The sequence below is a fragment of the Lissotriton vulgaris genome, chromosome 3_1 (assembly GCF_964263255.1).
Source record: "Lissotriton vulgaris chromosome 3_1, aLisVul1.2, whole genome shotgun sequence".
Taxonomy (NCBI): Eukaryota; Metazoa; Chordata; class Amphibia; order Caudata; family Salamandridae; genus Lissotriton; species Lissotriton vulgaris.
The window spans coordinates 1217709261-1217853439 of NC_141689.1; positions in this window are offsets into that span (position 1 = coordinate 1217709261).

A 144179-nucleotide genomic window follows, 5' to 3' on the forward strand; every position below is an offset into this window, starting at 1 on the left:
AGCGAGCAGCAGTGGTGAGTGTTCCCATGCACACGTGCGGTGGGGGGGAATACAATCGGCAAAAGCGGGTGAACTTTGTTTTAGACCGGCTAAGGTCCTCCGCTTTTTGAAAACATATATCCGAAGGAAATCACAAGTTTACCATAATGTCAGAGGAAATTCTAAGGGGAAGAGAGGCAGCGGCAGATGCACTATATTCTAATCTCCCCAAAGTGACTTTGAATCCCACAACAAGTGGCAAGAATGTGTCGAATGAACAAGACAACACTGAGGAAAATCAAATTAAAATGGCCTTGAAACGTTTAGAAAAATGCATGCGCCAAGAAATGACAAAATGGTGGGAACACAAATCTCTCACTAAATATCTGGAGGAAGGCCGTGTCCCACGTGGTTTGCGCATTCTTCCAGCCCCAAGCTATGAGAACCCTAATCCCGAAATGTTGAGGGAATGGGGCATGACCAATCTAGAATCATCAGCCAAGCTGGTTCAAATCCTCATAAAATATGTCTCCATTGACAGAGACATTTCAATGAAGGAAATCAATGAAATCAATGAATTGCTGGCAAAGTTTGAACCAAAACGTATCATTACTAAAACGCGCAAAGAAACTCAAGAGAGACTTTCCTAACAGGAGGAAAAAATAAAAGCGCGCAAAATTTACAAATTCGCCCGGGACAAGGAAGATTATGCGCAGGGCAGGATTTATACTTTTGCGCGCAAGTTTGAAAAGCTAAAAGTAATAAACTTGCACAACAGCAAACAAAATGAATTCAACAAACCAGCCAAGCTGAAGCCACGACATCAGTGGCCACTGATTCCATCAATATAATCAGTGACGAAGAACTACTTACTAGTGGTCCGTCATCTGAAGATGGTGACTATACTGTAAGAAATCCAAATGCCATGATTCTGGACTTGGGAGAAGAAGTTGATTTTTTAGTCTCGTACCGCCTACAAACACTCAGGCCTCTAACGAGGCAGCAGAAAAAAAGTCAAGACGTAACAAAAGGAGGAGGGAGCGCAGAAAAAAGCGCAGTCGCCCAAAAAACCAAAAAAGCAATACTGGCGCAAAAAGCGGTAGAAGACAATGCAATAATTAATCTATCCAGCTTGTCCCTCAACAAGGCTGAAAGACAACTACTCAGCCTTGGCCTTACCTATTGCCCGGCATCAGATTTTAATTATGCAAAACCCGGGTTGACGTCTACTGCTATATTAGAAAACTTAAATTGCAAAGGTTTTTTAATATCAAGGACGGTTCTGCAGGCAATGCACAAAGCAGCAATACCAGTGGGGCTACTACAAATTTAAATGTGCCTGCTCGAGACGCCAAGGCATTTCTTACATTACACCAACTGGCCAGAAATGATACATCCAACACCGTTCCCACCTCTACTCAAGAAGAACTTAGAGAGGCCTCCGTGGCTCTGATGGGTGCAAACAGTAGTCCATTTAAACCTAAATCGAAGTTCATGCCTATAATGCCAAGAGACTCTATTGACGTTTTTCATGACGTGGTTGTGGAAGATCTAAAACAACTGCATTACAAGATCAAACATAAAAAACGCTATAAAAGTCAGCAGGAGGAACAATATCTATCTCTGGTTTCTAAATTGAGTAAAGACCACAAAAACATCGTCACCACTGCAGACAAGGGAGGTAATGTGGTCATTTGGCCCCAGGATGCCTACATTGAGGAGGCCATGAAACAACTAAATGACTCCTCGTGTTATACCAAATCTACAGGCAAGGACTATATTCTGGCCAAGGAATCACTGTTGAAATTGCTCCACAAGTGAAAGAGGGAGAGCATGATCTCAAAACAAGAATTTGACTTCCTCTATGTGGAATTCCCTATATTACCCAAACTCTACCTCCTCAAAAGTACACAAACAGGTATGCCAGTACCGGGTCGACCCATCATCTCGGCCATTGGTGGAATGGTGGAACATGTTACTGAATACATTGATTACTTCCTACAGGACTTAGTCAAGGAATTACCAACATATATAAGAGACACAGGAGACTTCATTGCTAAAATCAAGGATATTCCATGGAGTGATGATCTACTATTGATCACTTTAGACATTGAATCGCTCTACACCAGTATCGTGCACACTACTGGTTTAGCAGCACTGGAATATTTCCTTGGGAAGAGACCTGTGGAATGCTATATGCATAACAAGATGATCTTAGAACTTACTGGTTGGTGTTTGAACAACAATTTCTTTCTATTTGGTAACAATATCTACATTCAGAAATGAGGTGTAGCGATGGGGGCCTGTTTCTCCCCCAGCTATGCCTGTCTTCACGTAGGCTGGTGGGAGGAACAGGTCCTCTTGCGCACCCATGGCGTGATGTACAAAAAGCATGTCATACAGTGGATGTGTTTTATAGACAATGTTTTTATTTTGTGGAGAGGAAATTTGGAAAGTGTCAATGATTTTCTTTTATGCATCAATGAGAATCAGGAACATTTGAGATTTACTTCCAATGTAAGTGCAAATGAGGCTGAATTCTTAGATGTAAAAATATATGTAAAAGATGGTCTTGCAACTAAACTTCATAGAAAGAACACTTCTGGCAATAACATCTTGCATGCCAGCAGTGCTCATCCTCAACACACTATAGACAATATCCCATTTGGGGAGTTGCTCAGATTAAAAAGAATCTGCAGTACTGATCATGATTTGGAGGTCTGTACAAATGAAGCCCTTGACAGATTCAGATGCAGGGGTTACAAAGAGTCAGTTCTTAAAACTGCTATTCAGAAAACCAATGCTAGAACTCGTGAGTCTTTATTTTCCATCACTAATAATGAATCAACAACAACAATTGATTCAAGGGATGAACAAACTCCCAGGTTAATTACCGAGTATAGCAAACAGGCCAGACAAATTAAGTCCATCATAAAACAACGCTGGCCTGTTTTTAAAACAGATTTGGTTCTGGCCCCCAGGCTTCCAGACAATCCTGTGGTTACTTATTGGAGGGGACCCTCCTTTAAAACCCAGATCAGTCATGAATTCCCTGAGCTGGCTAAACAAGAGGATTGATTGAAATCCGGCCGGGATTCAAACGCTGCTCTACTTGTAGAGCATGTAAATTTGGAAAAAACATCTCCCAATATTCAACTCCATTTAGTCCAGTTGCCAAAGATATTATGGGTACATTCAACTGCAAAACTGACTTTGCTGTCTATGTCCTGACATGCACCTGTGGCCTTAGATATGTGGGCAGCACAAAGCTACAGGTGCATGCCAGGATACTCCAGCACCTACGTGCCATTGGTAAGAACGATGGCACGTACCCAGTTGCCAGGCATTTCAAAGCAAAACATAACAACAACTTACAATGCCTGGAATACTATGTCATTGCCTCTGTTACAAAATCTAGGCGGGGTGGTGACAGGGAGAAAATGCTGAGGAGACTTGAATCTCAATTTATTATTGAACTAGACAGCAGATGTCCTAATGGATTGAATACAACGGAGGATTTACATGTTTTATTATAACCGATCCTTATTCAATGATTTATTTATATGTTATTATCTACTTTGATCTGCCTCATCCTTTTAAATTTTGCTATGAATTTCACCACACATACCGTATACCACCCCTTTTTCAGTACTTTATGCACAACTAGTTTTTTTCATTATTCACTGGTTTAATGGATTCACATTACTTTCCCTATTTATTTTGGGACACAGACACTAGGATACATTTTTTGGTTTGTTTTCGCTAGAAACATTTAAGTAGAGCACACTTCGGAAGGTGGTTGAGGAAGTTACATCATCAAAATATGCACAACCGAAATACATGTTGTGAATTAATGCTGTTAAAATTGCAGTTACATTGTCAATGCATTTATGCAGTAATTTAACCAATTGCGAAAGGAAAATAGACAGTATATTTTTGTATGGGCATATGCTTATTAATAAGATCTATTAATTGACGATCTTGAGCGATTTTAACATGATATTATTTATAAATATTTATATATATATTTATTTATATGCCATGTTGCACAGAACACCTTGCGTTTTTGCACACTGCATTTGCACTTTATCTGCGCACATTGCACTTTAAAATGACAGATGACCATCTGATATACTGTGCCTTTATACAATGCAATTTATGGAATCATAGCATCTATGCGGATATAATATGTCACTTTAATTGGACAATCACAGCACTTGTTCTCAATGAATTCTACATTTTGTTAAACATTGTAACTCTCTAAAAAACAATTGCAAAATATCTGTTAAATGATATGTCAGTATTGAGAAGAGAAAAAAAAACACTACCTTTGCTCCATTTATATATGTAACAACTATGGTTTGGAAAACAGACTTTCTAGGTCGGTCAAATGTAGTGTGTCCTCAATTTTTACTTGTTAATCACATGGTGTTGGAAATGAAGAAAAAAACACGAATTGAATTTGTGCAGTGTACCATTTAAAAGGGATGTCTTTTCATTAACCTGACGATCTGTGACTAAGGGCGGACGTCCGAAACGCGTCAGATTTGGTAATCATTCCTTGTGAATAAATCTGCCGAATGAAGATTGGGACTCGCGTGGTTTTTCCTATTCTCTGCCTGCCTGGTAGTTATTTGGTGAGAGACTACTGTTCCTGAATATATATATATATATATATATATATATATATAACTAAAAATACAATATATGACACATTATTTGTCACTAAAAAACAATATTATAAACAACAAATTAACTACATCAAACACATCGATATGAAATACACCTAAAATGATATTTTTGACACCGATATTAAAGGCAATGGTATTAGACCCGAACTTCTTCGCTGCTCTCCTCGGATTCTGGTACGAGGCAGAATAATTCATAGTGCACTTTCTCCTTTGGCCCCACTGGCGAACTAATCGCTACCCCTGGGAAACTGTTTACTCCAATGAGCAATCTAAATTCATGCAAATGACATCAATGCTATAGAACTCACACCTCCTTACAACATATTTTCATCCCCCGCTCTAGCAGCAGAACAGCTGCCTGTTGAGGCACCACAGCAAGCCCTGGTTATTATGTCAGCTCCCTAATGTACTACCTATTTTAGCCCTATATATAAAATTAAGGGGCACATGATGAAGGTACTAAGTTGGAACATTGCAGGTTAACAATCTAAAATGTTTCTCTCAGAATGGCAATCTTTAATACGAGATATGATAAAATATTTCAGAAGACTTGGGCTTGTGGTCTTATCATGCTTGATTGGTACCCATGTTTTAACGTACAGGCCACCCATACCTGTTCAGGTTGTGTTTCCAGGAGATTAACAACTTGGATAAATCTCTCCTCAGGAGGCCTTATTGAAGTAATTGCTACCAAGGGAAGTCATTTCTAGACTGTACTTTACAAGGTAAATCCAACAATTGATATTGTCAATGTCTACAATAATGATTTTATTAACAGTCCCAATTAGAAATTTCCTGAATTTTTCTGTTTTATCGAGCCCCTCAAGGAGTAGTAAACAGGTGAAAGGCACCTGATCTATTTGTGCCTAGAAGGAGACTTTAATGCCAAACTGAAGTGCCCTATGCTAGACAATTATATGATGCTGTATGGGACCTCAGTCAGAGGTGTAAAGAACTGGAGTCTTTTTTTGCATCTTTAGACGTATGTAATGCATTTGAGGTGGCAGGAGTGGGTTAAGTTGGTCTGCCAACTTTAAGGGGCAGGAATTTTTTCTCGATTATATTTTTGTTACTAATAATTTATCCAGTCGGGTGGTGTCCGGGGCTATTGCACAGGCAGATTTTGGAGATAAACCCTATTGTAATTGATTTGCTCATGCCATCTAGAGCAGTACCTAAATACCAACCTGAACTCTGCAATTTACAGTCATCCAATGACAACTTAAGGATTTGTTGGAAACTTTCTGACCCCTCATGAACATTGACAGATATTATTCAGAGAAACCTTGTAATAATTTTGGGCTGCCTCTCTGACATTGTATCTAGCGAGAACGACACATAATAAGCTAATTTGTTGCTCTCTGCCCGAATATTAAAATCCTCTTTTCAAAGTTGGTAAAAAATCTGATGCTTATTCCACCCCAAGATGGTTTGACCAACAGTCCTCAGCTGCCAATGGAGCCCTAACCACTTTTCCTAGGAATCCTGCAGTACTGATTAGTCTGCGCAAAAGATACAAAATAGCAACAAAAAAGGAAGGTGGAGGTGATTGCACAACAGTGGGCCAGCTTAACACATTCAGCCACAACTAAGAACAGCGAGTCCTTCTGGGCATCTGTTCCAGCTCAAAGGTAATCTAATAGGCAAGGGGCACCGTTTAGTTGCCACATTAGTAGCGAGGAGTGGGAGGCATGCTTCGTCCACAATCTACTCAACAGGAACCCAAGCCATGTGTGTAGCTACACTGGCTGTGGATCACCACATTGTGGCAGTATCCTTACCTGAAGTTTTAACCGCAATAAGATAAAGCGTGGACTGTAAGGCACCAGGCCCAGAAGGTATTCCCATTGATTTGATAAATTGCAATGAGACCTTATGGGCACCTCTGCTAACCAATGTCTATAGTAATCTAGACTGTGCATCCTTACCTGATTCATGGGCATCCTTTATAATTGTACCCATCTTTAAAAAGAGTGAGCAAACCTCACCGAGTTGCTACCAACTAATCTTACTCATAGACACTTCAGCTAAAATCTTTGGGAGGGACCTTTTGTAGTAGGTGTGTATTTAACTTTTATATTATATGTGTCTTTAAGGCTAGTGATGTAGATACATTCTTAGATTCTGGAATGTATTCCAGAATCTAAGAGTGTGGATGTCATTTGTAAAGGGGATTTACCAGTTGGATGTCGTGGGTTCATTTCTTACATTGGAATAAAGACAATCTATATCTTTGATCCTGCCTGGAAAACATCATTTATTCAGAAAAGCTTACTACATATTTTGGCGACGATTTTTGAGCTCTTTTAAAGATTGTATTCAAGTATTTTGAAAGAAGGAATTTATTGAGCCCACCGACCAACGGATAACGATCTTTTATTCTAAAAAGAATTTGCTTTCATGGATTACTTATTCAACATAATCATCCAACGATCATCCGACGATCGTGGCCGAATTTGAAAAGTGTGAGTATTTTGATATCTTTGATATCTCTGCGCTACTTGGATTGCCAACGGCTCACCGTTATTTCTTGTTTTCTTTTGACTGTGCCGTCATCCTCAGCGTGTGTCAGCGCGTGTATTCGGTGTTAGTCTTCTTCACGAGCATCTGACTCAGACGCTGAGTGCAAGCGTTAAACGCCTGAAACGTATGTTCTCATTGCGAGCATGCTGATTGGTTAGCATGCTGAGTCATCACGCTTGGCGGCAATTTTGTTGCATTGGGAGGACTTGTATTAGTATTCAAAGAATGCATGTTCTTTTGGCAATATTGGTAGCGTTAAAAATTACGAAGTGTTCAAACCTTCATTTTTCTACGGATCGGTTGGAGGATTAACAAGTGATGGTAATATATATATTTTATTTCTTTGAACAATTTGTGAATTTTGGGAATTCATTGGATTTTACAGACTATACGGAGAATTCTATAAAAGACAAACGGCTAATTCGAATAACTCCATTGTGGCACCGCCATGTTTTTTAAAAGTACCTGGTAAACCTACAACACCTTGGCACAAGTGGCTCAGAGTTTTTACGAATTATCTGGAAGCAATTGATGCTTTAGAATATTCAGCTTCAAGAAAAAGAGCTATTTTATTGAACCCTCTTGGAGATGCAGGGCAACAACTTTTTGTCAGTTTACCTATTGGGCAACTTCCATCCTCAGATGAGTCTTGGAATGTGTATTCGGAAGCATTAGCTCGATTGGGAAAACAGTATAAGGATGAACCTGCCATTATGGTTGAGATTCATGTGTTTTTCAAAAGGAAACAATCTTCTGAGGAGTCTATTGAGGATTACCTAGCAACTTTGCGTGTTCTTGCAGCTAAATGCGAATTTGGAAATTATTTAGACACTGCTCTTAGAGATCAATTGGTGTTTAACTGTTTCAATAAAAAAATTCAGGAACGCATTTTGACATGCAAGAACCCTAATTTAGATGAAGTAATGGTTATAGCCAATAGCATCGAGTGTTCAGTCACTTCTTCAAAATTTTTGGCCGATTCATCTAACAATTGTGCTATTTCAAAGGTTCCAAGTACTACTGTCATGTGTTTGTCTAACGATAATACGAGCGAAGTTGATGTGAATGTTGTTAGTGCTCGTCCTAAAGATAAAAAAGTTTTTGAAAACAAATCTAATTATTTTTGTTACAGGTGTGGGTCAAAATTGCATATTGGTAACAACCCTAAGTGTCCTGCTCTAAGTAAACATTGCAACAATTGTAAAAAAAATAGGTCATTTCTTTACCATGTGCAGGGTACCCAAAAACAAAGGGAAGGGTAATCTTGTATATACTGAGGAAGAAATCTGTGATGCTTTAAATGTTTCCTCATCATTAGTACCTATTAATTCTCTTGAGAGTAACAAAGTTAAAGGTCCTAATTGTAAAGTGTCTATTGGTACTAAGTCTCTAGAGGTGATGGCAGACTCTGGTTCGCCAATCACTATTCTTGATGTCAAAAAATTTAACAACCTGTGGATTAACATAGAATTGTTATCTTCCGATGTCAATCCCAAAGCGTTTGGGGAGTATGACATTATTATGAAGGGTTATTTTCCTGATTCTATAAATTTTAAGGGCAGACTTATAAACACAAAAATGTACGTTGCACTGAACGGCAGAGACATTTTGGGTTGGCGTGACCAAGCTCCTTTAGGAATAATGTTAAAACCAGGTCATCCTGAACCAGTTGTTCTTGGTGATTTTCCTGTGTTAGCTATTAGTGATGTTAAAACTCATGATCCTGTGTTGTCAAAAATGTCTGAAAAATATTCAAATGTCTTCAGTGATAAAATTGGCTTAGTTAAGAATTTTGAACATGTTATAAAATTGAAGGAGAAGGTTTCTCCTGTTGTACAAAAAGTACGTTCAGTACCTTTGTCTGTCAAAGAAGATATCAAAAAACATCTTGAATTATTATGTGCCCAGGATATCATCTGTCCAGTCGAATCATCGGAATGGGTTTCGGCTGCAGTCCTAGCACGGAAAAGTTCTGGCGAAATTCGTCTCTGTGCGGATTTGAGAGTGTTGAATAGAAATATTGTAATTGATGTTCATCCATTGCCAAAGATTCACATAAATCTTGCTAAGATAGGTTCAAGTGATTTTTTTCCACTTTTGACTTACAAGCAGCCTACGTTCATATTCCTCTTTCTGTAGATTCGCAACGTTTGACCACATTTGTTACACCATTTGGTGGGTATATGTATAAACGGCTGCTGAGCGGGATTTAAGTTTGCAGACAAAACATTCTTCTATTCCATCTCATGTTGGATCAGGGGATTCATGTGAATTTAATTCTCGTGCTACTTTGCGCTCCTCCGTTCCTCAAAGAGGGGAAGGTGAGTGTAGTAGTAGAATGAATGGAGTTTCTAGAATTAGAAATGCACCTGTTCGTTTTTGAGATTATGTTATGTATTAAATATTTTTATCAATTTATTTAGTCTCATTGTTATTACATGTATTTAGTTTTCCTAGTATTGTATATTCCTAGAATTTTAGTTTGTAGAATGCTTTTATTAGTTCTTTTTGTTTTTATGCTATTTTCTGTGATAAGCGGAGGATGTGTAGTAGGTGTGTATTTAACTTTTATATTATATGTGTCTTTAAGGCTAGTGATTTAGATACATTCTTAGATTCTGGAATGTATTCCAGAATCTAAGAGTGTGAATGTCATTTGTAAAGGGGATTTGCCAGATGGATGTTGTGGGTTCATTTCTTACATTGGAATAAGACAATCTATATCTTTGCTCCTGCCTGGAAAACATCATTTATTCAGAAGAGCTTACTACACCTTTACAATAAGATCATTGAGTGGGCAGAGGACAACAAGATTCTGAACCCATGCCAGTATGGCTTTCGTAAACACATTGGAACTCAGTGCCTAAATCTCAGTCTAGTACTGGGAAATAAATACCATAGCAAAGCGTTCCCTGATGTATTCAGCATTTATGGATCTATCTATGGCCTTCGATTGTGTGGATCGACCAAGACTCTGGCTAACATTATTAGAAATGGGTATGGAGGAATCACTTGTACATCTTCTGGCTTCTATGCATATGAACACCAAGGCTAGAGTGAAGTTTGGCAAAGGAGGAGAACTCACAAAAGAGATTTATATTAGGCGTGAGATTTGTCAGGTGGGCGTGCTCACTTCCCTACTGTTCATATTGTATATGAACAAACTCAGCTCTCTCTTAGTTTCATGCACGACAGATGTTCCTACAGTCTTTGGTACTCCATGCCCCATTTTGCTACATCAGATGATGCAGTTTTAGCGGTACATACCCCTAGAGACCTTAGAATTTTAGTCAAATTATGTGTGGTGTTTATGGGATCTCCTAATTTGACAAATGTTTCGAAATCTTTAGTCATTGCTTGTGGCTAAAAAAGCATAACGCTCTCAAGTATTGTGGTAGGACCAAATCACCTAGTCAGTACCAAAACATTTTAATATTTGGGGTTGGTTTTCAGCTCAAAGAGCTCATGGACACCAATTATTATTGAGCAGAAAAACAAGCTCTCCAGGGCAGTATGTTCACTTCGTAGCTTACCATCTAAACCCAGTATACGTGCATTTGGCCCTATGTTACATATATATTCTATGCAAAGCGTACCGGTTGTCAGGTTGTCACATATGGGGCGGGGGTCTTTGGCATAAGGAAACCATCAGCCATTCAGTCAGAAGAAAACCGCTTCTGTTGTAAGCTTCTTTCAGTGTCTTTTAATACGTCACATTGTATTTGTCATAATGAATTGGAACTTAGCTATAAATGTGACCTTGTTCAAATCTGCCCCCCCCTACGTTATGGCTCTCAATCTGTAAAAATGATAATACTCCCCATACTAGAGACATCATAAAAGATTGTTTAGCTTTTGATAAAAGGCCTATAAATTCCATGGCAAGCATTTGTTGAAAAACCTTTTACTGCCATTGGTCTTCAACCAGCATTTACGGATGTCGAAACTTGTGTGTCACAGGGCAGGAAGTAAGTTTGGCCCTTATTGTTAAGTCATATTCGGGAAGGGAGGCTAGATACAGAAATATCAAAGACCTTTATCTCGGTATACCTCCCCTTTAATCATGATAATACTCTTAGCAATTATTTGCGCAATGGGAGAGGTAAATGGGAATGTTCCGTTATTTTGATTCAGGCCGATACAAAAAAATATATGCCTTGATTTCCTTCAGGCTTTCAACCCAAACTAGAATCAGAGGTGTGTCCATGTAACAGTATTTTTAAGCAGTCTATGTTACATTTTACCTTTTTTTGTGGTTTTTATCAGAAATATACCAAATTGTTCCTAATGCCTCTTATTAAATCCAGAAACCTGATGCAATGTATTCAACAATTTCTCTTTCTGAAACAATTGCAAGATGCTGAAATATGTTTCCATGTAAGCCTATATCTGAGGATTGCCGTATACTCCAGAGTGCCAATGCACTTCGATTAATTTGCCTGTTCCCCTTTTCTTTGTTTATGCTGTTATTCTTGTGAGGATGTAAGCTTAGGCCAAGGTATTGTATCTAGGTTTCTAACTATATTTCACTTTATTACGAATGAGAATGTATTGAGCTATTTTATGATTGGTTTCTATTTTTATGCATGCTTTAATGTTTTATGTTGTACTTTTATCGCTGTATCCCAGCCAAATAAAGATGATCTGAATTTGATTTGATTTACATTAAAATATTGCAGTTTATTCAGCCTAAATAGAATGTTTTCAAATTTACTGTAATTTCCTAATTTTCAATATTTTTTTCAATTTTTACAACATTCAAAAACAATTTTATTACAACTTAGAAAAATATTAATTGTCTAATCCAACCATTGACAACGGGTATGGTATCCTACCGTCACAGAGTACTGTAGAGGCCCAACCATACCTAAATATTAAGCAAATAATATCTTAAATAAAATATCCTGGAATCTAGTGGGGATACATTCTAAATTGCAAGATTCAGAATAGCACCTGTTTGTTGGCTCTAATGACATTTGTATTTTTCAAGAAACCTGGGCAGTGGATAAGTCACATATAAATGCCTACACGACCTACAGTGTGGAAGTAAAACCACCCAAAAAAACGGGCAAAGAGAGTGGGGGGCTGATCATTTTTGTGAAGAACACTATAGCTTGTAAATATAAACAGTTGATAATAGAATCTCAAGATATACTGGGGATCCAGCTTACTTTTCAGACAGGCCTTAACCTTACTATTTTTAATATCTACGCTAGGTCTGCACCTTATAACAATGAATCTGCTGTATTATCACAGCTGGTTGAGCTGGTGGGGGTATACCAATACAACTCTAGGATCTAGTTGCAAGGGATTTTACTGACACCTTTGAACCCTCCAGCTTACTGAGTATTTTATTGGAGGAGGAGAATGAGATCTGGGGTATACCAAGTTTGGTACCAGTTAAAAAATGCTATTGTCCCTGCTGTGTCCCTGCAGATTGCATCATTGGTCGCTGGTAGGAGTCTGAGGGCATGTAACAGGAGGACTGCCTCTGACAGAAGCAGGAAAACCACCTTCAAACGTGGCATCAGCACAAGTTTCATTGATTACATCCTTGCTGATGTTAGAATTTGGTCACTAGTCGAGGATATGCTAATTGCCCCGAAATCTGATAGCGACCATAATCCCTTGCTGTTAAAAATGAGAGGTTCCACACTGGACAGACAGCCATCTGGTTGTCTGTCCAGGGCAGATGAACCTCTGTAACCAATAATCACCGAAGAGTCACTTGGCCTAATGTACTCACAGACCTGCATTTATATGCTAGGATCTACAAATTGTTTGTACATTTTATGTCAGGTTTCTCCAGTAGCCTGGTTTGCGACCATCTAGGTAGACCAACCTCGATCCTCCCCGTACACAATGATTTTTTTGGAGCATTGCAAGCTGTGTTTACAAAAGAAAGCTCGGGTGGTAGGCTAGCTAGCAAAAGAATTAATAGTTGGTTCAATCTTGAATGTAAATCCGCTGAAAGGGCACTTCAGCTAGCTAGTAAGGACCACAACCAGCCAGGGGTTATACAGGCTTGTAACAAATATAAAACTGTAATTTCAAAAGCAAAACGAGAATTTGCAGATAAAAACTGACAGGACTTGGTGCTAGCAGTCAATTCTAAAGACACCCGCCTGTTGTGGCACATCCTTGCAAAGGGTAATACGGATAGCTCAAATACTCTTAGTTATCACATTCAGCCGGAGGTTTAGATTGAGCACTTTACTTTAGTATATTCTAAGAACCCAGAAGCTGATGAACAAACTATTTCTAATATTCTCCCTGCTATGCCCATGACTAACACAGCACTAGTGTTTAGTTTGGATGAGACTGTGTTAGCAATAAATAGACTATAGGCAGGAAAGGCCCCTGGCCCCAACCTAATTCGCGGGGACCGTTATAAATTGGAACCTATGGTATGGGCTCCCTACATAAACATCCTAACAAACTGCCTTTCGGCTGGTGGGGCTATTCCTCCATCTTGGAGGGGAGCCGAGATAATCACTGTACATAAGAAGGGTGACACTTCTGTCCCATCTAACTACAGACCAATTAGTTTAATAGATAATTTGCAAAAAACCTTCTCCCGCCAAGTGCTGGATAAACTCCAGAGCTGGATGGACAAGAAGATGGTGCAGTCCCCCTACAAAGCGCTTCAAAATTAGCATGTGTGAAAAGGCTTTCCGATTTACACGGCTGACCTGTAAGTATGTGCTATTGAAAAGACAAAAGCTCTTCCTGGCATTTGTCGACTTCAGAGCTGCGTTCGACTTAGTGCCACGCAAACTGTTGTGGAAAGTAATGCTTGACCTAGGGACCCCAACTGAACTGGTGTCTTTGATAGCTAGACTCCAGGAGGATAATTATGCCCAGGTCAGATGGGGAACATGAAGCAAATTAACTGATAAAATACCAATACAGCGTGGGGTGTGACAGGGATGCGTGCTTGCTCCTACACTATTCTCCTTGTTTATTAATGATGTGGCTAGCAGCTTATTGGACTGCAGGAACAACTCCCCTGTCGTGAATGGCACAAAGGTCCCAATTCTGCTCTTCACAGACAATTCCTTACTTATTTCCACAACCCCAAGGGGCTCGCAAATCCTAGTGGATACGTTTTTGGATTTCAGCAGGACTTTGGAACTACACAATGCCAAAACTAAATGTATGGTGTTCAGGAAAACCAAGGGTAAATCAAGAGAGGTTAGGATCGCACTGGAACCTTTAGAGCGGATGAAACGTTTTGACTATTTGGGGACACGCCTGAGATACACTAGGCTGGGAGCAACAATTGGAAAAGAACCATTAAAACTCATGTTCATAGGTCAAAATCAATACTGAGACATTACAGGCAGTCATATACTTGATCACTGACCCCAGCACTTGCAGTGTATTGAGCAAAAGCTCAGAGTGGTGCCTTTTATAGAGCAGAGACATGGGGTATATCAATACAAATACATTGACGACATCTGAAAATATCTTTGCTGATCACTCATCTCAGGACCTATTACCACTCCCTTATTTCTGCAGTTTTTTTTTACTTTGGGATGAAAAGAATTGGTGATATGGCCTCATTGAAACCTTTACTGTACTGGCTACGCTTGTGGACAACACTGCAGCTTTCTGATTATTGCAACTCTCTAAAGGAGGTTTTAAAGATTATTGGTGCTAAAAGCCTACCTTGGTTTAAGCATGTTGCAAGTTGGTTCACAACACTCGGTATGACAGAATTATGGGAACACCCAGAGAAGGCAAATAGAGAAAGATTGTCCAAAGTTGAAGATCATGTATTTGGCGGCTGTGGAAGAACATTACGCCACTAAGTCAGTAAATGGGCAATTAACTTTACAATGTTTATGTACTAAGCCATGCCTTTTCTTTGAACCCTTCCTGGATCAAATCACACCACCACTTGCAAAAAGTTTATATGTTAGATTTAGGTATGGCAACCTCCTATTACGGTTTCCCAGTAACCGGGCCGCAGGACTATCTTTATAACTTTGCCCGCATGTGCCAAAACAATGGAGACAGAACAGCACATCCTCTTTTTCTGTACAAAATATCAAAAGATCTAGGAGGTGGATATGACCCACCTGCTTAAACATTGGAGCCAGGCAACACCAGGTTGCCTGCAGAATCCTGAAAACTGATACTACAGGACCAATAGTCTAAGTAGTCAGTCGTTTTGTTATGTACGAATCTAGGACTCTAGTGTAATATTCCCGATTCATGCCCATATATAGATATAAATCACACGATCCTTATATAGGCATAGAAATCATACCCATATACGGCATGGCCACTTCCACTAAGTTCCGAGAATACACAACGATTTCTTAGAGAAACCTGCCTTCAGCAGCTAGGTACTTTCCCTTGCCTGAATACTAATTCATCTAGGAAATCATGGAGTTTTCAAAGAATTGAGTCTTTGATGACGTTATTAAGTCCAATCATACGCCAAACTCGGCACCTTCAAGGTATAAATATGCCTACATTTGCCCAGACAAACACACAGTGGTTTGGAGCAGATCGACTACCTACTTGCCCGACGCCCTGCAGCAGCAAGTGCCGAAGGAAGCCTACCCTCCAGCAGACGGACTGAGAGACTCTGTCTTTTCTCCTGCCAAGAAATCCAGCCCCAGTGTTTCCAGGCTACCCCTGCGGGTTGCTGTGAAATCGAGTCCTGAGAGAGAGATACAAGACCTCCTTCATTCTAAAACCAAGGTACGGAGCTGATTAGACCCTTAGAGAATTCATGGATAGACTCTTGGCAGGCAAGCTGTTAGAGTGACGTCAGACGCCAGGAGCGAGGAGCGAATGCTGTGCTGTGCTGTTGCTGTCATGAAATCACACGCAGCTGTGGGGTAGAGAAGTTTCATGCTTTTCTTTTAAAGTCAACAGTAAAGATTAGCCTTGTTTGTGTCAATGCTTGTTTGTTTCCTTAGCCTGTACCGATCTCCCTTCATGGGTTAGCTCTTCACGTTGAACTAATTTAAATAACGTTCTTCTGCAAACAGTGAAAAGCAACCAACGCCTTGATTCTGGAAAGCTATATAAACCCTGCTAGCAAACTCGGAGACTCTTCGCTTCTTGACTTTCAGCGTCTTCACGAGTGTTCCTGGCAGCAGCTCCTGAACCCGTCGGACCTCGCCTTCTGGCTTTCCCGCCCTCCTTCTGCAGCCCATTCCTTGTTACCCCTCCTGAAAAGCTAAACTCCTTACCTGCTCTCGTCTTCTCCGGTCATTCCCTCCTTGTGCCCGCATCTCCGGTCAGGTTTTCAGCGTCCTTCCTGTCATCGTGCCTTTGTCCTGACTTCCGGTTTGCTCCTCAGTCGGACATCAGCTTCCTGGAATGACAGTAAGGTCGCGCCACCAACTCTGAAGCCATCAAACCTTGGTAAAGACAATGTGTACCTTTTGAGAGACTTGTGCTTTTAAACAAACATTGGCAATTCGTAAGAGACAGTGTTTAATTATGAAACAAGCATTGGCAAACAGTGAAAGACTATGTGAAAACAAGTATTGGTAAATTGTGAAAGTTTTCTTAAAGGTCTATTCATTTGTGCAAGTAGTAACAGAAAACAGCTTCAAAGCATTTAGTGCAGTATGATGAGACAATATTGCGCTATTGTTTGTAAATAACTGTATGAGGGTTTGTGAATGCGGTTGTTGATAGCAGGCAATAATTTGATACCTTTGTAAACTCACAGCATCTCGAGAGATTCTGAGAATTAGGAAATTTCTGTGTTCTTTTCTTTATTTCTCTTGTTTTAAATACAGAAACCCCTTTGGAAATGTCATCGTACAATTGCAAGGTAGGGCTAATTATTATTATTGAATTTATTGAGCGCACAGCTACCCGGAGGTTTCCCGGCGCTTGCCTTGGGAACCCGTCCTGGCTTTTCCCTGTGAGATAGCCCCTACAGGGCATCCCCAAGGTGAAAGCCAGGCATCCCGCCGCAGGGGGGCCGTTGTGGAGATTAAGCAAGCTTAATGCCCAGAGTTGCAGAGTGAGAACCCATGATTAGAGCAGGCACCGAAGCGAGAATTATCGAGTCCGTGGACATTTGAGCTCAAGACCCTGCCGCGTCGGGAATTGAACCCTGGTCCCGGGTCTGACCTCAGCTTCCGGGTCTGCCTGCTCTACAACGTGAGCCACACTTCTCCACTAATGTGTGGTGTGATATTTCTTTAACCCATTACTAACCACTAATAGACGATTAGAGTTCTAAGATACTTTGTGCACTTATGCTGAGTGTCCTTTTCACTGGTGTTGTTTTTTTGCATTTATCTTAAAGATTGCAAACAACCAAGCACCTGGCATTGTAGAAGTGTTAACAAGGGCTTCTACTTTATTTGGTATGTACAAGAGGACTAATGCTTTTAATTAGATTTTGAGGTGTTATATATTCCATGGATATAGACAGAAAAACCTTTTCTTGATATTCTTATAATTGTATGTTTATTCAGCAAACGGACAACTGAAGTCTCTTTGAATAAAGAAGCCCAGCACACTTCAAGAGAGAAAACCTCGCTGAAATCTCAAGAAGAGATCCAGTGTTTTTTCTTGTTTTCTCTGTCCAATTCCCCTTTCCCTTGGGGGTCAGTCAGCTTGGTCAAGTTTAAAACATTCTTGCTAACTGGTTGACTCACTAGGGACTTGGGAGATTGCATCGCCAACAAGAAACAACAGGAGCCTCGTGAGCATCGCCTGATAGTTGCTGGTGTAAAGGCTGCCGAGAAGGCTGCCGCAAGGGAGACACTCGAGGTTGCTCGAGGCTGCTAGATAATCAGGCTCTGGGGAAAAAAGCCCCCCCCCCCTCCGCAGTCGCTGCCGCTACAGCTGCCACTACCTGCTCAACCTGCTTAACCGCTGTTAACCCCCGGCGGGAAGAGGCTGATTCGAGGGCCGATTAGGAGGGGTGTGGCAGCCAGAGTGTGGGTCTGCCGGTCTGACCGACGGGCGGTGAAGAGGCGGAGGAGCGGCAGGAGCTGCTGGAGCATACCAGTACTACCAGCACAACCAGCGGCAGCTTCAGCCACAGTGAGGCCATAGTGAGGCCACAGAGAGGAGGTGCAGGAGGGGAGCAGCCGGTGCACTTGGCACGGGGCTCAGCCTGTAAACCACGCAGCAGAGGATAGCAGAGGAAAGCATAGTGGAGGAGGAGCAGCCAGAGCTCACCAGCTACCGCAGCCACATCAGCCAGCCGCAGTACTGTGATAGGGGAGCAGCAAGTGCAGTAAGAGAACACCATCCCCACCAGCAGCAGCTGTGCCACGTGTGCCACCAGCCAGGTGAGAGGTGAGAGGTGAGAGATTGCCCAGAAGCTCCCTGTTTAACCTGATATCTTTGACGTGGGTTGGGCTGGGTTCCCGGCCAGCGATTTTGCTCCATTAGCAGCCACCTAAAAGTCCATGGGGCAAGTCAGTCCACGGCAGTACTCTCCGAAGCACTGCCACTTAAGAGAGTCTCAAGAGATCGTCAAGCGACAATTTTAACTTGCTAACCAGTGCTAGTAGCAGAGGTGCTGGCACAAACTAGAGGAACCAGGGAATTCAGGGTCTGCACCCCCTCCAGACTCCACTCACCCTCAGCGCCAACAAAAGATTCCGGGAATCTACCCCGTAGCTGGGTAGGGTGCTGGGTAGGGTGCCGCGAGAGGAAAAAAAAAATACCCCTCCTCGGGAGGTCAGTAGAACCAGTCATAATACCCAATGCAATAATAACTTGCGCGAGCAATCAGTAGCACCCGCAAGAATTAGGCGGCAGTTAACATTCAGCAAGAGCTAGCAACTCGTACTCTTTGCGAATAAAAGATAACAAGTGCCAGGAAACAAAACCTCCCAGTAAAAGCCAAGGAAGCGCATGCCGTCCTCCAGCACCAGGGTGTGCGTTAAAAAAATAACATAGTGTCAGGGTTCTGCACAGATGCGATCAGGAACCATTCACCAGGGGGTCATAGCAAGACCGTGAAGGAAACAAGGAAACAAAAATAAAAAACCAAAACCTGAATCACAAGAGGAGGAGGTTTCACAAGCCAATATCGGCGAAAACGGAGTGGGACTCAGGGATAGGTTGGTCTCAGTCCCCACCCCACCAACAAAGTTGAACTCCAAACCGACTCATCAAACAGTGATTCAAAAGATTTTCTTCTTAAAAGACCCCCTGACGGCTATGTACGCCCCCCAAAAGGAATCTGCTTTACTACCAGCCCCAATACAGCCGGCCAAAACACAACCTTTTCTTAGACGTACTCCAGGAACGCCAGACAGGGTACCATCACAAAAACTATTTCCAGAGAATCAGTTGGTTTATACAGATGGCAGGAAATTGGTATCAGTAATAGCCCAGGTGAACCAGGTAATTATTGAAAAGACAGAACTAATTCCCAAAATGAAATCGGGAGAATTAACCAAACCTCATAAAGAAACCACAGCAAAAGCAAATATAATTAATACGGGAGACACTGCAGAATCCTTGGATCCAGAGGTCCCTGCGGGGAAAGGAAGAGAGCGTGAAAAATCTCACTCCTGTCCAGAAGGACCAATACAGGAACAAAAAGATCCTTCACTCATAGTAAATCCTAACGTCGGTGAACCCCCGCAAGGAAACAAGGAACAGTGCTGTGCTAATACAAGATGGTCAAAGGAGGAAAAAATAGATCTAATAAAATCAGCAGCAAGTGCAGCCTCAAAGGAACTGCGGACCGGTAAATCGTTCTCCGACACAAGCGAGCCGAACCTAATTGAAATCTTGGAGTCTTTAGAAGGGAATGGCCAGGAAATTGAGCAATGTACCTCGAGTCCAAAGAAAACAAAGCCTACAAAGAAGAGCTTTTTTGGTCTCGTCAACTCCTCTGAAACCTCAAAGAAATCAGGATGTCAACATGACAGAACCACAGGAGGATGGCCATAGTCCCATAATAAACAAACAACTAATCCTGTCATCACCAATAACCATTTCTTCCGGAAACGGGTCAAGCCCTGGTTCGTTAGCACTGGCTCAACACAATGATGAGCATCACAACACAAAATGGGCTGAAACTCTGATTTACACCTTGGAACAATCTATAAAAGTACTAAATTTCCAATCTGACGAAATGGATGTCCAAATAGACCTAATCAATCTGATGGCCAGCCACATCGCTGGAGTAAATAAAAAACTGGACGTAATAACTGCGCTATTAACAAAAAAAGAAACTCCAGACAGGCAAACTGACTTGAATAACCAACTAGCCATATGCCACTGTAGCCCGATCACAGAGAAACTGGCAACTCTACCGGAACTTTTAAAAGATGTTCTAGGGGCAGCAAAACAGTCTTTAAAAACTACCTATCAAGGAACATCTCAAAAACCGATCGCTCAAGAGCAAAACTCCCACCTATTCAAAGCCAACAATGAGGAAGCCAAAAATAAAAACGACCCTCAAATTATTTCAGATCTTGAGATAAACCAAAGTCAACGCATAGATCAGATAGTGGCACCACAGCCAATAACAAAGGCGGGAGTTAAAATCACAAACGGGAAAGAAAGCGCGCTAGGAAGGCCAGGCTAAAATATAACAAACAACTAAGCCCTGCCCCGGTAAAACTATTTCCACTTTTCACAGTAAAATCAACCACGAAAACAAAACCAACGTATTGCTCCCTATCCGAGGGTGGAAGAGCCGAAAGAAATCAAACGCACTTCTCACAGTCATCCCTTGCAAACAGTCAAGGTCCTAGACACACGGCAAAACCTTTTTTTGTGCCTCAAAATAAGCAAGGAGTTAGAAGCCCAGTGAGTGAGGACAAAGCAATCGTTAAAATAACCCAGGCGATGCAGCAATTGAAGAAGACAAAATCACATGAAAATGAACAGGACGAAGCAGTACACACGGAAAATCAGCAACTGCCAGGACACAGCAGCCCGAGGGGTGGCAAAGTAAAAGTAGGTCAACACTGTGCATGGCAACAAGCAGAGACACATGAGGGGCCCAACTTAGCAGAACTTCAGCAGCCCCCAGAAACTAGGTCGGATGGCTCAGTGCCAACCAGCCCTCAAATTCCTCTGAAAACAATTGCTGTAATACTAAGGGGAAAGGATCCCCACTGTAAGCTCTCAGGCCAGGAGCAAGCGGACCCACAAATAAAGACGTCGTCCCAAAAAATCTCGGGCTCTACAAATGCCAGGCAAGAGGAAAGAATTAAAAAACGTGCAGAGTACGAACAAGGAAGTAGTGAAGAACCCCCGCTAATCCTTAAAGGACCATGGAGAACAAATGAAAGCACACCACAGTCATCCGAAAAGCAAGTTGAAATTGACTCGTGTGAATTGAAGCTGTCTTTTATCCCAGAATACTCATCAAAAGGCATCCAGGACACGCTCAACAGGGGAAACCTCTTTAGACTTTCCCATGAAATCCCCGAACTAAAAGGAATCTGTTCACAAGATCTAATCTCGGGGGAATTCAGGGAAACACCCCAAAGGGGGGTAGATGAGTCCCTGACAACGTGGGCGTCCAAGGACATGGTGGACAACATTGTAGCAATGAGCTGAAGATTTGAGACATGGGGAATCAGGCTCCAGGCCGTGCAATGCCCAAGGTACCTGTATCCCTTTCTAAACAATTCAAATGAAGAGCAAAACCCCCAAACACACCAGCACACATGCTTACGCGGAGCACGTTCCAACTCACCAACAAAGACCCTGAAAACCAATAGGCACCCCAAAAGCGAAAGCTTGGTTAACACAGGGGGAAGCCCGCAGGAACTCAAGGATTGGGCCTGGATTGCAAAAATGCTGAATGATAAGCATTCCTAACCAAGGAACACAATCACCGGGACCGGTAAGGAGGAACAATGAATTAATTAATATCTCGCTCTGTTCATGGAATGTGCATGGTTTTAGGGACATGGGCCAAGATCAAAAGACAGTAACCTTTCTAATGCAACAACAAATTATCCTGCTTCAGGAAACATGGAATATGGGGGCAACCTCAATACCTGGTTTCATCGAACATCATTGCCTGGCAGAAAGATACTCAAATTATGGCCATCCAAGAGGGGGCTTATAAACCTTCATAACCCAAAATTTGAGCTGGGTAACGGAAGAAGTAGACACAGGGGCAAACTGGATCCAAGTGACCAAGGTAACCAGCAAGGAACAAACCAGAAAACTCCTCTTAATAAATGTTTACATCCATCATGAGAGAAAGAATCAAAATGGTAAATACATAACTCTTATAAAACTACTAAAAGCATTGCAGAAAAGCCACACAAATGCTCATATGCTGATCGCCGGCGACTTTAACACCAAACTCTTAGCAACTAAACGGGGAATAAACTGTAAAGTCCCGAATGGTACGTCCGATTTCGTCTGCAAATTAGCAGCACTTGACCTAATAATCATGAATGGTAAATCCCCGTGGGACTCGCCCCCAGCGGCAACATATCTGAGTGGAAAAGTCAACTCGACAATAGATTTTATCATTACTAGCACAAAACTGTTTTAAAAAATAAACAGTTTTAGAATAATCCCACGAGGAGAACGTGACCACCTCCCGCTAACACTGAATCTGAAGAATAGAATAAAAACTGCTCAACAGAGTAACGCCATTATCCAGCACACAGAAACTTTCAATTTGCGCAAAGTAAAGTGACGAGGAGTAGCCTCAGAAGTTATGGAGGACAAAGTAAAGGCCTTTATTGAAACCCAAGGCCCAGTTCAAGAACGGGCGCACATAAACCATTGGGAGCAAATAGTTGAGTTCTTGCTCCATACCTTCCCGGTTTCCAAGGAACAGAGGTCTTCAAAAACTGCCAGAAGGGAGCCTTGGTTCACTCAAGATCTCAAAATGTGCAAAAGAGAGATCGCAAGAGAAGTGCGACGCCTATCCCGAGGAGAAAAGGGCTTAACACAAAAAAAAAAAATTTGCAGGCACTAAGGAGCGCTTATAGAAAGAAGTTGGGGATAGCAAAATCAGTATATAAAGATTCAATCTGGCAGCAACTATTAACAGCTAGCAAAAAATCCAACAGCAGCGATTTCTGGGGGATCATTAATACTTTAACAGCTGGTCCAACACTGCAGCAACAGGCAGGAATCAATGCGGAAATCTGGACAGACCACGTAAACATCTTGTTCAACCAACCCACGAGGGACCTAGAACAACAAGCCCAGGTGCAACACCATGATCAAAAGGAGGCTCAAGTCGTATTGAGTCATGTAACATCAACAGACAACTCTGCCCATTCAAACTTTACGTTTAAAGAGCAAACTCCTCTGACAAATGCGAAAGAATTGAAAAGCCTCCTAAAGAAACTAAAGTCTGAGGGAGCGGCTGGGCCAAATGGCATACCAAATGCAATTTTGAGGCGCAACCCAGAGTTGTGGTCTGAAATCCTAACCCCAGTCTTCAATGAGATTTATGTATATTCTAACATCCCAGTTTCCTGGAGGGGGACTGTCATCCACCCCATACACAAAAAGGGAGACCACTGCAAGCCAGGGAACTATAGACTAATCTCGTTGATTGACGTGGAAGCAAAATTATATGCCTCATGTCTATTGAACCATCTGCAAGGCTGGATGGAGGAAAAAAACATTATCCCCAAATTTCGAACAGGATTCAGGCAAGGCATGGGTACTCAATCGAATCTTGCAACCCTAGCCCTCCTGACAGAACAGGCACAAAAAAGGTAAGTTTGCCTCTTTGCCTGTTTAGTGGATATCAAATCAGCATTTGACAGAGTCAGACGAAATCATTTATGGAGCAAACTCAAAAGATGGGGCCTACCAAATATACTCCTCACTACCATCAAAAACATGTACACTGACACCTGGACAAGAGTCAAGTTGGGAAATGGGTTGAGCACCACCGGAAGTATTCTTACACAAAGTGGTCTTAAGCAAAGCTGTGTCTTGGTCCCAAGCCTTTTTAATCTGTATTTATCGGATATTGGCCGACACTTTGAAAACCCAGACTGCCACCCCCCCGAAACTGGCAAACGAGCCCGTCCCAATCCTCCAATATGCAGACGATATAGTCTTGCTAAGCCAAACCCCAGTGGGGCTACAAAGATCAATAAATAACCTGGCATCCTACTTGGACTCGGAACAGCTAGAGATAAACAAAGATAAAACAAAAGTTTTCCGCTTGGTTGACAGTAGGAAATTAAAGTTTAAATGGAGGGCTCACGTGGAAGAAAAAAACCTCATACAAATATCTGGGTGTAATATTCGGGCATAAGTCACAAAGAGCACAAACTGGCCCTTAGAGCAAAGACTCAGTCCTTGATCTATGCTTACAGATCCTTGCACAGAAAAATGAACTGACCAAACTATTTGCATCTGTTAAAAGTTATGGCTGCCCAAATCCAACCAAGTGTGTCCTACGGCCTCGTCCCTTGGTGTGGAAAAGATTCACATTTTCAGAACGAACTGCAGTCAAAAATCTACAAATCGGTTTTTGATTTGCCAAAATGTGCCTCGCCTGCCCAGGTAAGACTGGAATTTGGGCTCCAGGATCTTAAATACAGGGCAATGAGTAACTTCATTAAATTCTGCCACACTATCCGGCAATCCGAAGTAGACACTCTAAACAGACTTTGTTGGAACGAAGTTAGGTCACAGAACGAGCAAGAAATTCCAAACTCTTGGGGGAGTTTCCTGAGTATATCTCTGGCCATTTTGGAACTTCAACCAGCATGGGAGAAAAAGATGGATCGGGTTTCTTTTAATAAAACTGTGAATGTCGCGAGCAAAAAGAAATCTTTATTGGAAGATAAATCGGTGCTCACAAAGAGGCGGCTTGGATGGACAGTTATGAAATCATATAGGACTACAAAGCCACAAGCCTACTTATCCGCCCACTTTAGTTTCCACTTAAATATGTGCTTCTTAAAGTACAGGATGGGGGTGCACGTCTCTAAGGATTTATCTTCCTCTTGGGTGATACGTTTTGAGTCAGAAGGTTGTCGCTTATGCGGATACCAAAAGGAAACCCTGACCCATTTGTTGTGTGCCTGCCCAGCCATGTTAAGCCAAAGGAGACAGTACCTAAAGGCGATTTTAATCAACCTGAACATTCGCTCTAGCAGACAAGCAGTGATAAACTGGCTGGAGGGTTCGTCATGCATTCTGGCTTGCCGAGGAGTCAAGTATATGAAATTGGTAAACAGCTGCCTATCGCAAGCGGACGATGTATAAACTTAAATGTATGTAACACCTCCCCACACTCTCACTTGAAGGCTCATGACATTTTATTTCTTTGCTGTAACTTGATCTTAATACAGTTTTACTATGATTTTATAATAATAGCATTTTATACATTCGAATTGTATGGCAGACAGAGCACGGACACATTACGATCACTCGCATAATTACAATCCTAGCTGCCCGTGTAGATGCAATTCATTTATTTAATGTAGTGGGGGGGTTGTGATGATTTTAATTAATCAAGCAATAAACATTAAACTTGAAACTTGAAACTTGACTCTTGGCAGAGAAATACTAAACTTAAGCTACTCCTCACTTAGGGCCAGATGTAGGTAGGTCGGTAACGGCCGAAAATCGGTATTTTCGGCCGTTACCGACCCGTATTGAGCGATCGGTATGTAGGTGATAGAAATTGGGCGAAATCAGTAAATTTACCGAATCAGAAAATTTACTGAATCGGAATATTTACCGAATCGGAAAATATACCGAATTGGTAATATACCGAATCGGAATATTTACTGAATCGGAAAATTTACAGATTCGGTAAACTTACAGAATCGGTAAAATACCGATTCGGTAAAGAAAAATAGGAAAAATTGAATAATGAGATGTAGGTAAGCTCTGAAATACCAAATTTGCTCCGAATTCGGTATTTAAGAGTCGGTATTTACCATGGATTCAAATCAGGTGGTAACCAGGTGCAGCCTATAAAAATGGACCCAAAATGCAATGCTGTTTGCACAATGGCGGCATTTCATGTCATCGCAAGACGGCTACGGCTACAGGAGGAAGGAGAGAGGGAATGGCTGAGACAGGAGCAGGTCTACAGGCAGAGGGTGACCCTGTTCATGCTCACAGAGGCAGAGATACTGCAGAGGTACAGGTTGGATCCAGACACCATATTGGAACTAATCAGGGACCTCCAACCACTGTTGCAGCACACTACCCCAAGGGCACATGCAATTCCACCCCATGTACAGGTGCTGTGCAGCCTCCACCTGCTCGCGTCTGGAAGCTACCAGAGCGTGGTTGCTGTGATGGGTGGGGGGACCCAGAGCAGCCTCTCAAGGTTTTTTCACAAAATCCTTGACGCCATGTTGCAAAGGATGGAGCATTACATTTCTTTTCCTGCCACCCATGCTGAACTGGTTCAAACCAAATCTGAATTCTACCAGATGGCTAGATTTCCCCATATCATCGGCTGCATTGATGGCACGCACATCCCCATTTGTCCCCCTGCTGCCACAGAATACATCTACAGGAATAGGAAGTCCACACACACCATCAATGTGCAGGTGATCTGCAATGCAAAGTTTGTCATCACTGACCTTGTTGCGAAATTCCCTGGGAGTAGCCACGACTCCTATATTTTCCAGAACAGTGCCATCTATGCACAGCTGTCTGCAGGGGAATTTGGCGAAGGATTCCTCCTAGGTAAGACACAGTGTGCGACCCCATCAACACCTATTGCAGTAAGAATTACAAGTATGCATGTGAGTAATGTATTCCCATTTCCCTTTTAGGAGACAGTGCATATGCCCTACGTTCATTTATCCTCACTCCCTACCTCAACCCCTTCACACCCAGCCAAAGAAGGTATAACCGGGCCCACAAAAGTACACGGAATGTGGTAGAACGGACCTTTGGCATCTGGAAGAGCAGATTTAGATGTCTTCACAAGAGTGGAGGTGCAAGGCAGTATACCCCATCACCTGCTGCAAGATAATTGCTGCCTGTGCCATGTTGCACAACTTGGCTGTGAGGAAGGGTACTGAGATGGAGTTGTCTGACTACGAGGATCATGACGACGACTATGCTGTGCCTGAAAGACAACCTGCTGGAGTGACAACACCAAGTGATGGCAGATACAGATGTGAGGAAATAACAAGCAAATATTTCTGAGTAAGTAAAGAGACACAGACAGGTAGTGCATTGGACCAAAGTATGTTTATGTTGCCACAACGTTAATCCACATAAGTGCAACAAATCAAAGTAAAGAAAGGTGGGGACTACATGTCCTTGGTTACATCACCCACACCGGCAAAGTCATTTGTGCCCGCGCTTCCCAGAGCCACTGGGGTGTTGCTCACTGCTTCCCTCATGGCCTGCAGGCTCAGCTGGGCGCCTGCTGCTCCTACGTGGGTGAACTACAGCGCTTGACATGCTGCTGCGGCTACTGCTATCGTCTCCCTCAGCCACATCTAGGGCTGGATCCAGTGCAGTGTTTGATATGATCATTGCCTCGAGGGCAGTGATGATCCTGGCCATGCCCCTGGTGACCTCAGCCGTGTTCTGAGTTAGGCTTTCCTACATGTTAATGCCTCTACGGCATAGCTGTGATGTGGCAGTGGCTAGGCGATTCATGGCCCTATTGTTTACACGGGCGTCCCTGCGCCTTGTGTGCTCCAGGCTGTCCAGTTTTGAGCACAGCTGGTTGATTGAAGTGCCCATTTGCTGCATTCCTGCAGCCAGGTCAGCATTGGTTTTTGATATTTCCCTGTTGCTTTCCACCATGTCTCTGATGCCCATCCCCATTTCTCCAATTTTTTAGTTTAGGACACGAAATTGGCGGTGGCAGGCCTGTATTGCTTTCCCCTGCATGCGTTGGATTCGCACCATACTCCCCTCCAGACCACGGAACACAGTGCCTTCTCCAGGAACGCCTGCACTGCTGGGCCTGCCTTGCCGTCTGCGCAAGGTGAAAGACTCTGTGGTGGGCTGCAGTGCAGCAGGACTCTCAGGTGCAGTGGCTTGGGCCTCTCCCTCAGCTGCCTCCATCACTGGCAGTGTGGCAACGACTCGCCTCCTGGCTGGTGAGGTTGCAGGTGCAGGCTGTGACAGTGTTGGGGAGGTCTCAGGAGAGAAAAGCAATGAAGGCAATTGTGAGAGGTGTGGGGAGTGGGGAAACTCATGTGTGTGGACTGTGTCCTCTTCGTGGGAGGTGACAGTTGTGTGTTCTTCCTCCAGCGAGACATGGACTTGGCTTGGCCCTGGCACGTCACTCTGCTCACTCGCTGGTGCAGTCCCTGCTGTAGCTGTGGCTTGACTGGCTGATGTTGCCCCTAGGTATAAATAAGCGTATGTCAACTGAGTGCTACTGTGTCACAGTCACTAAACTAAATGCATTACACATTTTACTTAAATTCAACAAGAGGAGGGAGGGAGAGGAAGAAGTGGATTCAATCTCCCCTGACAGTTCGTTTAAACAAAATAGAATCCACTCAGAAGGTGGTAGTGATCCCTAAAGTGATGGGGAGCACACAGTGTTGTTTGAATATCCCTCACACACCAACAGGCCCCTTGGTGTCATGCTTCATCATCGGGGCCTTCGCATCCCTCTACGGGATGCGGCGTGCGGCTCCGCGTTGAGGGGATGGCAGCCTACTAGGTCGTGCAGTAACCGTTGCTATATTGAGCAGTGAGGAAGGAACCCCCAATACCACGGAAAGGCTCATGAGGTCAGATAACCTTGGTCCATAAGTTCTATATCTTCAACGCCAATTGGGCGCAACAGAGCTTATCCAAACTATAACATCTATAGGTACATTTCACCTAGTGTTTTTTGTAGAATACACTTTTACATTCAAAATCCCATGTGAGTAAGGTGAGGATAGTTGTGCATATCCTCAACCTGAAGAAGGAGTCCGTGTACTCCGAAACATGTCGACGCACTTTCGAGGTTGATATACCCTAATACGTATAACTGACAACCTCATCTTTCCCCCTTTTTAATAATACCAGCCGAGGACGTAATAAATATTTTTTCCTACGAGCCAGGTATTTTTTAACCTTCACTTTTTCACCTCACCACTCACTCTCCCTCTCACACACACAAACACATAGTTCACTATCAGTGCTCCTACGTATCTGTGAGTCGCAGCACGCCGCATCCCGTAGAGGGATGCGAAGGCCCCGATGATGAAGCATGACACCAAGGGGCCTGTTGGTGTGTGAGGGGTATTCAAACAACACTGTGTGCTCCCCATCACTTTAGGGATCACTACCACCTTCTGAGTGAATTCTATTTTGTTACACATTTTACTGTCATTATTCTGCATTACTTTCACTGCCTTGCTGATGTCTGTGCAGTTACACATGGTCTTATGTTAGCTGACTACATTTCCCATAATGTATTGCTCCTGTATGGTGCTAGCAGTACTGGACTGGGGTTGGCCTGTGCACAAAGGGTTAAGGGAGGCAAGTTGGTATGGGATGTCATGCTGCGCATGCGTCTTAACTTTTTTTTTCCAGCTCTGGCTGTGCAGTCCACATCTCCCAGTCCCACAACACTGTCTGGCTCAATGGTTGACGCCACCAACTCCTCCAGGTCAGTCAGGGGGGGTGCTGGGTTCCTGCCTCCACCGGTGACACCAGCCTGCTTATGTAGCTCTGCCATATTTCTCTTGGTGAGACTCCTGATGTTGTAGAAGCGTTTCTTGAGGTCATCTATGCTCCTGCTTGTCACTCCCACACCATTCACCCTTTCACCAATATCAAGCCACAGCTTGCGTTTTGCTGACTCAGCTACAGTGAGGGAGTGCCTGCCAAATAGTTGTTTGTGGTTTCTCACCACCTCCACCACTAGTACTTGCAGCTCCATGCTGCTGAACTTTGATTTCCTTTTCCTTTCTGCCTTATGGCTCTCACTGCTGCTGGCCATTTTCACTGAGGTAAAGTACAAGTAATCACTCCCTGCAGCACTGTGTCTGTGCTGTGCTCTGACTGCCTCTCCAGAACCTTCTAATTAGTTGCAGCTGCCTGGGTAACCACTTCCTGGTTGGGAGGGGGAGGGTGGTGGCACCTGATTGGCTGTTTTCATTAGTTTCACTTTTGCTTGCTTCCCGTTTCGGAATTTACCGAATCGGTATTTACCGATTCGGTATTTCCCGATTCGGTATTTCCAATGCATTCCTATGGGCCTTTCGGCCCATAGGGATGAATGGGAAATACCGATTCGGGAAATACCGATTCGGTAATTACCGATTCAGTAAATTCCGAAAGTCAGATACCGACTTTTACCGAATCGGTAAAAAATACAGTTTTTTTACCTACATCTCATTTACCGATTTTTGATTACGAATCGGTAAAATTCGGCATTTAAAAATCGGTAAATGACTTTTACCTATATCTGGTTCCTACTTCTTCCCTTGTACTAGACTTAGGTTAGGTACACCGGGGTAGGCGTATTTTAGAAGCACCAGTGGAGTACTTTTAGTCATTATTTTATCACTGTATGTATTATATGTATTTTAGGCATTCTATGGCTTAGAAACCATATCATGCTATTACAATATTATTTTGTAATACTCTTTTTACTGTACACACTTTACTTCATGCTAAGTATTGTGATGGTAGCAGTTCATTACTTATGCTTGAGAAAGAAGACTGTTCAATAAAAACCCTTTTATTAAAAAACGCCTGTCTCTCTATTTTCTCAGCACCTCTGGTGAAACGAAGCATGCACGATTGACTGAGTAAAATAGCTATCTATTGTTTCCGCAACTCTGGAAATGGATTTTTATTCCCAAAATAAAGTCCCTTCTCTTTCTTCCCCTCTCCTCTGGATAACACAATCAATATAGCGCGGGGATGCCTTTGGGTCACCAGGCGCTCTACAAATCGTTAAATAAATAAATAAATACATTTCTTATTCTTGGGAAACAAAGTTGTCATATTTATGAGGTTGTCAGAAACGAATCCTTCTTGTGAATTCGAGAAAGTTTCTAGTGACCTTTGAGCTAGCTGGCACTCACAATTAAGTCTAATATATTCAATAGAGACCTAGTCGACCTCAGTGCTACGTCTAAACTATGGTATATGTTATTCTAATGCTCAGAGCCTATTGGGGATATAGGAACTACACTACAATGTTTGGTAAGGCGAAAATTTAACGCTAGATACTAGAGTAACTCAGTTGTGGTTTTCATACAGACCCCTTTTTCCCGTAAAATACTCCAATAATCGTCTGGAGTGGGTAAAAGGATAATATCCGCCAAAATAAGTAGGACAAAAAATCCTATGTATTAGTTTTTGGTTTGTTCAACGTTGAAGGATACAGTGTTCCAACATATTGTGCACCTAATCTTTGTTTCCTTGAAACTTGTTCTGCAAACTCTCAGTCAACAAAATAATGATTAGTGACGATGAGTTGGATAGAGCTGCAGCAGCAGCTCAAGCAGTTTTAGAAGACACAAATCTCCAACAAAATGACCCAGATGCTGTAATCATCCCGGAAAATGTAAGAAAAACAATAACTTACTAACTAATAAATAATGAAGTATCATCGAGAGGTGGTAAGGTAATTTTTGTTATAGAGGCACATGAATATCGGCAGACAGAGGTATTCTATTCATGGAAGCAAATGCAGTAACACATGAGTTCCACTACTACAGAGTAGAGCAACCTCCAGAGGAATACGCTCCTTACGAGAACGTTGAAATTCCACTAACTTATCAGGAGCATCAGCTCTGGTTTAAAGACGCCCTACAACATCAAAACCACATTAACAGGCTCGGTCAACTAGGTAGACCAGGAGCTACATGGCCGGTACTGGCCAGCTATACACCACAGCCTGACATTGAACGCATGTCAGGTCCAGAACTTTTAGCCCAGCTAAAACAGCTAATTAAAATACACAGACAATTGGTTCAATATGTCATGTAGACCTTAAAAGTCCAACCTACTGTGAGGGTTCCACAGCACACCCCTCACCAGGGGAACACAAACAAGTCATTGGTAAATTGCCGGCCAAAAGGGAACAAATTCCATTTTGGTTAGCCCAAAAAAATACTCAGATAGAGGCAGTATTCCCTGACAGTACACCTCATGAAAAACACAGAATTCTGACAATCTGCTTACCAATGGGGATTCAATCTACACAAAAACACATGGTGTTCCGTCTATGGCGGTAAAACCAGATCTTTTGAGACAGATTCAAAATGAATACGGACCAGAACCTGCTTTAAATCTTGGTATTAAATTACTAAAAGATTTTAAACAGTTCCCAGCTACTATTAGCCAACATTAAAGGTGAAGTAACATCAGTGGCAATCCGCCAAAAACTAAAAGAAACAGATATAACAGAACAACCATATGAACTGGCAAGAATTATTGAAAAATCATATGAAGAACTAGGTAGAGATAGTTTGGGTGGGAAACCATTAAAACCCCAACTAACAGAAAATTCTAAAAAAAGTTTTCATTAAAAATAATCTCACTACTACTAAAAAGAAGTGGGAAATCACTAAACAGACACTTCCTAAAGAGAAGCGTTCTCAGTCAAGAGGAAGATCTCCTCAACGTAGAGGTAGGTCTCCCCAATGGGAGCCCTCTGAAAAAAGATATAACCTTAGAAATAGGGATAGTTTGAGAAAACCTGATAGATATCAAGATACTGATACGCGTTCCTCTCGTACCTTTCAGACTTCCTCACAGAAATCCTAAAGAAGAGGACGATCAGAACAGAAGGAAGAACGAGTAACGTCCAAAGACGAACAGCACGTTCCAAAAAATAAGAAAACTCAATTCACCAAAAAGAAGGTAGCAAGCATAAAGATCAGACATGCCGAGGATCCTGAGGACACAACTCAAGAACGGGGAGTGGGCCCAGACAATGCTAGACTGTGCAGCAGAAGTCACCATAGTTCGCAAGATCTTGAAGGATCATCTGGAGACAGTGGACTTGAATGAATGCATCCAAGTTGAAACTGCCGACACCAGGGTTAGTTTACCCCACAAGTTATATGAGGTAACACTCCGGATAGAGGGGGGCATAACTAGAAAAATAAGAGCACTCTTTTGGGAGAAGCTCTCTAAAGGCTATGACCTTCTAGCTGAACAAGATTGGCCACCTGAATTTGGCAGGGAGTGCCCACATGGTGAAGAGATAATTATGCCAGCCTTCTCAAATTACATTCCAATTCATAAAAAATACACATATGTGAGAAAATGGGCTGTAGCCCAGGCTCCAGCATTATATGAAAATCACGTAGGATGGGATGAGGATTCTCCTCACCATAAAATCCAGTTGAAATATCAGCCTACTGCGCAAAGGAAGTAGCCAGTTAACCCCTTCCATGCTCATGACGAGCTCAGCTCTTCATGAGGCACACTGCTCGTGTGCTGATGACGAGCTGAGCTCGTCATGACCACACACGTTTCTATTGACCTTCAGCACAGCAGGCAAATATCCAAAGCAGTCAAGGTGTTAAGCAAGAAGCTAAAAAACTGGTCAGGGAGATCTTAGGTCAACTTGAATACCAAGGGGTGATTGAAACATGCACATCGTCTATGAACAATCCTTTGTTTCCTGTCTCCAAGCCAGACAACACATATCGTCTAGTTTTGGACTACAGACATCTAAACTCTTGTTGCTAAACTTTTGCAGTACAAAATGCACACAGTGCAGCACTGATGAGTAACATCGTGCGCAAAAAGTATAAAACCACATTAGATATTTCAAAGGGATTTTTCTGTCAAAACATAGCACCTGAAAGCAGGCATTTGACCGCTTTCTCAATCATGGGGACACAGCAACAATTTTGCCGTATCCCCCAGGGATTCAAGAATAGTCCAGGGTTATTTTCAGCCAGAGTAACAGAGTTACTACAAATGTACGATGATGGGGGGCGGAGCTTGCCGGCGTCCATGAAAGACGTGTGAGCGCTGAGCTCCTCGCCTGAGCCCCATTAAACTCCGTCAAAGTTATCCTTTTGGCGCCTAACTAGCTCTGAAAGTTAAGCGAACTCTCTAGCTACGCTCCGGCCTAGCGGGGGGCCTTTCCCCGGTCGAAATGCGGAGTGGTGTCGCTTTGCCGCTTGGAGGACGGTGCTGTGGCGGACCAGGCCGTAATCCACGGTCTATCCTGAGTGGCTGCCCGGGCTGCGTCACGCTACGTGCGGCCTGCGGTACTAGAGTGGTGCCGGTCTACCTCTCCTGCGACTGAACAACTGATCCTGCTTGGCGATATCACGCCCTGTTTCCGAGCGGAGTTGTGGTGAACTGGCCTTTGATGGTGCATTCGGAGGAAGCAGAGGTGCTAGTGTTTTGAGGCACTACTGGACACTGGAGGACGTTTCTGGCCAGCCACCAACCTTCTTGGGGATCGATCTATCGGCCTGTGCCTGGACCCTGAGCGTCCCACGGACGGCTGTGGGACTGTGGATGTGAGGTTTTCTGGAGTGGTGGTGACCCAACTGCCCGGCATTGGTGTGGACTGGTTACAGGGGAGTGCTCGGTGGTGTGCCTCTCTGGTGACTGGGCCTACTAGTACCGCCGTGTGATTAGCCGCCATCTTGGACGCATTTCTTGCTGCGCAACACCTTGTCCTCTGGAGCCTGCTGCCCAAGTGTCTCCTTTCTACTCCCCTAACTTTTGCTGGTGGTTTACTGCTGGCGGTTGAGCACCTCGAAACCCGGAACGCTATGGGGAAGGGCGACAAAACCCAGCCCAAACTGTCGTTTGATCAGCGGAAAACGAAAGGTGCAGAGGGGCCGGCCCCGGATGCCTCACCGCGGCCTACGGCGGCCTCCGACAGCTCATTGTGTGCGGACATTCGCGAAATGCTGGTAACTATGGAAAAAGGCTTGCAGGACAGCATGGCGGCGATTGGCACTAAAATTGATGCATTGTCATACAGGATGGACCGCATGTCCGAGAGAGTCGATAAGCATGCCGAACGGCTGGATATGGCAGAAAGGCGGCTGACGGAGGTGGAGGAGGCCCAAACGGAATGGGACAAAGACCGCAAGCAGTTCGGAAGGCTACTTCAAGTCATTCAAGACAAGACGGAGGACTTGGAGGCACGCTCACGGCGCTCCAACGTTCGCATTACTGGGGTGGCGGAATCTACCAACACTGGTAAAATGGAACTGTTTGTGGAGAAGCTACTTCGGACCCTGTTAGGGGAGGAGGTCTTCTCCCCTATGTTCATTGTCGAGAGGGCACATCGTACTCTGGGGCCGAAACCGCAACCAGGTCTCCCACCGCGGCCGATTATTGCGAAGCTCTTGAACTATAGAGACAGGGATCTGGCGCTTCGGCTGGCAAGGGAGAAAGGAAATTTGCAATTCGAGGGCATGAATATCTCCCTCTATCCGGACTTCACGGCGAGAGTGCAGGAGGAAAGGAAGCGCTTTGGCCCATATAAGAAACAAATGAGAGACCTTGGGCTGGACTATGCCATGTTGTACCCTGCGAGGCTCCGAATCAACAGGCAAGGGCACTCACACTTCTTCACCGACCCTGCGGAATTGAAAAAATTCCTGAAGGAGTGGGCTAAGGAACAACAGTCCGAGGAGTCAACGAGAGGACGCTGATGCCGCTGCTGACATGGACGGCCAGGGGTAATCGAGTGTGTGAACCCCTTTCTGGGTCGAATGTGCCCTACCAAATTTTTTGACTCTTGTACAGACGTTATGAGCCTACTGTGTCGCACTTCTGGGGTGAGATCTTGCTAGTTACTCATTGAACTAATAGGAATGTACTGGGGGTCTGGTGGCAGCATGCTTTGCTTTCTGCCGGTTGCTTTGGGGAGGGCCTTCCCGTGCGCGGGAGCTTAGTTCTTTGATGATGTGGTATTGAGCTGGTGAGGGTGCCGAATGCTAGTGGGGGGCGGGGTGGTGGAGTAACCGAGGTTTAAGGTCCTAGACCCAATTGTACTGTTGTCTGGCTGGGAACCTCTGCCCCTGTGCTTTTGGCTTTTGGCTCTCTTGAGGGGCCCTTGGGTCTGTAGAGTCAACTGGTGGTTTGGGGGGGGGGGGGGATGATGGGTGGTGGTGGGACCTGTCTGACCGGGTTGGGGTTGGTCGGCTGTGGGTGGGTGGGTGGTTGTTCTTTTCTTCTTTTGTTGTCCATGTTACATACGCCAATTGGGGACTGTTGGGGGGAGGGTTTTGTTCGGCCTACTACAGGACTGTGTCCGCTGTGCCACCTGTGCGAAGTTGATTCGCTCACTAGTCTGCAATGGTGGACGTTGAGATTTTAGGGCCGGAGAGTGGCCCCAACTCTATCAGAATGCTAACTTGGAATGTGAGGGGACTGAATGATTTCCGTAAACTCCGGAAGGTACTAGCATACTTACAGCGTCACCGGGTTGACCTCGCACTGCTCCAGGAAACCCACCTGTCTCTAACTAGTCCTATGCTGTTGACCAGGGGTCTTGGGAGTGCTTGTGTTGCTGCAGGGTTTAATACACATGCAAGGGGTGTGCTTACTTGGGCTAATCCCAAATCACAATTGAAACTACAGAAGGTTGTTGTGGACCCGGAGGGTCGATAGACTGTTGCCCGTTGTGTGGGGAAAGGCCACGACTTGTTGGTTGTGAATGTGTATGGCCCCAATTACGACACCCCTACCTTTTACACCTCGCTAGGGGACCTATGCAGACAGTACGAGGGCTCCAGGTTGCTGTGGGGGGGGCGATTTCAATTTCGTATTGGATCCGGAGCTGGACAGGTCGGCTGGTGCTTCCAAAAGCCCGGCGGCCTCAGCATTACTCATGCAGGCGGAATTGGTGAAGCTTGATTTGTTGGATGTGTGGCGTCATAGGCACCCGGGGAAGGGTGGTTTCACTCATTACTCAGCCTACCATAATATACACACGAGAATTGATTATTGGTTTGCCTCCCACTCCCTCCTTATTTATTTATTTATTTTATTTATTTATTGGTACTTGTAAAGCGCAGCTTATACCCTGAGGTGTCTTGGCGCTAAATAACTTACCGACTGAGTGAGGCTACACTGCTTTAATGATAGTTCTATGCCTGAGGTAAATAAAAGTTTATTTGTTAAACAGCCATGTTTTTAATTTCTTGCGAAATTGGAGTAGCGTGGGGCAGGTCCTAATGTCTTGGGGTAGGGTATTCCACAGTTTGGAAGCCGCCACTACAAACCGTCGGTCTCCCCACATCACAGTTTTGGTTCTCGGTACCATAAGTTGGTTACTGTTAGTAGAGCGCAATTGGCGTGTGGGTTGGTATGGTTGTAGCTGGTCTTTAAGGAACTGTGGACCCTGTTTGTTTAGGACTTTATATACGATACACTGGGATTTGAATCTGGCTCTGTTCTGAATCGTCAACCAGTGTAGTCTGGGAATGGCATTAGATAAAGGAGCAAATTTTGGAATCCCCAGAATGAGACGTGCTGCTGCATTCTGTATAGTCTGCAGTTTTTTTAGGACTCTTGCTTGGGCATTGATAAAAAGCCCATTACAATAGTCCAATGATGTCAGAACTAATGAGCTGACCAGAGTTTTGATGGCTTTGGTTGGAAGATAGGGGCTTATCTTTCGGATCATGCGCAGTTTGTAGTGGGCAGTTGATGCCACTTTGCTGGCGTGGTCCATAAAGTTAAGATGATTATCAAAGATTATTCCTAAATTCCTTACTTTGGTCACTGGTTTTGGGGGGGCGCCGAATGTTTGTGGCCACCATGAATTAGGCCATTCTGGAGAAAGTTGCCCGAAAATCATAACTTCGGTTTTTTCCGAGTTAAGTTTTAGGCAATTTGCTGTCATCCAATCCCCCAGTTCTGTCAGTCCTCTCTGGAATGATTTAGCCACTTCCTCACCATCACCCCTTATAGCCAGCACTAGTTGTGTGTCATCCGCGTAGGAGGTAAGGCTTAATTTGGTGAAGGGGTGTGCAGTATTGCCCCGCACGTTATCTGACCATTCCCCACTGCTTTTGCTACTAGAGGCACCGGCTAGAAGGATACCCCCGTTCACCTGGAGGTTCCCACCATATTCACTCCTGGACGAGGCCTTCAGAGGGGAATTAGCTGAGGATATAGACACTTACTTCTCGACTAATGTGGGGTCGGTGGATAGTGTCCAGGTACTTTGGGATGCGTTCAAGGTGTATATACGTGGGATGACGATGGCCAAACACTCAGGGGTGCTCAAAGCTATCAGGCAGCGATTGAAATATTTGGAAACACAACTGTCTGATCTGGAGCGGCAAGCGGGGGGTGCAGAGGATACCGTCACGAATGAGAGGCTTAAATCCCTGCTAGCGGAATTCCATGATGAGGAGGATAGGGAGATACAACATATGGGGAAGTACGCCACGGCACGCACATACGGGGAACGGGACCGCCCTGGCTCCCTGTTGGCTAAACTGATGCGTAATAGCAGGCCGCCATTGGTGATTGAGGAATTACTAACATCTAGTGGTGAGGTGGTTACAGAGGAAAGGGATGTACTGGCGGAATTCCACGCTTATTATACCGAACTGTATAAATCAAGGTCAGGTCACCTAGAGGAGGAAATAGATGACTACCTGAGCTATATCCAGATGCCCTTTCTAGCCAATTGGCAGCGAGAATTTCTGATGGCACCGTTCCAGAAAGAGGAGATTACGGAGGCGCTGGAGGGGATGAGATCAGGCAGCGCTCCGGGGGCTGATGGACTCACGGTGGCCTTCTATAAGGCTTTCCAAGACAAACTTGTCCCTTACTTGATGCTGCTCTTTGATGATATTTGTCAACAGGGTAGTATGCCGAAATCTATGAGGGAGGCGCTTCTCATTACCATCCCGAAGCCTGGGAAACCCCCTAATGAGTGTGGCTCGTATAGGCCGCTCTCCCTGATTAACGTAGACGCCAAATTATACGCAAAAGTTCTGGCAGCGCATCTGGCTCTACTTGTCCCAGACTTGGTTGCTCCGGAGCAAGCTGGGTTTGTCCCCGCTTGGAACTTGACCTACAACATTCGTACGGTGCTAGGCACCATTCAACATGTCCGGCAAGAGAATAAGGCTGTTGCTATCTTCCTGGACATGGAAAAGGCCTTTGATTCGGTGGAGTGGCCGTTTATGCTCAGGGTTCTGCGCAAGTATGGGCTCGGCGAACCTTTTGTACAGATGCTAGGGGCCCTGTACTATAAGCCGACTGCACGATTGAAGATAGGGAATTCGGTCACTGCCCCGATTGAGATCAGCAGGGGCACCCGACAAGGTTGCCCCCTCTCCCCGCTTCTGTATGCTTTAGTGGCGAAACCCCTGGCGTGCGCTATTAGGGAATACCATGGGTTTGAAGGGATCAACTTCCCTACCTATCAGATTGGCGTTTCGACGTACGCTGACGACACCCTGTTATATGTTCGAGAACCGGAGGAGAACTTGTCGTCTGTCTTGCGGGAAGTGGTGAGGTTTGGAGCCCTGTCTGGATTGCGGGTCAACTGGAACAAGTCTGTAGCGCTTCCTCTGACCCCGGTGACCCTCCCGTTTGACTCGGAGTACCCGCTGCAATGGACCACGGACTCTATCCGCTACTTGGGGATCCGTGTTCACACTGATCCTGAGATACTGGTACGTGAGAACTATGGTGTTGCGTACTCTAGACTGGTGGATGATGTGGAGGTGTGGTGCAGGCTCCCTCTATCCCTGATGGGCAGAATAGCAATAATGAAGATGGTGGTCCTCCCCAGGTTCCTCTTTCTCTTTGCTAATATCCCCGTAGTGCTCTCAAAGGCTTTTTTTCCGGCAGCTCACGCAGACGCTCATCAGGCTTGCGTGGGGGGGCAAACAACCGAGGGTTCAATGGCAAACTTTAATGCTCCCCTATGAACGAGGGGGCCTGGGGGCTCCAGATTTGGAACGGTACTACAGAATAGCGCAGGGGGCTCATCTACACACTTGGATCCATGGGGACCCTGGCATCCCGCACGTGAAATTTGAGCACCTCTTCGCTGATCCCACCCCGCTCCCAGCCACAATATGCTGCCCTGTTGACCGCAGGGTTGGAAATTTAGACTCTATTGCAGCCACAAACCACGCTTGGCATGAGCTAGTCCGCTCCCGGGATAGCGAGCTGCTGTATTCCCCCCTCATGCGGGTGGAATGGGCGGTGTGGTTGGCCCCGCTGACAGAGAAGGGGGTCCTTAAGGCGTTACGGGACTTGGGCATAGAAAAGATGGGGGATTTCTTCTTGAACGGCACGGTAAAGACGTTGCAGCAGGTTCTGCAACCCCACTCTGGGAAGACGCTGTTGCACAGTTTCCAATATCATCGGGTCCGTAGGGCGCTGCAGGTGTTGCTGGGCCCGGAAATGTCGGAGCCGCAGGAGGTGCTGGAGCTCACATATGTTATTCAGAACCCATCGTCCAGTAAGTTGGTTACGAATCTTAAGAAATTGGGGGACCGGCACAGGCAGTACCCACTCTCCAAGGCCAGATTGGCTTGGCAGTGTGATCTCCAGTTGACGATCTCGGATGAGATGTGGCACTACTGTTGTACAAACACTAGAAAGATTTCACTTAATAGTAGACATCGTTTGATACATTTTAAGTATCTGCAGCGGGTCTACTGCACACCGGAAAGATTGCACAGGTACGGATTGCGGGAGTCGGCGGAGTGCGAGCGGTGCCGTTTTCCCTCGGCTGATTTCTTACACATGTCCTGGACTTGCCCTAGTATTCATACATTCTGGCAGGGGGTATTCTCGGAACTTAGTGTGATGTTGGGAACGGAGGTGCTGCCGTGCCCGGCTCTGGCGCTGCTGGGCTTTTCCAAACCGCTGCCGGTGGCAGTGCGGCGCTTGGCGGATATTGCGTTGCTGACTGCCAAGCGCCTGGTTGCGTTGTGCTGGATGAGGGGACCGATTCCTACTAAAAGGCGCTGGGAGACGGATTTACTGTATTGCTGTACACAGTCTGAGGTGTATAATGAGCTGCTTCCCCCGAAGAGTCGCCCAAAGAATTTCTGGGGGCTATATAGGGAATATCAGAGTGCCAAGGGGGGCGGTGAGTCAGACCCTGAGGGGGAGGAGTTGGATGAGTTGCAGGAGGGTGGGGTGGAGGCGTCAGAGGTTGACATGCTACACATCTGACCGTTCTTTTTTGTGAGGTGGTCACCTGGTTCCTTGTTGCTGCTAGCTGTGATGTTGGGGGAGAGAGTCCCTGGGGAGGTTACACAGGGAGGGTGGTACTCGGTGGCTCCCTTAGAGTGCTCCTTTACACCCTTGGGCCTATGGGTCCTTGGCTCTGGGTGCATTGTTCATTTTAGATTCAGCAGACACAGCAGGTGGGTGGGTGGACACAGGTACGGGTAGGCTGGTTGTTTGGGGGGTGGGGGGTTTGTTAGGATGTGGGTTTATTGCACTTCTCCTTTTTTCAGGTAACTTGTTTACATGGTTTCGAGACTTCATCTGCACAATCACGCTAGCTGCATTGCATTTGCACACCACTCCGTGGTCATGGGCGCCGATGCCTGGATTATCTACTTCACTCTTGATACACGGCAAAGTTATTCCTGTAGAACGCTTTTTCTGTCGGCGCCGCCAGGTCTCTGGGATGCTGGCACCACGGCTGTGTATGATGCTACTGACCACTGTACTAGATGTTATTTATTGTTGCCGCCTGCCTCCGGGTTGTAGGCGATGAGTGCTGTGTGCTTACATCGAAGGTGCAATAAAGTTCAAACTTAATAAAAAAAACAAATGTACGATGATGAGGCATTATCTTATGTCGATGACATCTATCTTACAGACGATGATTTGGACGTACACTTGAAAAGAGTGAATACCATATTACTTGGGCTTGCGTCTGAAGGGTACAAATTCAATTTTAAGAAATCACAAATTGCCCACCTCAATTTCCTATTTTTTAGGATACGAACTTTCAAGTGAAGGCAAAAGCCTGACAGCAAACTTTCTAGAGAAATGTGCACTGCTCCAGCCTCCAAAGACGCTGAAAAGCTTACAGTTAATTCTAGGTTTACTGAATTTTGGAAGAACTTATGTTCTAAACTACGCAGAAAGGGTTAAACCTCTCTACGAACTATTTAAACCTGATTTCAAACCAACTAATTGGACTCAAACGCACACAGAGATTTTGCTTTCAGTGCAAACAGACATGTTAGCAAATACACATTTAGAGACACGCGACAATGTACGCAGCCTTGTGATCCGAATCATCCCAGGGAGATGTGGATTCACATACCTGACCTTTAATGAAGGTGAAAAGGGACTAATAGCATACAAATCACACTTGTACACACAAGCAGAAATAAAATTAACTTCTACAGAAAAAATTCTGACAGCTGTTCAAACTGCAGTAGCAAAAGAGAGAGCTCTCGCGCAGGGTAAACGCATAATGATCATTACACCTGTACCGGCCTTAGAGGCAGTAACAAAGGCAAGCATTCCCATTGCTAAAGCTTTACATCCGAGATGGATTCAATGGGTTAACTCTCTTGCTGCAACAGACGTTGAATACGTCTTTGACCCCTACTTGAAGACACAAGAATTCCTACAATACAAACACAAATGTCCTCTGCCGACCGAGATTCTGCCTCTAGAACATTATGATGTATAATCTATACAGACGGATCAGCACAGTCCGCAATTGGGGGTAAACAAGCCTATAGTGCTGCATTTGCGGTTGTTAAAGGTCGCGATGGTAAATTTAGACCTATGGTCACTAAAACTCAATCACTCGGAGACTGTACAGCTCAGCAAACTGAACTACAGGCTTTCAAGATGGTGCTTAATAAATACTGATCGCGAATTCCCCACACTAATAGTGTGCGATTCGTATTACTGCGTCCAGTCTTACAACGAATACCTGCAAAACTGGCTTCAAAATGGTTTCAAAGACACGAAAGGTGGCACAATTAAGCACAAAATGCTTTGGGAACAAGTAGTTCTTTTGCAAAAAGAACTACAAAAGACTCATGTGATTCATACACTGAGTCATCAGCGTGATGGCGTTCACGTTGCAGGGAATTCATTGACTGATGAAGCTGTGAAGGCAGCTGTACAAACGGCTTCCGTAGCTGCAATCACTTGGTCAGAAACAAAAATAGACAGCGAAATAATGCACACTGTCACTGCTTCAGTAAAAGACAGTGGTAAGACACTTCCGAAAGGCTTTCCAGTAAAGTACTCATATATAACTGATGCAAATAATGTTCCTTTTGCTAGAATCCCTGGAGTGGGGGATAGGGCAATTCCAAACATGGAACATAGGATAGGACTAATCTTAGCAGCACAAGAGGGACTCGCTTCCTCACACGCAGGAATTTCCGCCACAGTATCATTATTAAAACAAAGGTACTAGGGGCCACACATGAGGAAACAAATTAGAAACTATGGGCCAGATGTAGGTAAAAAACATTTACCGATTTTAAAATACCGAATTGTACCGATTCGGTATTTCAAAATCGGTAAATGGTATGTAGGTCCCAACATCTGGATTCGTTACCGAATCCTTAACATTTCTTTAATTACCGATTCGGTAAATACCGAATCGGTAATGCCCATTCATTCCTATGGGCTTTGAAGCCCATAGGAATGATTAGGCATTACCGATTCGGTATTTACCGAATCGGTAATTAAAGAATTCACAAGGGTGCAGGGGGTGTCACTTTGACACCCTCTGGCACCCCCAAAACAGGCACAGGTGCCATGTGGCAGGCATACCTGCCCTAAGGGCAGGTCTGCCTGTCACATGACATAGGTGTGCATGCACACATGTGCATGCACACCGGAATCGGTATTTTACCATCAAATTGGTTTTGATGGTAAAATACCGATTTGTTAAGGCTCCTGGGACTCTGCAGAGTCCCACCTACATATGGGTGGCTTCACATCGGTAAATTTACCGATGTTTTATTTTACTGAATCGGTAAAATTACCGAATCGGTAATTTTACCGATTCTGTAAAATATTGCCCCCTACATGCCAAAACTTGTAAACCGGTCGGTAACGGCCGAAAATACCAATTTTCGGCTGTTACCGACCGACCTACATCTGGCCCTATGTTCTAGAATGTGAAATCTGCCAGAAAAGGAAAGTTTCAACAGTGAAGCGACCTGCACAGAAGCCCCTTCTGATTTCAGATAAACCACTGGCGTGTGTTTACTTGGACCACTGTGGTCCCTTACAAAGGGATGGTAACTATAAATATATCATGGCCGCAGTGGATTGCTGCACAAAATTCATTTGGATGTGGCCCCAGCGCTCGGCTGCCGCCAGAACTGTTATAAAGGATTTGTGAGTCTTTATCGGCACATACGCAATCAGCACGCTACATTCTGACCAGGGTCCTGCGTTTAGCTCTCAAGCTTACAAGGAGGCCATGGCTAGCTTGGGCGTTACATTGTGGTATTCTAATCCCTTCCATCCTGAGGGTAATGTGGTAGTGGAAAGAAAAACCCGTGACATAAAGCAATCCATAACAGCTATGGTATTAGGTGCGGGTGATGGGTGGGTCAAACATCTAATAATTGTCCAACGTAGTCTTAACAATCTGCCAAGAAATTCTCTGGGTGGAATCACTCCATATAATTTACTATTTGGTACTAGAATGATAATCGAAGACCTCGATTGTCAGACTTCAGTGGTGGAACAAAAACCCTTTGATGTCAAAGATCGTTTGGCTGTCTTACAGGACTTAAATGAAACAAGAAGAAGTCTGAGTAACACGATACAGGGCGAATTTTGCGAATTCGCGATCCGCGAATTTGCGGATTTGCGAATTCGCGATCCGCAAAATTCGCGAATTTGTGCGAATTTGCGGATTTTTGTTTTTTGCGTGTTCGCAGGGTTTTTGCGTTTTTGCTGGGTTTTTTGCGTGTTTGCGGGGATTTTTGCGTCTTCACGAGCCGCTTGCATAGCGAAGTTACCCATGCAGTCCTTTATGGGAGAGGGAGAGAGAGATAGATAGATAGATAGATAGATAGATAGATAGATAGATAGATAGATAGATAGATAGATAGATAGATAGAAAGAGAGAGAAAGAGAGGGAAAGAGAGAGGGAGAGAGAACGAGAGAAAGAAAGAGAGGCCGGATCTCTGAAGGGCCAGATTCCTGAGTTGCCCCTACAGAACATACAGCTTTTTATTTTTAGCAAAATGCATATGAAAATTGTGCTGTAAAGGTCTCTTTTAGTTTAACCCCTCCTGACAACTCAAAATGGGTGTATTTGCCATAGTCTCCCTTCTTCCTGTTTTTTATACCTGTAAGTGCTTTCTGATGAGGTTTAACACCTTGGCTGCTAGAGGTTTTCCCCTCCTGTGCTGAATATCCATGATCCCCATTGTTCATGACGAGCTCAGCTCGTCATAAGCACACGACCAGTGTACTGCATGACGAGCTGGGCTCGTCATGAGCAGCGAAGGGGTTAATTCCTTGGACAGGTGCCTCGTTGCCTACTTGTAACTATTCTCTGACCCTGCTTCAAGGGTCAGAGCAGGGTCAGAGAATAGTTGCAAGTAGGCAACGAAGCGCCAGGAAGCAATTAGCAGCAGGTGTCCAAGTTGAAGTTAATTTGTTTGTAACCCTTTTGTAAAAGGTTACAAAGAAATTAGGTTCAACTTTTGCACCTGCTGCTGTAACCCTTGCTTTGCTAAAAATTCGTACCCGCGGATTCGCGGACTTTTACCGCGATTTCGCGAGATTCGCGGATCGCGAAAATCCGCAAATTCGCCCGCGAAACGGATTTTACGCCCACCCTTACCAATGACCACTGAAGAGAAACCACCTGTCCCAGCAAGAGCTGTCTGGATTCCAAAGATTGGGATCTAGTCGGAGAAAAGATCGCGATGAAGAAGGAATTTAGGCCTTCTTACAGAAAATCAGTACCTGTCTTAGCAATCCACGGAACAAGATCAGTAGTACTACCGCCCCTTGCTGGTAAATGGGAGAACAGAGTTGTGTCCATCGACCTGGTCAAACCATATCATGTGGCCAATAATAAGTAGTAGGCCCGGTGGACTCCCAAGATGTAGCAGACGACCAAATCTTGCTACAATCCAAGAGGTTCAAACTGAAAGACTTATTACCTTTGATAAACCTTCAGTAAGAAAAGAAGGACTATGCAACAAAGTCATGGAACTTGTGCCTCTGGATACCCAAATACCACTTTGTCAAGAAACTCCTGTGTATAATGATGTAGCATCTAACTATACAAGTATGACAAAGGAAGAAGCAGCTCCAAAGAGTAATAACAATCCGGATGCAATTCCAACAATAGACAAAACTACCTCTGGCTATTTCATCAACTTTGATACATTTTCTTAGGATCCCAGTGAACCTGAAAATGCGCCAGCAAATAAAACTTTCAAAGAAAAAATAACGGAACTCTTTCATCAACTTGAAAAAAGATATCTAGTTTTACCATGGATTGAATTTTGGATTATGTTAGGTGTACTGTTACTCCTGCTCTGGCTCATTCTAGTTTTATGTTTGGGACAAATGATAGATGGAAAATACAGTAAATTGGACACAGCAAGTAAGAAAATCAACTTGCTCTTGAAACCTCACAAATCATCTCATTGTGAACGAAGAGACCTCTCATCAGTAAACATCACAGCCGTTCCTATACCAGGTGGTATAACATGGAATAGAACTGATTATGACATCTATGGCCCGGTGGAACTGCTGAAGATTCTACACCAGTTCAAGGTTTCTTTGAGTGACTTTGTATCACCCAGCACATTTTCTGATGATTGATACTTTGAAACTGTTAATAATATGATGACAGACTTAGAAATGTCAGCTAAATTTGAAGATCATGAATACTTAGAAGGTTCATCAGATTATAAACAAATGTATTGTTTTATTCACTATGGCCACCATTATTTGCATAAATCTGCAAGCCCTAGGAATGTTTTTACGCATAATCAATGGGAACATTGTCCAACACCGCCAAAAGGCAGCTCAAAAACATTTTACGAAAAGTTTCCATACTTCTCAGGGTTTAATGTTACAAATCCAGAAATTTTTTATTTCAAAAGTATGAATAAGACAGGAATGAAAACAATGTTGACCAATACTAAACAAATTTATTCTGCAAACTTTAATGCTCAACTGTCTACATTAGGTTTTGACCTTTGGAAGGACAGCATAGAGACAAAAACTGTCTGGGGCACGAAAGACCGGCAGGTGCAAGGGTTAGAAGCCTTATTTAGAGCCTGCATTATACCAGAACAAATAATGTTTTTAAATGACACTGTTCAACAAACGTCTTGTCTTGGCCTGGCTAAGATAATAGATTTAAACAAACCGTCCATAACTAAGCCCACACCTGATAGTAATAGCACAACAGATGAGGAGGTAGACGTAAAACAGACTTTACAACAAAACAGAACTAATCCTGACTGGGAAAAAATGGTTAATCTGGCCCATAGACACGAATAACTGTCAAGATAGATTCCTGAACAAAACACAAGGGTTCACAGTGAATAGGAAAATGCAAAGGAGACACATTTAGGTCTCCATATAGCTGCACAACCTATTATTAATGAATTTAATGAATTACATTTGTAATCTATTCTTTTTTTGTTTTTCTTCACTTTTAACTTAAAGTCTTCAATCTTTTCTTCACTCTATTGTATTCCCATCTTTTATATCCATTTGCTTTGGTCCTTGGCCTTTCAAAAAAACACACAGGAGAATCCATGTTTCCTTATGCCACGATTTTAATACGGATCACCCAATGCATTTCGGGAAAATTCCCTTCTTCAGGGGTTTCTAGAGTGCAAACAGAATAAAACCTAATCAATTTGAGGGCAAACATGTTTTATAAAAACAATCATTTTAAATACCATGTATATTCCTGAAGAACTAACGTTTACCTTGTGTTCCTATTATTTTGTCAATGCACAAACTGAAAGTGTCATTAATAAAAGCAGTCCCCCTGTTCTGTATCTTAACACCTAAATGTGTCTCACAAAACATTGCTGCAACGTTACCGGATCGTGAACTAGTAACTGTTCTCTGAAAATCATTAAGTGAGCTGATAGAAAAAGTATGCTGTAGCGAGCTTACCGTGGCATTAATTCATTTGACCTTTTAAAAACCATCCAATTCTGGAAGAGCATCCCACGGCTAAACTGCATTTCGCTCCCTCTTCTCACTTCAGGGAAAGCTTAACTGAAAGCTGGCAAACACACGCCTTAATCATCCCACTCCTTATCAGCTGTGTTAACACGTGACTAGCTACCTCGCACTGAACTACTCGCCCAACTGCTAAGATTTTGAAGAAAAGATTGAAGACTTTAAGTTAAAAGTGAAGAAAAACAAAAAAAGAATAGATTACGAATTTAATTCATTAAATTCATTAATAATAGGTTTTGCAGCTATATGGAGACCTAAATGTGTCTCCTTTGCGTTTTTCTCTTGTTTGCAGTGCAAATGGGCAGAGCACGGAGAGCAAGCACGCCAACAATGTTTAAAATGGACAGTACAAGTAGTGTAGTAAAATTCAAAGAACAAATAAGGTGTGCATCTCCCCACTATCCATGTTTCACAGTGAATAGGCCAGATCCAAGATACTCCCAGAGACAACATCCAGGGATAATAACTACTTACAGTGTAGGGAAACAATGCCTTGAATAGCTACAGAAATCTACACTTCCCGATATCAAACAACACTTATCTTTACTTAAAGAAGCCAATGATTTGAGAGATTTCTTAATGGGGCCTCGCAAACCACGTTGAAAACGTTTCATATACACCGGTATATACACTGCGTACAACAAAGCTTCGAAAATAACTCAAATGGAAACTGCAGAAAGAATACGAGAAATTGATTGTATTAATTTAGAGAAAGCTCTCTCAGTAGTGGACAATGGGTTAACGACTCTGTCCTCCAGAATATATACTTTGGACAGCATTGTATCCTCTGCAATCGACATAATAGAACAGGACTTGCTAATGTTACAATATGGCCAGTCTCAATTACGTTCTATAGTGCAGCTAGGCTGGATGTTACAAAATCTTCGTTCAGGCTACATGCCATGGTGTATAATCAACACAACGTCATTGTTTGCTGTATTTAACCTTACAGATAAACAAATCTCTTTGGCACAAAGAGGAGCAGACTATACGGTTCTGAGCATTGAAAAACTGGAAATATTACCATTGACAGTTTCTGAGAAGCCTGTCGTTGAATGGATAATACATGGCACCATCACGATGCCAGTGACGATTTTCCAATTTCAGTACTGTCTACAGCATATACCAGCGGGCCTGTATGAAAGGTTGGGTAAAGAATACATTAAGCCAACCTGGACTTTACCATACACACACGAATGTTGGAATGGGAGAAAAGAGGTATTTCTTAGTGGAAAAAATTGTATGAACTCACTAAGTGGTACACTTTTGTGCCAAGGTATTACTTTACACAGAGCCTGCGAAGGTTCTTCACATAACCTTTCTTGCCACCTGCACGGTACATCCTCCACAGTGATAGAACCAATTTTCAGGCAGCTATCCAATGGCAGCTACGTTATGCTTAATGATCACAGCTGTTGTGGCATGTTGCCAGGAAAAGCGTATCTGGTTAGTGTGTCATCCAGGGTCACTTGTTGTATGCAAGTATTGTATCCAAAGAGCAAGACAGACAGGGAGACGGCGTTATGGCCTTTACTGAATATCTCTTCTATACAAATTGATACTTTAAGCAGAATGAAAGCCATTCTTTTGCAAAAAACTGTGCCCCTGACCTTGTCCAGAGAAGCGTATGATCTGCAAGTTGCAAGGACTTCTGCAGAGATACATGCATTAATATCAACAACCTGCATAGTATCAATCAATCAATCAATCAAGAGTATTTGTAAAGCGTGCTACTCACCCGCTAGGGTCTCAAGGAGCTGGGGGGGGCTGCTACTGCTCGAAAAGCCAGGTCTTGAGTTGCTTCCTGAAGGAGAGATGGTCCTGGGTGAGTCGTAGGTGGGTGGGGAGGGTGTTCCAGGTATTGGCCGCCAGGTAGGTGAAGGATCTTCCTCCGGTGGTGGTTCTGCAGATCCGTGGGACGAGGGCGAGGCTGGCGGAGTGGTGGTGGCGGGTTGGCGTGTAGAACGTGAGGCGGTTGTTGAGGTATTCGGGGCCCAAGTCATGGAGAGCCTTGTGTGCATGGGTGAGGAGTCTGAACGTGATCCTTTTGCTGACGGGGAGCCAGTGCAGGTCCCTCAGGTGGGTGGAGATGTGGCTGTGTCGGGGGAATGTCCAAGACCAGTCGTGCTGAGGCGTTCTGGATGCACTGGAATCTGTTCTGTAGTTTGGCGGTGGTCCCAGCGTAGAGGGCGTTCCTGTAGTCCAGACGGTTGGTGACGAGGGCCTGGGTGACCGTTTGCTTGGTTCCAGTGGGGATCCAGAGGAACATCTTATGGAGCATGCGGAGTGTGTTGAATCAGGAGGAGGTAACGGCCTTAACTTGCCTGGCCATCGTGAGGGAGGAGTCAAGGATGAAGCCCAGGTTGCGTGTGTGGTCCGTGAGCTTTGGTGGGGGGCACAGAGCAGGGGGCCACCAAGAGTCGTCCCAGGCGGAGATGGATGAGCCGAGGATGAGGACTTCCGTCTTGTCTGGGTTCAGTTTCAGGCGGCTGAGCTTCCTCCAGTATGCGATGTCCTGGAAGCTGGCTCTGGCGGAGGTGGGGTCGTTGGTGAGGGAGAGGATCAGTTGGGTATCGTCGGCGTAGGAGATGATGTTGAGGTTGTGCTTGTGTGCGATGGCTGCGAGGGGGCTCATATAGACGTTGAAGAGGGTGGGGCTGAGCGAGGAGCCTTGAGGTACGCCGCAGATGATCTTGGTGGCTTCTGCGAGGAAGGGCGGGAGATGGACTCTTTGGGTTCTGTCGGAGAGGAAGGAGGTGATCCATTCCAGGGGCTTTCCTTGGATCCCGGCATGGCGGAGGCGGGTTGTCACGGTGTGGTGGCAGACCGTGTCAAATGCAGCCGAAAGGTCGAGCAGGATGAGGGCGGCGGTTTCTCCGTTGCCCAGCAGGGTCCGGATGTCGTCGGTGGCCGCGATGAGGGCGGTCTCGGTGCTGTGGTTCGCTCGGAATCCAGACTGCGATGGGTCGAGGGAGCCGTTTATCTCCAGGAAGGCTGTCAACTGTTTGTTGTTGGTTTTCTTGATGACTTTTGCAGGGAAGGGGAGGAGCGAGATGGGGCGGAAGTTCTTGATGTCTGAGGGGTCTGCGGTGGGTTTCTCCAGGAGGGCGCTGATCTCTGCGTGCTTCCAGCTCTCCGAGAAGGTGGCGGATATGAAGGAGTTGTTGATGATGTCCCGAAGTATGGGTGCCATGATGGAGTCGGCTATGTTGAAGATGTGGTGTGGGCAGGCATCGGCTGGGGAGCCCGAGTGGATGGTGTTCATCGTGTGGGTGGTATCTTCTGTGCTGACCTGAGTCCAGGGGCACATGGTGGTGGTGGGGGGTGTAGGTTCGATGGTGGGGTACGTGTTCTGAGCGCCGAAGCTGTCGTGTATGTCGACGATCTTACGGTGAAAAAAGGTGGCCAGAGAGTTGCAGAGGTCTTGAGAAGGCGTGATGTCGTTGTCGCTGGCGTTGGGGTTGGAGAGCTCTTTCACGACGTTGAAGAAATCCTTGCTGTTGTGGCTGTTGTTGTGCAGGTGCTCTCTGAAGGATGACCTTTTGGTGGTGCGGATCAGCTGGTGGTGTTTGCAGGTGGCGTTCTTGAGGGCTGTCATGTTATCCGTTGACTGGTTGTGGCGCCAGGCTTTCTCGAGGTCATGGCAGGATTTCTTGAAGTCTTTGAGATCATTGGTGAACGACGTGGCTTTCTTGCTGTTGAGGTTGCTGGGAGGGTTTTTCAGTGTAGCAAGGGTGTCGGCGCAGTCGGTGATCCACTGTGTGAGGTTGCGGGCTCCTTCGTTGGGGTCCGTGGTGTTGGTGGGAGGGTTTAGGCACAAGGAGGTAGTGAGTTGGTCTGTGGTGATCTTGCTCCAGCATCTTCGGGGGGTTTGTTGAGGGCGGTGGTGGGTTGTTGTTTTCCTGAAGTTGAAGTGTACGCAGCTGTGGTCGGTCCAGTGGAGCTCAGTGGTGTGGCTAAAGGAGATGTGGTTGCTGGAGGAGAAGATAGGGTCGAGCGTGTGGCCGGCGTAATGGGTGGGGGTGTTGACCAGTTGCTTGAATCCAGGGGGGGGCGAGGTTGTCTAGTAGGGCGGTGGTGTTGTTGTCCTGGTCGTTCTCCAGGTGGAAGTTGAGGTCTCCTAGGAGGATGTAGTCGGGGGAGGCGAGGGCGAGCGGGCTGATGAAGTCTGCGATGGCCTCGCTGAAGTGTGATCGTGGTCCCGGGGGTCTGTAGATGAGGGTTCCTCTGAGGGTGGTCTTGGGGTCAGTGTGAATCTGGAAGTGCAGGTGCTCTGCGGTGGCGAGGGTGTCATCGGTGTTGGTTGTGATGCGGATAGTGTTTCTGTGGGCGATGGCGATGCCTCCTCCGGTCTGGTTGACGCGGTCTCTCCGGATGATCTTGTAGCCGTCCTGGATGGCAATGGCGATGTCGGGGGCTGAGGAGGCGTTCATCCAGGTTTCCGTGAAGAAGGCGACGTCTGGTGCCGTTTTGTCCAGGAGGTCCCATAGTTCGACGGCGTGCCTGTGGATGGAGCGGGTGTTGAGCAGGATGCACTTGAGGTAGTTGTTGTTGGTGGCTGTTTTGGCTGGCGCGGTGCAGGACCGAGTGCAGGTTAAGTAGCAGGCGTGGCAGGTGAAGGCTCCGTGGGTGCGTTTCGGGGTGGCTTGGTAGCAGGCTGGATGTCGGTAGGTGTTGAGTGCGCGGAGGGTGGCGGCGTCATAGCTCAGTCGGGTTGGCTGGCTCTGGCGGGGTCCAGGGGTTCTGGCGCTGGGCGCGGTCCAGGCGTAGACGGGAGTAGACGGGCTTGCCTTCGGCGCGCCCGCTGCATGTGGCCGCTGCGTGTACGCACGGTCCCCACCATTTATGGTGAAGTGGGAGGGAGGAGCAGCTCAGAGGCGGGAGCGGGGCGGCGAAAGGGGAGCGGGAGACAGGAGAGGGGGGCGGGGTTGCAGGAGAGCAGCAGAGGGGAGCAGAGGGGGGAAAGAGCGGGAAAGCAGAGCGGGGGAGAGCGAGGGCAAGCCTGGAGATCGGGGCAAGCCTGGAGAGCGAGGGCAAGCCTGGAGAGCAGGGCCCTTAAGGAGAGGCGGAAGCAAGAAGGCCAAGCAGGCAGCGGCAGCAGAATCAGGGCACACGGGGGCCGTGCAGTAGTGGAGTGACCGGGTCAAAGGTCACCTAGTACATTTCGCAGAAATGTTAAGTCAAATCTTAAATATATCTGATAGCAGTGACACCGCACATGTATTTAAGACGATTTTTTTCGGGACTGTTAACACCATTTGAAACAGTCCTCTGCATTTTTCCAAATTTCGTGCACTCTTTGTTCGGCGGCCTGCCTCTCATCTTGGGACTCGTAGCAGGAATTCTATTTTTATTCCTTCTGCTCCGATATGGCAAGTCCAGTCCCCAGCGATTCCCAGACTACCATGGAACAATGCCTCCTTGCCATGAGGTATTGTGAGAGAATTACACAGATTCTTGGCTTGGCTCGTTTAAGAGATCTGAACACAACTTGGTTTCTATCATTCAGACCAATCTGGCAAGATTGCATCTTGCCTGTTCTATGATGCCTGCTTTGCGGAGAGGAATGCGTTTTGGACATTTGTCTTACACTTCCATCAGTCCTGCCGTCGGATGTTGATGCTTTGCTAGGTCCGGTAACGACTCATGCATCGTGTTTCCCCCAACGGCTGCCTATTCTGATGACAGCATTCATTGAGGTCTCACCGGCAAGTCTAACTGAGGGTGAGATATGTGGACCAACAGGCACACAGGTACCACCTGCTGCGGACATTGCTAATGCGTCAAACGCTGATGGGGATGATCCTCATCTATGCACATTTGACCTGCTAACTGAAGTGGTTCCACTTTCACCTACTATGGTAAACGGTTTCTTTGCCAGCCTAGACAATCTGATGTTTTCTCCTGACACCGAGAATAACTTTTGATTCATGCACACAGCGTTCCCTGAACTCTGAAATTCGGCCTTCGTTTTTCAACACAAACCATCTCACAATTTGAGCTTTTTTCAAAGTAGAACCTTTTTGGCACAAAGTAATCGGCTTAAAGTAGAACTATTCTTAGAGAACAAGATTTCAATTGAAAACCTTCCTAGTGACAATATTTGGCCTAACATTCATAACAAAACGATTTAAATATTGTGCTATGAGACAGTCTCGATTTTTTTTCTGTAAACTTCAGAGACGTATCATGAATGTAATTTTATAAATGTTTTTATAAATGTTAGAATTTTTGCTCTCATGCTATGCTTCATATCTATAGAGAGCTGTTTTCCATACAGTCTATCTCATTTCATGTAAACAAGTCTTTTCAAATTCAATTTGTATTTTGTATTTTGGGTGGGATTGTAAACACTTGCCTTAGATATGTTCAGTGCTTACACATTTAGTTTTATTGAACTTAATATTGTGGAGTGGGTGCTATGTACGAATCTAGGACTCTAGTGTAATTATCCCGATTCATGACCATATATAGATGTAAATTACACGATCCTTATATAGGCATAGAAATCATGCCCATATTTGGACTGAGCCTATGCAGCCCAAATACGGCATGGCCACTTCCACTAAGTTCCGAGAATCCACAACGATTTCTTAGAGAAACCCGCCTTCAGCAGCTAGGGACTTCCCCTTGCCTGAATACTAATTTATCTAGGAAATCATGGAGTTTTCAAAGGACTGAGTCTTTGATGACGTTATTAAGTCCAATCATACGTCAAACTCGGCACCTTCAAGGTATAAATATGCCTACATTTGCCCAGACAAACACACAGTGGTTTGGAGCAGATCGACTACCTACTTGCCTGATGCTCTGCAGCAGCAAGTGCAGAAGGAAGCCGACCCTCCAGCAGACGCACTGAGAGACTCTGTCTTTTCTCCTGCCGAGAAATCCAGCCCCAGTGTTTCCAGGTTTCCTTTACGGGTTGCTGGGAAATCGAGTCCTAAGAGAGAGACAAGACCTCCTTCATTCTAAAACCAAGGTACGGAGCTGATTAGACCCTTATAGAATTCTTGGACAGAATCTTGGCAGAGAAATCCTAAACTTAAGCTACTCCTCACTTACTTCTTCCTTTGTACTAGACTTAGGTTAGGTACACTGGGGTAGGCGTATTTTAGAAGCACCAGTCGAGTACTTTTAGTCATTATTTTATCACTGTATGTATTATATGTATTTTAGGCATTCTATGGCTTAGAAATCATATCATGCTATTACAATATTATTTTGTAATACTCTTTTTACTGTACGCACTTTACTTCATGCTAAATATTGTGATTGTAGCAGTTCATTTCTTATGCTTGAGACAGAAGACTGTTCAATAAAAACCCTTTTATTGAAAACGCCCGTCTCTCTATTTTCTCAGCACCTCTGGTGAAACGAAGCATGCACGATTGACTGAGTAAAATAGCTATATATTGTTTCCGTGACTCTGGAGATTGATTTCTTATTCTACGGAAACAAAGTTGTCATGTTTATGAGGTTGTCAGAAACGAATCCCTTCTTGTGAATTCGAAAAAGTTTCTAGTGACCTCTGAGCTAGCTGGCACTCACAATTAAGTCTAATATATTCAATAGAGACCTAGTCGACCTCAGTCCTACGTCTAAATAATAGTATATGTTATTCCAATGCGCAGAGCCTATTGGGAATATAGGAAATACACTACAGTTCCCTATTCTCGTTCTGGATCAAACGAGAAAAGTGTTTGCACATAGCTGGAGCCGATTGTTAAAAATGAAACCCTTGTGAATCCGAAAACTGATTCTCTGGTATTCCGAGCTATCTAGTGAAGAAGCTACAGGTGGTCCAGAACACCGCAGCTAGACTGCTGTCAGGGCTGTCAGCCAGGGACAGTGTACAGAATCAGCTGCGTCTATATCACTGGCTGCCGTTAGCAGCCAGAGTAAAGTTTAAACTATTGATTATGGTTCATTGCGCGCTTCATGGATGCGGGCCTCTTTATCTATAGAGGCGGGTGTCTTTCTATGCACCTACACGCCCTTTGCACTCCGGATCCCTATTCCTGGCCCGTGTCCCATGCTTTAAGCGGCAGAGGATGGGTGTTGGCTCCTTCTCGGTGAAGCCAACTATTGCCTGGAATGCTCTCCAGCTGGCTCTGCGCACTATTCATGATCCAGTGGTTTTAAAAGAAAGCTGAAAACCCATCTTTTTATCTGAAGCACACCATGTTACTCCGTTAGACATGCACCGGGACACTCCTGAGTATCTGTGCGCGCAATAAATTCATGTAAAATAACATTTATTGGCACAAATGAATTGCACGTTGTATACAAAATCGGTTTTATCAAAGCTTCCCTAGTGTTGTGTTTTTTAAATGCATGATGATTTACATGATACTAGTTGATGAATGTTTTTAGAATTTTAGCCACGCCCTTTTCTTTTATCTATTTTAGATATGTCTGATGACTTTTTATCTTGTTTAATTGTCTTAAAACCTAAGCCTTGATTGTTTTGTATTTGTATACTTTGATGGTTTTAAGTAAATAACCGAATAATGATATTCAAACTACTCATTCTTTTAAAGAACAATATTTTTCACAATGAAATGTGAATAATTTCTCATTAAATGTCACATAGCACTATTTATTTGAAAATAAATGTGTTTAATTATTTTATAAATATCAATAATGTATCAATTATTTCATATTTGTTTTAAATAAAACATTTTTTATAAATAATATAAAAAATGTATTCATTAACATTCTAAAAAGTTTATTTACATTAATTTTATTACTCAATAAAAATCAACACCCTCATCTAATATTAATTCTACACCCCACTTCAAATTTATTTGAAATTACATTTATTAAATTAATACATCCAAATCCAAAAAGCAAACACTAATACATATTATTTTTAAATACTTCCCACCCTTATCCCCTATAAATCCAACATCCTGCTCCTAAATTTGTAAAATGTTTTTCTAAAATATATGTGTTTGTAAATTAACATAGAAAAGAACAATACTACTTAACTTTATAAAATACTTTCCACCTTTGTTCCCTATAAACCCAACATCCCGCTCCTAATTTAAAAAAAACGTAAAAATAAACATTACAATATATACACTAATACATTAATTTTAAAATACTTTCCACACTTATCCCTTATAAACACAACATCCTGCTCCTAAAAAATATAATTTTACGAAATAAAATGATAAAGAAATTCCTATAAATAATTACAATTACTATAAATACAAAAACATATTGAAATAAAAATACAATACATTGCACACTAGTTGTCACTAAAAAAACAATATTATAAATAACGATAATAATTACATCAATATTAAACACATCGATATTAAATATGACACGTAAAACAATATTTTTGACACTGATATTAAAGACAACGATATTTATGTTTCACAATATTCTTGACACAATATTTATGTTACTCAATATTTTTAATTCACTATTTTGTCCAAACACCCAATAAGGACCAGGAATCAGTTCCTATAGTTTAAGAACATTTATTAAAAGTTAGCAATCGTGCTAAGATAAACAAATCTTGGTACCATGCTGTAAAGATACAGAATAACTAATGAAAAAAGCAACCTACAAAGGAAGTTTAGGCCTACCAATAAGAGGCAAACAAGAAGTTCAGTCACAGCGATTGCAAAAGATCAATAACAGAATGTGGTGCTCAGAGAAGATTTTTTGATTCTCTCCTCTATACATGATTGAAGTCTAAAATCCTCTAAGTTAAATTCCAAACCACAGAGGATGTTTTAAAGCCTATCAGTGACTCAAAATCAGGGAAATGCAAAAAGATAGGGAAACGCAGGAAAGTGCGAGAAGGTAAGGTGAGGTGTCAGCATTTCAGAAGCTCGGTCAAAAGACTCCTATGTTTGGGCAAACATGAGTGGTTAGCATATGCCACACTCTGCAATAGTCAAAGGGGAACCGCTGCAAGTCCAAGGGAAAGTGGCTCAACATCAGACAGTGTGAACACTAGTTATTTCCACCTAAATCTTCCAGGTAACAACCCTGTGTTCGCATCATCAGGGGTTCCATTGTCCTTTCCATTCTCATGTTGTAAGCTGAAACATTAGCCATTTCTCCCAGACCAGTCATGTGAATGATATTGTTCTCGAACATCTATGAGCCTTCGAAACATTAATAAATGGAGATTTTCAGTTAACGCTCTGGCTCTCCATGATCCTTGTCAAGGTATTCTTCTCACGCTCTCTCTCTATCACTAGTACAATGTTGTATCTATTCTCAAACTAAATAACCATGTGAATTACACCTACTAGGAACAGACAAGCAAGCAAAAATGGGAAATAACTTTTATGCAAGAAGAAACATAGGCCTAGTCAGAATAACTTAAAGCATTAAACCAATGGTGCCCAAATTTATATGTGTGTGCGCATGTACACAAATAAATAAAACTGTCAGTACATTACATTCACGTTAAAGTTCATAAAGGTAAAATAACTTTGAGTATACATTTTTAAATGTGACTAGGAACTACATTCAAATCGAAAACTGAAACATTAGTACACACATCACATAATTGTTTCTCATTTCTAAAGTAATACATTTAATGGTATGTGGATGATTTATTCAATCTCCTAAACAGAAAACAGAATAGTATGGGGATGGCTTTCTAAGAAATATATAATTTAGTACTGTTTAGGCACACAGTATATGTGAATTCTCTAATTCTACAGTGAATGCACTGTAATAATATTGTCAAGTGCAAAACTTTACATTAATATCGTTAGGCCAGACAGAAAACATGTGCTAAGTGCACATTTATATTGCGTATTTAGGACGTGTAAAGATGGAGCCAAACTTAGGTTCAGTCACATTTTGCTTCAGAAGCACAGAAAAACTGTGTAAGTTTATTCTTTGCCTACGTAGGAACGCTCAACGTGCCAGTAATGACTCGGAGTCCTAGTGCAGTGAGCACTAAGAGCTATTGAAGTGCAATTATCGTTTTGCTACTGCACTCCAAAAGGACAGGAAGGGAATTAACTTTCTAATCATCCGTGCAAAGCGATCCGTCAATTGCTTGCATTTTTGCTGCAATGCAAATTCAGTGCAAAATCAATGCAAATTCAGTGCAAATTTAATGCAAATTCAGTGCAAATTCAGTGCTCCGGGATGGGGTTTAGACTCAGGTCAGTCCACATTTAGGACAGAACAATCACACAGAAGGGGGCCCCTGTGAAAGATGCCTAGGCAGGAGAACAGGGGAAAGCAATAAGTCAAATCAAAAGCCCACTGCCTGAATTGTTTAGTAGATCCGCAATATGTCGGAGATAAAGAAACATGGGAACTGTCAATCTAGCCCCTGGGAGCAAAGAAACCGGGGAGCTGTGTGGAGACAAACAATCCTATACACATGACGGGAGAGGAGGTTTCTTTTCATTTTTTAAGAGTAGGCAGTGGTCTGTGGGACCACTGACTGCACTTAAAAAAACAAAATCACAAAAATTCAAATTTTTCCCACCTACTTGACTTGAAGTACTTGAAGTAGGTGGTAAAATGAGAATGTTTTCACACATACCACTACAATTCAGTATTAGGAAGGGACACCATTAACACGACCCCGCCTAATACCGAATCACAAACCCAAATTGCGATTCAGTCACAAAAGGTTACTGATTTGCAATTTAGGACTTTGTACATACAAAAATGCATTCACAAACGGCCCAATTCTGCGAATCGGGCTGTTTGTTAACAAAAAAATCTTTACATCTTGCGCTTAGACCCTTATAATAAGAAATTCCCAAATCCCGCAAATGTATTCCTGAACCTGGAAATAATGCTGCTGTGGTGATTGATAGTTCAGGGATATTGGAATACTGTGGTACTCTGACCCAGACCCTGAGGATGTCTTGAGAATTAAAGAATTACCAGGAAGTTACTACCCTGAATTCCCTCCTTAATTTTCCCATTTTGGGCTGCTCCCTACCCTCACATATTTGCGACTTAAATTATCTGAGGGGGAAACGTCATGCATGGTGTACTTTCACACTCTTGTAATTCTGATTTGGTTGGTAACTACCCTTACTAGCTGACTCGAGATTACCCTGTCTTCGGAATGAAAACAAGAGTGATTTATTTTATATGCAAATCGTATGATACACCTACATGTTCGGGCATAGGCTATGGGGAGATACACCACTAAGACCAGTTGCAACACCAGTGCTTGCAACACAGCTGAGAGCAGTGGAACACAGTCTGACCAGAGGCAGGCAAGAACAGGAGCACATCAAGTCAATGCAAAGCAGTCAATTAGACATTGTTGGGTGGCCTGCCAGCCCCATAGGTCATACGACGTTACAAAAGAGGGGGTTGAACCCATGCAGTCACGGGGACCTGGGCGCTATGTGGTACATATGTAAAGGGGTCCCCGTAAGGAGAGTGTATTGTGAATAACATACACTGGAACCAAAATAAAACAACCAGTAAAGCAAAATTAGAAAGGCAAATTATCGATTGGTATATGTGATTTATTACCAAACACTGTTTGATTGCCGGTGACAATATATGAATTAAATTTGTAATTAGCAAGCCCCAAGGGGGGGAAAAAAGGGGAAGAGGGAGGGGGTAGTGCTCAAGGGAGTGTTTAGAACATGGAAAATAACACAGTATCTAAAAGGTAACCGATATATTATAAGGTTAGTGACAGTATAAAAACAGTTGTAGTACACATGCCAAAATAAAAGGCACAATTTGAAGCATTGTCAATGAATCACATTCAACGGTCACATCTGAATACTAGATGAATCGGGGGGTGCCGGAATTACAACAAAAGAAAACAGTCGACGTTTCGACCCCTATCAGCAGGCTAATTAAAGTCCTTTTGCGGGGTCTTCATCAGGACGTCACACAGGGAGGGGAGAGGGGCAATTCTGTGTGAGAAAATAGAGCAAATGAACTTTAGTACATAGTAGGGAAGACGATTACTCATCCTATCTGATATATAGACCAAGGGATAAATTAAAGACAGAATTACCATGGGATACGGCCCAGCCGGGCTCTGTATATGGGAGGGACGTCACGCTAAGAAGTCGTGGTCAGTCAATAAGGGGGAGACCTCAACTAGAGAGGAGACAAACAATCGATAAGATTCAAAAGAATCGGTGGGATTCAAAAGAATCGGATAACAGTTCTAACCAAAGTGAAATTTACTTCCACCCTGTAGTGGAAGGTTAATGTGAATCAAGAACAGTGTTGGCCAAACATGATTGCCAACATTAGCACGTAACACTCAGGGATAAATCCGAACAATGTAACACTCTTGCCATATGGAGATTATACCTCTGATTTTGTAGAAAGTCGATCCTTCTAGGATCCACGAGTCTGGCACAATGCAGGAAACAAATTGACTGCTTTTGGTCTCCTGTAGTCAACTAAACAGAGAAAGGTTGTATACTATCTAGCTCGAGTTGGGATATGAATTCGAGCGGACGAATTCATATCCCGACTCGAGCTAGATCTGTGAACCTCTCACTCCGCGCTCTCTACGTGACGGAGTTCGACTGAATGTCCTACGTAGACGGCGCTGTCCGCTCTATTTTCGTAAGTATCTGTCCCTCTACAATGAATACCCCAGACTAGGAGATTCGCTCGTCCAGCACATTTAGTATACAACCTTCCACTACAGGGTGGAAGTAAATTTCACTTTGGTTAGAACTGTTATCCGATTCTTTTGAATCCCACCGATTCTTTTGAATCTTATCGATTGTTTGTCTCCTCTCTAGTTGAGGTCTCCGCCTTATTGACTGACCACGACTTCTTAGCGTGACGTCCCTCCCATATACAGAGCCCGGCTGGGCCGTATCCCATGGTAATTCTGTCGTTAATTTATCCCTTGGTCTATATATCAGATAGGATGAGTAATCGTCTTCCCTACTATGTACTAAAGTTCATTTGCTCTATTTTCTCACACAGAATTGCCCCTCTCCCCTCCCTGTGTGACGTCCTGATGAAGACCCCGCGAAAGGACTTTAATTAGCCTGCTGATAGGGGTCGAAACGTCGACTGTTTTCTTTTGTTGTAATTCCGGCACACCCCCGATTCATCTAGTATTCAGATGTGACCGTTGAATGTGATTCATTGACAATGCTTCAAATTGTGCCTTTTATTTTGGCATGTGTACTACAACTGTTTTTATACTGTCACTAACCTTATAATATATCGGTTACCTTTTAGATACTGTGTTATTTTCCATGTTCTAAACACTCCCTTGAGCACTACCCCCTCCCTCTTCCCCTTTTTTCCCCCCCTTGGGGCTTGCTAATTACAAATTTAATTCATATATTGTCACCGGCAATCAAGCAGTGTTTGGTAATAAGTCACATATACCAATCCATAGGTCATACGAGGCTCTGTCCCGAATACTCTGGCAGAGGACAACCCTGCATATTTTGAGATTAATTTCTGCCTTTGGGGGATCTCACTTCTTTTTGTGCATATGTTGCACAGAAGTAGAGAATGCTGACCAGGCGCCATGTTTTCTAGGTCCTTCTCATCATACGTTTTTTAAGTGAAAAAAACTCTGAGACCTTTAGATTTTTTCCTAAAAAACAAAAAGGTTATGGCCCTGACACGCATGGTGTTTTCTGCTTGTCCATGAGGGCCATTGCAATATTCCCCAGCCTGAGTCCGCAGTACCTTGCATGGGGGGTTTGGGCATGGAAAATGCCCTACCGACGCCACAGGGGCGTAATGCAAGCCCCTGCAGTACATGGAGCCTCCAACCCATCTGGGGGGCCCCAACATTCAAATATTCCGCCTCAAGGCCAATGGATATCTGTGAGATTTTGGAGACTCCGGGTCCCCGCTTCACCTTTGCGGGGAGCCTTCAATTTACTTTACACCACTGGGATCTAGAGAACTAGTGGCAGACAAACCATCAGGTCAAGTGCTTCCAAGGGCGGGGACGGCTGAAGCTCCCCTGTTGATCACGCTGTGATTCCCTGACCTCTAAACGAAGGTGAATCAGTTTAGCAGGGTAGGAACCCCCAATTTATGGCGCTATCGCCAGGTTACTATCTACACAGCCAATTCCTAGGCCCCTTTTGGGTTCTTCTGAGTAATGCATTCACCCTCTAGAAACCTGATTTTTATATCCACTCTGAAACAGATGGGGGATGATTCGGTTCGTCATTGTTTGTTCCTAAATGTATCTAATTTATTCCAAAATAGAAGGAAGCTTTGGTTCAGATAGTTCCATCAGGAGGCCTGTGGGCTAACAGCGCGAAAAATGCAACCAGTTTAATTTTCACCTTTTTTCTGAGAAATACCGGGAATAGGTCAGGACAAGTCAAGTATTATTCTTGACTTGTTCCAAGTAATGACAAAGAATTCTGAAACCAATGAATCGTGAACCACTGCCGCTTCTTGCTTTCACAGAAGAGACATCCCAGGTCCAAAACGTAAAGATCGTTTTATCTTTATTAATAGTTTAATGCATATGAGAAAGCTATTTGACATCTTTTACATGGCTGCAGACACCTCCAACTCCTTCCCTTCATGCTTTGCTGAGCAGACTGCAGCAGAGTTCATCCACTTAAATCCATTTAATAACGGACTAAGTTCTAAATGGAGAAACGCCATGACTCCAGAGCGCGCTGCTGCATTTCACTTGTTACACGAGAACCTTACGTGGAAGCAAAAAAAAAGCATGGCATTAATGAAATAAAATAAAAGGAAGTCATTTGACAACTTGGCTGGTGTTCCTATATCACTTGTTTTACGGCTGGGCTCTTTGAGTGTTATGTAATAGAAGCCTATATGTGAGGAGACACTTAAGTGGATTAAGTCATGGTACTGTGCAGAGCATTGACATTTGATGGATATAGTTATGCATGCGTAAAATATATATAAATACCACCAAATGCTGCAGCCAGTCCTTGTGAATAATGGCGTGGAGCCTCACCAGAAGTGTCCGCCCCTTATGTGCATTGGGACAGAGTCCCACTAGGGTCATTCTCTCCTTACGGGCTTTGGGGTGGAGCCCCACCAGAAGCATCCGCCCTTATGGGCATTGGGACAGAGTCCCACACGAAGCATTCAGCCATTAGGTTCAATGGGGTGGAACCCCACAAGAAGCATCTGTCCTTATGGGCATTGGGACAGGGTCACACTCGAAGTGTTTGCCCCTAACTGGATTTGGGGTGGAGCTATACCAGTTGCGCCTGCCCTTATGCACATTGGGGAGGTGCCCCACTGGAAACCTAGGCTGTTAATCTGAGGGAGTGGGATTGTGCTGCACTACTTGCTGCACGCTGGTGGAGGTGACGCTACGCAATTCCAGATCCTTGGAATCGGCGAAAAAGGCAAGTTGAAACTGAGCATGCACAAGTTGCCCATTGTATATGCACATTTTCTGCTTTTTGGTTGGACTGGCAGGTCTGAGGTCGATTAGCAAGCTAAGGTTGATCTCACACTCCTCAGCACTCAGAACACTGCCTTCATGCACCAAAGGTAGCCTCCGATGAGAGGGCTTTATGCCCCCAAACAATGTGACCGAAAGCATTTGACCTGCACTTTGAAAGTTCACCATGGGGCTGCATGCTTGGCTCCTTCGGCCTTCATGGCAAATCAAGAAATCCTACTCTACAACTATGCACACTCTGGACTTTGTCAACCATGATTCTCTAAATCAATAACCTAAGATAGATGTTTCCTCAGGAAACTGGAAAACTCATAGAAGATAATGAAGATCATAACTGCATCAATTACTCTATCCCAAGGAAGCTAATGAACGAAAACCCGCTTATCAGATCCACAGTAAATTCTGCTTATTTTCAGGAGCAATTAATGTCCATTCCCAATGCCATAACATTGTTAGTCTAAACTAAAAATTTCTCAATTCCACCTGAAGAATATATTAAGTCCCCTCCAGAGTCAACATGAAAATGATTCCTAACACATTTCACAGAGAAAATTGACATATTCTTGAAACTTTAATACAACGTCATCTTCTAATGCACTTCCTCCAAAATCAATTTGAACCTGGAGCTCTTTTTCATCCATCACAACAGATGATTTAGCAAATTCCATCAAAAGTGTTACACCTACAAACTATTTCAATAATCCTATACCAGCCAATATAATCAAGACACATTTTTTCAATTTTTTTCAAGGCACATGCTGTCTTCCCAACTTTACTGAAGACCAGCCAGTTCACCACTATTCTCAAAGAGATAAATGTGGATCACATCGAAAAATCAGATTACCTTCCAGTCTTCAACCAACCATGGCTTGGGATAGCTAAAGATAACAAGTCACCAACCACCTGTCGCCCTGGAAAACTCCTCAGGATCAACATGATTCTGAAATAATCCCTTGCTCACTTTGCTACTGGATTCAAGCAAGCCGGGCTGAAGATGGCTGGAATGCCAGAAACCGGTCACGGAAGCTTGTTTCCGGTTCAGGGAAGACATGGCTTGGCAGTTCGGGCTGGACTGTTCCCATGAGGCACAGGGTCAGACTGATTTACATATAGCCATGTCTGAACTGGGGTGGCAGAGTGGGTTAAAGAACAGTGATGGATTAAACCCAGATCTTTTGACTGGGTGTGAGTGTTTGATTGGTTCAGATGCTATGTCCATTACCACCCCCTTTTGCACCGCTTTTGGCCACCATAAGTGTGGCAGGGTATGCTCAGACGTGAGTCCCTTGCTCACTTTGCCACTGGATTCAAGCAAGCCGTTCTGAAGACGGCTGCAATGCCAGAAACCGGTCCTCGGAAGCTTGTTTCCGGTTCAGGGAAGGCATGGCTTGGCAGTTTGGGCTGGACTGTTCCCATGAGGCACAGGGTCAGACTGATTTGCATATAGCCATGTCTGAACTGGGGTGGCAGAGTGGGCTAAAGAACGTTGATGGATTAAACCCAGATCTTTTGACTGGGTGTGAGTGTTTGATTGGTTCAGATGCTCCGTTCATTACCACCCCCTTTTGTACCGCTTTTGGCCACCATAAGTGTGGCAGGGTATGCTCAGACGTGAGTCCCTTGCTCACTTTGCCACTGGATTCAAGCAAGCCGGGCTATAGACGGCTGGAATGCCAGAAACCGGTCCTCGGAAGCTTGTTTTCGGTTCAGGGAAGGCATGGCTTGGCAGTTCGGGCTGGACTGTTCCCATGAGGCACAGGGTCAGACTGATTTGCATATAGCCATGTCTGAACTGGGGTGGCAGAGTGGGCTAAAGAACGGTGATGGATTAAACCCAGATCTTTTGACTGGGTGTGAGTGTTTGATTGGTTCAGATGCTCCGTCCATTACCACCCCCTTCTGTACCGCTTTTGGCCACCATAAGTGTGGCAGGGTATGCTCAGACGTGAGTCCCTTGCTCACTTTGCCACTGGATTCAAGCAAGCCGGGCTGAAGACGGCTGAAATGCCAGAAACCGGTCCTTGGAAGCTTGTTTCCGGTTCAGGGAAGGCATGGCTTGGCAGTTCGGGCTGGACTGTTCCCAGGTGGCACAGGGTTAGACTGATTTGCATATAGCCATGTCTGAACTGGGGTGGCAGAGTGGGCTAAAGAACGGTGATGGATTAAACCCAGATCTTTTGACTGGATGTGAGTATTTGATTGGTTCAGATGCTCCGTCCATTACCACCCCCTTTTGTACCGCTTTTGGCCACCATAAGTGTGGCAGGGTATGCTCAGACGTGAGTCCCTTGCTCACTTTGCCACTGGATTCAAGCAAGCCGGGCTGAAGACGGCTGAAATGCCAGAAACCGGTCCTCGGAAGCTTGTTTCCGGTTCAGGGAAGGCATGGCTTGGCAGTTCGGGCTGGACTGTTCCCAGGAGGCACAGGGTTAGACTGATTTGCATATAGCCATGTCTGAACTGGGGTGGCAGAGTGGGCTAAAGAACGGTGATGGATTAAACCCAGATCTTTTGACTGGATGTGAGTGTTTGATTGGTTCAGATGCTCCGTCCATTACCACCCCCTTCAGTACCGCTTTTGGCCACCATAAGTGTGGCAGGGTATGCTCAGACGTGAGTCCCTTGCTCACTTTGCCACTGGATTCAAGCAAGCCGGGCTGAAGACGGCTAGAATGCCGGAAACCGGTCCTCGGAAGCTTGTTTCCGGTTTAGGGAAGGCATGGCTTGGCAGTTCGGGCTGGACTGTTCCCAAGAGGCACAGGGTCAGACTGATTTGCATATAGCCATGTCCGAACTGGGGTGGCAGAGTGGGCTAAACAACGGTGATGGATTAAACCCAGATCTTTTGACTGGGTGTGAGTGTTTGATTGGTTCAGATGCTCCGTCCATTAACACCCCCTTTTGTACCGCTTTTGGCCACCATAAGTGTGGCAGGGTATGCTCAGACGTGAGTCCCTTGCTCACTTTGCCACTGGATTCAAGCAAGCCGGTGTGAAGACGGCTGGAATGCCAGAAACCGGTCCTCGGAAGCTTGTTACCGGTTCAGGGAAGGCATGGCTTGGCAGTCCGGGCTGGACTGTTCCCATGAGGCACAGGGTCAGACTGATTTGCATATAGCCATGTCTGAACTGGGGTGGCAGAGTGGGCTAAAGAACGGTGATGGATTAAACCCAGATCTTTTGACTGGGTGTGAGTGTTTGATTGGTTCAGATGCTCCGTCCATTACCACCCCCTTGTACTGCTTTTGGCCACCGTAAGTGTGGCAGGGTATGCTCAGACGTGAGTCCCTTGCTCACTTTGCCACTGGATTCAAGCAAGCCGGGCTGAAGACGGCTGGAATGCCAGAAACCAGTCCTCGGAAGCTTGTTTCCGGTTCCGGGAAGGCATGGCTTGGCAGTTCGAGCTGGACTGTTCCCATGAGGCACAGGGTCAGACTGATTTGCATATAGCCATGTCTGAACTGGGGTGGCAGAGTAGGCTAAAGAACGGTGATGGATTAAACCCAGATCTTTTGACTGGGTGTGAGTGTTTGATTGGTTCAGATGCTCCGTCCATTACCACCCCCTTTTGTACCGCTTTAGGCTACCATAAGTGTGGCAGGATATGCTCAGACGTGAGTCCCTTGCTCACTTTGCCACTGGATTCAAGCAAGCCGGGCTGAAGACGGCTGGAATGCCAGAAACCGGTCCTCGGAAGCTTGTTTCCGGTTCAGGGAAGGCATGGCTTGGCAGTTCGGGCTGGACTGTTCCCATGAGGCACAGGGTCAGACTGATTTGCATATAGCCATGTCTGAACTGGGGTGGCAGAGTAGGCTAAAGAACGGTGATGGATTACACCTAGATCTTTTGACTGGGTGTGAGTGTTTGATTGGTTCAGATGCTCTGTCCATTACCACCCCCTTTTGTACCGCTTTTGGCCACCATAAGTGTGGCAGGGTATGCTCAGACGTGAGTCCCTTGCTCACTTTGCCACTGGATTCAAGCAAGCCGGGCTGAAGACGGCTGGAATACCAGAAACCAGTCCTCAGAAGCTTGTTTCCAGTTCAGGGAAGGCATGGCTTGGCAGTTCGGGCTGGACTGTTCCCATGAGGCACAGGGTCAGACTGATTTGCATATAGCCATGTCTGAACTGGGGTGGCAGAGTGGGCTAAAGAACGGTGATGGATTAAACCTAGATCTTTTGACTGGGTGTGAGTGTTTGATTGGTTCAGATGCTCTGTCCATTACCACCCACTTCTGTACCGCTTTTGGCCACCATAAGTGTGGCAGGGTATGCTCAGACGTGAGTCCCTTGCTCACTTTGCCACAGGATTCAACCAAGCCGGGCTGAAGACGGCTGGAATGCCAGAAACCGGTCCTCGGAAGCTTGATTCCGGTTCAGGGAAGGCATGGCTTGGCAGTTTGGGCTGGACTGTTCCCATGAGGCACAGGGTCAGACTGATTTGCATATAGCCATGTCTGAACTGGGGTGGCAAAGTGGGCTAAAGAACGGTGATGGATTAAACCCAGATCTTTTGACTGGGTGTGAGTGTTTGATTGGTTCAGATGCTCCGTCCATTACCACCCCCTTCTGTACCGCTTTTGGCCACCATAAGTGTGGCAGGGTATGCTCAGACGTGAGTCCCTTGTTCACTTTGCCACTGGATTCAAGCAAGCCGGGCTGAAGACGGCTGGAATGCCAGAAACCGGTCCTCGGAAGCTTGTTTCCGGTTCAGGGAAGGCATGGCTTGGCAGTTCGGGCTAGACTGTTCCCAGGAGGCACAGGGTCAGACTGATTTGCAAATAGCCAACTCTGAACTGGGGTGGCAGAGTGGGCTAAAGAACGGTGATGGATTAAACTCAGATCTTTTGACTGGGTGTGAGTGTTTGATTGGTTCAGATGCTCCGTCCCTTAACACCCCCTTTTGTACCGCTTTTGGCCACCATAAGTGTGGCAGGGTATGCTCAGACGTGAGTCCCTTGCTCACTTTGCCACTGGATTCAAGCAAGCCGGTCTGAAGACGGCTGGAATGCCAGAAACCGGTCCTCGGAAGCTTGTTTCCGGTTCAGGGAAGGCATGGCTTGGCAGTTCGGGCTGGACTGTTCCCATGAGGCACAGGGTCAGACTGATTTGCATATAGCCATGTCTGAACTGGGGTGGCAGAGTGGGCTAAAGAATGGTGATGGATTAAACCCAGATCTTTTGACTGGGTGTGAGTGTTTGATTGGTTCAGATGCTCTGTCCATTACCACCCACTTCTGTACCGCTTTTGGCCACCATAAGTGTGGCAGGGTATGCTCAGACGTGAGTCCCTTGCTCACTTTGCCACAGGATTCAAGCAAGCCGGGCTGAAGACGGCTGGAATGCCAGAAACCGGTCCTCGGAAGCTTGTTTCCGGTTCAGGGAAGGCATGGCTTGGCAGTTCGGGCTGGACTGTTCCCAGGAGGCACAGGGTTAGACTGATTTGCATATTGCCATGTCTGAACTGGGGTGGCAGAGTGGGCTAAAGAACGGTGATGGATTAAACCCAGATCTTTTGACTGGGTGTGAGTGTTTGATTGGTTCAGATGCTCCGTCCATTACCACCCCCTTTTGTACCGCTTTTGGCCACCATAAGTGTGGCATGGTATGCTCAGACGTGAGTCCCTTGCTCACTTTGCCACTGGATTCAAGCAAGCCGTTCTGAAGACGGCTGGAATGCCAGAAACCGGTCCTCGGAACCTTGTTTCTGGTTCAGGGAAGGCATGGCTTGGCAGTTTGGGCTGGACTGTTCCCATGAGGCACAGGGTCAGACTGATTTGCATATAGCCATGTCTGAACTGGGGTGGCAAAGTGGGCTAAAGAACGGTGATGGACTAAACCCAGATCTTTTGACTGGGTGTGAGTGTTTGATTGGTTCAGATGCTCCGTCCATTACCACCCCCTTCTGTACCGCTTTTGGCCACCATAAGTGTGGCAGGGTATGCTCAGACGTGAGTCCCTTGTTCACTTTGCCACTGGATTCAAGCAAGCCGGGCTGAAGACGGCTGGAATGCCAGAAACCGGTCCTCGGAAGCTTGTTTCCGGTTCAGGGAAGGCATGGCTTGGCAGTTCGGGCTAGACTGTTCCCAGGAGGCACAGGGTCAGATTGATTTGCAAATAGCCAACTCTGAACTGGGGTGGCAGAGTGGGCTAAAGAACGGTGATGGATTAAACCCAGATCTTTTGACTGGGTGTGAGTGTTTGATTGGTTCAGATGCTCCGTCCATTAACACCCCCTTTTGTACCGCTTTTGGCCACCATACGTGTGGCAGGGTATGCTCAGACGTGAGTCCCTTGCTCACTTTGCCACTGGATTCAAGCAAGCCGGTCTGAAGACGGCTGGAATGCCAGAAACCGGTCCTCGGAAGCTTGTTTCCGGTTCAGGGAAGGCATGGCTTGGCAGTTCGGGCTGGACTGTTCCCATGAGGCACAGGGTCAGACTGATTTGCATATAGCCATGTCTGAACTGGGGTGGCAGAGTGGGCTAAAGAACGGTGATGGATTAAACCCAGATCTTTTGACTGGGTGTGAGTGATTGATTGGTTCAGATGCTCTGTCCATTACCACCCCCTTTTGTACCGCTTTTGGCCACCATAAGTGTGGCAGGGTGTGCTCAGACGTGAGTCCCTTGCTCACTTTGCCACTGGATTCAAGCAAGCCGGGCTGAAGACGGCTGGAATGCCAGAAACCGGTCCTCAGAAGCTTGTTTCTAGTTCAGGGTAGGCATGGCTTGGCAGTTCGGCTGGACTGTTCCCATGAGGCACAGGGTCAGACTGATTTGCATATAGCCATGTCTGAACTGGGTTGGCAGAGTGGGCTAAAGAACGGTGATGGATTAAACCCAGATCTTTTGACTGGGTGTGAGTGTTTGATTGGTTCAGATGCTCCGTCCATTACCACCCCCTTTTGTACCGCTGAAATAATCCACGTCATGATATCCCTAAATGCTGATTAGTGTGATAGCACAGACAGTGGAGTTGATCAAGTGAGGGAGGGGAGGAAGGGGACAGCAGTGAGGGAGACCAAAAAGAGATAACAAAACACAGTTACTCAAGTTCCCTAACATTTAACAACCCTTCTCCTCGGTCACTCCTGTTCTTACTATACCATACTTGTTAAGAAGGAAGAGGTTAGAGCTCCTGTTCTCATTCACTTGCATTCACCTGTGCGATATCAAAATAATAAACATACATTATTATGCAGCTAATGCCTGAACCCTCACTAAGAGAACTTGTGATCCAACACCAACCTACCTAAGCATAACTCGCTTGTAAATAACAGGGGAAACACTTCCCCTGTTAAAGCGGCTTAACATCAGATGGCTTCCTCACTGATTCACTGACATAATATCTTCACTGCTAATATCGCCCTACAAAATTATCATCACAGTAATATCGTCAGCAAAAATATCAAAAGCCTATACTTAATTAAGGAAAGTACAGTAACATTGAGAAAAAAATATTGTTAATAAAAACTTAAATTTTACAAGTTTTGAGAACAAATATATCATCAACAAAACTATTGTCCCTATTAAATAAACATAGCACATATCAAAAATATCGAAACTAACAATATTGTAAATAGACATAAAACTTAGCTATAAAAAATTGCAAATACCACATTTACTAAATAAATACAAATATAAAAATATATCCCACATATTAATAGATATATTTACACACAATATAACATTTTTAAATATTTAAAAAATAGCATTTCACATTTTTAATCTTTACATCGTTTTACAAAAAATAAATATCAGTTATAAACATCACTAAGACATATCAAATATATTTTTTATAATATGAACATTATTTCTGTACCGAAAATAAATATTTATAAAGAATTACCATTTTGTACCATATACACCTTTAAACAAAAGGATTTTTTTGTTTTCTAAATAAGGACATAACTAACATAACAACTAAACAGATGCTATAAAAACTAATAGTAGGTGTGCTTCTACGTGCAGTGAAGGCATCTGTGCTGCGCTGCCCCCAGCTGTTTCTTTACCGCATCGCTGGAGCCCTAGAGGATCCGAGCCACTGCACTGCCTTTCGTGGTGAGGAGCGAAATTAGGTGAGTGGCACTACATGGCTGGCCCCTTTCCTGGGAACCCTCACCTCCTGCTGCAGAGGGTGCCTATTAGATGTGGTCCCTGGACTGGCTTTGCTGTCAACTTGGTTCTCCACCTCCCGGACTCTTTGGAGGAGAGTCCCCTGTTGGATGCAATCACTTGATGCCCTTAGACTATGCCGAGCTACACCTCCCTTAAACAGTGCCCCCATATTATTGCCAAGGCAAGATTACTGTGGGCACTCCTGGGTCTGCATTCCCGGTGCTGGCTGCTGGGGCAAGCTGGGGCCTTCTAGAGACTTGAAGTGCAGGCCTGGTGCAGCACGGACTCCTCGAGTGGGCTCTACTATGGTGCCATATCCCATGTAACCCAGCTGGGGGCCTCCCCTCTCTGTAGTGTGTCTAGCTCATGCCCCTGTGGGGCTGCATACGTGATTGCTGGGGAAGACGTCATACCTGCTAGGGTTCTACGAGGTGCTACTCCCCACCCTGCCTGCATATATTTGTCTTTTGCAAAGCTCAGGGGAAGGAATCTGAGGGGGCTTTGGACACTGTAGGGTGAAGCTGTTGCCCCTCCCCCCTTTTCGGCTGGTAGCCCTACTCACCTACGCTACGAAGACTCTTGGCCCTTTACTTAGGGATGTGTCAGGCTTCCTGCCTTATTCCTCGACCTGGCTCTCCATTCTGTGCGTTGGTGTCTGAGGGGTCATGCCACGCTCTAAAGCTGGGAAAGAAGTCGCTGCACACACCAGAGATAATCTTGTGACGGCACTGTGGAACAAACCTTGCTCTGCATCCTCTGCGCCTTTGGCGTCTTCGGCAGAGGGATTCTCTGACCCTTTCAAACAATCCTTCATGGACAACTTTTTGCAGGAAATAAAGCCCAAAATTGGATCGCTTAGAACGGAGGTTCAAACTTGCATCAAGGAACTCAGGAGAGACATCACAGAAATCGGAGAGAGAGTGGACGATCTCGAGAAGACGGTTGATACTCACAAGGAACACCACAAACAACTCTGGTAATGATTGGCCCTCCTGGAGTAACACCATATTGAGCTCCAAATTAAGCAGGAGGACTTGGAAAACCAGAGCCGCCCAATGACTTGCGCCTGAGGACTATTCCAAAGGGGGCAGAGGGCTCGGATATTATGACCTTTGTTGCTGAGTTGCTTCATGAGATCAGAGAAGATGATGATGCCTCTCCACCTGCACTTGACAGGGCTCACCGCGTGGCTGAACTCTCTGGGCGCTCTGGTCTGGTTCCCGACATATTAACCAGGGTTCACTTTTTCACGGAGAAGGAGGCAATCTTAAAGGCGGAACGTTCCAAATAGGAGTTGGCCTACAAGGGATCCACCATCCTTGCTCCCACCACACATCATCGCTGCAGGGACTTTAAACCTGTCACTAATAAGCTTCATGAGCTGGGCATTCAATCCCAATGGGGCCATCCCTTTGTACTTATCTTTCACTGGGAATCCAAATGCCGGGTGCAGTGTTCTCTCCGGGAGGTCACTCAACTGCTCCGTCTCCTGACTTTCTCTGCGCCGCCTAGCCCTTCCCACTTGCCCTCTTTTGATCGAGAACCTGCAAAGCTGCAGTGGGTTAGAGCGCTCAGACCACGGCCATGGGCCATGCCTTTCTCTCACAACACTTGATGGTGGATGGGTGTAAATGTAAAGGGTCTCAACGCTCCTAATAACTACAACAGAACTCAGACATTATCTTCTTACAGGAGACACATCTCTTAAAGATGGATACCTACCATATGGCTCACTCTAAATATCCCTTTCAATGCTGGGCATCTGCGACTACAAAAACGGCTGGGGTGGCTATTCTCTGCAGGGCAGGCATCCATCAGGGAGCTGTCCGAGCAATCCATGGCAAGGATGGCAGATTTCTCCAAGTAATCGTCCGGGTTGGGGTACAGACTCTCACTCTCTGCAATATTTATGCTCTCAATCAAGCACAGGTACTCTTTATCAGGGAACTCCTACAGGAACAGATAACTCATGATGATCATCATTTCATATTTGCGGGTGATTTCAATCTGGTGTGGGGCACGGAAAGGGATCATAGTACTGGTACATATAATGGGGCTGAGGCCATGTCTGCCTCTTTGACGAAAATGTTTACTGATTTAGGAACGCTAGATATTTGGTGCTACCACTCCCCAGCTACATGAGATTATTCTTATTATTCCCATGTGCACCGCTCCTACTCCCGCATTGACTATCTATTTCTTCCCCACTCCCTGGTGTGCGACGTTTTATCTGCTTCTATGTCAGATATCTCCATTTCGGACCATGCACATTTGGAACTTCTGCTAAACGACCGCACACCTCACTCATGACAACCCCCCTGCTGGAGACTTCCCCCCATGTTCTTCAGGATCCAGTGGATGTGGCTGAGCTCCGTGAAGCTATCCTGTCATACTTTCTGTCCAATGACCTACCAGAAACTCCTTTCCCCATGGTTTGGGACACCTTTAAAGCCACAATTTGGTGTCACATTACCTCCCTAGTGATAGCCCGAACCCGGGAGTCTGGCTTGTTCAAGGATAACTTGTCCAAGGACATTAAAAGGCTGGAAGAAATAGACAAGGAACATCCTCTAGCTCCTAATAAGCGACGCTTGGCTATGCTTCATGGCCAGTTATGGGCTAATAGGACTAATAAGGAGGAGCACGCCTTATTGGCATTGAAGCAACAATATTATGAAGGGGGGAATGGTGGGAACAGTCCTAGTGGGTTGCTTTAGGAAGCGAGCAGCAAAGGCTCACATTGCAAAAATTAAACTAGACGATGGCACATGGGTTACAACTGTAACTGCCAAGCTAAAAGCCTTTCATCATCATCAAAATGACATTATTCAAATAATACAAGTTGATCATAAAAGTATATCTTTACATCACAATTAAAAATGTTAAAAGAAGCAATTCATCAGAACCAATCAATTAATGTTTTCTGGATTTGAGACACATACATAAAAAAAGGTGACACTGTAACAAGTTAGCGGATAAGGCAGCATTCATAAAAAAATACAGGGTCAGGCGACATTGTCTAAAATTGTACTTACGTAAAAAAGCGGAATTAAAAACCTTTTCTGTTGATTACAATAGAATTTACAAAAGAAAAAGATGTGCAAATCAGACTGTCAAGAGGTGTCATCACATGGGCAACCCTGGAGATTGTTCGAAGAAAAGATACCAGCAGGGTGGACCAACATACAAGGGATATAATTGAGCCGAAACCTTAACAAAAAAACCTGTGCCGTGGGATTGTTACAAAATCCAGATAGGGGATATCCCCTCACCTGCAATGGCTCTTCAATATATTCTCTAATGGTAGGTTTATTAAGCTGTACATTCAATCTCCTTTCTTTGGCAAAAATCATAAAACAAGTCTTTAGTGCATGTTTCGAGACTGAGCCACATTTTTCTGTCGATTGAATAAGCTACCTAAATCCAGAGTGTATAAAGTATTTTTCACATACTTTAGCCATAAAATGTTCTCCTTGTACTCAAGGGATAGGCAATCCTGTATTATTTGTTGGGTCAATGACACTGTGTCTCTACGCCAGACTGAGTGCCATAAAAGGATGGGAACGTTTATCCAATCAATTATATAAGGAATGCTTAGTTCTTTGTGTAAATTAAAATTGGGACAACCAATGGGGAGACTCATCATCAATTTCCAAAACAAATCCTCTGTTGTTTGGATCCTCTTTGCATCAACGTGGCCCCGCACCCCTTTCATGACTATTACACTTCTCTCTACACACGGGGGTCACCTAATTTGAACCAGATTCAAGCAGTCTTGGGAGAATGCAGGTGGACTCCGATCGAGGGGCATCATGTGCAACTTCTTGAAGGTCCACTTACCTTAGACAAACTTACTCGTGCGCTGAGGGATCTACCCCTCGGTAAATCTCCGGGCCTGGCCCGGACGGGCTCCCAGTTTCTTTTTATCTCACCTTTCTTCTGCAGATACCAGACCATTTGCTCTGCCTTTTTAATTCTTTTTCCGATACTTGAGGCCCCTCCAATTCTATGGCATTAGCCGAGATTGCACTGCTCTCCAAACCAGGAAAAGATCCCACGTTGTGCTCCTCTTTTCGCCCCATATCACTTTTAAACACAGATCTAAAACTTTACACTAAAATTCTGGCCAAGCTTCTCAACTCACATCTGCCGGGGCTCATCAAGCCTGATCAGGTTGGTTTAATTCGTCACCGGCAGGGTGCGGACAATATGCACACTTGGTTGGAAAGTCTCCCCACTGGAACATACCTGCTTGCTTCTTGTTGCTCGATGCTGAAAAAGCATTTGACCGAGTGGGCTGAAATTTTTTGCGGCCGTCTTACATAAGATAGGGCTGGGGCCTAAGATGATTGCTTACAGGGGAACTCTGCATGGATGCAGTTTATCTCCCCTGCTATTTGCTCTTGTTGTAGAATCTCTTGCAATCTTGATTCGCCAATCACCTGATATTACTGGCATTGTAACGGAGTAGTGGACCACAAAATTGCCCTGTTCGCGAACGATCTCCTTCTTATATTGTCACAACCATGTTCCTCCTTGCCCATACTTCATACATTACTACAGTCTTTTGAAATCGCCTCAGGTCTCAAAATCAATCATGCAAAATTGTGGGCCTTAAATCTTGCAATCCCTATATCCGAGATTCCCTTGTTCCAGTCTCTTGTCCCATAACAATAGGCCTCACATTCGATTCGATACCTTGGCCCTAACTTAACCTCTAATCTTAACATGTGGTCGCAAGCAAATTGGCAGAAATGCAAAACAGCCATCTTTGAGGATTTATGAACTTGAAGATCCCTTCCTGTCTCATGGCTGCAGCATCTGAATGTGATTAAAATGTGGGTTCTGCAGAAAATATTGTATTTATTCCAAACACTGCCCACGCCTTTACCAGAACACCAAATCCAGAACCTCCAGCGCTAGCTCACTAACTTTATCTGGGGAGGAAAGCGGCCACGCTTCTCTAATAAAATACTTATGTTACCATGGGACAGGGCGGACTGGTTTGTTTTAACTTAATGGAGTATTACTGGGCCTTGCATCTCTGTTTTATCTTGAAATGGGTTGTGCAGGAGAGCAAGAAGGTTTGGTTCCAGAACAATAGGGCGGTAACTTGCCGACCCCTGTTGGACCTTGCCTGCTTTCACAGGAGGCCTGACCGCGCAGCGCTTACATGGTCATATCAGCAAAAACTGTGTGGATATATGGGATAAGCTTACGTTATCCAGGGGTCTCACTTCCATTCCATAATCTAACACTCCCATTGCTCGCAACTCACACTTTCCATCTGCTGTACATCCGCATTCTTTCTTGGCCTGGTCGGAAAGGGAGTGTCGGACGCTCCAGGACGATTTTCGAAGTTGGACATTTTAAAATCTTTCTCACAATGCAAACAGGACTTCCACTTCCCCAAGGGTGCTAGACTACAATATCTTCAACTTCGGCACTGGGTACAGGCATTGTCATCCACTCAGGGAGCCACTCATACTTTTTCCCCCTTTGAACTGTTGGTGCGTTCCTACGATGGATCCAGGGGACTGATATCTCACACGTATCAAGTCCTCCAACATGCCCCCGACTTACTCCTCATACATATAAGTCACAATGGCAATCAGGTAGTTCTGATGAAATCACACATAAACAATAGGAGCAATTATTGAGTGACATCCCAAGGGTTTTCTGTAGCATGTCTCAGAGAGAATCCGCATATAAAGTCATGACACAATTGTATTACACTCCCCCAAAGTTACACAAAATTTTCCCAGTTCCTCTCCTGTTTGCTGGCGATGTACAAGCGCTACTGGGGATTTCCTCCACATTTGGTTGCATTGCCTGCTATTGGCCACTTACTGGAAGGTGGTTCTTAGTCACATTAAACAGGTGATCGGTTACCCACTACCCGAAACCCCGACCACACTTATCCTGGGCCTCAAACTTGCGAACCTTATTGCCATGACACACATGGACTGGCACATAATTCTACACATGCTTGGTGCAGCTAAACAAACAATAGCGTTATACTGGAAAAAGGCTGAAGCACCCCTAGTGAACGTCTGGTTCACTAGTCTGTGGCATACCATGGTAATGGAGCAACTCACAGCCCTCCCTTCTAGCGCGGACAGACTCTGGGGGCTTAACAGGGATACTGCTTAATCACTCCTCTGGATGGTATTGGTCACCTGCAGAGCCATGACTTCCCTTGGGTTCTTCTCCACACTTGGTCCCTCCATTCACAGGGGCTCTGTTCCTAGCGGTGGGACATTTTGCCCTCCCTGCTCACATTTTACGTAATGCCTCTCTCCTTCCTTGTTCCAACACCACCTAGTCCCTTCTCACTTGTTAATGTTTTTTCTCCGAGAGCAATGTCCTTTTATATGTGAAAGATTTGTAATATGCAATTGCTTTGTATTTTAATCTGCTGATATTTTTGAGTCTTCAATGATGCGCCTTTCCTTTTATTTAATTTTTTCCTGGCCTTTTTTCTCTTTTTCTTTCTTTCTGCTCCCTTCCTATTTTTGTTATTCTGATGGTTGTATTGTTCTGATTTGTATTTTCAATAAAATAGATTTGAAAGAAAAAAAACTTATAGTACAAAACTACAAAGCAAAACCAATAAAATGCATTTACCAATTAAATAAACAATATAAAAGATGCAAACAAATTATGAACAAACTACCTGCAAAAATGCAAACACTCGAAAAGAACAAAACTCTGCGTATTTTCCCACAACGCAGCAACTTTGAAGAAATATACTGTATGTCAACAAGACAAAGTAAGCATTGTCTCTCATTTATTTTAAATGTATTCTAACTAAAGTTGAAATCAATATCTCCTGCTAATCAAATTAAAACATTTAATTTTATTTTTTCCCCTTCTCTACAGACTCTCCCATCTTCAAACACATACACTTCATTAAATAACCAACACAAGCAACGAAAAAACTTAAGTATATCTAAAAAGCTAATTAAAACACAATTATACTGTTAAACTACATTACCTCACCTAATACTCTATAAACACCACACTTTTTAAGAGCAATATAATAAAACAATTGTTTATATTTCAACAGGAAAAAGCAACACCATCAAAACAGAAAAATACAACAGAAACGTGTTTGACCAACTGAAAACTTGAAAGCACAACATAAATGTAAGTTTGCACAAAAATGTTTCTATGTAAAAAATATACATAATATATTCCTAATTCTTACTATATATTTACTTATTTACAGTACAGTTAAAGAAATTGCCAGATGGTGCAAAATGTATTGCATATCAACCAACAAAAGAGTGTCAATCGTTATATGTGTATAAGCACAAACAAAGGATGAAAGGTGAAAGAAAGAAATCTCATTGGATTTTTTCAGGAAGCCCTCACTCACCACCCTGGTTGGTGACATGCTTTATCAGTAGGCCCACCAGGAGAAGCCAAATGCCTCCCTGGTGTGCTACCACGGCAGAATACTGCGGAGCTGGTTTTTGTGACAGTAGTGTGAAAAGGTGGTTTAAAAATGTCCAGGTTGTGTCCCACACAAAAACGTTATTCAGTGGTCAACCTCACATACTAAAAGTATGTGTTGGGAAATTACCCAAAAAATTGTTTGGATATTTCCACTTAAAGTGAGGTCGACATGTTTCTGCCCTTTATGTGTAATTTACTGGGCATTCTTCAGGACCATGGGGAGTGTACCTCGGCAGTATGGGCGTGCTAAGGCCCACCCTAACCTGAGGACGTGAAAGTAAAAATTAGTGTAAAAACTAGTAAGTGCAAGAAAAAAAGAACAAACCAACAAGTTGTGGGGTTTCCCTCAAAATCAGAGGAACCTGTCTAGTTTGTCAGCTAAAAGATCCATGCCCCATAGGTCTCTGGAGGGGGGTGGAGGCGAAAATGGCACACCGCCCGCAACGCCTGGCACCCGCTTGATACCAGGGTTCTGCCTCTAGAACGGACCTCATGTCACCAACCAGGGTGGTGAGTGAGGGCTTCCTGAAAAAATCCAATGACATTTATTTCTTTCACCTTTCTCCCCTGTTTGTGCTTATACACATATAACGATTGACACTCTTTTGTTGTGTGATATACATTTCCCTGGGGGACTAAGAGTGTCTTTTTCCCTCTGTCTCCTGTTGTTGGAACCCGCAAAATGTATTGCTTCACAAAAGGGCAAACTTTTACCTTGTTATATTGGGTACACATATAGCCAAGAGAAAAGACCTTCTTAGCAAATGAATTGGAAATGTATGAAATAGTACTCAAATGGTTGTTATAGGAGTGCAACCACTAGAGAAAAAACTGTTAATAATGTTAAAGAACATACGCCCCCATGTCACTGAAATTGAATTAAGAGATGTCCTAAAAAACATAAAAGAAGCAAACACTAGCTCCTAACAATCAACAAAGCAAATTCTAAAGGACATTATATCCCATGTCCCAGAGCACTTAACAGGTCAGTTACCTGTTATACCAACTTTAAAACGTCTAATTTCCAGAGCTAAAAAGGCCACCAGTCAAGCTCCACCTGCCCCTCAAACATTTACAGAGGTAGAAATTCCACCTGATCTCACAGTAACACTCAAAGAGGAACAACTCATTTTATATGATAATAAAAGTCCTGAAAAATGAATTATAATCTTTGCTACCCCTACACATGTACTAAAATGAGGGCAATGTAAAAAATGAATGATGGATGCGGCATTTAATATATGTCCGAAACCATTCCACCAACTCTATACCATCCATGGGGAATTTCACAACAGTAACATATCTTTTATGTATGCCTTATTTCCAAAGAAACACACAAATACCCATATGGAACTCCTGACCCAAATGAAACAGAAAACTAACAACTACTATCCCCAAACCATTATCATTGATTTTGAACAAGCAATGGTGCAAAGGGCTCGAATACGAGATTTTTGTGGTCTGGCGGGTGGGCGGCGTGGTGGTCCTGTGGTGGTGCCTTTCAAAGGCACCTATTTATCTTTTAGAAAGGCACCACCACAGGACCATCACAGCATGTTCCATCATGTCATAGATTGTAAAGTCCATGCCATGCTGGAACTTGGGTTGCATGCACAAAGGGGGGCACAACATGTGCCCCCCTGCATGCACCCTCATGCATGGGACACGGGGGCCCTGTAGGGCCGCCTTTGTTTAATGACGGTCAGTAGTTTCATGGAAAAAGAACCTCCATGACACCGCTGGCGGTCCCGAAACTCTTAATATAAATGGCAGTGCAGGAACTGCACCACCAGCATATTGTGAGCCCTTGACTGCCACGGAACAGGCAGGGAACACGGTTCCCTGGCAGTCGCTGCGGTGCAATGGCAGTCAGACCGCCAAAGTTGTAATCCGGCAGTTGGACCACTGGTGCAGAGGTGGCTGGACTGCCACCGCCATGCCACGCATGTCTGGCGGTCCTTGGATCACCATACTCATAATTAGGCCATTAGATGTCTCTTAATTATTTTCCCTTGTTTTACTTAATTTCCTTTCAGGGAGGCTTCAATACTTCTGATTTCATGTTGCACAAGTCTTCCAATGTGACATTTAAAGCAGTATTCACAAAGTATGACAATTCAAGTGCTGAATACCTGCAGCAAGGCAACCATGCTCTTTTTTTATCTTAGGTTTTGCTAATTTGGGTCTCGACTACTCTCGTCACCAGATTCAGTCTCTTTAGGTATCGTTTCTGGCTTCTGAGCTATTAATGCCCTTCTCCTTGGATTTCTGTTTTCATACCCTTGTGGCCATTCTGTTGGTGATTGCTTATCCTGCTTTGCCAGGAGCTTCATCTTTCAAAGCCACATTCAGAGCACTTCTTCTTGGTGACTTGATCTCTGCTTCTTTTTCATTAGAGATCTCCACACCACTCCGCGTTTGTCTGGTGCTTTCACGTGATTCCAAAAAATCAAGGTGGGGGAGGTAGAGTACTGATCCGTTCAGTCTCCTGAGTATAATCAAAATATCAATGGGGAAGGATCACTGGTCCTGCATAACCAGGGTATGCAGGTATGTTCGTTGTGTCTCACAAAGTAAAAGACCCTCATGCACGTGTTTTTGGTAGGAATTCGTAGCGGTATATGTTGTCTCCCCGCTTTGTAACACGTGTGTGCATAATCCTTGGGTCAGTTATTATGCAACCTCCACCCGGAGGATTTACCCATGGTTAAAAACAGTAGAGGAACAGTAAATATCGAACCTTGACCACTTTTTTAAGATTCACATATTAGTGTGCTTGAATTCCTTAATATTCCAGAGCAACACGCCTTTTCATTGTTTATTACTACCCGAATCCAGACCTAAGAAAATTTCTATCGCTGGCTGTACGGGTATTTTTAACTTCCCTTCACGTCACCTATTTACGATCACTACTGTTTTTAACCATGTGTAAATCCTCCGGGTGGAGGTTGCATAATAACTGAACCTACCTGCATACCCTGGTTATGCAGGACCAGTGATCCTTCCCCATTGATATTTTGCTTGCACATGATTGTCTGTCCACTGATCTTTGCCCCTTTTTATCCCCATTTTGCTCAATTGGCAATGGTGCTGCTGATCTAGGTGGTCTCTCAACTTGTGGTGCAACCACCAATGCTCTTCACTCATGATCAAAGACCAAAGGCGCTTCTTCTGGATTACTCGCTCTTTTTGTGTGTGAAGCATGAATCCAGTTCAGAACTCCAGCACACTTAACAGACTTGTCTGTAGTAAGGAACATTTGAAAGGGGCCTTTCCATCTGGGTTCAAGGCAAGTCTTCCAATTGTGCTTCTTGATCACAAACCAGTCACCAGGATTGAGGTTGTGGCAGTGTTCTTGATGAGGATCTTGTGTGGCAGCTGAGACCTGATGAGAGACAGAACGAACAATGTCAGCCAGTTCCTTACAATAGTCCAAGATAATGTCATCAGTAATGGATTGTTTATGTTCAGAAAGGTGACCCTTCCTGCACATATACAATCTTAAAAAATAAATGACATTTTGTAACCTCCATGTGTGCTGCATTAAGCAGCACATGTAGAAGTGACAGAACAGCATTTCAAGATTGTTTATATACAGGAAGGGTGACCTTCCAGTACATAAACAATCTACCCTCACTCGCAGACACCCTTGCACTATGGTGCAGGCAAGGGTTCCTGAGTGGGCCCTACACTGCTAAGTGTAGCGCCAGCACAGTGGGAAGCGCAGGGCTGCGCCATATCCTTGTAAATATGGTGCAACCCTGCGTTTCTGAAGTGGCAGAGTGTGTCATCAAGCCAAGGAGGCTAACAACATGTTCCGCCACTTCTGTTGTAAATATCCCCCTTTGTGTCCGTTCTCTGCCAGGTGATTCAAGAGTGCAATGGTGTCATTTTTACATGCATTCTGCATTTCTGATGCCACAAGCAAATCATCTATATAATGAACTAGAGTAGATCTGTGTGGCGTTACAAGGGTCTCTAGATTCTATTTTAACCCCTTCTCTGCGACGGCTATTCTGCCTCAGCGCTAAGGGGGAGGCGGGGCCGTGTGGCGCTCTCGTGCTTGTGATGGAACCACTATGTCACGGCCTGCGGGTGAGCTGTGCTTGTGACGGAACGGTTCCGTCACGGCTCCGTCAAGGCCCCGCCCGCTCTTTAGAACATCAGCGCAGGCACGGAATTTGCGCCGCGCAGGCGCGGCGAGCGGGCCGTGACGGAACCGTTCCGTCACCAGCACAGCCCACCCGAGGCTCGTGACGGAACGGTTCCATCACGAGCATGGGAGGGGTTAAAATCTGGTTAAAGATAGATGAACTCTATGTAAATCCCTGTGGGACACAACACCATGTCACTGTTTTCTGCTGGAAGACAAAATAAAATAAAAATTGGCACTCTTCATGCAATGGCACCTAGAAGAAAGCCTGGCACAGATCAATTACGGTAAAACATTCTGCAGCACATTGAATTTAAAACAGTATGGTCATTGGATTTGGTACAACAGGAAATCAGGGTACAACAATTTTATTTATCTTCAGTAAAACCTGAACTATCCTATATTTTCCATTGGATTTCTGTAAACCCATAACTCAAGAGTTACGTGGACTTCCAATTAGTTCCCTCAGGTTTCCTTTTTGTAACATGTCGTCCATCACTGGTTGTATACCTGCAATCATTTCTGGGGTCAAACGAAACTGTGATGTTCTTGGGTAAACAGCATTAGGTTTCATCGTAATTTGGACTGGTTCTACACCGTTAATTAGTCCAATGTCCTTTCCTGTAAAGTCCCAAACTTCGATATTTACTGTTCCTCTCTGATCTTCAGGTAATTTGTCAATAGTTAGCAGAGGAACCATCCCTGTTTCTGTTAGCTGTCTTATTAATTTGAAACCCTCATCATTTAACTTGCACAATAAATCTCTCCCTAACAAGTTTACAGACCTTGAATAGCAAATAACAAATTGGTGCTTCTCTTCAAATGGACATATTTTTACTGGTACCCGTTCAGAAACTTAATTTTTAATTTGCTTATTTGTTACTTCTATAACTTGGATGGTTTTTCTCAAGAAAGGTAAGCATGGGATTTTCACTGTCCTAACAGTGAATCGGGTAGCACCAGTATCGATGAGAAATGATACTAGACGGCCATAAACCTCTGCATCTACATATTGCCACTCTGGTCTCCCGCTGAGTTGCACCAAGTATGCAATCTTCTTCCTTTCTCAGGCCCCTTCGTTGTGAATTCTCAGAACTATCTGTCTCAAATAACGGGAATTGTTTCAAAGTATTCTGGTTTGGGTTCTGGAATTGTGTTGTAGTGTTTTGGAATGGATTTGTATTCATTTTTGGCATCTGGTTCAAAATAAATCTAGAATTCCCCATCTGTGCAGACACACTAGGCATCATTGGGACCTGTTCCTGTGCTGTCATTTGCATTCCCTGACCAGGCACACTTTGCATTTGCATAACTTGTGGCTTTACATATTTACTCCAGAATTGTCAGGATTATATCGGCATTCCCTATTCCAATGCCTGATTTTATGACAGATGTGACAAGCTGTAATCTTTTTCATAGCAGCAACATCTGATCCAGATCCTGTAACCAGAGGAACACCTCTACCTCTTCCCTGTGACATGGACATTCCTCCTTGATTTCCCTGGAAACTCGCTCATGGCATCACAACGCCCTGCATATTTCCTTGATTCCGTGCAAAGTAAGGGTTTTGAAAAACCTTTCTTAGCCAACTCTGTGTGAGCCAACATGAGCTTCTCCTTTATCTTTTTTTTCTTCATGTCCAATTCATCCCTTCAATATTTAGCATATAACAGGATTTTGTCCAGTGATTTATTCTGCCAGCAAATCACACTTTAATTTCTGGCTTCAGCCCTAGTACAAACTGGGGCACAAAAATCCACATATCCTTTCCCTCAGAATGCTCACATCCAATATGCTGCTGGAATATTCATGTACGGTGTCCTTTGGCTCTTGAGTAGTTCTTTCAATTTTGAGCCAATACAGATCTTTCGGAGTCCCTCTGCCCTTGAAAAAGGTAATAACAGCTTCATACTTCTCCATCACTATGGAGACAGTGCATTTGTCCCAGACACTCTCGCTGGTTCCTCTCCAGGCCACTACATTCAGCCCAAAAATCGGCAGGTACTACAATGCCAAAATTGTTTTTCAAATCTGTCCACAGTACCTTAGAAATCTTTATGAACCTTGCCACTTCTGTATACCATTGCAATGGCTTGTCCCACAATTTTGGAAAATGTGTCATGAGTCAAAGCAGCTCTCCTTGTAACTTCCTTGCACAGGTAAATTATTTTTTCCTTTAATGCAGTTATAAATGATCAAACTCTAGACATCCCTTATTATTTCTTCCAATTCAATTTTCAGTTATGTGATATTTATTGGCTTTTTGTTTTCAGTCTCTGATTTCTCAGGTGTCCCCACATCATATGCCTTACTAGATCTTTCTGTTTCCTCAAACCAAGTTGGTATATATCCTTCCTCTGTCGCAACTATTTCTTCCAATGAGATTAGAGTTGAAAGTACTTACATTCCCCTGTCTATGAGGTCTTGCACCGTTAATGGTGGCTACCAAGCAACTGGAAAAGTTTTGTCAAATCTCTCGTAATTATCTGAATCTCACTTCTAGTTTCTGCAAGTGGAGGAGCGCTGTCTACTCCCTGAGTAACAGATGGAGTACAAAAACCAGGTACCGGAGCTATATTGGGCACCATAGCATTTTTAGAAGTCTCAATTGGAGAAGCAACTGGTGGGCCAGCTACTATGAGTGGGGCAATTTACAATATCTGCAGGGGTCGTTCAATTCGGGTTGCACTTGGCTATACTGGAGCAGTTGGCACAATAAAACTAGTACTTACGCTTGAACCACTCTGCTCTGCTGAGGTCATGTGTGGTGGAGGTCTCGAAATCATCATCTGTTCCAGTGTTTCATACTCTGAATCGGTATCTGACTCACCCTCTTCCTTCATTCTGGTATCTTTGTCATGTGCCCCCCCCTTAGCAGTCTCTGAAGTAAGGACTGCGTATAATCTATTCCCCTCTATGATACTTTTCCTCCATCTACCCTGTGGTTCATCCCACTGTGGGGTTTGTGTAATTCTTTGCTACCCTACTAGTTCTCCTCTGCTATTTTTCTTTCTCTTTTTCCCTAGTCACTCTCTCCCATACATTAAACATGTCATACTGAAGGGGTCTAGATGGTGGCTTCATTTTGTGCAATTTTCCCTTCAAATGATCAAGAGATCTGGTATTAAAAGCCCCAGACCTAGGAAATTTCAAAGAACCCTTATTCTCAGTAATCCTACTCCTTTGGCGAAGCCAAGTAAATGTATTTAATCCATATTTGGTAGTCATAATGTATGCAGGGATACCCTCAGGAGGCCCCTTTTCATCTTTGCATACTGCAATAGGAACATGCCTTCTCACCAAACTTTTAAGCGCTTTAAAACATTTCATGATGACAACTTAAATCTGAAATAACACAATTTTGAAATTGTTATGATTTTGTTTCTGTATACCTCAAATTACTGCCAATCCAATAAAATTCCAGCTATTATTTCCTATTTTTCCAAAAAATGTGTATTGGCATTTTTAGAAAGAAAACAGCACTTTTGTACTCGTTAATTCAGGAGGTCATTTGTTTTGCACTCTATCCTTAAAGATCTGTCCAATAAACATCATTGCAATAATACGGTGTCCATAAAAGTGGTCAACAATTATCCAGTGAGTGCTACAGGTTGATTGGTGTTATCCCTTAAATACTAGCCCCTCTTGGCACAATTGTGTCGTCTGTCCTGGTGATGAGGTATGTATTCCATGCCCTGAGCACCTCTGTCCTTGTTCTGCTATTGGGCAGCGCCTGAGGCCTCGGGTGTCCTCTCTTCTTAATGCCCTTTCTTTTGCCCTAGCCCATGCTTCTACATCTTTCTTCCATGGTACAGTTGTTGGACTCATCTTGGCCATTCAGTTTAAGTCTATGCAGCGTTTTGTTAGTATCAGGGCTAGATCTATGAATCTTGTGCTAACTTTGCATGCTTTGGGCCTGGGAAAGAGTCCAAGCAGAGTTCTATTGTGCATGTGAGGCAGCGTTCCAGGGCCCCGTTACTCAAACCCTCCAGGTTTTTGCGATTTGCAAAAAAATCCCGAAATCTGCGGTTTTGTAAAAAGGCTGCGCTATTTACAAAAGTGCCAGAGAAATTCCTTTTTTTATTGGTAATATCCTGGGGGTTCTGCCAATGGGCTATGGGCAAGGTGTTTCCTGCACTGGCATGACTATTCAGAGATGTTCACTGTTAAACTACAGGAGGGACATCAGCCCATCATAAAAATATCAAAGATTTTGGTTTTTGTTGAAATGTTTAAAACAATCTGATGTAGAATTTCTTAAATGGCAGACATCAAAAAATGTTCGATGTTAAATAACAATCAGGATGTACAATTGACAATTCAGTGATGGTATGTAGACCATGGGAGGGCTGATTATTTGCTCCATTTGTCAGAGCTGTACAGTCGACACTGGGGAGTGTATGTGGTGTGCATCCCGAGGTGTGATATCCCAGACAGGGTGTGTTGCACCCCATCAATAACAGCTCTCCTTGTGCAGTTCACAATACGGTGCATCCTGGCAGTTGTCAATATGCACTCTGCATAACATCCTCTTTAGTGGTGATTTGTTTTGCAGGCAAAGACTGAGATGTTGATTATACATTTAGGTTCCACCCTGGCCAATAGTTCATTGCGATTTTCAGGAAAGTTCAGGATGTTCGTAGTAGGTTGGGCTCTCAATTTATTCACCAATAGACTGTGCAGCCTGATGTTACTCGGCATGCACTGAATCTGCTGAGCTTGGCATCCCACTGGGTGCTTAGGGCCTCAATATGATGGCGGAACGATCGCCACCGCCAGGCCGGCGGTGGCGATCATTCTGCCATCGTCATGAGATTTCCCCCCCTCCACATTATGATGGCGGTGGGTATCACAGCGGACGGAAAGTCCATCCGTCATTTTTCCGCTGGTGGCAATCGTCACGATTGTCTGCCGGGCGGAGCTGGGCCACTAATATGGTGGCGGTGCCTAGCATGCACTGTCCACCATATTAGGATGTGGGTTTTGCAGGTGCCTTTCCATGGCGGCGATGCCGCCATGGAAAGGCTGGTGGTGATTTGCTTTGAGGGCCCGTTGCGGGCCATCTCTGTGAGGCGGAGCAGGGGAGTGCACGGGGGTACCCATGGTGTCCCCCTCCATTTCCATGCACACAGTGGCAGGCACCGCGCGGTGCCTGCCATGTTTTTTATGGAAATGCACAACATGGCCATTTGACATTTCGGCAGATGCTGCAGCCAGCAGCACCTGTCACAATGTTAAATTGCCAGATGTGACGGTCGCATCATTATCAGGGGTGCTGGACTGCCGCAGCAGGTGGGCGGTCCTGTTACCGCTAGGATGGCGGGTGGACTGAAGTCTTCCCGCCATCCTAATGAGCCTCTATGTTCTGCTGGTCAGTTAGCCATACTACATATGCACTCAGAAAACTGAGCCTGAAACTGTGGTCAGTGACATGTCATATAATATAATATTGCATTGCATTGCATTGCTCGGAAACTATTTTTATCAACATGGTTTACCACAACCTTATCAGTCAATGAGCCTTTTCCCTAGCAGGGCTAAAACTGCCCTATTCACTGGATCTGCAGGGGCAAGACTCTTAACCAAGTTTAGCTGAGTTCCATGCTTGATCCCCCTTGCAGCCTCTCAGCATCAGGAGGGGGGCTGAGAGACACCCTAAAGCTTTCAAGGACATGGAAGAGAGCCCATACCAGGTGTGGGAGGGGACAGGGAGTCAGTGCACGCTACATGAGAGGGGACTGTGTGACTGCATCCAGGCGCAACGGGTGCTGTGTGACTGAAACCAGAGACTGGCTGAAGCTAGATAGTGAAGGGGGCTGTGTGATTAAAACCAGGGAACGGAAAAGGCTGTGCAACTAAAACCAGGGAGTGAAGGGTCTGTGTGACTGAACCAGGGAGCGAAGAGGTCTGTGTGAGTGAAACCAGGGAGCGAACAGGTTTGTGTGTCTGAAACCAGGGAGTAATGGGGTATGTTTGACAGGTGTTCTGTTCATATAGTCTCATCAGTGCCTAGTCTGTTGCTTAGGTCTTGTAGATACTGCTTCAGAGACGTACGTCCTCTGTTAAGTTCTCTTTTTACTCCCACCATCTGCGCCATAAAAGGGCCCTGTATCACAACGTTAAAAGCATCCCACTCAATGAGGGAGTCCCTGGCTGTACCCTGATTGATCCCAAATTAATGAGATCGCTGTATGAAGTGTATCTTAAACCAGGCATCTTCTAATAGTTGAGGGCGGAGGCACCACAAAAGGATCGCTGGGTGTTCGGTGGTCAAATATTGGTTAATCAATAGTGGGTTATGGTCCGACAGTGTACGACACAGATATTCAGTGTGTTTGACCTCAGGGCAAACTCTGGTAGAGCACATAAACATGTTGAGGCGTGAGTGTAAGTCATGAAGTTGTGAATAGTAAGAGTAGTCACGGTCTCCAGTGTGTTGTAGTCTCCAAATGTCTGTGATGTCCCAGTGTGCAGCCCATTCACAGAAACCTTTAGATATCATTTCAACAACTGTCCTATATAATGGTGAAGTGTACCTGTCCATATTGATATCAGCTACACAGTTAAAATCCCCTTCTAGAAGCAAATCATCTAGCACCAGGGAGGACAAAGGCACTGTCAGTTCCCTGAGAAATGCTAAATGATCTTGGTTCAGAGCATATAGACTGCCCACAGTGACCTCTCTCCCCAGCAGCCTGCCCTTGACCAATACATAACGGCCTTCTGGATCAATGATGGAGTGGGTAATCTCACAAGGGGTCGCCACCCTAATCCACAGTAGTGTGCCCCGGGAGTATGCCAATAGGTGGTAGCATATATATGGCCCACCATCTACTGCATAATCAGAAGACTTCCTTCTTGGTGAGGTGGGTCTACTGGAGCATGACCAATTTTGCATAGCAGTTGTTAGAAATGGGGATCTCTAGTTGGCAATGGTTTTCCCCTTTGTCCAAGTAGGGACCTTTCTTCCGTGTCAGGATAAGGGAGTTACACTCCTAAGATAACCCCTGCTCACCCCCTTGGTAGCTTGTCACTAGCAGTCCGGCTTATATTAGAGGCAGTGTGTAAAGCATTTGCACATAACCAATGGTAATACAGTGAAAGCACTACAAAAGGACACCACTCCAGTTTCAGAAAAACAAAAAATATTTTATCTTTGCAAACAAGACCAAAAACAAAACAAATCCACTCCTGGGCCTGTTCAGTCTCGGGCTACTCTCCGGGCCCCAATCCAAGTCCTGAACGTCTTCCCTGGTGGGCCGTTTTCCACTGTTATCCGGCCCCTCTGGTAAGCAGCCCACGTTTCTGCTTCACTGAGGCTGCTCCTGTGGCTCAGCCACTCTGGTCTTCGCTCCTGTGTTTGGCGTCCTCCAAGGCGGATCCCCTTTCGCCGCAATATCTGTAAGCCTGATGTCGGCGCTCCACTGCTGAAAGGCATTGGCACCAGACGCAGGACTTGGGCCACAACCAGACTTTCCAGAGCTTTTCAGGCCGATAAAGACAAGGCCACTATCTTAACTCCAGGCTGGAGATATTCGGCAATTTATTGTATGTACCAATCAGCACCCCAGCCCCCCTCTGATGGCGTCCGTCCATGTAAATGACTTCGGCACCTCATCCCCTTAGCAATAGGGGGGCTGCAAAGGGCCAAGGTCATGTGATGGTGCAGTTTTGTATTTGGGCCGATGCGGAGCCTCTGAGCTACGTGACCGCCACCTTCGGCTCGCTAGCTATGCCCCCCTTTCTGCTATTATTCTCACCATCTTTTGATAACAAATCCAAATTCAAGATTCACTTTAAATGCATAGTTTCCAGCGTGGCACTGCTACGTCACCAACCAACCACAGCACGAAAGCACATCAACCGACCAATTCAGTGCAAAACACTATGACGCACAACCTCACTCCTCGCAGCGCTCACCCTCCCTCACAATTTTCTCAGTAGCTACACATGTAATTTTCCCAACATTTTAAGCTTTGTTACTAAAGAAATAAAGTTGTGCATACACACAAGAATCTCTTCAAAATTCGTTAGTGAAATCTTGACCAGCGTGAAATCACTCAAATCAATGCAGCTTCCCCCATTTGCGCAATTTGGTTAAACTAACACTGATCTATATTAATCAATCACAACAATGTAATAACCCTATGTTACCAGTGCAGGTGATGGTACCTTATGCAACACACCTCACATCTCTGCAAACAATTTTTTAATCATATTTTATTTTTTCCCGGAATCTCTCGAACACAAGGAGTCTGGAATCTTCTAACACCTTTTTCAATCACTTGTCAAACTCTTGTTCCTCACGCACTCATTCTAATCAACATTCATCCAGACCAAAGAAAATACACAAATACAGCCACAATCAATCTGCCCTATTAATACTCCCACTTTCAAATTTCACTGCCTGTGAGTACCGCTTTGCCAGATCTTAAATTACTGAACATTGTTTTCAGGAGAATGGGATTTTATAATTATCATCTGGGTACTATTTTATAGTTCCATTCAGGGTGTAAAACCTATCCCCTGCTACAAGATTTGCTAGTGTGGAAATCTCTTACAAATATCCGCAGAAGGTGCCACCTTGAAACTTATTTAGTGAATCTAGAAGTTGTATATGTACATGTAAATGTAAATGTACTGCGACTTATATAGCGCACGTATCAACCGAAGGCATCAAGGCGCTTGCCTTGGGAACCCGTCCTGGGTTTTCCCAGTGAGAACCCCTACTGGGCATCCCCAAGGTGAAAGCCAGGCATCCTGCAGCAGGTGGGCCGCCGTAGTGGAGATTAAGCAAGCTATTGCCCAGAGTTGCAGCGTGGGACCCCATGATTAAAGTAGGCACCGAGGCGAGAATTATCGAGTCCGTGGACATTTTTGGGCTCAGGACCCTGCCGCGTCGGGAATTGAACCCTGATCCCGGGCCAGCCCTCTGCATCAGGGTCTGCCGCTCTAATCAGTGAGCCACACTCCTCCACTAGTTCTGCACCATTTTCGCCCATGAAACTTTACCACTGTTTTTGAAAGGAGCTTTACAAATCAAAAGACAATAATAATCACATTTGATGTTCAGACAATAAAGAGCTAATTGGTAAAGTTTTAAGAGTTTGTTATCTCATTTAGTAGATTAGCCAGTATTGTTGTCTTTAATTCAAGTTAATGGCAAATCCTTTACAGAAATAATAGGAAATATGTTGGTTAGAACAACAATAGAGAAATAAAACCAGCGTGTTCCATTCAGAGTATCATCCTTATTCAAAACTAAAAGACCTATTCTATCCTTAGAAGAACCCATAAAGAGTTCTTTCTGGGAAAGAGCAAATAGATTTTTGAGCAGATTCAGATAACTAAAGAGGAAGAACAAACTCCCCATCAAGGGTTGTTCTGGAGAATCAGCTGAGTTCTCCTGACAATTGCAGTAGCAACCGTCAATAAAGAGAGGGATCGAAGGAATCACAGCAGTAGCTATGATCAGCCTAAAATAATAAGGGGCATATGTATCATTGAAATTCGCATTCGCAAAGGCCGAAATTCGCCGAATTTCGGCCTTTGCGAATGCGAATTCTGAATATGGTATGTATGAAGCAAATGTGGTTCAAAATAAGGAATCGCACAATTTGCGATTCTTTGTTTTGCGATTGCATGTAAGGAATCGCACAATGTGCGATTCCTTAAATGCAATGTATCATGCAAAAAAATATTGCTAATTGTCCCTAAAGAATCGCAAATTACCACCAACTTCAAGTTGGTGGTAAGTTGCGAATTCCTTTCAAAAAGCAATTGTTTTAAAAACAAAAGGTGCCATGTGACGCTCATACATGCCCTTAGGGCATGTATGTGCGCCATATGCGCACACATGTCATTTTCAGGGGTGCAGCAGGGTGTCCTTTGGACACCCCTGCACCCTTGCGAATATTCTCAATTTGCGATTAGCAAATTGCTAATTGCAAATTTCCCCTTCATCCCTATGGGCCTCCTGGCCCATAGAAATGAATGGGAAATTATTCCTTAATTGCGATTAGCAATTTGCTAATCGCAATTAAGGAATCTTAAGAAATCGCTAAAAAGAAGCTGATTTCTACATACATACCATTTTGCGATTCTCAAATAGCGATTAGCAAAAAATCGCTATTTGAGAATCGCAAAATGCTATTTTGATACATATCGCCCTAAATCTCCTCACAAAATGTAAGGGAAACAATGAAATTGTAGCTTATGGCAAGTTAGGCTAGCACAGCAAAGTGCCAAAGTTCATGGCAGTGTAGGGATGCATGATAAGAGTCTTAAGTCTCTCTAGCTAGGAACACGTACTATATAGAAAGCAGATAAAAATGTTTTTAAAAAAGGGGAATATCATCATCATCATCTAATGTTAAGAGGTCTTTGGAAAGTCCGTTGTCTTCGCCCTCAATTCAGATGGTAAACATCCACGCCAGCATGAAGTCCTTTAGAAATGCCTACAACCTGTTACAAAAAGTTACTTCTATGAAGGTTCTCATGAGAACCTTTTGCAAGCCTAGTCTGTTAGCTGTCTGGTTTCTCACCATATAACAATGAGCTGTTCTATGAAATGAAACATTCAAATTCTGATATGTCCCAATTAGATCACAAAATGTAAGCTACAGGAAGCATGTTATTGTCATTAAAACATTTGTTCATTATGCATATGTGGCAAATAATACAATTTTAGTACAGTGATGTCATATGGTCTGAGGAATGAAGAAATACATTTTCCAAGACACAGCACATTTTACAAAAATTCAAGCCTTAGAGTTCAATTATAACGCGGAATCACTATTTTATGAAATGTATTTACTTTCTTAAAGGGATAGAGCAGAATAAATGAATAGTGCGGGCTCGCAAGTGGAAAATGATAGTAATTAAAACTTCCTGTTGAAATTTACAGCAATGTTTCACATTTGCATGTTAAATAAAGGCACATTTCTATAACCTTTCACTTCGTATGCATTTTCAGGTTTAATATTTAGCACGTTTGTACGTTATCACGTGGTGAAATTTACGTAAAAGATGTCAGCTTTATTACCAATATCACAAAGGTTACAGGTGCAGGTGATCATGTCCATGGCATTTGTAGTGTTACAATTAGTATGTTTTCAGATCATTCATGGCTTAGATGTATCTGGTCAATACATTTAGTTGCTTTTGTGTATAGACACATACTACATTGAACTGAGGTCAGACTTTTAGGAGGAGGACGTGTGTATCAGCATGACACAGATGTTCAGACCGCTCTTGAAGGAGATCAGAGGAGGATCCCACTGTTTTAAGTAGTCTTGAGGATATTACTATATTTTTTATTTTATTGACTATTTGTGAGAAAATAGCTACATAGAATATTTTATCGAGGTCTGACTTTGGATATGTCTCTAGCAAAGCTTCTCTGCTGTTACTGAACACTCTTGTTTTATCTCTTTTAATGATTTTGTCTGGGTATTTCCAAGCTCTATATTTGTTGCACAGTCCGACAGTTTCTTCATCGTATGTATGGATAAGGGAGCTGTTTGCACATATACAAAGAAACTGGCCATAAGGGAAATTCTCTCTAAGAGCTCACTCATTGTATGCCTGAATTTAAGAAATGGGTCTTGTTCAGTAGGCCGTACTGTAAATGCAAAAGCTAGTTGGTTAACACCTGTCCACATGATAAAATGTCTTCAATATTATGACGCCACTGTTTTATGTATGATAGATAAGGATTCTTGTTGTAAATCTGACCTTCCTCAAACTGCTTTACATAGACGTAGGATATGGTGCGAGAAAGGAGCTCCCTTTCTGAGTGCCCACATTTAAATTTACAGAGTGCCTTCACATTCAAGGACATTTTAAGTCAGTACCAGTCTGGCACATGCCATACAGATTTATCATGGAAGTTATGGAGTCCCATTCTGTCTGTGACAAGATAGATTCAATAACACATTAAGTCTGTTCTTCAGGGATACTGTTGTAGATGGCCTCAATATCTAGGCTCATTAGCATGCCTGTCTCAGAATTAAAGAATACATCTTTTAACATTACCAGCACATCCTTGGTTTCCTTCAAATGTGAGCGTTTTTTGCTCACAATTGGTCTAGGGAGTAAATCACAGAATCAAGACGGAGGTTAAAGAATGGAATTTACCCCTGAGACTGTTCGTCTGCCCAGTGGTGGTCTTTGCTGTTTATGGATTTTTGAAAGGGAGTAAAAATAAGTTGTTCGAAGATTTGTGAGCAATAAGCCTCTTGTTTTCTAATCCAGCCCTTAAGTTCTGCCTCTTGAGCCAAGTCAGTGATAGTTTTATGCAGTCTCTAGGGGCCTGGTTCTGATGCAGGTTGGAAAGCTTCCGGATGAAATCAGCTTGGAAATGGTTTCCGACTCACTTGGATCGGGAGAGTCCGACCGACGAAGTACAATGCATCTGGGTGCTTCCAGATACGATTTGGTTGGACTCCCATTGACTTCAATGGGAGCATATGTTCCTAACCGCATCATAATTGGGCCCTGGGTCGGTAAGACACGTTCCCGATCCGATTTGGAAGGAGCAAATGCCATTAGGAGGCCTTCCTAACCGCATCAGAATCAGGCCCTAGGTGGGAATGCTTTCCTAACCGCATCAGAATCACGCCCTTAGTGGGAACAATATGTGGAACCTCATAGTTAGTTCCGAGAGTAATTTCAATCACTCGTACATCTCTTTAGTTAGAATAACAATGCCTCCCTATTTATCTGCCAGCTGTATGAGGTCTGTGTTGTTACGTAGGTACTAGAAAGCTTCCTATTCTGATCTAGATAGGTTGTGGAAGTTCCCGTTACTCATTGTATTATTGAAGGTTTTGATGTCTCTGGTCATTGCTTGTTCAGATGCAAGAATAGCAGCAGGTAATGAGTGCCTAGGAGGCTGAAATGTTGATTTGTTTGGTAAGCCTGTATTAATCAAGGTAAGCCCATTAGTGTCTTGGGGCGTATCTATCAACTCCAATAGCTTTATGTGTTCTGGTTACATGATTGGAAGAGGGGTGCTACCTGGGGCAGCCCCACCCTCTCTTTCCACTTTTGTGGCTGGCGCAGTATTTGTGGAAACAATATTTTGGAAACAATGTTTTGGTAAGATGATTTTTTGGTTGCAAAATAATTTTGGTGCCATACCTTGACTCATGCAATGCTTTATTTAAAAAAAAAAAAAAAAAATAGGAGCAGGGCCCCAACAGTTTCTTTGGCTATTGCAATTAAATGCTAGGGTTACTGAATAACAAGACTACCTACTATTGAATACACCCTGTGCCTCTTTTTACCACCACGCCACACTTCCTGCATCTTTATTTCACCGCAGTTCTTTTTCATTTCAGCTTTCTCCCATTGTCACTGCTTCTCTGGCATTCTCTTCCTCCTCCTTTCTCTGCGTGTTGCCTTTTTCTCTCTCCTTCTCCAGATCAAATTCTAATGATGAAAAATAAGTTCTGGTCCAGAAAGATGAGTATGGGGTGCCCACCACCATTAACTGCAGGTGTTGTCCAGTTGTCTGGTGGGTATGTCTGTCATCAATCAACCAATCAAGAGTCTTGCAAAGCGCGACTATTCACCCATAATGGTCTCAAGGTGCTTGGGGGGGGGGGGGTAACTGTTGATCCATCGAAGGGGCTGTGGTTCAGTCGAAAGAGCTAGGTCTTGAGGTCCTTCCTGAATTGAGGCAGTGACGGTGATTACCGTCATGGCGTTCTCACACAGTTAATGCACAGCGGTCTTCTGCAGTTGAAGCAGCCACGGTCGGTAGTGGGTGTACCTGCAGGGCGGTGATGTGGGGAGGGGGAGGGGTAGGGTGGGAGTAGTAATCTATGGATTACGGACCAAAATTCGTTTTATTTATTTATATGTTTACTTACCTGTTAAAGCTCCGTAATCCATAGATTACTACCCCCCACCCTGCCCCTCCCCCTCCACCGCCCTACTGGTACACCTACTACCAACCGCGGCTGAGTTGAAGGCCTGCATATGTGCATTGATGGCCTGATGTACGTTTTTGATATAGGTAAGGGGAGATGTACTTACAGAAAGGGAATTGTTGGAAATATCCGCTGTACAAATAGTGGCGCTTAGAGGATGAAAAGACAATTTTCAAGAAATGCATTGGTCAAAGTTATATTTTGATCAAACTTTTATTTCGCGATTTATTAGTGACAATCTCACAAATTATATTTAAAGAAATTATGTATTTTTCCAATGTGTTATCCTAGTCGGCAAAGCAATATACTGTATGTTTCTAACTTATGAAATTATGTTTTGATTAACAACAAAAGCTGATGAGCTGGCACCCTTTCAGTGGCCGTAAAGAACCCAGCCAGGCGGAAAATCAAACTGAAGGGAAAGAAATTAGGAGTTCTTTTACTTTTCATGTCAAAGATGATTTGCCACATTTACATATTTTTCATATGCAATATGAAAATCCCCATTAACCAGATCAAGCGGCTGGCTCCAAAGTGCAGTGTCCGGGCGTGAAATGCTTATTTTGATACAGTGCAGGTTGGAGAAGAATTGGTTTAGCATCTCGCAATATTTATATCAGGGTCCTTCTGTTATTAATTCGTAAACTGCAGCAAAATGCACAAATACTGACGGATGTGTTATCGCACAGAGTGAAAAATATATTTTTACATTTGCAGATGCTCTGCTCTATTAAATTACTCGAGGAAGGGTGTGTAAAATGGCTTTCTCCTGTTACTTATTGTTTGGTATATAAGAATGGAGCATTGTTTTAATAGCCCTAGAACTCACTTAATATTAGCTCATTTGTTATAGTTCACACCACATTGTTGCAGTTTCCCACTCATTTATACGTTACCTAATTTGCCAGTCTCAGAAGGATGGAAGTATGAGCTATTTTTTTCTGGAAGGTGACAGGATTAACTATTAGCTCACTAAGCAAACACAAGGACATGATGGACAGAGCGCTGAAACTTTTCAGACACTCACCCCAAGTCACAGATCTGGGTTGAATCCATCATCATTCTTTAGCTCACTTCGCCGCATATGACTGGGTTTAAACTGGGGTGGCATAGTGAGCAAAAGAACGATGGATTAAACCCAGATCTGTGACTGGGGGTGAGTGATTGAAAGGTTTCAGCACTCCATCCATCATCCTGTTGTCATTGCTAAGTTCGCCGTCAGTGGCAGGGTATGCCCAGACGTGGGTGCCTTGCTCGCTGTTCCTCTGGATTCAAGCTAACCTGGCTGATGAGGGGTGAAGCTCCGAAACTGGTTCAAGGATGCTTGTTTCCAGTCCAGGGAGGACCTTTCCTGGCTGTTTGGGCTGGACTGTTTCCATGAAGACTGATTTGCATATCGCTGGGTCCAAACTGGGGTGGCATAGTGAACAAAAGAAAGATGGATTAAACAGATCTGTGACTGGGGATGAGTGGTTGAAAAGTGTCAGCAGTCCGTCCATCATCTTGTTGTGTTTGCTACATTAACTCACTGAACCATCTTTCCAGGAGAAGCTTTTGATATATCTAGTGTCTGTTAGTGTAATAGAGATGTGATGTTAGCAGAAAAGGGCAGTGCTTTAAATGGGCAGATGCTTTCAGATACTGAGAAGGTACCTTCATTTGCAGTTGGGATGCTACTTCGGTTTAATGTCAGGGCACCTGCACTTCTCAACAGGGATGTACTACTTTTAATGAGATAACACCTGCATATCCTGGTACGGATGCACAGCTTTTAATGAAAGAGCACCTCCACTTTCCAGCAGGGAAGAACTACTTTTAATGAGAGTGTGCATGCACTTCTTATCAAGGATGCACTACTTTTAATGAGAAAGCACCAGCACTTCCCTACAGAGGTGCACTAATTGTTATAATAGAGAGCCTGCACTTATCAAGGATGCGCTACTTTTAATGAGAGAGCACCTGCACTTACCAGCAGGGGTGCACCAAGAGCACCTGCCCTTCCCAGCAGGGGTGTACTAACTGCACTTCTTATCAAGGATGCGCTTCTTTAATGAGAAGCACCTGCACTCTCCAGCAGGGATGCACTAATTGTAATAAGAGAGTGCCTGCACTTCTTGTCAAGGATGCACTACGTGTAACTAGAAAGCATATGCATTTCCCAGCAGAGGTGCACTAATTCATATAATAGAAAGCCTCTACTCTTATCAAGGATAGGCTACTTTTAATGGGAGAGCACCAGTACTTCTTATCAAGGGTGCACTACGTTTAAAGAGAGAACCTGTACTCATCAGCAGCGGTGCACCAAGAGCACCTGCACTTCCCGGCAGGGGTGCACTAATTGTAATAGGAAAGTGCCTGCACTTCTTATCATGGATACGCTACTTTTAATGGGAAAGCTCCTGCTACTTCCCAGCATGGGTGCACTAATTGTAATAAGAGAAAGGATGCACTACTTTTAACTAGAAAGCACCTGCACTTTCAAGCAGAGGCACACTAATTAATATAATAGAGAGCCTGCACTTCATATTAAGGATGGGCTACTTTTAATAGGAGAGCACCAGTACTACTTATCAAGGATGCACTACTTTTAACCCCTTGCCTGCAGGGCTAATTCCCCCGCAGTGCTGGGGGGCGGGGGGGCGCACAAAGCCCCGGTGCGCATGATGAGCTCAGCTAGTCATGAGCCACAGTGGCCGTGTGCTCATGACGAGCTGAGCTCGTCATGGCCACACCCGTTGCTTCAGAACGTTCAGCACAGTGGGGGAATTAGCCCCGCGTGCGAGCGATCTGACCAGCTCGTCATGAGCACACGGCCACCGTGGCTCATGACGAGCTGAGCTCGTCATGAGCATGGGAGGGGTTAATGAGAGAGAACCTGCCCTTCCCAGCAGGGTTGCACTAACAGTAATAAGAGAGTGCCTGCACTTCTTATGAAGGATGCACTGCTTTTGATGAGAGAGCACTTGCTCTCCCCAACAGGGATGCAATGCTTTTACTGAGAGAGTGTCCGTCCTTCTTATCAAGGATGCACTACTGTCAATGGGAGAGCACCTGCACTCCCCAGCAGTGATGCACTACTTTTAAATGGAGAGCGCCTGCACTTCTCAGCTTAGGTGCACTAATTGTTATAAGAGAATGCCTGCACTTCTTATCACGGATGCACTGCTTTTAATGAGGGATCACTTACACTTCCCAGCAGGAATGCACCAAGCGCACCTGCACTTCCCAGCAGGGGTATACTAACTGTTATGAGAGAGCACCTGCACTTCTTATCACGGATGCACTACTTTTAATTAGAGCGCACCTGACCTCCGCAGCAGGGATGCACTAATTGTAATAAGAGAGCCTGCCCTCTTATCAAGGATGTGCTACTTTTAATGGGATAGCATCTGCACTTCTTATCAAGGATGCACTACTTTTGATGAGAGAGCACTAGCACTCCTCAGCAGGGATGCACTACTTGTAATAAGAGAGTCTGCACTTCTTATAAAGGATCTACTGTTAATGAGAAAGTACCTGCACTTCCCAGCATGGGTGCACAAATTGTAATAAGAGACTGCTTACACTTCCTATCAAGGATGCACTACTTTTAATTAGAAAGCACCTGCACTTCCCAGCAGAGGTGCATTAATTGTAATAAGAGACTGCCTGCACTTCTTATCAAGGATGCACTACTTTTAATTAGAGAGCATCTGACCTCCGCAGCAGGGATGCACTAATTGTAAAAAGAGAACCTGGACTTCTAATCAAGGATGCGCTTATTACAATGAGAGAGCACCTGCACTCCCCAGCAGGGATGCACTAATTGTAACAATAGAGCCTGCACTTCTTATCAAGGATGTACTACTTTTAATGAGAGAGCACCTGCACTTCGCAGAAGAGGTGCACTAATTGTTATAAGAGAGTGCCTGCACTTCTCATCAAGGATGAACTACTTTTAATGAGAAGGCTCCTGCATTTCTCAACAGCAAGCCGGTGCTCATGGATAGTGAGTATCTGCACTTTTCTATTTCCATTTCAAGCATTGAGAAAGGGCAATACCGAGGACAGTTTCTCTTTTCTTCGCTAAAAACCTGCATAAGGCCTGATGCAACCACGTCCCATGAACTTCTTGATCCACCACCCGGATAGCTACTCAGGTGAAGGGCTGGGGTCTTTCTTTGGAGATTGTTCTGCCCACGTCAATTGTGCTGTAAACAGGTTTAGGCACATTTAACACATTTTCCAGAATACGACTAATGTGGTATTTATACATGCATGCACTTCCACACTCATGCATGAGAAACTGTGCTTGTTAAACTAGCACTTACTTGTTCCCCATTTAAATGTAAGATTATGGTACTACCAGCATTATCTCCGCATTCAGCCCATGTACTGAATGCACCGGATAAACAGTGCACTCATCAAACACTATTCAGAACCACCACTGTGAACTCATATCATATCTAGAATCTGAATTCTATCAGCCGGGCCTTTTTTAGGTGACGTTTTGGCTTTGGTTTATTATTTTCTTTATTCTTGATTTCTGGATCCAACAAATTGGTCGTCTTTTAGCCACCTTGCCTTGTGATCACCCTCGGTATATTTTTCTAGTTTCTTGCCAATTTGTTGAGAGCAGGCACGGAGGTAGTTTATCTTCGCTTGGGTGCAGGCGTGTGCAAGGCAGGATCAGAGCTCTGGGCAGAGAGTTCTGTCGGTTGGCATGGCAAACGCAGGCACAGCTTTCAGACGACTTCTGCGCGGCTCCGCCACCTCTGCCATGCATGTTTCACTCCACACCCGGTTGTCATCCAGGGCCGGACAGGCCCTTTACTCCACAGGCCAATTCCCCAGGGGCTGGTGCCCTTGAAGGCCGGTGTTGGAAAGCCCAAGGTCGCTCCTGGTACCTCTGTCACTTTCCCCAGCTCGCGATGTTAATTGTAGCAGGCACGGTGAGGGAGAGAGAGAAGGATGGAGGGGGAAGGAAGAAAGAAAGAGATGAGAGGAGAAGAGAGAGTGAAGAAGTGAGAAAAGGAATGGATGGGTGGAAAGAGAGAGATCGTGCAAGAAGTCAAAGGGAGAAGGGCTGGTTTGAGCATTTTACCAGGGCTGCTTTTGGTTCCCCTGTCAACCTTTGAAGAGCCTGAACTACCTGAGCATGGTCAGTCAACGGACAAAGTTGGGCCAGGGCACAAAGGAACAGTGCAGGTATCTTTTGCCGGCAGCTGCGGAACAGTGCCTGCATCAAGTGAGGTCACTCAGCAGTGTTATCATATTGCTGTTGATACTGACAACTAGGCCCCTGTCCCGCCCAGGAACCAATGACATATAGATGCTTGCAGTCATAGTACGTAATTTCTGCAACCACATACAAATCGTAGGATTCGACCGCTTCGCTTATAAGCATTAACATCTTTAGCATGCTCAGTCAGAGCTTTTCTCAGTGTTCCCACTTTTCTGTGGCCTTTAGCAGGAAGGCTAACCAACCCCCCATGACTTCTACTTTGTGCCTCTGGGCAAGTCACTACTGGGAAGTGCTGAAGTGCAACACTCTTTTGTGACAAATGACATGCGCATGGTGAGTGAGGAGGCAGCATCTCATTTGACTTTTCAACCCACATACCTCGTTTCTTTTTTCTTTGTTTTGTTTAAGAAGTTTTTATTGAATTTTCAAGTACACGAGACAAAAGAGAGAATAAGAACAACAAAAAAAGAAAAGGGAAAAGCAATCATAAATATATAAAGCAGATTACAAAATATAGGTAAGCAACTAACATCATGGTATAATATGAGCATAATATTGGAAAGAAAAAAAAGAGAAGAAAAAAAGAAGGGGAAAAAAGAAGAGAAAGAAAGAAAAGAAAGAAAAAGAAGAGGAAGAAAGATGTAAAATTGTGTATGAGAATAATAAAGAGAAAATAAGAAAAGAACTAGTGTAAGGGAGTATGAGTAGAAAGATATGTTATAAAAGGAAGCCAAAGAATATCAGATTTAATTTTATGGGAGATAGAAATGGAGGAAACATTAGCAATTCTATGCTCATCACAAATAAAATTCCGCCAAGTTAATAAAGATATTTTAGAATTATCTTTCCAGGATGATAGGATAACTTTGAAGGCTAAAGCAATAAAAAGGTCAAATAGCATGGAAACAGAAGACAAGTTATCAACATCAGGTGAAAAAGAACCTAGAAAAACATTTTGTAACGATAATGTAAAGTCACATTAAAAAAATTTTATGCAAATAGTCCAAACAGATTTTCAAAAGTTTAATACATTCGAACAATCATAAAGTTGATGTCTCAATGTGCCAGTATCATTAGAACAAGACCAGCATAATGAAGAAGAGGATGGGGAAAACTTAGAGACACAAACAGGAGTGATAACAGCTCTATTGTAAATAAAATATAAGGATTGGGTTATGCGTGCAGCAGCAGAAACTTTAAATAACTTAGACCACAATTTATCCCAAGTCGTAATAGAAAAAGAAACGGACAAGTCAGTTTTCCACGCAATTTCAATAGGGGATTTGGGTCTCTCAGTAACATTTGATACCAAACTTATATACAAGAGCAGCTTTAGGTCTGTGTGTTGGAAATAAAAGATATAAATCAGTGGGCGGGGTAAGAGATGGTGTATCAGCTGGAAGGTCAAAAGTAGCTAATTGTGATTGTAAGGCATTTGAAATTATGGTATATTCATTGATGCAAGAATCAGGTAACTGATATTGTACTTGTAGGACATGAAAGGGAATAAAAGAATTTTGTTGAAATAATTGGTGAACAAAAATAATTCCCTTCTCCTTCCAGTATTTGTAATAGAATTATTTACCTTTGTATTTAAGAAATGCATTATACCATATTGTGGAGGATAAAAAACATTGAAACAGAGTTAAACCATTAGAAAATGTATTGTATAATAGACTTTGGGAATATTTTAAAATAGGGTTATTGAACATGAAATTGCTGTTGGACATAAAGATTACATTCTGAAACAAAAAGTCTTTCAGTAAGGAGCGTTCAAAAACAATCTATCTGGGAATAGAGATATTAGCAAAATCATAGGTTAAAGCAACAGATTGCTTAATCAAAAAAGCCTAGTGATATGCTTTAAAGTTTGGAAAGCGTACACCACCCTCATTTTAGGGTGAATAAGTTTGGTAAGAGAAATTCGTGGGTGTTTCTTGTTTGATAAAAATTTAATACAAGCAGAGTTATTTTGAGAAAAATAATAGATGGGAATCCGAATAGGCAACATAGATAATGTGTAGAGAACATGAGGCACAATCGTCATTTCAATAGTATCCAACGTGCCCCACCAGGAGAGATATAAGGGAGACCAGGTGAGAAGGAGGGATTGGACTTTGGTAAGTAACGCACTGAACGTGTATTTAATTGTGGTGGACAAGGAGGCAGAAAACCAAATACCAAGATATTTAATTTTTGTGGGACACCAAGCAACATTAGTATCATTAAACATAAATTGGTAACATATGGAATTTAAAGGTAAAACTTCTGTCTTCGAAAGGTTTAGTTTATAACCAGAAATACTGGAGTATAATCAAACCTCATTCAGAAAAGGCAGAAGGGAGTCAATAGGGTTTGACTTGTAAATTAATATGTCATCTGTGAATGCAGATATTTTGGTTTCTATGCAGTTATGAGTATAGCCAGAAATATGTGAATTAACACGGATACGCTCCAGGAAAGGTTAAAGGCAAAAAACAAATAATAAAGGTGAGAGTGCGCAGCCTTGCGGTGTACCTCTGGATAAAGAGAAAAATTTGGAAAAGTGATTATTAACAAAAATACTAGCTCGAGGACGTGAGTACAATAATTTAATATAGGAAATAAAAGTAGTCCCAAAACCAAACCATTGGAGAGTTCTAAACATAAATTGCCAATCGATACAATCAAAGGCCTTTTCAGCATCCAAAGACAGTGCTGCAACAGGAGATTTGTATTTTTTTACCATATGAAATAATATTTGCAAACATTCGTACATTATCTGATGCCAACCTACCCTTCGCAACCCAACTTGGTCAGTTTCAACCAATAAAGGAATAATGGTTTCAAGTCGGGATTCAAGAATCTTGGCAAATATTTTACAATCATAATTTATTAAAGATATAGAGCGAAAATGTTTACAATGGGAATGGTCTTCATCTGGTTTATGAATAATAATGATTAAGTCGTCCATAAAAGAGCCGTACACTTTAGCATCCACAATAAAGGAATTAAAAAGAGACAAAAGTTTAGCAACAAAAATGGAGGAAAAGGTGGCGTAAAATTTAATAGAGAGACCATCAGGGCCTGGAGCTTTTGATTTTTTTAAAGACTTAATAGCGTTAGTTATCTCCTGAGTCGTTACCTCTCTTTCTGAGGCATTAAATTCATCAGGAAAAGAAGGGGGAGACCTGTGAAAAAAGTATCTAGATTTTGCTTAGTGGGAAACGTGTCACCAGAATAAAGAGATCGATAATATTCAAGAAATACTTCTGCTATATCTTCATCCGACGACACAATTATTTTAGTAGATTCATTTAAGACGGGACCAATATTTTTACATTCGGATTTAATTTTCAAATAATTGGCCAACATCTTACCCGCATTATTTTGACCACCATGATATTTGGATTTGATTTTAAGAAGAATATTACAGGCTTCAATTATTGCCAATTTGTTGAGGTCAGATTTGGCCTTAATCAAATCATGGAGAATGGAAGGGGATTTAAAAAGTAAAGTACGTATGTTCTAATAATTTAAGATGTTGCAATTGGTCGGTGTATTTTTTCCGCATGACTTTCTTTTTTATTGGAGACATATGAAATAGTAAAGGCACGAAAAGACGCCTTGAAGGCATCCCAATGATTAGAAACAGAAGTGTCCAGTGGATTATTGAAGTAAAAAAATTCATTAATAAAAGCAGTGGCTTTTTTGATATATGCAGTATCAGATAACAAAAAATTATTAAGTTTCCAGCGACTAAATTGAAGGGAGGTAAGTGAAAGGTCTAGTACAGCATGAACGGGTGCATGATCTGAAATAAAAATGGATCCAATTACTGAAGTTTGAATGGAAGGAAGCATGGATTTACTAAACAAAATATAGTCAATTGTGAAACGTGTTTGATGCACATTAGAAAAAAAGTATATTCAAGTGAGTCAGGGTTACACGTCTTCCAAACATCATATAATGAACGCGAGGCAATGGCAGATTGAAATGCTTTGTGAGATTTATCAGGGTTAAATTTACATTTAGAAAGTCTATCCGAAAAAGGATAATCCATTGGTTAAAATCCCCGGCAACAATAATATTAGGGCAGTCATGGTCTACCAGAGGTTTGTTGGAAGAGAGTGAGGGTGAGATCCCTTTACTCTACGAACACTGGCATCGACGAGACGCAGTGAGTAACCCCTTGCACCCATCATGCGCACTTGTCAAGAGACACTAAAACCCTTTTCCTATTGCCAGGGCTACCCCTCTTGTGGAGCTGTGTGAACACTGCTTGCTAATGACTTGTGTCTTCCACACTGCCTCTCCTACATTATGTGACTATGAGCGGGCATATATTCCGCTTCAACTAGGTGGGTTGGCAGCCGGGGACACCCACCAGCTCTGGCAAGAATTCCACGGCCTGGGGTGGGCAGCAAAGATCCCCCCCTGTCCCTTTCCTCTCTTCTTTATTGTGAACGATATTACCTTGTCACTATTGCTGCCGACCACTTACCACCCCCTAGATTCGTATAGCTTCTTTAACTCACTAGAGTGTTTGGACGGCGACATGTTGCGGAGCCGACCTTTTGGAATTTGTTATTGTTTTGCATTGTTTGGACTGTATGCTTTTTATCCCGACCTCACCCTTGGGGAAATGCCTGGGTTCCTTCTACATGTGGCAGTGCCTGTGTCTGAAATGGGCGGTGGAGGGAGGCCAAGAGACCGGTGGGGGTGCACACCTGAGGGGTGGGGAGTGGGTGGAGGAAGTGATTTTCACACAAATGTTGACTATGGCTGAATTCAAGATATGTACGTGGAATGTTAGGGGCATGCATACACCGTCGAGGCGCTATCAGATCTATTCCTACTTGAAACGCCACAAATTTCATGTAGCACTACTACAGGAGACACACTTAAATAAGGCAGAGGTACACGCACTGCGCCGCAGATGGCGCGGACAGCTTTACGCCACTGAGTATTCCTCCTTTGCTCGTGGGGCGCTCCTGTGGATCCGACCAGGTACCCCATGGGCGGTCATGGACACACTGATAGACACAGAGGGTAGGTACGTAATGGTCTGAGGCAGACTTGATGGGCACCCTGTAGTACTGGCCTCGTTGTACTCCCCGAACACCGATCAGAGAAATTTCTTTGCTCGCCTCTCAACGGAGCTAGCAGCCTGGCATGGGATCCCGTGGGTTCTAGGGGGCGACTACAACTGTGTTTTAGATGTACACCTGGACAGGTCCTCCGCACCCCCAGCTAATGCCCAAGCACACACTACCACGAAAACCCTTATCAACTGGGCCACGCAATGGGACCTACATGACGCATGGAGGACACGAAACCCAACAACACAGACATATTCCTACTGGTCAGGTGCGCATGCCCTACATGTGCGCTTAGACCGCTACATGATCACCTTCTCCCACTGGTCACGGACGCGCAATATTTGGGCCGCACACATTCAGACCAAAACCCCCACACGCTGACAATTGCATGGGAATGTCCACACCCCCCTATTCCCACTTGGCGCCTCCAACCAGACCTCCTATTAGATGCGAATCTCCGCCACTCCCTACTCACACAAACAGCTCAATACTTTGAGCTCAATGCTGATACGGCATCCTCCCCCCAGATAGAGTGGGACACATTCAAGGTGGTAACACGGGGACATTGTTTGGGCACACAGGGGCACATGCGACGACAGTTGGAGGACGACCTGACGCGACTGGAGACTGAACTGCTGGGCCATGAGCGGGAAGCAGTGGGAGGTGCGGATGCTCGCCTGATGGAAACCAGAGCGGAACATGATCGCCTCCGGGAATGCTTGCGAAACATTATTTTCGCGGCACACTCCGCTCGCACACATCGCCAGGGTGACAGACCCGGCAGGCTGTTGACCTGGCTGATCGCACGAGAAGACCGCACAACTCCTATCTCAGCAATACAGACAGAGGGGGGCAGCTTACTCTACACACAGCGCCAAATACATGGGGCATTCATAGATCATTATTCGGGGTTATATTGCTCCCTGCTGAGTCTCCCACTGCCTAACATAACCGAGTATCTCTCACCCCTACATCTGCCTGTCTTAACGACTGCGCAGCAGGATTACCTCGGAGCACCACTGGATCCCGAGGAACTCAAGACACGATTTGCGCCCTCTCGAATGGCAAATCGCCAGGCCCTGATGGCTTGCCAGCCGAATTCTACAAGGCCGGCTCGGACATCCTCATTCCCCAACTGCTAAAAATGTACACTGCAGCCACAGACGACTTTTCCCTTCCCCCAACGCTTAATGAATCCACCCTCGTATCCTTACTCAAGCCAGACAGAGATGGCAAACAACTGGGCTCCTACCGTCCCCTGGCCCTTCTCAATACAGACTATAAAATACTCGCTTCCACGCTGGCCCGAAGACTGGCCCCCCTGGTGCCAACCCTAGTACACCATGACCAGAATGGATTTGTACCAACGCGCCACACCTCCCATAACATCCGTCGTCTATTCCGCATACAAGAATATGCCACACTCCAATGGCCACGCGCTGGCTGTCACGTGCTGGACCTGGAGAAAGCATTTGATTCGGTGGAATGGCCGTACTTACGGGCAGTCATGGACAAATTCGAATTGGGGGATGACTACGAGACCATGGTTGGATTATTGTACCGTAGACCCACAGTTTGTGTCCGTACTGGTGCACTGCTCTCTGACCCCATTCGTGTGCAGAGGGGCACCAGACAGGGCTGCCCCCTATCGCCCTTGCTGTTCTCCCTGGCCGTAGAACCCCTGGCCGCAATACTCAGGTTCCGAGGCGCAGAGTGGGGTATACCGATGGCAGATGGCCTTCATACGGTATCACTGTATGTGGACGATCTCCTCCTCTATATTAAGGATCTGACTAATGTCCCAGCGTCCCTTGCTGACGTTTTCCACACCTTTGAGGAGATGTTGGGATTAAAGGTCGATTGGGCCAAATCAGGGGCCTATTCCTTTGCCCCGGATGTACCCGAGAGCGAGATATACATGGGTGGTGAAAGATTACAGTGGTATCCCACAACATTTAGATACCTAGGTATCCACATCTACCGAAACCCCCGGATATATTAGAGGGGAACTTGATGCGGGCAATTGCATCTATCCGGTGGCAAATAGGACTCTGGAAAACTTTACCACTAAACATTCCCAGCCGGGTTGCCTTGGTAAAAATGATAGTCCTACCCAGGCTATTGTATTATTTCGCCAATATCCCATCCTACATCCCCAACCGGGTGTTCCGGGACCTCGAAGCCCTGCTTCGCGACCTGATCTGGACTAAAGGCCGCCCACGCATTGCGCTGACGAAGCTATATATGCCCACAGAAGCAGGAGGACTAGCAGTTCCCAACATGGAACTATATTACCTGGCGGCGCAGATGCAGTGGGTGTCGGGGTGGCTGGGTGGTAAAAACCTGGGAGACACGGCCACGGACACTATTGTCTGGACTCCGCTGCAGATCCATGTGCTGTTTCACCCATTGACCTGGACTCCTCGTCCCTCGCAGCTGTATCTTGCAGTAGTGCGCAGATGTTTCCAATGCTGCCTGCGTCTCACTCGAACGACGGTACCGTATGCTCCGATACTCCCACTGCTGGGCACCCCGACAACAACTGGGGCGCTGACGACGGCAGTCCTAGACAGCTGGACCACTGCAGGGGTGGAAACACTGGGAGACCTATACTCAGATGGCGCTCTCCTCCCCTTCGCGAACCTTGCAGAAGATACGTCTCTCCCGACTGGGCAGTTCCTTTTGCACGCGTCTCTGGTCCGTACACTGACTACCGCCTGGGGTGACCTGTCCGAAGAGCTGTCCATGCACTACTTTATGCAATACCTGCACGTTATGAGCAATGGGTCCCACATAATTCACTGGCTAGCGCAGGCTCTCCTCCTTCACACCCAACCTACCACTCTGCAGCTGAGAGACAAATGGGCGGCAGATAGAGGGAGGGATTGGACGGACAAGGAGTGGGCGATGATACTGGTTGGACCGGTTAAAGTCCCGCGTAACACTCGCTTCAAAATTATACAGCTCTACAAAATTATACAGCTCTACATACTGCAATGCACTACCGAACGTGTGCCGCGGACTTGGGAGGCCTGCCTACTGGGCCTATACAGACGCACAAAGCTGAACAAAGTGCAGGCCCGGTACTGGGATCTCGGACTGATCACGGCTAAGCGGCTGATTACCAAGCGGTGGAAAGCCGACACCCCCCCACATGTACGGAATTGGAGCCTATCTCTCACGAACTGGGCGCGAGCGGAGAGCACGGTCTTGGGCCGAGAAGAGACGGCAGGGCTCAGGAAATTCCCTATTGCACAACAATGGGATGATATCCTTCAATCTTTCCAACAAATATGCCTGGAACAGGGGATCACGTAAAAGAGGTAGCGCCCCCGCGCCCCCCTCTACAGGAGACAATATGGAGCACGTGCATGCCTACCAGCCCCCCACCTATATAGCTTATTTCCGCCCCCCGCGCCCACACAACACTATCGCATGCCGCATACCACATTAACCACCACCTATGCTGAACCCATGTTCCGAGAAGCGTACGTTACTTATCTGATTGTTTAGCAATGACACCTTCGGTGCCCCTCCCCCGCCCGCACCCCCACATATCCAACCCTTGGTGTGTACTCTGACCGAGGTCCACCTCACGAACTAAGTCCTAGGGTCGCATTCGACACGCCCTCCTGGCGGGGACCCGCCCCTTATCAAGTTGATACACACACGAACCGCGACCTGCGCCCTCCTACCCGCCCATTAGACCACTACTGACACAACGACACCACGTGTCTTTCCTTATGCACAAGGACACGCCAACCCAGGCTCCCCCTCCCTTTAGCGCACACTCCCTGAGTTATCGTTCTGCTGTTTTATTGTTACACTGGTCCCATTTTCTTTTTGACCAAGCTCCTTGAAGTTTGTTCCTAAACACATTACATCATGGGGCTTCAGAACATAACAGTCATGGTCGGGGTGATCCCAACTGGGCACCACCACCAACATCCACTTCTCCTGCTAGGTCCGCCACATAGACACTCACACATCGACCCACTTATGATGTCGCACAGCCATATCCTCTAGCATTCATACATCGGGGCCAATTATCAGGCGAACTTTGCTGACACATTTACCTATAGCACTCATTAGTGAGAAAGAGACATTCTCCGCTTAGCGACATTGAGAAGTATCACCATAGTTCGGTGACCAAGGAAATACGTTAAGGACCAAAAAAAACAAAAAAGAAAAACCTACAGACTTATATATTTATAAAACTAACTGATATGCTTAATGTGAAGTGCTGCCATGGAACAACTTGCGCCGCCGAACCTCAGGGCTGTCGGCCTTAAGGCTGTGTTCAACAGATAAAATGTATACGATTATTGACTGACGCGGCTGGCCCTGAGAGGTTGTAAGCTGAACGCTGTGTAATATGCACCTTGAATAATAAAGGTTTTTAAAAAAAACAACAAAAAAACAATAATATTAGGGCAGTGTATGGAAGGAAGTCGAATTTTAATGTCATTCCAAAACTCAGGGTCAGGTTTAACAGGGCCATAGATATTTAGCAAGACTAGAGTCTTGTTTTGTATAACAACATTTGCCATTACCCAGCGTCCATCATTATCATTTTGTGTAAACAAAATTTGTACAGATAACGACTTATGAAACAATATAGCAACTACCCCTTTTTTGCTAGAAGCAGGAGAATAAACAACTTGACCCACCCAATGCCTTTTCAACTTCAGTGACTCTGCTTCAGTGCAATGAGTTTCTTGAAGAAAAGAGACCTGGAGGTCAGGCTTGGATAATAGAGATAATACCTTTTGTCTTTTGACGGGATTCCCAAGACCACGAACGTTCCAAGTGACAAATTTACATATAATTCAGGCATAGGAGGGTAATACACAAATAGAGTTGATACACATCAGGAAGACAGCTACAGGAAATAAAACACCACCAATGAGATTCATGTATGGAAAACACAACAAGAAAACGCACAGAACCAATATACACAAGCAACAAGTTGAATATAGTTATCAGAGGAAAGGAGATATAGAAAAACCAAGAAAAAATTGGTACAGAGACAAGGAAGAGAAAAAAAAAGAAAATAGAACAAGAAGAAAGAAGGAGAAAAAGAGGAGAACGGGCAGAAGAAAGAGACAAGCAAACAGATCAAAGCATAACAGCCAGAACTGTAACAGAGAGAGGAGATGATGAGAAGGGAGCATAGTGGAGCCAAAGAGCACAGACCTCAGCAATAAATAAACAGGAGGAAAAAGAAAGTTAGTGCTACATGAAGAGAGGGAAAAACAAAGAGTGTGAAAATTAAGAGAAGATATAATATGGATGCTTAGCAGTAGCCGTACAAAATAGAAAAATCAAGTATTGGTATCTATCCCAGTAGATGAGAAAGTCTGAATTTCTCCGGGTCATCAAAGGAGCGTGATCGACCACCATGAGTAATCTTACAGAGACAAGGATGGAGGATTCCATATTGGATGTTGAGGTGTCTCATTTGAGGACGTAAAGCGAGAAATTCTTTGCAATGGGCATTCATTGCATTAGAGATATCCTGGGAAATAAACAGAATATGGCCAGACCAAATGAGACGTCCTTTAAGCCTTACAGCCTTCAGCACATGCATCAGCTCAGTAAATTCTAGAAAAAGCATGATGATGGCACGTGGTTTGGTAGAGTTAGAATTTAGATGGCCTAGGCGATGAGTTCTTTGTATATTGAGGGGACTTGTTGACACTTGAGGACCAAGAAGTTCTGGAAGAAATTTCTGAAGAAACAATACCATGTCTGCACCTTCAATGTTTTCCGGAAGTCCATAAAGGCTTAGGTTATTTCTTCGATTTCGGCTTTCAGTGAGGATTTTTAGTTTATCAATTTCCTGTTCCAGTAGAGGTATCTTTGATGAAACATCTTGCAGATCGCTAACATGTTGTTCCAGTTCCAGAACTTTACCTTCCATAACAATCCATCTCTCCTCAATTTGTTTTAACTTTTCATTTGTTGTTGACATAAATGGTTGAAGACCACGTACTTCATCCAATATTAAGTCCAGAACGGTATTCTGAGAAGAATGAATGGGAGAAGCGGGTCATTTTCATGTCTTTTTGGTTTTGTCCCAGACATAGAGAATCTGGCAATGTGAGACTCATTGGCCATTGTACGTTAAACCGAAAACACCAGCAGGAGTAAAAGAAGAGGATATGCAACGATTGCAACGATAGGTATAATGTCCGTTATGAGTATTGTACATTAGATTGAGAATGAAAAAGTCCTCCAAAAAGCAGAAAAACCACAAGTAAGTATCCTCAGAATAACATGGGCATCATTCTGAGATAAATGGGTTGCTCAATTTAGTCAGGATGCTGGGCATTTCATGAGAGCAAGCTAAACTAAGGCAGAAGAAAACATGCATATAATCAGAAGTAGTCCAAATGCCAAAAGGAGATTAAGGCACTCATTGCATTAATAGAGTTGTAGTACTGAAGTAAAAAAACGGTTGCAGCATGTATTTGAACTGAAGACTGAAAAGAACCTTAAAAAAAAGAATGGCAGCTGAATTGCAGTTAATTTTTCCACAGAAAATAAGAGGCAGTATCAGTTAATAAAATAACTACTCAAGTTCCTCAAATTACAGTATATTCCATAAGAGGAAATTATATGCTGAGGCAGAGGAAAAAGCAGTTAAAATTAATTTGCAAGTGCCAAAAGGCGGTGACATACACATTGCAGCAGCATAAATGCCTTATTGAGGTTGAAAAATGGAAGCAGCAAACATGAAAGTGATGTTTGCATGTAAAGCGGCAGAAAACTGCATCGCTTGACAGTTAAACGAGACGAGAGCGCAGCGACCTAAAATGGCGGCCGCTCGCATCTCTCACAGGACGAATTAGCCGAGAATGAGATTCGGAGCTTCAAGGGAGTAGTGTTGTCCAACGAGCGGCATTTCAACTCACCGCATCCTCGAAAAGATAATGCCAGCGTGCAGCGCTCCTGGAAGCTGTATGAAGCGCTCTAAATTACATGAAGAGTTCCGCGGTGCAGTGGAGATCACGCTGTGTCCGCCATGAAGCCTCAGCGTCGCAGCCACGCCCCCACACACCTCATTTCTGATCAGGGGGGGTTTTGAAGAAGAGGTAGTGAACTTGGAAAGAAAGGGTTAAGGCCATTTTCAGGCATCAACTTTGGAAAAAAGTGAATGGTGGATTTCTTGAAAGAATCTCAGCCACAGGTAATTATACAGGGCAGCATTTTTGTTCATTATTTTTTTCTACTCTGGTAGTCTAGACACAGTGGCGTAGCAAGGTCAGGCGGTACCCGGTGCAAAAAGTTTCTTGTCGCCCCCCCCGCCACATTGACATTTTTAAAATAAGGAAAAAAAGATAGTTACACATACTTTTGCCATTTTGACACCCCCATCAGTGATGACACCGAGGCGGCCCGCACCCACCGCACCCCCCTTCCTACGCCACTGTCTAGACAAACGCCGTCCATATGGAAATTAGAGGAACAGCTGAGCCCAAACTGTGAGGCCAACTCCACTATGATTACCAAAACCAATCCCATACAAGTGTTAGCATTTTGGGCCTAGTCAGAGACGTGCACCTTGAGTCTAAGGGCACAGTGTGCATGGGACTCACATCTGGACATGTTCAAAGGAATGACATCTGTTCGAGGCCCTTTTTAATATGAGCTCTTATTTTCCTCCTGAAGAACAGTTCTGCTAGAGACTTGGCAGTGGTGTTGGAGTACTTGTGCCAGCCTGATCCATTGGCTTCCTTCTGGGGTTGGCAGCTTGTATGTCATTCTGCGGCATGGTCAGGAGGTGCTCAACAATGCTGATAGGTTGGAGACCCACAGAGGTGTGAGTTTCTCTTGATGGAATCCCTTTCACCTGGTGGAGCCCATGATTTCCTTTTCTTTGAATGGAAGACAATTCGAAGACTTAATACTTTCAGGGATGTTCAGTGCTTAATTTGAGCTGGTATTTGCTGGTGGGGCTAGGGCGGGACTGGCCATATTGGGCATCGGGTGTTTCCCTGGGAGGCTGGATGGACAGGCCGACTTTGCGCAGCGGTGGCCGTTTTTGATACTGAGGGACGGTTTTCCAGCCCTGATACTATATCGGCCGCAAGTAAAAAAAGCAGCAGGGGTGCTGGTCCTTCATAATTGCCAGGGCTGGTTTGGGTTCTCAGTTCGGCACTGGGTGATGCCCACTGGCAGTCATTTTTGGAGACCAGCACTCATTTATATACATCTAACATTTTCGAAAGCAAGAAAGGAAAAAGCACACAAAGCTGAAAGTTAGAGGAAGAGAAAGACAGAAAACCTGTCACAAGGTGAGACATCAAGAAACAGCAAGATAAAGGGGCAGGGAGTGTCTTGTAGTGGGTTAAGGAAGTTTGCGTGGATATTTGCGCCCGCAAATGTAATTGCACCAGCCGCAAACTTCTCTGCATAGCACACATTTTTTGACAAATTTAGTACTGAGATGTTGAAACTATATTGCAGTGCTCTCGAACCGCATCTGCACTTATGTGCTGGGAATTGTTTTAAGCTGGGGAAACCATGAGCATTTGTCCATGATAAAGAGAAAGACTTGTTGGGCAACAATGTTAGACAATACCCAAAGAACAGTTTAAAAAGAATATTAATTTACTGAAAAAAAATATGTAACCTCTTTTTTAAAGGACTAGAATGCCTAAACCCCACAATGAAACGTTTTTAGGGAACACAATTTTAATATTAAAATGAAAAGAAGAAGTAAGGAGACAGCTATCTGCAAGATTTGGCATGTATCCTAATTTCCCTAACTGTAAAATCCTACTCTATGGGTAAATAGAGGCCCTATTCACAGAGGCAATTGCACATCTACGTTGGTGTTTGCAGCTTTGTTTACCAGTGGGGAATCACATTCTAGATTCACAGAATGGATTTTAAATTGGCTTTCTGAGTTTCTTATTCAGAGATTTAGTTTAACAGAGTTACAATGGGAGCTAATCTAGCCATTGGAAAGGGTTTGGGGGTTTTACAGGGCTACTTCAATACCAAAAGGGAGTGAACACTTACAAACTGATCATTGTCCCAACTTCAAACGTTGTATGTCAGAATATTGTATACTTAAATATCACTTGACATAAATGGTGTGTGTTAAATATGCTTACAAGAATATTGTTCTATAGGGTGTAGATGTTCTATTATTAACTCAAATGAGGTGATAGTTTTGTATACTTAAAGCATAAGTGAAGAAAGGGGAATACATTATCAAGAAAGGGCGACACATTATCGCCGCTTTTGTCGGCAGGAAACTGCCACTAAAGCGGCGATAACAGGCTTGATAATATGCCCTTGTGAATTCCCATAGCAGCCTAGGTTAACACCAGACCCTGGGCTGCTATGGGAATTCACAAGGACATATTATCAAGCCCATCATCGCCGATTTAGCAGCAGTTTCCTGCCGATAAAACCGGAGATAATGTATTGCCCTTTCTTGATAATATTGCCCAAAGTTTTATGTTGGAAGATATTGGGCAACAATATTTATTAAACACAACTCCTGAAAAGTGTCAGAAATGTACTTGAGTCAAGTGCAAGTATAGGTGTAACAGTTTTTTTTGTTTTAACGTGGAATGCCGTATCATACAGCTTTATACTTTCCCAGTAAAAACTGTGCGTTTGTTGGACAACATAAACATTGGGATGGAGCAAGTTTGATTGCCCGTACCGCCTCAGGAAATGTTGGCCTGTAGCCCTGCTAGTTCACAGGGCACCATTTGCACCACTAACCTTACATGGTAACAAATGTGTGTTTACAACCTCAGAACATTACAACCCTGAGTCCCCAAGAAAATGTGATAACAGATCTAGAACCTTTTCGTTCGAACTCTCATGCATACCCAAAGGAAATTCGCAAGAAATACATAACCTGCAGTTTTTGTTTTATAACAGCATTTTACATAGCACAAACTTGACCAGAATCGGGTTTCAGAGCGTTTTACATAGCACCAGTTGCATTACATAAGGACACATTCATTTTTTTGTTAGGCAAGGGGAGATTAAGTGATTTTCCCAGAATCACAGGATGTTCAGCGTCATTGCCGAGACTCGAACCCAGTTCCCCAAATTTGAGCTTGACCGCCCTAGCCGTTAGGCCAACTCCAGTTTCAATATTTATTGAAGAAGCGAGATTCTTGAGTAAAATATGTGTGCTGCAATTACCAATAGAATAAAAATCATTACTATAATTAGCAATACAAGAACAGTGGAGAGAATGAATAATTCCACCATTGTATATATACTGGTATATATGTAGTGTAATAATGTAGTGTGCTCCTACCTAACGCTCTCAAGCCTAGTTTTGCCTAGGGTGGGTGATATGCCAAGAATCCCTGCCGGGTGATCTAACTCCCCATTACCTGAAGGCAAGTGTCATCAGGCTGTCCATCTTGGTGTAAAGTGGGACATACCTCATGGAGGTGACAGAAATCAGCTGAAATGGAATTCTGGTGTGCCACGATCACGACGTGTCAGCAGAGTGCTTCTCTAATTTTAAAGAGGAAGTGAATTTGTATATATAATAAACACTGCCCATAGGCATGTCAAAGTCTTTGTCAGGCAGCACTTGTTTATATCAGCTAGATATCATTGTCGCCTACAGGGCAATAATAAGCAGTGACATTTGTGCAGTGAACTTTATACATTATACTAAATGTTCAAGGTGTCATGATAGTGTGCATACGAAGCTGAAATGTTAGCAAATACAGTTTCGGAGAATCCTATCCTGCACTGACATGTGCAAAAAGGCATGTCAAAAGTCACTGTGTTGCAGAAAGAAGGCAACTTAAGAAACATAAGCATAAAGATGATGTTGTTTCTAGGAAGGCCATGTGACATCCTTGCGGGAGGGATGTGGGCCCTGAGAGACCCCAGGGGAATTTGCACCACTTCCAGTAAAAAATTCACAAAATCTTTGTACAACACTACACTGAGCTATATAGCGGCGGCCACTGGCCCGCAGAAACCACAGTATAAAGGATCCTGGACAGGTCATATTTGCCCACTGTTACTGTCAATGTCAAGCAGGAGTTAGGGCAACCGATCAAATAATGAGAATTTCGAGGAGCGATAAAAGAGCTTGCAACCTGGAAAACTCTGGGCCTGGACAGTCTCCCGGCAGAGTTTTAATTGACACATGCACTTCTCCTTGCTTCTTGTTGTACCTAGAATTATCTCCTTCCTAGTTGCTCAGCCAGAATGAGTGTGATGTCTGCGTGGAATGTTGGATTGCTTGATGTCAGAGAGAGTAGAATGTGAGTGTGCTTGGTTGTGTGTGGAGAATGACAGTTGATGAGAGTGGGCTGAGCAACAACCATCTAGCTCCTGGTGGGAGCTTTACAATACCATCTATTGATCTTCTTGATACCAACTAAGACTTCTATGGAACATGTAATGATTTACTAATAAACCATCTACTTGGATAAATTACCTGGCTACCTCAACATTATATCCTCTTTTACCCACAACATTTGGCGACGAGGATGGGATTGTAAAGGTCCCACCAGCTGGGGTATCTACCCTATATATTTATGTGCATTTATTGATGCTACAATGCTAATTATTAAGAAGCGCGCAGGTATTAAGACGCGTTAGCATAATTATTAAGAAGCGCGCAGGTATTAAGACGCGTTAGTGTAATTATTAAAAAGCGTGCAAGTAGTAAGACGCATTAGTGTAATTATTAAGAAGCGCGCAAGTAGTACGACGCGTTAGCATGATTATTAAGAAGCGCGCAAGTATTTATTGTGCATTTATTGTTGTTACTATACGAAACGTTGTGCACTTATTCTTAGGTCAAGTATTTACCCTATACATTTATTGTTGCTATTTTGTGAAGGTTGTGCACTTATTCTTGGGTCATGTATTTACCCTATACGTTTATTGATTCTTTTATTGAGATTGGTTGTGTACTTATTTTGGGTCTTGTACCTATATGTTTATGATGAGGTGGGGGTATCGACCTATACTTTTGTGCCTTAGTGCAATGAATTGTGTTTCTTTTCTTTTCTGCTGTTCTGCCTTTTAGCATTTGTGCTTTACAATTTTTCTTTCCTCCTGTGTTTTCTCTCTTTATCTCAGTTTTGCATTATTTTATGCTTGCAAAACCTTGTTTCACGTGTTTTATTTCTCCAAGGGAAGGGGATATGTGCCATAATGTATCCGTTTACTCTGTTTCTTTCTTCCCTTTTTCTAGTCACTTACTTCTACCTATTATTCTCTTATTATTCTTTCCTTCCTTCCTTGCAAATTTGAACGGTCCGCTTGCTAATATAAACTGTCCGCTTTATTGCAAGTTTTATCATTCTATTTTTTATAATTGCTTTGTTGCAAGTGATTGTGTTTTATTGCTGTGAAGAAAATGGGATATGTTGTACCTAGAATTATCTCCTTCCTAGTTGCTCAGCCAGAATGAGTGTGATGTCTGCGTGGAATGTTGGATTGCTTGATGTCAGAGAGAGTAGAATGTGAGTGTGCTTGGTTGTGTGTGGAGAATGACAGTAGATGAGAGTGGGCTGAGCAACAACCATCTAGCTCCTGGTGGGACCTTTACAATACCATCTATTGATCTTCTTGATACCAACTAAGACTTCTATGGAACATGTAATGATTTACTAATAAACCATCCACTTGGATAAATTACCTGGCTACCTCTACATTATATCCTCTTTTACCCACAACACTCCTCAGCTGGCAAGGGTTTATAGAGAGGCCTGGGAGGACTGCATGTTACCACCGTCCTCCAGGGTGGCCTTGTAGTTCTTCCTCCCTAAACGTGGCAAGGACCCGGAGGATGCATCCTCTTACCGCCCACTATCAATGCTAAGCTTCAACTAAAATATACTAAACAAAGTATTAGCCCACGGATTACTGCCCCATTCACAACATCTCATCCATCTCAACCAGAATGGATTCATCCCCCATTGTAACACCTCTCTGAATGTACATCGCCTCTTTCACGTTCTGGATGAGACACTAGGAGACAGCTTTGTGTTGTGGTGGAACTTTCCATTGACACCATTCACTGGCCCTACATGCATTCTGTGATGAGACGGATGAAGCTGATCTCAGAGTGGGACAAACTAATAAAGATCCTATACCCTGGGGTCCATGCCAGAGCCAGGTTGGGGGACAATATATCTGAGACCTTTGAGATACAAACAGGAACCTGTCAGGGTTGCCCGTTATCCCTCTTGCTAGTTCTACTGGCCATCAAGCCTTTTGCAAGTATTATTTGAAGTGAGGGCTACAGGAAGGGAATCCCCTGCAGAGAACATAATATCTCCCTTTATGCAGATTGTATCCTCCTATTTCTCATGGAGGCAGATGCAGGGTTGACCTGGAGCATACAGATGTTGGGACTGTTAGGGGAGGTGACATCCCTGTGCACAAACTGGGAGAAGACCTGCCTCTTCCGGGTCTTCCGTGACTTCCAGGCAATTCCACCAGTGGTTGCCACACCAGGCATCAGGTGGGAGTCACAGGTCCTTCAGCAGCATCAGGGTGTCAAAGTAACCCACCCGGACAAAGACACCTGGGAGGGCAATTAGGACAGAGCACCGCTCTCCTTGAGGGGCAACATCACTTTCTGGTCACACTACAACTCCCCATCATGACACACATTGTGCTCACAAAAACCAAAAGTATTCTGTCGCTTTCTGAATCTCCCCATTTGGATTCCCCGGGCCTGGGTCAGGTCCCTGAACACACTTATGAGGAATTTGATCTGGCTGGGCAGGAAGTGGGTTTCACTGTGGGTTATGCAATGCACCACAGTGGAAGACAGTCTTGGGGTCCTGGACTTCGAATTATACCATGTGTCGGCTCAACTTCAGTGGCTGGCTTGCCGGATAGCGGGGTGCGAGATGGAAGAGCTGGGAATCTATGAATGCCACAACATGAGGGGGCTCCAGTGGATCCTTGATGGGTTATGCCACAACCTAAAATGCCCCATAAACAACTTGCAATTTGGGTCTGCACCTGGTGGTATTCCTCAAATGGATCCACTGTTCCCCATTATACACACCAGCGATGCCCCAGGTAGGCCTCTCCTCCCAGAGGGGATGATTTTTCTCTGCACGTGGAATGTCCACATGGACAGAGGAAGACTTGCTCACAGTGGGAGACTGTTATGAGGAAGGAAAACTGAAACCAGTTGAGGTGCTCTCTACTGAGGGGCACTGTCACACTATCAGAGTATGCAGCAACGGTGCATGGCCAGCAGTCTCTGTGGAACACAGGCTGTGCGGAGTTGCCAACTCACAAAGTATTGCAGGACCTCTTCACCTCAGGCACGGCCCCAAATGAATCTCCTGGCTTTACAAGTCAGCCCTACATGTGATCAAAGAAGACTTAGCACAGCTGCAGCAGTGGTCGGAAGGTGGGATGGGTTGAGAGATGCAAGACAAGGAGTGGGGAAGGGTCCTGGAAGACAACCACAAAATGTCCCAACACCAGATTACGCTATACTCAGTTCAACTACCTACACATGTTCTACTTCACACCACATAAGCTAAACAAGATTCACGGATGGGTAATAAAACCTTCCCAGATACACGCGCCTGACACTGACTTTTTGCACATGACCTGGGCCTGCCGCCAAATTGAGCAATTTTGGCAAGGTGTGACTGTTGAGCTGGAGTGAACTCTCCATTGCACAGATTTCCTAAAGATGGAAGTATGTTTACTAGGCTAATACCCATTTCCCACAGTCAGCAAGGGTCCCAATAAAGTTCCTGAACCTAGCCCTGGTACTAGCTAAGAGGGTGATAGTGATGCACTGGAGATCACCGGCGGACTCACCACATTGTAGGTGAAAAAATGAGGTTGAACACAGGGCGCTGGCAGAAGCAACAGCCCTTAGGCACGAAGAATGCCGGAATTTGCATACTTGCCCAATTGCAGAAGATTGGAAATCAGTACTGGTGACCTTACTGGGGTTGGAGAAAGCTGATCCACCATGACACAAATATTAATGAGGTCAGCATGGGTAAACCGGGGCTACGCTGGTGGTTGTGACACTAGGTGCGGGTTAAGCATGGGCGAATTTTGAGAATCTGGCGTTCGGGAATTTGCGTATTTGTGAACTCGCAATCCGCAAAATCAGCAAATTCTCGCGAATTTGCTGATTTTTTTTGTGTTCGCAAGGGTTTCTGCCAGTTCGCGAGGGTTTTGTACCAGTTCGCAATTGCGAACTTACTTGTCGGCTCGCAACGGTCGCGACTGGATATATGATGTTAGCACGCATACTTTTAGCACGCATACCATTACCACGCATTTTTTACAACGCAGGACCTTTTCCAACGAATACCTTTACAACGCATTACACTACAACGCAGATACTACTACAAAGCATACCATTACAACGTAAGTATAGGTAAGTATATAATATTTTTAAATAATGTAATTAATAATTATTTAAATATTTTACTTAATTATTAAATATTTTAATATTAGATATTTTAATTAATTATATTAATTTTTATTTAATAATTTGTAAATATATATGTTAAAAATACCCCTGTACCCCAAAACCCAAACCCAACCCTGAAACCTAAAAATACCCCTGTACCCCAAAACCCAAACTCAACCCTGAAACCTAAAAATACCCCTGTACCCCTGTACCCCAAAACCCAAACCCAACCCTTAAACCTAAAAATACCCCTGTACCCCAAAACCCAAACCCAGCCCTGAAACCTAAAATACCCCTGTACCCCAAAACCCAAACCTAGCCCTGAAACCTAAAAATACCCCTGTACCCCAAAACCCAAACCCAACCCTGAAACCTAAAAATACCCCTGTACCCCAAAACCCAAACCCAACCCAGAAACCTAAAAATAACCCTGTACCCCAAAACCCAAACCCAAAACCTAAAAATACCCCTGTACCCCAAAACCCAAACCCAGTCCTGAAACCTAAAAAGACACCTGTACCCCAAAACCCAAACCTAGCCCTGAAACCTAAAAATACCCCTGTACCCCAAAACCCAAACCCAACCCTGAAACCTAAAAATACCCCTGTACCCCAAAACCCAAACCCAACCCTGAAACCTAAAAATACCCCCGTACCCCAAAACCCAAACCCAACCCTGAAACCTAAAAATAGCCCTGTACCCCAAAACCCAAACCCAGCCCTGAAACCTAAAAATACCCCTGTACCCCAAAACCCAAACCCAGCCCTGAAACCTAAAAATATAAATGTTTTTAAAAAAAGATAAACTTACCTATACTTACGTTGTAATGGTATGCGTTGTAATAGTATCTGCGTTGTAGTGTAATGCGTTGTAAAGGTATTCGTTGTAAAGGGTCCTACGTGGTAATAGTTTCGTTGTAACTGTATTTCGTGCTAAAAGATGCATGGTAACAGTTACATACCGTCGCGACTATGCTGTTTCTACGTCTGGTTCATCATCACAGGTTCACAGCACCCTTTGTTTCACCACTGCCACCCTGTTTCACCCATGCCACCCTCTGGTACATCAATGCCACCCTCTGGTTCATCACTGTAGATTATGGGGGGGAAAAGCAAGCACACCTGCCCTGCTTCAACTGACATTAATTAATTTGGGGTTGATTTATTAATGTGTCACTGTTTTAAAATTCCAGTCTGGCACCTGCTTCCTTATCTGTAATTTGCTTTCTGTTGCAGTGCAAATTTTTTATCAGGACCTTTGTGGCCTACTTGTAGCTATTCTATGAGCCTGCTGTGAGGGTCAGAGCAGGGTCATAGAATTGTTGCAACTAGCAACTGAACTCTGGTGGGGCCCCAGTCAGGAAGCACTACAGGGAATGGTTACTAATGATGAGTTTGAACTTTTGTACCTGCTGAGTGCTTTCAGTTTAGCAAAACTCGTTTTTCTGCAGAACAGCAACTGTAATGCCCCAAACAAACATAGGCAACTGAACTCTGGAGAAGCCCCTCAGGAAGTACTACAGGGAATGGTTACTAATGATGAGTGAACTTTTGCACCTGCTGAGTGCTTTCAGTTTTGCAAAACTCGTTTTTCTGCAGAACAGCAACTGTAATGCCCCAAACAAACTTACTTGTGAAAGTTGATTTCTAATCCAAAAGTGATCCAAAGAAAGTCAAAAGGCCTCAAATCCAAAAAAGTGCAGGCAAATGTCAACCTGAGGAGTTATTCTGATAAAAATCATCATTTTCAGAAGGTCTATGCTGCTTGCTAGTGGATTTCTTGTGCAGAATTGCAAATTTTGTAATTTCGCGAGTGCGAGATTGTTGCTGCCCGCCGCACCTACATGTTCGCAATTGCGAACTCTCGCGATACGTCGCCAAACTCCCGCGGGATCCCGCAGCAAGATCCAAAATGGCGCAGCACTGGCAAAATATCGAGAAAAACAACTCGGCAAACGCTTAATGACGGTAAGTGAACGCCGCACACCGCAATATTGTATCACCATGAAAAAAAATCTGCTGCGTGCGAATTTGCAGATTTTCGGTAAATTTGCGAGAGTTCGCGGATTGCGAATTTACCGAAAATCCGCAAAATCCACGAGCAGAACGCATTTTCCGCCCATGCTTAGTGTGGGGGTGTTTTTCAAGTTGAGAATGAGTAAATTGCCGGGTAACTGTTACTGTAAATTGATTGAACTATGTTAAATCTTATAACATTGTGGGGTCGCTATGGGTTTAGGTGAAGGAGAACCACTGACCACTTAATGGGTGAAGTGATATGCAGAAGTAAGCCACCCATGAGCTACACAACGGGTTATCATATTACATGCTATTGCACTTCTTCCGTATTGTGTACCACATGTGATGCTAACTAAAAATGTAACAACACAAGTGAACATATGCCCATGGTTCTACAGTTTGAAAAAACAATAGAAAAGTATTTTTAAAATGTGTTCTTTAGGCTGAAAAGGGGAAGGGACCCAAGCGCCCCCCCACCTCCCACCCCAAATTGATGATGGTGTATGGTAAGGGGTTACTCCTTATGGGAAAATATATATCCTGTGTAGAAGCACACAAAAAAATAGCAAAAAAGTTGCAAAAGTGCAAATGCACTTCTGAGTGTCAGTTTTGCACACAGAAATATGTCTCATATACTAATAATTGTGATTATCCTCAGTGAACCTGTAAAAAAAGATGACAATGAGTATAACAATTGCAATCCAATCACTAATGTCTTGCACCTGCTTGTTTGTATTGCATGTGCAGAAGTGCTGAATTTGAGCTGGTGGTTTCCGGTGCTTAGTGGCAGCAATTAATCGTCATCACCAGCACTTATGACAGCCTGCCACATGGTGGAGCTGTGTGTGTGATTTAGAGATAAGCAGAACAAATCAATCAATCAATCAAGACACTTGTAAAGCGCACTACATACCCGTGAGGGGCTCAAGGCGCTGGGGGGGGCTGCTTCTGATCGAAGAGCCATGTCTTGAGTAGTCTTCTAAAGGCCAGTAGGTCTTGGGTCTGCCGGAGGTTGGTGGGGAGGGTGTTCCAGGTTTTGGCAGCGAGGTGGGAGAAGGAACAAACAGTTGTTTACTAATTCAATATACATTAAAAATGACTAATACCTGCTGCCTAAGCTATTCTTACAGCTATGGGGGGACTGGAATAGTCTAGATTGTTACACCTGTAGGAGTGTGATGTTTAGCAGTTGTGTTGGTACTGCCATTGGCAGCACTGGCAGGCACAATGTGTAGTGCGAGCTACAGTGACTTCCTGATGAGGGCACTGTCATGTTTTTGTTACAAATTAAGCACCGGACTGTGCAGCATTTCAAATTGATCGCCGTTACCTTATTTTCTTCTATAGCGCGCATTGCAAAATAAAATGCATGTGGGTACTCTGAATAAGAGTGGCAAATCAATTAATCCAGGATCCCACATTTTGGTTAACTGAGGAAGCCAGGACTGAGACACAGGTCTCATGTTGTTGAGGCCTTCAAATTAGTCACTAGGCCACTTCCCTCCTTTGCCCCCTCATTTTTCTTCACCTGGCAAAGTCAAAAGGAAGAGTGTGTGTTATAGCTGTAGAGTAGATGTGGCCAGGCCATTATAGGAACACTATTCTGACTCTTCAAGCACAATGTTTATCTTTGTAAACATGCTCAAAACGAAATAAGTCCTATTTTTGGTCATGCCAATATTTCCAAATAGGTAGCATACAATCACATTTTCCGCAGGTGTATGTTTTTTCCTGCCATGCAGGGCTAGGACTTATGTGATACTATTAGAAATATTAAGACATTTAAAGAATGTCTTCGGCCTCAATCATGTCAAAATAATGCTTACAATTTTTTTTTAATTCTCTTTGACCTCCGTCCATAGCACTTCTTCAACAACAAACCTTGCCTGCTGTGCTTGCTCCCTCATTGACACCAATAATCTTGATGATGCCTAGTGATTTAGGGTATCCATGTGTTCTTCTTAAATTGTGTTGCCTTCAAAATGTCTCTTTTTTGCTGTATATTGTAGTTACAATTTTTTTTGGTTTAAATCATTTTTATTGAGTTTTAAATAGCAAACATATGACAAGAAGACATTATAGTAATACGAGGGGGCTCCCGTCTTCAGTTGTCTTCCCCACCCTCCCGCTGGAGGTTAAGTCTCACCGCTGCTTAATACAATGTGTCCTTGAATGCGAGTGAGGGCCCCGGCTTGATTTGCGATGTCCTGAAACAATCCCATCAACAACCAACAATCCCCGTTCCCACCACCCTCCTCCCCATTCCCCTCCCGTGTCCCTCCCCCCGGTGTGGTAGGCAAGCGTCTGCTAGGCGTTCTGAGGCATGTATAAAGTATGAGGTTCAGGTTGAGGTCCTTGTGTCCTTCCTAAAGTCGTCTGGTAGACGGAGCACCCTGAGGTACTTTGGGCATGTGATTTCAGCAAATTTGTCTGATAGGAGAGAGACCAGGGGTTGCCATGTGTCCAGGAATGTGTCTCGTGTCTGAGTGAGGGAGGCTTGTATCTTTTCCATACCCATGATGTACCAAAGTCTATGGAGCTACCCCGTGTGTGTGGGTTTCCTTTGAGTGCCCCATAGTGACAGGATATGTTGAGTGGCAGCCCCCATAGCTAACCCCATCTGCCTCCCCCTGAGCGATTTGAGAGGAAAGGTGATGGCGTTGGGGAGACCGAGAAGTGTATATGCTGGGAATCGGGGGATCTCCATCTCAAAGTGTTTATCGATATCATTTAACACCCTCTCCCAGTACTCCCGCACTTCTGCGCACTCCCATAGTATATGAGTAAGTGTCCCTGTGTGGCCAGATCCCCTCCAGCATGTCGGGTCCCTGCGCGGGTTGCTCTGATGCAGTCGTGCTGGTGTAAGGTGCCAGTAGTATGCTATTTTCACCGCAGATTTCTTGCTGGCTATATTCCGGGCAGTGTGATGGGCCCTGAAGTATATGTCTTGCCATTCTTTGTCCGTGAAGGAGCGTTCTAATTCTCGTTCCCATCGGTTTTGACCCGCTGACCGCGCAGTGGGAGGGGGTGGGCTGAGCATCTTATATATGTCTGTGATCGCCTGTTTATCTGTCATTTTCGTGTGTAGCCATTTCTCGTAAGTTGTAAGATGTCTGCTTACGTGAGGTAGCACTTCTCTCGCCGTAAGCCAATGTCTGATCTGAAAGTATTGAAAGCAATGGATCTGTGGGAGCGTGTAATAATCTTGTAGGGTATGCATTTGCAGGAAGCCCTCAGGATCAAAGAGGTCGCCGGCCGCCTTGCATTCTGACGCCCGCCATTGCGGAAATGACCCGGGGATCATTCCCGGTGGAAAGGCCGGATTATCAAATAGAGGCGTTATCGGGGACGGAAAAGTGGTGAGGTCACACGGGACCGCCACTTTGTCCCACACCTGCATCACTGTTCTCGTGATGGGTGATTTTTTAAGGTACGATGACCTGTCTGTGCGTTTCAGGAATGGGACTTTCCACAACGACATCTGGCCCATAGCTCGGTCCTGAAATAACCATCTTTTTTCCGATTCGGGTCTGCTCCACTCCAAGAGATATCGGATCTGTGTCGCTTGGAAATAACGGAGTAAATCTGGGACCCCTAGGCCGCCTTCCGACGTAGCACGCGTGTTCAGGTCTCTACGGAGTCGTGGGCGTTTGCCGGCCCAAACAAATTGTCTGATGCTATCTTGCAATTTTTTGAGCACGCCTAGTGGGGGAGTCACCGGGATGGTCTGGAATAGGTATAAGACTTTCGGCAGGAGAGTCATTTTGGCTGCCGCCACCCTTCCCAACCAAGAGAGTGGCTGCCTGCGCTCCTGTGTGCGTGGTCAATACGGATTTCGAATTCGCCTGGCTCCCCGATGATCTCCCGCAATAGCTCCTGCAGGTAGGCGACGATGCTATTCCCCTCCGATTTCAATGGAACTCCCCGGACCCGTATGTTGTTCCTCCGGGAACGATTCTCGAGGTCCTCCGAATGTGCTTGGAGATCCACCTGTTGGTCCTGGAGGCGGAGGATCTCTTGTTGGAGCCGTTCCACCTCCATGCTGCGGGTCAGGTCCGCCTCTTCCATCGCCGCCACAAGCTCCCCCAGACGTCCACGTCCCTGCGCAGTTCCTGCAGCTCTTCCGCCAGCTCCTGCTTCAGGGTCTGGAAGTCGTCCCTCAGGGTGTTGAAGAGGGAGGACAGAAAGGCCTTCGTGATGGGAGCGGACTCATCGTCCGGGCCTGAGGGGGTAACTGGTGTCTTAGGGGGCGACTGCGCTGGGGCTTTCTCTGCTTTCGGGGCATTTTTGTGGAGCATGTCCGCTATGTTGCGGTTGCCTTTGTGTCCCGCGGTGGCCATGATGTCGGTGCTTTAGAGTCAATGGCGGCCAGGGGGTCTCTCGTCAGGCCGCAGTCGGTGCCCCCACCAGACTAGGAGCAAGTTCCAGTTCTGCCTTGTTCCCAATGTAGGAGCCTGGGAGTGTGCAGTCTTTTCCGGTCAAAGGTATAGGGCGGCAAGAGCCCCTCCCATAGAGTATCCCTGTCTTCCCAGTAGGGGTTTCTCTGTGCGTAAGGGGGCCTCAAGTGCATCCCCTAGCCCTCTACGGCCTATCGCTGCGGTGGTCCAGTGGGTTCGGTTGTTGATGCTGTTCCCCGTCTTGTGGGCAGCCAGAGTGCTCTTTTATCGGCCCGCCCTCAGTGTCCCAGGTCCAGGGCCCGGCGCAAGCAGGGGGGCGCGCTCCTCACCTTCCGGCCACAGGGATGTCCCTTTGTCCGCCAGGCGCAGGCACACAGCAGCTTGGCCAGCTCGGGCTTCCGTGCAGATCTCGGCACTCCTTGCTGCCCCGCCTCCAGTCTGCCTCCTTTTTCCTCGCCTCCGCACCGGCCAGAACGCCAGCCACAGGGGGTCTCCTGCGCTACCCGCACTCAGTGCCTTGGTCCCCGATGGCCGCCAGCCCGCCCGCTCCGGGCGTAAGATTCAGGGCCCGGCCGCTGCCCTCCGCGGACCAGGCCCGAAGCCGGGGGCTCAATTATTGTGGCAGCCCACCTGGCCTCCACCGGTCACCGCCGCAACCCAGCCAGATCGTGTCTCCGCCGACAGGAGCCACAGCCGCTCAGTCGCCGCTCCGGGGGTCTTCACTGGCAGTTTGCCGCTCTCGGCCTCCGGGTGCGGTCCGAGTCACCTGCCGCTCAGGGCCCTGGGGCGTAGAGATCTCCTCGGGCGCTGGGCTCACGCCGCCGCCATCACGCAGTGTCGCGCCGATGAAGGCCGGACCGGGCCACCTCGTCTCCTACCGGCGGCATGGCACAACTCTGCCAACCGATAGCGCCGGGATCAATGCGGCACCTTCGGCGCTGGTATTTGTGAAATTTTAAGGGTATTTCCCGCTAGTGAAGTACTTTCTAGTCTGATCTAGAGTTACAGTTTTGGTAACAATATCTCATGTGCATTATAGTGTATGCATTCCGATTCAGATACATGTGCTTATCAAGGCTGCATAAACGGAAGAATAGCCCTTGGCTCTAACCCGATCTCCATTTCCTTTTGGTGGAACCAAAATAAATTACCGCCTTTTTCTGCTCCATGAACTTTCCCTAGGATCCTTTTACTTTTAACTTGATTTCACTCCAAAAGTAAACTTTCATGTCCCTTTTTTATCCTGCTTAGCCTATGGGGTGAAAACTAGTAGGTGCATTTCCTCACATAACACAAATGATGGACTAGCTCGCGCCTTACCTAAAATTGTAAACCAGTAAAATAAGAACCCACCATAATCATGATTTAGCTGCCCTCTGTGACTGTACTTGGTAAGCCTTTACATCTGCTGTCCACTTCCATACTCCTCACTACATTAGGGTTCAAAAGTAAACTTATTCTTTTTTTATCATTTGTCACTAAACTAATCCTGATACTTTTACATAGCTTTTAGAAATGCTCTCCATTCTTACATCTGTTGCAGATATTACCAACATGTTCAGTGTAACTACACCTATAATATTGCACATGTTCCTTCTCACTGTTATTTATAATAGCATTAGTTTTCTGCTTATTCAAACTTCCTTCTAATTAACAACAAAAACCTCCGAAGTAGTGCCCTGTAATTGATTCAACAAATCTCTCAGATTGAAGGTGCTTTTCTCAATATTTATAGCATAGTTCAGAGTCAAGTCCGAACTGATCTTAGCCTTTCCTGAAACTTTTTCACTTCTGGTTTTCAGAAGGATCGCATCATTGTAAGGTTTTGCGATTCCTTATTTGCGATTGTTAGGGAATCGCAAATAAGGAATCGCAAAATGGGATGCATGATTTAAATCGCATAATATTTGCGATTCGGTAAAAATCGCAATTTTTACGAAATCGCAAATATTATGCGAATTCTAATTTTCGATTTCGCAATTCCCATTGATTCCTATGGGCCAAAAGGCCCATAGGAATCAATGAAAAGGCATTGACATTTTGCGAATTTCAGTTAGCGATTCGCAAAATGTTAATGCATTCCATGGGTGCAGGGGGGGTCCAAAGGACCCCCCCTGCACCCCTGAAATGTATTTTGAAGTGCATGTTTCACACACATATGTCCTAAGGACATGTGTTTCTGTAACATGACAGTGTTTTAAAATGCAATTTTGAGCATTTTAATACATTTTCGCAAATTACCACGAGGTTCACCCTCGTGGTAATTTGCACCCCCTAATTGCGAATTCGCAATTTGAAACACAATCATGCATTGCTTTTAAGGAATCGCAAATTTGCGATTCCTTAAAAGCAATCGCATTTTTGAAAATCGCTAAAAATAGCGAATTTCACAAAAATGCATGATGCAGCCCAAAAACTTATTTAGGAATCACAAACGGCCGAATTTACCGATTCGCACCGTTTGCACTTCCTAAATAGGTTGATGCATGTGGCCGAGTGTCTCCTAAAAACTGGTCATAACAGATTTGCCCGAAGCCACAGGTTGCTGCCATTGGCCTTAAAACATCACCGTTTTCATCAACAGATTTATAACTTGTTTCCAGAACAAAATTTGTTAACGGCCCATTATGGCATTTTTGTTCTTACCTTTTCATAACAGTCTCTGTTTATTAGCATATTCGAAAACATTTAAGTCACCAAAAATTACTAAAGGACAAAATAAAATGAATTCCTTGAGTCCTGCTCCCACAAATCAAACGCTTTCGGAGCCATAACTTCATTTATGGTAAATAAGTATGCCCCTTCAACATAGGCTATAAAGACCTCATTCCTGGGTGGTTTACCAACTGAAAGCAAGAAAGCAGGATACAAGAATACAGTTGACAGACTTGGTGATCATTCCCCTATGTGACTGATGCAAAATTACTTTTAAAAATAATAATAATGTAAAATAAAGTGATCTCCAATTTACACCAAGGTTACCTACTTAACTAAATGTCTGTATAATAATTAACTAAAACAAACAAAGTAGGCAGTTTTCTCAGTGTAGTGCATGTACATTTTATCTTCCTAGTACCAGGACTTTCTTTGATTAGGGGTGGGCATAACTCACATAATTTGATGTAGCGTAATAACATGAAATTACAGCAAAATTATGCGAGACTACACAGAATCATGCAAGAAGCGTAACCCAGAATTCAGCTATATTTTATTAGAGCAACATACACCCTTGTGTCCAAAATGGACCCGAAGATTCATTTTTCATTAAAATAACATTTGCTAAATGCAACAGAACAGGAACAGCAGCAGCCAGCATCTGCTTGCGCTACTAAATGTGATGTGAACTCCTAACTAACTTCACCCACTCGGGCTTCTGTACTTGTGAGTTATCAAGTTTGGTCCACTGGTCCTGTCATTCGTCTCATGGCATCAACCACTCCCACTGTGAGCCCATGCATGCCATCCAGCTGCAGAATGCTGTTGACGGTCCCGTTCCAGCTTTGACGACTCAGGCCAATGTGTGACTCTTCGCTGCTCCTAGTACCTGCTCAACGCCACTGTTGGACTGACAAAGCTGGATCCTTAACAGAGGGTTACCTAGATTCTTTAGAAGTAGGTAATACAAAGATTAGCAAAGAAATGCTGCCAACCAAGCCAACTGCCAAAATTAATATATAAACATCTTCACTTTCTATATTCTAAAGCTCTGTATCCACATACACAGGCTCACAACACAATACCACAGTGTGGGTTTCTGAGCTTGTTCCAGGTGAGCTTATGCACATATCATATTTGGAAACAAAGCACTTGATTCTGTAAACTGAGATACCCCCACCGCCTCCTTTATGGAAATCTGTGAGGTGCCCTGAGTCAATCCTCTATCCATTGACATGGCTTCTAAAATCATGATTGCACTCTTCTACTCTCAGCGCCAGCTTCAACTGCTGGACTGAAACTTAGGTATGGGGGAGCATCAGGTGGTAACAACTATCTCCTCTAGAGTATCCTTGCCTTGAAGGAAAGTCAAAATGGTTATTGGTTCCATGTGGCCATAGATAAAGGTGTGCAACATCATTTTTAGATTTCACCTACCAGGCAGTTTTTAGCTGTCTGTAGTTGAAAGTCTCTTGTGAATCAGATCACAAATGTACAGTGGGTTTACAGCCAGGCAGTTGTTTATCATTTTTTAGCTTTATGTCACTCTCATTTGCTTACTTCTTATTCAATGACTTTCCCGAAGATGTGTTGACTTTTTTTATTATAGTTCTGTTTGCCCCTGGCCCAGCAGTCTGAGAACAGAAAATGAGGCAGTCTACTGCCATTGCATTCAAAGTGTCAGGAATGTGCAACCCATTGAATGCAAGGTTTCCACTTTAGAAACTCTAAGATCAGAAAACACAGAAGATTAAACAAGAAGTTGCAGCTAGCTGACATTTTGTTTGATGACCTGAGCGGCAATACTGTTGTTTGACAACAAATTATCTTTCTTTCTATTTGTGGGTCTAACCAAAAGCAGAGCACGGCCACTACTACAGAATAACTACAGAAGTGGACTTTGATAAGGTTGATGTGGACCAACTGGCGAGTCATGCATGTGAGCACCAATGTGTTCACAGAACGAACGGAAAGTTCATTATCCCAGTAAATGCATGAAAACATCAAGCCCCAATGGCACCCTGTGTCACTACAAAGAAGTCTTTTAGGAATGTGACCACTTTCATTGCTGTGGATGAATCAATAAAAACAATGCCGAATTCTGAGCCTTGGATTGTCTTGGAATGTTTCTTGGAGAAGACTCAGAACACTGCCATTGACTTTGTTCATTCTTTTCTGCTTCTGCCTGCCTCTATCTGTTTTTTTCTCCCTAAATGCTCATGTTACCTTACCATATTCCATGTTCACCATGTATTGCACTGCTTGTTTGTCAGAACTTTAATGTCTTAGAACCTTTTTGCCCCATACAGAGTAATACTCTTACTGGAACCTTGGCCCTCCTGTCTCTTGAACACGACTTCTTGTCAATTTAAGCCGCTAAGTGGCCCTATGGCACTTACCTCGAGTCACATTAAAGTCACATCAAAGACATTATTACCCAAAATGCAAGTGGATTCTAGATCAGTGACTTTCCTATAGTGTGTGCATTCTTTCAGCTTTTATAACTTTACATACACCACTTGAACAATTTTTTCATTAATTGATTTAATGTTCATTGTTGAAGCATGCATATGTGTCAGCCACTTCCAAAATATATTTGGTCCCTGGAAATAATTTGGTACCCCTGCATTATTGGTTTTGGGGTCCTTTACTTTGCAGCATATCTTTAGGGGTTTAGTAATCCCATTATTCGTTTGTAGTTCACCAAATGGTAGATGATCCTTTGTGTTTTTGGCCAACATATTGTCCAAACATTCACCCCTCTTCTGTAGAAAGCATAGCATAGAATTATGAAAAAGACTTGGGATGATATCACCAAGTCTTTCATAAAGGACAGTATTGATAAGTGATGCATTTAGCTTGGATGAGCACTAAAACATACTTTATGATCTGCAGGTTTAATAAAATCATTATGAACTCAACTATATATATTTTTAGAATATTTTTTTTTCATGAAATGTTAACATAGTTTACTCCTCAGTAGTGCCCGGCTGGACAAACTTAATTTTTGAGATCACTTCTCATAACACTGTAGCCCCCATTTGGCGGTTGGTTGGAAAGCCTCCTACTAGAGGTCGGAGGCTTTCTGACCAACATCCTTGGTTTGAATTCCGACTGCCGTATTAGGATGAAGTTATGAAGGGGTGAGCAACCCAATATATCCTTGCAGGCTTGGGCAATTGACACGTTTAAGAAAAGGGGGGGGGGCTAGCAAGGGATTTATTTTGCTAAGAATTCTTAGTTACAGCACCAGAGGGACTGCTAATTATATATCCTGGCTACTAAAAAATAGTGGCTGAATACAATTTCAGACATCTAAAGTGTTACCACACTAACACACACATTAAAGAGGTGAAAGAAAAACAATAACCAGGTTATTAGTATCAAAAAGATTGTAATTTTCTTTATGACAGAGAAATTAAATCGACAATACAAATAGGGTACAGAAAAAATGCATTTGAGATATACAAGGAGGCGTCTTATATATTCCTAATATATATCTAAAAAATGAGTCTACACTGCTGAAAGATAATACAATGATTTCAAATCAGAAATAAATGAAAATCAAAAGTAGATAATTAATAACAAGCAGAATTAGACTCAAGAGTCGACGTTTCGGTCTTTTGGAGGTGATTTCATAAGACCATCATCAGGACTGAGCTTTAGGCATTAAAGTTGATGACCCTAGGAAAAAATTATGATTCTGAGACAAACACTTCCCGAAGGGGTCAGTGGCGCTGTTCAAAGTAAATTGGAATTGCTCTTAGAAGCGATTAATCAGGAGCGTCCAAGGTGAAAATGCTTGTGCATAGAGTTCAATTGCACAGCTAGGAAGGTCCAGGAATCCTTAGTGGATATTGCTTCAACAATGGTTGGTGAATATTCAAGCTTTTGTGGGATTAAGCAGTGCAACACGCGAAAACGATGTTAGCAGTGACAGCGTCTTCTCAGATCAGCTGTTCTGAGAAGACGCTGTCACTGCTAACGTCGTTTTCGCGTGTTGCACTGCTTAATCCCACAAAAGCTTGAATATTCACCAACCATTGTTGAAGCAATATCCACTAAGGATTCCTGGACCTTCCTAGCTGTGCAATTGAACTCTATGCACAAGCATTTTCACTTGGACGCTCCTGACTAATCGCTTCTAAGAGCAATTCCAATTTACTTTGAACAGCACCACTGACCCCTTCGGGAAGTGTTTGTCTCAGAATCATTATTTTTTCCTAGGGTCATCAACTTTAATGCCTAAAGCTTAGTCCTGATGATGGTCTTATGAAATCATCTCCAAAAGACCGAAACGTCGACTCTTGAGTCTAATTTTGCTTGTTATTAATTATCTACTTTTGATTTTCATTTATTTCTGATTTAAAATCATTGTATTATCTTTCAGGTGTGTAGACTCATTTTTGAGATATATATTAAGAATATATAAGACGCCTCCTTGTATATCCCAAATGCATTTTTTCTGTACCCTATTTGTATTGTCGATTTAATTTCTCTGTCATAAAGAAAATTACAATCTTTTTGATACTAATAACCTGGTTATTGTTTTTCTTTCACCTCTTTAATGTGTTAGTGTGGTAACACTTTAGATGTGTGAAATTGTATTCAGCCACTATTTTTTAGTAGCCAGGATATCTAATTAGTAGTCCCTCTGGCGCTGTAACTAAGAATTCTTAGCAAAATAAATCCCTTGCTCGCCCCCCCTTTTCTGAAACGTATTAGGATGAAGGCGGTCAGAATTCAAACCTGCTGGTCATTCAGGCTGGCATCCAATGGGTTCATGGAGCTTGTCGGAAACCAACCATAATCCAATGTGGACGGCGTTTACGCCGTTGTGATTATGGTGTTGGTTTCCAACAGGCTTTCCATGTCGGGTTTTCTGACATGGAAAGCCTGTTGGAAAGTGACTTTGTGGCCCTAGTAGGGCGCCCTCTCTCTGCAGACTGCGGATCGGGCCGAGGGGGCACCTATGGTGCCCCCCCCCTATAAATCCCTGCACTATGTAGCAGGCACCATGTGGTGCCTGTCACACAGTGCAGGGATTTACAGTGACTCCCATTTTCTCAATGGGAACTTGTGCTGCGAACGGTTTTCAGACTGCCTCAAAAACTCCCATAGGGAAATAGAAGCCTGCGACACCACCATTTGCAGTCGCATCGTATTTGCCGTTTTGGACCACTGACCCGAGGCGGGTCCATCTCAAAACCACAGGGATGTCGGTCGGAGGAAACTTTGACCAACATCCTAATCAGCTCCTAAATCATTTCCCAGACCAGAGGTAATAGTTTGGATTTACAAATCCTTTCAAAATTGACCTCTTATGCATAGCAATATACGATGAACACAAGGTGTTCTTCCAAAGGATGGGGCTCTTTGTTCTCATTTTTCAAAAAGATTGGTGTGCCATATTGAGTTCTTCTACAGATTTAGTGGCCGATATACTAACACCTTGCGCCAGTAACCTGTGCAAAGTTTAGAATTGGGATTTTCTTTCCAGTGCAAAACCTACCTTGTGCAGGAAAGTAGCACAAAAGTAACGCAAAGTAATGATATGCGGTATTTTGCGCTACTTTGCATCAAGGGAACATACCAAGGGAGGTACTTGAGTGTTCCAGTGTAACCACCCATGAGTTATGCCGCAAAGCTATTGCTATTAAAAAGGGTAGCAAGGGCTTTGTGCCACAAAATAATGCCTCTTAAAGGCAGCCATTAAAAATTTGAAATGTTTTCATTTTTCCCAACATTGCATGTGTGCTTTACTGTACGGCACACATGCAGTGTGGGAAGAGTTTTAATCTATTTCTAAGCATACTATGTTGAACTGCAAGGGTACTCTTCAATACAAAAACATGCTAGACATTATGCACACAACTTTGCAGTATGGTGCAGGGGTGTGTGCTTAGTGTAAGGGAGGCTCCAAGAATGCTGGTGCAGGCGGAGATAGAAACACTGCCATATCTTGGTTGATATCTCACTGTTTTGCTCACTCCCTTTCAATCAACATGGAGCAGCAACTTTGGTTGCTGGGCTGCATTGTGTGCAATGCTAATAAATCTACCCCATGTTGACTCAGTGGGTAAGCAGAGTATAAATAATACAAAGCAACCAGAAGGCACCAAACACTGTGAACTAAACCATCAATTTGACATTCCTCATTCAAACCCTCCTGCATTACATCATAAATTCTACACTCCACCACAACATTTTATCCATGGGCTCCAACCCAGGAACAGTCACATACAAAGATTCCATTCCAACATTCACTTCCACATACTACACATCCGCCTTTTTATCAACAAAATGCCTGTAATTCCAAACACACACAAACTAAACCAAGGAAAACAATGAAATAAACCAAAAATGTCCAAATTACCATCCCATCGCAAAATTGGCAGCCTATAATCCCAGCACCCCTACTACTTGGACCAACTCCAGCTTGCAGGAAATAGCCAGCCAGAACAACTGGTGCTTGTATATATATGGACAAATACGGAAAATAGGTTTTATCTAGCCTATTTGCACTACTGTCAGTAGGAGAGTTAAAAAGGTAAAAAGATTTCCTAATGAAGCTTCAATAATTTCAACAGTACAGCTGTTCCACAATACAAATGGTTTCAAATGACCGTATTGTAAATAAATATGGATAAATACAGAAAAAAATATTTTTACATGGATATAAGGATATGAACATATACAGATGGAAATGTCAAAAAAATAAATACAATAAAACCTCGCTTAAATGACTCCCATTACCAGAATATCTTCTCTGCATCTCTTAGACATTCAGATTATGGAGCCTAACATCACTAACTGCCTCCTTACATTCATAGACCTTCCAGCTACACATTGATACTCTTTCCAGATTCCACACCCTAACATTCTCCAGCCTCTTTACATTCTCTAAAACCTCAATCACCTTAGAAGGATTGCGCAAACTTGGTTTAGCCTAACCACAAAACAGCGTTTTCTTCACATGAATCAAATGCAACTTGCACATCTTACCTGCAAATTTTCCTAATCAATATCACACCTCAGGTTCATAAACTCATTGTCTCGTGTTTCCTGAAACTCTTTAACTTGCCCATAACTACTATTGCTACTCAAGCTAAATCTTCAACAACAAAAACCAGAGTCGCAACTTTCCTCACCCTCAATAATTTAAATGGTTTCTTCTGTCAGCACAGGATGGATGTTACAGCTAACTGCATGGCTTCATGACCACCTGATTTATGTGCCTCTTCTACCCATTTTTTCTGAGTTAAGCAAAGCAATTCTTACGTTCAGAATCCCAAATCTGCACAAAAGAAATCAACATTTTCTCACAGACATATTTTAATTTGACTGTCTGACACAATCTCCAGAGTAGTACCCTTCTTACAGAAAAAAATCCAACAAAAACGTAATTACAACATCACTATCTATCTTACCTTACAATTTACTTCAAGCAATTTTGAGTGATAATCAATAAAGAACAAATCTGTGACGTACTATTTTTCAAAGTAGCAAAAGGACTCATGATGTCAACTGACGCCATATCCCAAGGAAAATCCACTTCTACAGCAAGAACCATGCAGGCTTTGGTAAAAATACCATTGCAGCACACAGATCATAAATCCACATCTACGTCAGCATCCAATCCAGGCCATTAAAGGTACTGAGAAATTCCCATTTGTTGCAGTACATTCCCATGTGTCCAAAGTGAGCTATTCCAAAATTCCAATGCCTCTGTGAGAATAAATATGTCCCAAATATTCCATATAAATGTTGCTAACCTTGCATTTACTCATTTTTCAGGTGTCAATTCCTCTCCAAGATGCCTAACACTAAGTTAAATTTAACATCATGATTTTCCTTCGCCTGAGCAAATATCAGAATGTCTTGGAAGCTGGAGCACATTTCTAACACTTACACCTATTTGTGCATAATTCATTGGAATATAAATGCTACACTATCACATCCATTTGTACTGATACAAGCCCTGAGGTGTTACAAATACTGTAAGGTATTTTGATGCCTAGGATAATAATACCTGATGGTAGGTGCTGACTGTCTCCAGTCATATTTTCTGACAAATCGTAAGCATATCTAAAACTATGTGTCAATTTAAGAAGCTTGAATGACACATGGTATTAGATCAGGAAATGATTTGAGAGAAAATATGACTGGAGATAGCAAGACAGAGGATTCAATGAATTCAATTACACATTTGTATCAATGATCCCTTGTAAAATCTTTCAGATTGGCCCTGTAAATTAAAGGCACATTACTAAACCATGCCTCTCCTGTATGGTACTGTGTTTCAAAATGCTATGATGTTTGAATAGATCAAACTTACCTGAAGTGCCACCAACTACATTCTTGAATTTAATTGTTCACTTACTGGCCAGGGAACTTTGAGCCAAGACACCGTTGATCAGTTCAGTACACAACGTATAGATTTGACTCCGAACAAAGCGTTCCTGGTGGCATCTAATTGGACACTCATTTTTCTTCGTGGAACATCAGACCAAAAATGCCTCCCCATTCTTATTACATTCCAGTAAGAAAAAAAGTATAAGGCTTTGGCACATTTCACATTATTTTTTATTGTGGGCAGTATACAATGCTCCCTGCCTGCTATAAAAAATCTTCCCATTCCCTCACCTCCTACCTCCAACCCTGTTCCTTATTGCTATCATCCAACTCACAGAGCCACCAAGGGAAAAAAACATGGCATAGCTAGAATAAAAAAACTCCTGCTTTTTACTCTTATTCCTTTCCTTTTTTAAAAAAGAAAAAAGTGGATAGGAGTTATTTTGTGTCTTTAATATGGGATAAGAGCATCAAAGAAGAAAAGAAGTGGAAAATGAAGGGAGAAAACAGGTGAAATGTGCACCTTGGTTGCTGTGACTAATTCACCATATAAAGAGCAGTGTTAGTCATCCACTCTATCCATCAAAGCAATGCGACTTCAGACCTGGACTCAACTAACTGAAATGTATTGTCTTTGTAATTGCATTTATATAGCGCTTAATCGCCCTGACAAGGATTTGAAGTGCCTTATGTCGTGCAGCAAACTACTCCATGCTCCAAAATCAGTGATTAGTCCAATGGTTATTCAATAGTGTTGTAAATTTGCTGGTTATTGGGTTAGTCTTCCAATCTAAGGAAACTCACACATTTTCACCAGTTTCTAGTGGTGGATTAGGTTAATGGGAATTATGTGTTAAGATAAAGTTAATTCAGGATAAACAAAAAGGGATAAGTAAGTAGAGAGTGCAGGAGGTTAGATATTATCATATTGTACGGCTAGCTTACGCATGAGAAAATGTGATTTATGGGAGTAGATTGAGTAGATAGGTAAGAACAAGGTTAGGTATTTCAGGAATGGTTACTCAGGGAAATGTATTATTTGTAAGGAGGGGACATGGATAGTTTACTGAGGTCTAGTAGAGAGTAAGGCGGCAGGCATGTGATAGAGCAGAGCACACTAAGAGCTATAAGGCAGGTAGAGGAGGGGGTGTAAAAGACTATCATTCAAATGGAGAGGTAGAAAAGAGAATAAACATTTGCTATTAATGAGGTTCATTTTAATGCAGGGTTTTTATTTTAATATTGCGATAGGTTGAAGTCTGGGAAAGTATAAAGGATAGAAAGGAATGATTGAAGGTTGATTATTTGTGGGCAGGATAATAACTGATATGGGGGTGGGAGGGATCCACGACCCAACCCAAGATGGCCGCGGGGTTGGACCCAACCGGAAGTCAGGTCGGCGTACCAGTTGTCAACTCAGACCACGCTACATCCGCTTCATGAGCCAGCCAGAGCACCCAAAGTCAAAACGAAGTAATAAAGCTGGTAAACCTTACCCCCAGACTCGCTCCTATCTCCGTGTACCTAGTAGTCGGGCGGAAGTCCTGACAGGTGGCTTCACACGCATGAATTGTCATTGCACCATGCAACTTGTAGGCAGCACTGCCTAGCATAATACCCACATGCTCCAACCCAACGAATACTAACATCAAAACATTCTACCAGCCTCTTCCAAGCACCACAAGTTGGAAGCTCAAAGCAGTTCCTCAGTAATCAAATCCTTTTTCTGCCCTGCAACATTTAAATGCAAAAACACCCACAATACTGCACATTACAAAACTTTATAGAAATCAGTGGCGGCTCCTCCGCTAAGGAGGAGGAGCGTCACCTCACTGCTAATTCAGCAGTGCACAAAATAAAAATAAAATGATAATAACTTAATGTTATTATCATTTTATTTTTCAATGCGGAGCTCGGAGCCAGGTGGGGGCAGGGCTGGGTTCTGTGACGCCAAGCAGAGTGAGGAGTGGTTTACACTCCTCTAGGTGAGCATGACTGTGGCCAAAGCGTCATGCGCACTTGGCATATTCTCCTTCGGGCAGTGTTGTACAGCACCGTGGAGAACATGCCCAGCCTCCCCAGGCACTGCCTGAGCATCCAAACATGATGTCCTGCAGCGTTGTGAAAGGCTGGGAGAGTCCAGAAGCCTGAGTGCTTCAGGTGTTTCTTGCAGATCATGAGAAAGAGGACAGAGGAGAGACATGCAGCAGCGTGGCGGCGAGAAAAAAAAAATAAGTACATTTTTTTTTTGTAATCCATTCCCCCCGCCCACCACCCCCGTTTGGAGGCAGCCACCACTGATAGAAATGTGTGCTTATTAAACAGTTATTCAGTCATCATCATATATGAGTGCACATATAAGGGCAAGGGGTATAAATGCTGATATCTGACAAATCAGCCTTTCATTCTCCCAAAAGGACAGCAAGAGTGTCACATACTTGGTAAATGTTGACATCTATCAACTACATCACAACAATGCAGCAACGCCAATTTACCCCCTTCCATATAAAAATCCTTATTATGTTCTCTGGATGCATGTGCTGACTGCGCTCACTCCATACGGAAGAGGGCTGTAAGTTTGTTTCAATGAGATGGAAATATATTCCTATGCAATGAGCTAAGAGAGAAAATTAAATGCTTCTCTAAAAGTGACCAAGAGCAGGAACAGAAAAATTAGTAATGACAGTGTCTCCATGCGCTAATAAATTAATGTGTATGTGCATGATGGTCTTTATGCAAATTAAATTAAAATAGAA